The sequence below is a fragment of the Musa acuminata genome, chromosome BXJ2-3, assembly GCF_036884655.1.
Source record: "Musa acuminata AAA Group cultivar baxijiao chromosome BXJ2-3, Cavendish_Baxijiao_AAA, whole genome shotgun sequence".
NCBI classification, from domain to species: Eukaryota; Viridiplantae; Streptophyta; class Magnoliopsida; order Zingiberales; family Musaceae; genus Musa; species Musa acuminata.
Genome location: NC_088340.1, coordinates 41168570 through 41309516, shown reverse-complemented (window position 1 = coordinate 41309516; position 140947 = coordinate 41168570). Strand labels below are relative to the sequence as shown.

At 38.6% G+C, this 140947-nt stretch overlaps 14 protein-coding genes, 1 long non-coding RNA gene, 1 other non-coding gene and 1 pseudogene across 27 annotated transcripts in view; 11 read left to right on the top strand and 6 right to left on the bottom strand.

Annotated features, from left to right (window-relative positions):
• LOC135608329 (katanin p80 WD40 repeat-containing subunit B1 homolog KTN80.4-like) overlaps positions 1 to 4098 on the top strand; it is a 12842-nt gene extending 8744 nt beyond the window's left edge. For both annotated transcript variants that reach the window (XM_065101070.1, XM_065101069.1), the window contains 6 exons: positions 1 to 119; positions 1722 to 1796; positions 1868 to 1980; positions 2639 to 2755; positions 2860 to 2928; positions 3192 to 4098. The exon at positions 1 to 119 is cut by the window's left edge and continues 7 nt beyond it. In XM_065101070.1, coding sequence (XP_064957142.1) covers positions 1 to 119; positions 1722 to 1796; positions 1868 to 1980; positions 2639 to 2755; positions 2860 to 2928; positions 3192 to 3255 — 557 coding nt within the window. In that variant the 3' untranslated portion in view covers positions 3256 to 4098. The remainder of the gene's footprint in view (positions 120 to 1721; positions 1797 to 1867; positions 1981 to 2638; positions 2756 to 2859; positions 2929 to 3191) is intronic.
• Positions 4099 to 5830: 1732 nt separating this feature from the next.
• LOC103978678 (uncharacterized) lies at positions 5831 to 9808 on the top strand. 3 transcript variants are annotated; one of them, XM_009394562.3, is made up of 7 exons: positions 5831 to 6089; positions 6309 to 6465; positions 7125 to 7342; positions 7437 to 7638; positions 7765 to 7850; positions 8172 to 8260; positions 9261 to 9808. In XM_009394562.3, the coding sequence occupies exons 2-7, from the start codon at positions 6379 to 6381 to the stop codon at positions 9518 to 9520; spliced, it is 942 nt and encodes a 313-aa protein (XP_009392837.2). In that variant the 5' UTR covers positions 5831 to 6089; positions 6309 to 6378; the 3' UTR covers positions 9521 to 9808. The 3 variants fall into 3 exon arrangements, with proteins under 3 accessions (XP_009392837.2, XP_018679160.2, XP_009392836.2); XM_018823615.2 differs by having other exon boundaries at positions 5831 to 6177; positions 6299 to 6465; XM_009394561.3 differs by having other exon boundaries at positions 5832 to 6089; positions 6299 to 6465.
• A 180-nt stretch (positions 9809 to 9988) lies between these two features.
• LOC135608328 (pyruvate kinase, cytosolic isozyme-like) lies at positions 9989 to 15600 on the bottom strand. The gene is made up of 4 exons (XM_065101067.1): positions 15445 to 15600; positions 15054 to 15326; positions 11461 to 11922; positions 9989 to 11053 (listed from the first exon to the last, which is right to left on the bottom strand). Exons 2-4 carry the CDS (start codon positions 15309 to 15311, stop codon positions 10241 to 10243), a joined length of 1533 nt encoding a protein of 510 aa, XP_064957139.1. The 5' UTR covers positions 15312 to 15326; positions 15445 to 15600; the 3' UTR covers positions 9989 to 10240.
• Positions 15601 to 31736: 16136 nt separating this feature from the next.
• LOC135608326 (protein HUA2-LIKE 1-like) lies at positions 31737 to 50853 on the top strand. Of its 5 annotated transcripts, XR_010485490.1 has the most exons (14): positions 31737 to 32175; positions 32659 to 32735; positions 34821 to 36893; positions 37005 to 37512; positions 37684 to 37792; positions 38113 to 38225; positions 38296 to 38483; positions 43354 to 43942; positions 44026 to 44554; positions 44662 to 44745; positions 44836 to 44935; positions 45057 to 45243; positions 47873 to 47994; positions 50393 to 50853. XR_010485490.1 is itself a non-coding variant. In XM_065101066.1 (12 exons), the coding sequence occupies exons 1-11, from the start codon at positions 32065 to 32067 to the stop codon at positions 44904 to 44906; spliced, it is 4452 nt and encodes a 1483-aa protein (XP_064957138.1). In that variant the 5' UTR covers positions 31737 to 32064; the 3' UTR covers positions 44907 to 44935; positions 47873 to 48251. The 5 variants fall into 5 exon arrangements, 1 of the variants encoding a protein (XP_064957138.1); XR_010485492.1 differs by lacking the exon at positions 50393 to 50853 and having other exon boundaries at positions 45119 to 45243; positions 47873 to 48251; XR_010485491.1 differs by lacking the exon at positions 50393 to 50853 and having other exon boundaries at positions 47890 to 48251.
• A 1006-nt stretch (positions 50854 to 51859) lies between these two features.
• On the top strand, positions 51860 to 51933 carry TRNAV-AAC (transfer RNA valine (anticodon AAC)). The gene has a single exon. It is a non-coding gene; the product is annotated as a tRNA-Val (tRNA).
• Positions 51934 to 52437: 504 nt separating this feature from the next.
• On the bottom strand, positions 52438 to 56275 carry LOC135608325 (ubiquinone biosynthesis protein COQ4 homolog, mitochondrial-like). The gene is made up of 3 exons (XM_065101065.1): positions 55897 to 56275; positions 53870 to 54070; positions 52438 to 53262 (listed from the first exon to the last, which is right to left on the bottom strand). The coding sequence occupies exons 2-3, from the start codon at positions 54047 to 54049 to the stop codon at positions 52750 to 52752; spliced, it is 693 nt and encodes a 230-aa protein (XP_064957137.1). The 5' UTR covers positions 54050 to 54070; positions 55897 to 56275; the 3' UTR covers positions 52438 to 52749.
• Positions 56276 to 56488: 213 nt separating this feature from the next.
• On the top strand, positions 56489 to 59410 carry LOC135608324 (uncharacterized). 2 transcript variants are annotated; one of them, XR_010485488.1, is made up of 4 exons: positions 56489 to 58224; positions 58314 to 58376; positions 58611 to 58756; positions 58987 to 59410. It is a non-coding gene; the product is annotated as an uncharacterized LOC135608324 (long non-coding RNA). The 2 variants fall into 2 exon arrangements; XR_010485487.1 differs by lacking the exon at positions 58987 to 59410 and having other exon boundaries at positions 58611 to 58985.
• A 2255-nt stretch (positions 59411 to 61665) lies between these two features.
• LOC103979510 (early nodulin-like protein 6) lies at positions 61666 to 62866 on the top strand. The gene is made up of 2 exons (XM_009395685.3): positions 61666 to 61900; positions 62393 to 62866. The coding sequence occupies exons 1-2, from the start codon at positions 61720 to 61722 to the stop codon at positions 62740 to 62742; spliced, it is 531 nt and encodes a 176-aa protein (XP_009393960.1). The 5' UTR covers positions 61666 to 61719; the 3' UTR covers positions 62743 to 62866.
• A 1871-nt stretch (positions 62867 to 64737) lies between these two features.
• On the bottom strand, positions 64738 to 68985 carry LOC135607620 (eukaryotic initiation factor 4A-III homolog B-like; annotated as a pseudogene).
• Positions 68986 to 74511: 5526 nt separating this feature from the next.
• Positions 74512 to 78326, top strand: LOC135608322 (phytosulfokine receptor 1-like). The gene has a single exon (XM_065101063.1). The coding sequence runs from the start codon at positions 75041 to 75043 to the stop codon at positions 78185 to 78187; it is 3147 nt and encodes a 1048-aa protein (XP_064957135.1). The 5' UTR covers positions 74512 to 75040; the 3' UTR covers positions 78188 to 78326.
• A 272-nt stretch (positions 78327 to 78598) lies between these two features.
• On the top strand, positions 78599 to 88806 carry LOC135608323 (tobamovirus multiplication protein 3-like). 2 transcript variants are annotated; one of them, XM_065101064.1, is made up of 7 exons: positions 78599 to 82050; positions 82158 to 82234; positions 82337 to 82386; positions 82453 to 85929; positions 86006 to 86059; positions 86153 to 86283; positions 87456 to 87790. In XM_065101064.1, exons 1-4 carry the CDS (start codon positions 81929 to 81931, stop codon positions 82537 to 82539), a joined length of 336 nt encoding a protein of 111 aa, XP_064957136.1. In that variant the 5' UTR covers positions 78599 to 81928; the 3' UTR covers positions 82540 to 85929; positions 86006 to 86059; positions 86153 to 86283; positions 87456 to 87790. The 2 variants fall into 2 exon arrangements, 1 of the variants encoding a protein (XP_064957136.1); XR_010485486.1 differs by adding an exon at positions 88492 to 88806 and having other exon boundaries at positions 78599 to 85929; positions 87456 to 88412.
• Positions 88807 to 90065: 1259 nt separating this feature from the next.
• LOC103978686 (protein DJ-1 homolog D) lies at positions 90066 to 96337 on the top strand. Its single transcript, XM_009394572.3, has 5 exons — positions 90066 to 90217; positions 90348 to 90464; positions 91433 to 91873; positions 93020 to 93382; positions 95822 to 96337. Exons 1-5 carry the CDS (start codon positions 90167 to 90169, stop codon positions 96008 to 96010), a joined length of 1161 nt encoding a protein of 386 aa, XP_009392847.2. The 5' UTR covers positions 90066 to 90166; the 3' UTR covers positions 96011 to 96337.
• A 960-nt stretch (positions 96338 to 97297) lies between these two features.
• Positions 97298 to 109434, bottom strand: LOC103978687 (protein argonaute 1B). Its single transcript, XM_009394573.3, has 23 exons — positions 109263 to 109434; positions 106803 to 107527; positions 106493 to 106701; positions 106255 to 106404; positions 106040 to 106173; positions 105426 to 105535; positions 104949 to 105055; positions 104686 to 104824; positions 104431 to 104547; positions 102345 to 102452; positions 102192 to 102263; positions 99958 to 100080; positions 99664 to 99829; positions 99445 to 99566; positions 99190 to 99327; positions 98955 to 99097; positions 98781 to 98843; positions 98656 to 98719; positions 98353 to 98488; positions 98126 to 98199; positions 97943 to 98037; positions 97792 to 97823; positions 97298 to 97711 (listed from the first exon to the last, which is right to left on the bottom strand). The coding sequence occupies exons 2-23, from the start codon at positions 107517 to 107519 to the stop codon at positions 97497 to 97499; spliced, it is 3234 nt and encodes a 1077-aa protein (XP_009392848.2). The 5' UTR covers positions 107520 to 107527; positions 109263 to 109434; the 3' UTR covers positions 97298 to 97496.
• Positions 109435 to 112451: 3017 nt separating this feature from the next.
• Positions 112452 to 114988, bottom strand: LOC135608321 (F-box/kelch-repeat protein At5g42350-like). 2 transcript variants are annotated; one of them, XM_065101060.1, is made up of 2 exons: positions 114820 to 114988; positions 112452 to 114749 (listed from the first exon to the last, which is right to left on the bottom strand). In XM_065101060.1, exon 2 carries the CDS (start codon positions 114583 to 114585, stop codon positions 112798 to 112800), a length of 1788 nt encoding a protein of 595 aa, XP_064957132.1. In that variant the 5' UTR covers positions 114586 to 114749; positions 114820 to 114988; the 3' UTR covers positions 112452 to 112797. The 2 variants fall into 2 exon arrangements, with proteins under 2 accessions (XP_064957132.1, XP_064957133.1); XM_065101061.1 differs by having other exon boundaries at positions 114845 to 114988.
• A 2909-nt stretch (positions 114989 to 117897) lies between these two features.
• On the top strand, positions 117898 to 124866 carry LOC135586735 (glutamate receptor 3.1-like). Of its 2 annotated transcripts, XM_065101057.1 has the most exons (8): positions 117898 to 118731; positions 118820 to 118881; positions 119360 to 119647; positions 119739 to 121087; positions 121164 to 121441; positions 121930 to 121961; positions 122043 to 122449; positions 124260 to 124866. In XM_065101057.1, the coding sequence occupies exons 1-8, from the start codon at positions 118700 to 118702 to the stop codon at positions 124680 to 124682; spliced, it is 2871 nt and encodes a 956-aa protein (XP_064957129.1). In that variant the 5' UTR covers positions 117898 to 118699; the 3' UTR covers positions 124683 to 124866. The 2 variants fall into 2 exon arrangements, with proteins under 2 accessions (XP_064957129.1, XP_064957130.1); XM_065101058.1 differs by lacking the exons at positions 117898 to 118731; positions 118820 to 118881 and adding an exon at positions 118896 to 119035.
• A 1136-nt stretch (positions 124867 to 126002) lies between these two features.
• On the top strand, positions 126003 to 127478 carry LOC135608319 (uncharacterized). The gene has a single exon (XM_065101059.1). The coding sequence runs from the start codon at positions 126200 to 126202 to the stop codon at positions 127229 to 127231; it is 1032 nt and encodes a 343-aa protein (XP_064957131.1). The 5' UTR covers positions 126003 to 126199; the 3' UTR covers positions 127232 to 127478.
• A 1402-nt stretch (positions 127479 to 128880) lies between these two features.
• On the bottom strand, positions 128881 to 139495 carry LOC103978691 (UTP--glucose-1-phosphate uridylyltransferase-like). Its single transcript, XM_009394582.3, has 21 exons — positions 139362 to 139495; positions 139198 to 139245; positions 138949 to 139040; positions 138747 to 138837; positions 136265 to 136325; positions 136107 to 136184; positions 135970 to 136020; positions 135779 to 135852; positions 134319 to 134391; positions 134121 to 134178; positions 133964 to 134010; positions 133827 to 133892; positions 131190 to 131222; positions 130969 to 131021; positions 130820 to 130895; positions 130659 to 130715; positions 130454 to 130537; positions 130258 to 130356; positions 130078 to 130182; positions 129300 to 129371; positions 128881 to 129221 (listed from the first exon to the last, which is right to left on the bottom strand). Exons 1-21 carry the CDS (start codon positions 139418 to 139420, stop codon positions 129195 to 129197), a joined length of 1404 nt encoding a protein of 467 aa, XP_009392857.2. The 5' UTR covers positions 139421 to 139495; the 3' UTR covers positions 128881 to 129194.
• Between the last annotated feature and the right edge of the window lie 1452 nt (positions 139496 to 140947).

Sequence of the window (140947 nt, the reverse complement as noted above, 5' to 3'; positions counted from 1 at the left end):
GCAATCGATTTGCTGAAAAGGAAACTGTACCTGCTTCTGATGAGGATGCTATTGCTGTTTTACTGGGAAAACATGACCAATTCTTAAACCTGGCACAGTCTCGATTGATCAAATTACAGGTAAAATTTGTCTTGTCACTCATGATTGAAACAAATACAGTTCATCTGTATGTAATAGAATGCCATAAGTTGAATGTTTATTTGATTACAATTTCTCATGGATTGCTTAAGAAATATATGGACTTTTGGTTGTCACTTTCATATAAACATTGTTGAATGATATAAAAGTTCTGAGGAGGTTTCAATCAAAACAAGCTCGATCACCACACTTTATTGAGAATAAATAGCTTAACAGGCCATTGGCATGTCTATCATCAGCACAACCACCATGGTCACTCACCCATTTGTGAGTTAATTAGGTACATTTGTCATGAATAACTAGAACTGGTTGAGTTGACTGTTAATCAAAACATATATAAAGCAAACCAGGCCATGCCCTCTAAATCCAATGGTCAGACTCACACTTTTATTGCCTTAATAAAACAAGGTGAGGGATGACAATTGCACAAGGAATATGGACGGACTGCTCTATTTTGTTGTATTGGTGATGATAATCTGAGACGTGGATAATGTGTTGTCTTCATACTTCTAGTCTATGCTTTAAATATTTAATAGATACATCTGATATTACACGAAACCTGTACAGAAAAGTCTGAATCCTACTAAAGCAAATTAGCTAACAGTATGCTTGTGCTCATGGATTGGCAATCCACCATGAATACCATAGGCTGTTATCTGAATTACTTGTGACCTTCATCTGCTTCCCAGGGATTATGAAACCTGAAACTAACAATTCCAAAGTTGAACTTTCAGCGATGAGCTTTTATGTAAAATTGTTTTGCTTAAAATGATTTGTGTCTTGGGATTCCGTAGAGCAGGCTGTACATGATAATGAATTGGGCTCCAACCAAATAATACAATAACTTCTGTGAATTTGAGGCATCTGTCCCCATAAGCAAGTCCCTATTTATCCCATAAGAACCAGTCAGGAACATCAATCAGCACCCATGGATTTTGCATTCTGCTGTTCCAGAAGTTTGTTCTTCGGCCAACTCACTTGAAATAGTTTGCTTTGCTCATGCTTAGTGGTTATATGAATTAGTAAAGTTGTGGATGCACTTGTCAGCTGCCATATGTATCTTGATGGCTTGTGAAGCCCAAATGCCTTAAGATAATCATGCATCAATGTCCATTTTGTTCTTTTATAGTTTCACATTCCAATTGTATCAGGGTCTTGCTTGTTCATATAAATTCATGGTTCATCCTCTTTATGTTTTATTGCTTATCCAGTCATGTTTGACTTTGGGAATTAGGTATTAAATGCAATGAAACAGTTGTGTTCCCTGACATCAGAAGTTCAATTGATTTCATGCATTGTTGATTCAACACCTCAGCTCCTTTTTGCTCTTCTCTTATACTAAATTAAGTAAATATTATTGCTTCCCTGTTTTTGCAGTGTGAAACATTAGAGGATAAATGAATAGAAAATTTCTTGGATTTGCTGACAGTTATGCCAATTTAACACCACCAATTTGTGCAATGATTTTTCATTTCTTTAAATGTCATAATTTCCTCTCCAATTATGCTATTTAAAGATTTAGGAACTTATTGGCATTGTTTTAAACATGTGTATGGTGTCTATGCTTTTTGTATAATTTGCAGGTAGTTTGCCAACTTTGGGAAAGAAATGATGTCAAGGGTGTCATTGATACAATTGAGAAGATGTCCGATCATGCTGTGAGACATAAACACAGTTGCCTTTTCAGATAACAAAGATCTTCTCTAACTTTTGTAATGAAATAATGCAGGTCTGTGCTGATGTATTGAGTTCTCTGAAGGATAAAAGTGAAATCATTACTCTGGATATATGTGCATCTCTACTGCCACTTCTCACTGGCCTTCTTGAAAGTAAGATAGATAGGTATGCTTCCATCAGTCTCTTGTATGGTTGTCTAGCTTGAGATAGCTTATTCTCTTGTTTGTATACCCAGTAGTCTTAGCATTATGTTATCTGGGAGCCATTTCAGTGTTTAATTACCTGGTTTTTTATTATATTCTACTTAAGGTATCCTGCCTTAAATTTGGTTGAGTCCCAAGGCACCCTAGTACATCTGCAACCTTGGTTAAGTTGATGCCGGTATCGCTTACAGGCCGGTACCAGTTGGTAATGTCGATAATTTATTCCTTGATTTCATGCTGGTTTTGTTGACTGATTCCATGCTGTATTTAATTTCTACTCATTTGCTTTCTTAGCCTTGTCTTCTCTACTATGTATTGTTTTTCAAATTTTATATTTTAATTTCCTTTTTTTCCCTGTTTTATATATAGAGTTATGGGGCTTATTTGATAAAAGGTAAGCATTTATAAGATTTTATAATTATCTTTTTAGCCTTCCATTTTTTAAAGTCTTTGTCGCAGATCCTAACTCGATACACTTGGATGGTAAGAGTAGATGTTTATGACTTGTCCATGCCGAAGTAAAATGTTCTGATCACTTATCTTCAGTTACTTGTTCATTAACTTTCGGATTACTTGTTCTGGCTGAGAATGTACCCTATCTTATTCGCTCTCCATTGTAGGCATTTAAGTGTTTCCTTGGAAATGTTGCTGAAGCTAGTCAAAATCTTTGTTCCTGTAATCCGTTCAACATTGTCGGCAGGTCCATCTGTTGGTGTTGACCTTCAAGCAGAGCAGAGGTTTTCCTTTGGTGTTTATGTTTGTTTGAATTTACAAACTTCTAGTCTTCCATCACCAATCGCTAGTGATATGATTCTATAACAATTTTCTCTATCCATGGCAGGCTGGAACGTTGCAATTTGTGCTTCATTGAACTGGAGAAGATCAAGAATAGTATTTCTTCCCTTATAAGGTGATCTATAAACTCGCTCTTTTATGTCTGTTGCCATCTAAAGAAAGACTTGACTACTTCTGAAATGTCAAACACTGTTTGGATTTAAAAAAAAAAAAACTCAAGCTGCATGCCAATGACCAAATACTTATTAAGTGACACGATGGTAACATATTCTTTAGGATTCCTTGTCATCTTTTTTCAGTAACATTAGATCTCCCATCTGTAAAAAGTTATCTAAAAGGCATTTTACTTGAGACATTTTGGATTTTACCTTTTAACAGAAGAGGAGGGTCCATCGGAAAGGCTGCACAGGAACTGAATCTCGCTCTCCAGGAAGTGTTATGACTCACATATACATACACATGTACAGTGGATTTGCCATTCTTTATATCCTTTGCCTCCCCATTGGAAGCTGATTGTTCAACTGTTTATTGGGGACCTTCCCAGATATGGATGCTGAAGCTAAACACTACAAAAATTTGCTTATATCCTGTAAGCATTCTAACTGTTTTCTGACATCTACGGAACTAGCGGAGTCCATTCTGCAACATATGAGGAGTATATATGTATGACAGCGATAGAACATATTGTTCTGCATTGCTTGGAGAGTATCAATTGGAAAGAGTGGAAGGTTTGCTATCCTCTCCAAAAGTTGGCTGCATGGTGTCTGTCCTTTTTCGCTACATGACAAATTTGGCCCTAGTAAAAGTTTTTATTTGCATAGGATTGGATAATGTTGCCCAGGCCATCGATTTGTTTTGGTGAAGAGGCTGGGGACAACATTTTTTTCGTTGTACCATGTTCTTGTATCACAAGTTGAGTAATGGAAAAAAAAAAGGGGGGAAAACTTCACCAAAAATTTCGAAGCAGAGAGCTCGGTCCCTCTATCATGTGGTTGCCAAAGTGATGAAGGATAAAGGTGTCCACCGACATTGCCGCTGCATTTTGCCGGTCTGCAAGGTTTGTTCTTCTTCCAATGCATGCTTGTTGAACTTGTTCCAGGGAAAATGCAAACCGTGTTATCGGAAGTTTTACCACAGAACAAGTGAAAATGCTGTTCTTAATGATCTCTATTGTTTTTAATTCTTTGATAGCAATAACATCAAAAATAACTGTAGTCGACAAGACAACAAATTGCTTCCTTCCAAATAAAAACTCAGACCAGGAAACAATCCATTTGTGCCTTCATATTGATATTTGATGTTGATTGTGGTGGATATGTACTTTGCTTGTTCATTTGTGCTTTCATATTAGATATTTGATAGCAAACTTTAGTCTTACACTCATTTTATATATTGTTGCAGTGGCATCTCCTTTGCAATATTTATTTCAGGTATATGCAATGTAGATTCCAAAATGCATGATATCAAATACAATGACTGCCAACAAATCATCCTAATGTTACTTGTTGCATGCATTCACAAATGGGATTCCATTAACCTATGCAAACATTGTCTTCTGTGACACAACAATGAAAGCATTGTGTAGTAGCCCACCAAACAAATCATCTATCTATCAATGAAAACCCCAATAGTCTTAATGGCCTACCAAGCTTAACCACTTCACATTAAATGCATACAGCCATGGCATATCCTTGTTTTGGGCTTCAACTCCTCTTAACTCCTGGATGAGCTTTAGTGTCGGTGACCGCTCAGTATTGTACTGTGAAACAGAAAGGGAGAAGAGGTTACCGGTCTTGTGCCGTGAACGAGAAAGGAAGAAGAAAGGTAGCATTATAAGAGGATGTGGTCCAGTTAGGAAGAAAGGGAAAGGCAACAACAGATGGGTTTTAATAGTGGCCCTCTACTTAGTTGAGTGATTTGTCGGTTTCGAATCGAACATAGTATTTGAGTGGTTCAATTACGATTCTTAGGTTTTCGAAAAGGCAACCGGTGGTTCAGTTCTAGTTCAGATCGACGGAAGTATGAGAATCCATTACGATTCTTAGGTTTTTGAAATCGGAACCGGTGGTTCAGTTCTAGTTCAGATCGACGAAAGTATGAGAACGATCAATTCTCGAATTAGGGCTACTCACATCAATAGATAATATTATATCTAAATTTACATAATTTAAGAACATATATATCCTTTCAAAGTAAAAAAAAAAAAAAGGGCAAATATTTAGATATTCATATATGTTTGTTTCTTTTAATATTTAATATTGCTTTAGGTGTCATCCATACAATAAACTCAAGTCAATCGCTACTAACTGTAGTTACTAATTAGTTTGGAAAAAGTATTATCTAATCCATTAATTGCATCGATTGATTTTGTTTTATCGGCAACTCTACTCGCAATCAACTTAGCTTTCTATCAAACTTAGTCGAGCCATTGCCATGGGAGCCACATAAAACATGTAGCCATGATGCTTTCTCGTCTTCCTGTGGATTACAAGTGTAGTCGTACCACTTCTGATGCCCACCTTGTTCTACTTTGTGGTTCCTACACTGTGCCCACCCACCGATTGGTCTCACACCCCTCTCTCTCTCTCTCTCACTCATATATTGATTGAATCAGTGATGTAGATTGGAGCCGTCGAATTCGTACGTGCACGGATCATAAAGCATCATCAATGGATGTGAGTCATTCTTCTCCCGCTCTGTCTTCCCAGCCGCGGAAGTAAGTCGATGGGCTAAAATGTCAAACGGGCCACAAACACTGACGCCCGAGTCGCACCCGCGCCGCACAGCCCTCGGACAACGCAGGGGTCCCACACTTTGACCTAGAAGCTGGTAGAAGAAAAGGACACGCACCGCAACGACGCGACGCGACGCGTGCGCAACGAACGGTCCGCAGAAACCGTTAAAAACATCTAACGTCTATCCGATCCGATACGACACGATACAAACAGCGTTACGAACGATGATAACGGCCGCTCCGCTGGGCTTCCCGTCACGAGTAATAATGGCAGTCATTGATGCAGAGAAGGAAGTAACAGCAGCAGGGGAGCCGATCCGCCTCGAGCGAATCCGATCTTTTAGTCTTCCTCTTGGTGGTGGATTCGATTACTCTCCTTGGTGGCCATCTCTTCTCTCGGTGGTGTTGGCTCGAGAGACCGTACGCCGTGCTGCCGGGGCATCGATTTGGATGAACTGAATCTCCGGGATCGTGGAGCGCATTGATGGGCTTTGAGGCGGAAACCTTCCAAGTTTGCCCTCTTGACCAGCTACCGGATAAAGGTGAGCGGGGAGGAATGATGGCACGGAGATTTTATCTTGGTTCTCTTTCCTATTATGATTTCGAGGATGGGAGATGAAGAGATTGAATGTATGTACAGAAAGGGATCTCCTTCCCACTGATTCTACTGCTAATCCTGTTGTTGTTTGGTTCTGTGTTCTTCTTCTTCTTCTTCTTCTTCGTTTAACGCTTATGGTCTTTATCTGTGAAGAGCACAATAGAGGCAAGAAGTAGAGAGGCGAGTGAGAAGGAGGCTTGATAGATTCGTGGAGTATATAAAAAGGGAAAAGAATGTGCACTAGTGGGCGAAAGCACTCGAATCTGCAGTCTTTCCTCGCTCACATAACGCCTTCGGTGCCTGCTTATCCTCTTCCAAAGGTGCGCTTTCTTTTTCCACTTGCCTTTGATTCGTGCGAATTATTCTGTTAAATGGTTGCAAAATTTGGTTCGTTTTTGAGTTGTCCTATTGTCATGGTAGAAAATTAACAAGTGTATTGAAAAGTTCCAATGTTTGTTGTTCTGAACCCGTAAGTCATGAATCTTTTATCTTACTTTAGTATATGATCTTGGATATTATCTGTCTCCAGATTTGAATGGGTTGGTTTATCTGAATGGTTCTTTATATACATGCAAATGGAAAATTTGCTTAGTTGACTGAAATAAAGACGTCATTGATGGTTTGAATTTGCTTTTCTTTTTTATTTCTTGATCCCCAGCATACTCTTTATTCGTATGCTGAAATTGTGATACAAACCAGCATTTTGATAGAAACTCTTAGTCTAAAATATAGATATTGGCAGATAGGAAGAATGTTGATATCAGGAAATTAAAACTCTAATTTTTGGGTGCTTTGGGTTCTAAGTTAGGTTTGTAGATTTTTTTTTTTTCTTGTTGTAGATCTAGTAGCATTTTGTTTGCTTCTTTCCAATTTCCATTTTTTTTTACTGTAACAGCTTCTTTATATTTTTTTTGTTAACATCGGTTGACTCCCACCGATTGTTTTGATGACACTTGAAACTTCTGATATAATAACACAGACATGCATACGTGATCTGAATAACCTCTGGCAACCTGTGGGCAAGGAGAAGGCTGAGTATTTCACTCTAGGAGACCTCTGGGAACAGTATAGTGAGTGGAGTGCTTATGGAGCTGCGGTTCCAATCATCCTCGACAACCATGAAACTGTACTCCAGTACTATGTTCCATACCTATCTGCTATCCAAATATACACCAATAAGTCTCTTCCTTGTTTGAGGTCAGTGGAAAATTCCATTATGGCTCTGTGATGCTTCACGTCATGCAAATTTTGGGGAACCATAACGTGAGCTGTTGTTGACTTTATCATGCAGGATGTTGCTGGAAGAGAGCGAGAGTGAATCTTTTAGTGATGACAGTGAGAGTGACAAGATGTCGAAGTCGTGGGATGCATTGTCAGAAGATTCCATGATTAGCCAGGACAGTTCATTGCCAGGAAAGGAAATCCTGGGTCAAATTTACCTTCAATATGTAGAGTATGGTTCCCCTTATAAAAGGATGCCCCTCGTGGACAAGGTAAAAATTTGTGCGCTACTGATTCTTGTTGTGTCACGGCTGATTCCACTTCGACAAGTTGCAACTGGACTGTGTTTAACCCACTTAACTATAGGTATTCATTTTTTCTAATTTTTTTCTAAATAGGTAAATGAACTGGCACAACACTTTCCCGGTTTGATGTCATTCAAAAGTGTGGAAATGTCACCTGCTAGCTGGATGTCTGTTGCCTGGTATGTACATTTCTCTCCTTTGATATTTGGAATACTTGGAAGTCTCTAGAAACACTTGGCTTGTTGGGATCATTTGTAATCCTGTGGTGGAGTTATCAATAGCATCTACTTCAGTACATTGGATAATGAGTGCATAACATTCAAGCCAATCTGTTGAATTTTACTTGAGAATTGATCACTATGAACATATTTTATCTGGCAGTTTCTGGTTGGAGTTATCAACCTAAGAAATATATGCTTCCGTTTCTGTTTGTTCTTTTGCACCACATAGAGATGGCTATTTTTCTATTCTAATTCATACTGTATATGTTGCAAAATCAGGTACCCTATTTATCCCATTCCAATGCGAAATGCTCAGGATTTGTCGGCATGCTTTCTGACTTATCATACTATCTCTGCATCTTTCCAAGGTCTGTATTTTTCTGGAAATCATGAGATGGTCAAAGCACTTCATGCACTTCTTATGTAAATTTATTGTTTTTAATTGTTGTTGTCAGTCGTTTGGAAGATAACACCTTGTGAACAAGAAACCTTTCCTGGCATTTTGATTGGTATCGTTTAAATAAAAAAATACACTATTATGCTAGCTTATCTGCAAATATATCATGATAAAAATAACACATAGTAAGTATTACACGTATAAGAGGGGAGGCAGGTGGATGGGCAGTGGTGATCGGAAGACGGTGCTCCATGTCAAGAAGATGAATCACGAGACCTGAAGAATCGGGTCTTTTAAAATAAACATCCTTTCTGTTAATCGAATCGGACTGGATTGTCCGAAACAGTTATTCACTTGTGGTACACGTTCATTGTTTTGGGAATAATTTTCTTCTCTTCTTCTATTATATAGTGCAACATGCTTACACCTTCTGATTGCTTTTCTGTGAATCTAGTGTAACAACATGTTTCTCATAAAACTTTAAATTAAATCATCGTCATAAGCTAGTGTTCTTTTTTATATACTAGCTGCCTTCATAGATTCTATGACACAAGATAGCTAATAAATTTTACAGCAACGTCGTAATGTCTCAACTATTTGGGCTTCAGCAAGAGGGACCTTTAGCTGCCATTGAACTAATTAAAAAAAAAATCACATTCTTACTTAAATTAAGAGAACATAGATTTTTTATAGCTAACAACTTTTATTTTACTAACTGTATCTATTTGTTTGATGCTTATACATTGTAGAAGTGGGATTATCTATGATTGGATGTTCTGTTAGAAGACATGAATTTTGACTTTAAAGATGGATTATAATCCCAAACATGCTTGATGTCCTTTAATTTGCATAGGGTTTTTGTTAATTTGAGTATCATACATGTCACTTTTTTGCATTTGTCAACCTAATCGAGCAATTTCAATAGTGTTGCTCGTCTTACTAACTTTTATTGTTATGTGGCACTCTTGCAGATAATGTTGTACCTGGGGACACTGCAAAAGACTACTGTCCCATGGTAGCTAAAACAAATAAATGGGAGCAAAAGAAAGGGAGCAACTCTGTTACTCTTTCACCATTTGGTCTATCCACCTACAAAATGCAGGGGCGCATATGGAGAAACCCGGAGACTTCAGATACCGAGATGATGGACAACCTTTACAATGCTGCACAATCCTGGTTGATGCAGCTTAGAGTTGAACACCATGACTTTGAGTTCTTTGCCACTCACTGATTGTAAATATTCCTCCTCAAAGTAAGTTTCTGCATACCACAACAGCATCGCCCTGCTGGATAACTCTAAGCTTCAGAGTAGGTTGAAGGGTTGTGGTGAATCCAACCTTTGCTTCTTGACCAAAAAGAGCTGATGCCATACTGAGCCTGAGTGTAGGTTTTAGTCATAAACCTTTAGTTCACCTTTATGCTAAGGAGTTGATGTTTGTTGTTTTGACATTTTGGTTTGCCTTTGTATGAGGAGGCTTCCTCCTCAGCCTGGAAATGAGAAGAAAGAAATCTTCAGCTGTGTCTGGCATCTGCTAATTATGTTTTTGTTCTGCAAATGTTATCTTGGTGGTCATTTTTCTCATGTTGTTTTTGTGTAGAGAAGAGGGTCAAAGTAGATATGAAGGCTTAAACCACATATTCCTTCCATTATCTTCCTCATCCCAACTGTATATAGAAACAAACAGATTGGTATTGCAAATAACAAGAAATCACAAGTTTTGATTTGAATCAGCTACCTCTCTGCTTGTTTAAAGCATGAAATCCATGGAAAACATGAAACTGAAAGGAAACAGGGTTCTCTTCCCAGCTCATTATGACTAGTAGTAATTTGCCTGAAAACAGCAGGCAGAGCTTGGGCTAATCGTTGTTACTACAAAACTCAGAAGCAATAAATTCACAGCAAAATCTGCAGCAAGACGAGCTGCAGCCATTCTCTCGCATTATGCATGAATTATTTCACGATGCAGATCTTTATGACAGAAGCAACACCGATGCGGTGTAGTGCAACGATGGAATCACCCGGCTTGCAGAGTCGTTTATCCACTGCCGCCTTGAGTGCTGCCTGCAGGATCATCTCTGTGGACTCGGAATCGGTAGCCTTGGCTGAACCCTCCGCCAGCAGCGGAACGAGGCCCCGATAAATGAGGCTGTGCCTTGCGGGACTCTCATCGCTCACAGTCCAGTCGAAAGAATCTGTCGTCAGCACTGGAACCACCACAGACAGGATCGGAACTCTAGGCCGGTACTTGGCCACCAGCTTGGCCGTGGTGCCACCACGAGTCAAGACGACGATCAATGTGGCCTTGGCCTTGTTAGCTGTGCGGACTGCCGATGATGCGAGGCTCTCCAATGGGCTCATAGGAAGAGGAGCAGACCTTATCATCTCCTTAAAGATGGCATCATTGTCAAGGGAGGATTCTGCCTCAATGCATATCCGAGCCATGATCTTTACCGCAATCTCTGGGTATGCACCAGCCGCACTTTCACCGCTGAGCATGACACAGTCTGTGCCATCCAGAACGGCATTTGCAACATCGGTGGCCTCAGCTCGTGTGGGACGAGGGGACTTGATCATGGATTCCAGCATTTGAGTGGCTGTGACAACAGGTTTGCCAGCAAGATTGCATTTGTAGATCATCATCTTTTGGGCGAGGAAGATTTTCTCGATCGGTATCTCCATCCCAAGATCACCTCGGGCAACCATGAAGGCATCTGTCTCTCTCAGTATAGCATCGAAATTGATCACACCCTCCTGGTTCTCAACCTACATGGAACCAATAGCAACATCAAATATGTGAATCATTGTGATTTTTAAGCATGAAAATTATGAAGCCAAGAACTTCCAGCATTAAGCTCAGGGGATCACTAAATCATCAATCCAAGACTTCCCTAAGAAGGAATAACATAATGCTTAAGCAACTCTCTGCACCAATAAATCGTTAGAATTTCTACTGCAAGTTCCTATGCAAGCGAATTAAAACCAGCACTAGAAGCAAGAAATCTAAAAAAACCTGTAAGTTTGTAGCTTGGTGTTCACACACCTAAATGCCTAGAGATACATATGCATTTGCAAGAATGACTAAATTCAACGATTAATGCTTTGGAAAATAATGAGGCAAAACAGACCAGAATGATAAAAATATGAAGACAGTTTGGGTTTGAAATGCTGACCTTTGACATTAACTTTATGTTTTTTGTGTGAGACCCTAGAACTTCTCGAACAGTAACAAGATCTGAACCTTTACGGACAAAGGACAGGGCGATCATATCAATTTTGTTGGGAACACCCCATCCTAGGATGTCTTCCTTATCCTTCTCTGTCAGTGTGGGGAGATCCACCACGACACCAGGTAAATTGACGTTCTTCCTCTCACCTAACTTTGCAGTATTCTCACAACGGCATCTTACAGTTCCAGCATTTGGGTCACATGACAGCACAGTCATGGTTATCGTACCATCTGAACACAATATGGTGTTTCCAGGTTTCAAGTCTACAGGAAGCTTCTTATAACTCATAGAAATCATGTTTTCATCGCCCTTGATGCTGTAATCAGTGCTGATTGTGATTTCATGACCCTCCGTAAGTTGGATAGGTTTTCCATCCTTCAGGAAGCCAGTGCGAATCTCAGGCCCCTGCGATAACACAGACAAGTTAGTATGAACTATGCAGATTAATTAATGAAGTGAAAAACAAAACATAATATAGCTTGCAGAAAGAACATTAAAAAAATTCAATATTTCCTTTTCATTCATTTCGATCCTCAAGCCTATAATTTGATTCATTAGCATTTGTTTTCCTGTGGTGACTAACATTACTCAAATTCTGTTATAAACTAATCAGAACATAACTCTATAACAAATTACAAGTAGACATGGAGTTCTACATTAACCAACACAAACCTCTAACCCTGACAAGAGGTAAGCCTCTGGGAAAAAGATCTAAAAGTAAAACAATTTTTGAAAAATTCAATCCCCTTGTTCTCTTAACTGGAAGTTAATAGGGGACCCTAATTGCAAAGTAAAGCCTGGGGAGAGAACAGAAACAAATGCTCACTGCTCAACAATAAACAATAGAGCTATTTAATTGGCATAGAGCAAGATGGAGTCATGTTCAGATCTCTAAGATGGCAGCACATAAATAGCATCACTAAAACCTGGAAAGAAGTTTGAGACTTTGAGTAATCCCTAAACTATGCTTATCAAGAAAATTAGGGTAAGACAAGGCTTTGTAATATCACTAGCTCCATTAATAACTCGATTATGATCAAGGTTAGCAATAACTTATCAAGTAGATCATCCACCTAATTAAACACAACAATCAGTCAATCTGATATTGTAAAGAAAATAATAGGTGGTATGGGAATCAGAGACAAAACAGATGTCAACTAGAACATCCTACAGTCAAGTAATTTCAACTTGATAATGTGTCATTAGCCCCATTGATGAGCATAATTCTCAAACAATGTTCCACAATCAGTTAAACATGTAGCCCCTTGAGACTAAAAGTTATTAGATCTAATCAAGTCATTAGATCTGTGTCTAACACTGACAGGACAAATTATATTTTGCTTAGTCAGTCAAGCTGAAAAATTATGAGCTATACAGTTATTTTAAAGGATTCAAGGGAGAACTTCAGACAATAGGACTTTCGGCAACAGCGGTAGAACAAGTATACTACTATACTGTGGATAGATGAGAAAACAGATCTCTCGTGTGAAGAAAAAGGTTTCAAATGAAGCTATATGATGTGACAGTTTGAAATCCAGATGTATCTTCTAATTAATTGAATGTTCTTTTAAATCTCACTTATGGAAGCATATTTTCCTCCTGATTGGTGGTTGACTAAAAAAGGGCTCCTCGAACAGATCATTTGCCTCAAGTCTCCAATAGAGAACCACCCACAAGATTTTGGTGCTTTTGAATAGTAGTGGTAGCAATTGAAATGATGAAGCATATTTATTTTGTCAAAGTAGACCTTTTACTTCTAACAGTTAAACTAAGCTCAATGATCTGCACTTAGCAAGCAAGCCCAGAAGATTCCAAATATCCGATCAATATGCATGACAAATAGTATAACCCAAACATATATAAATATATATATGTAAATATATATACATACATTATATAGATGTATGTATGTATGTATGTATGTATGTACATATATACATAAATATGTGTACATATGGGCAAATTCCTAGAAAAAGCTACTAACTTTGGGTTTTTCCCATAGAACACTTTCAGAATTATCCATTATGCCCCTATCAATCGCCGCCCTTCGCCACACCTACGCCTGTGCCTGGCTATGCCTCCGCCCGTCGGCCGCCCCCCTTCGACCCATGCCTGGCCAGCCTGCACCTAGTAGCCCTACCCGTCGGCCCTCGCTCGCCAGCTGTGGTCAATTGTAGCCCTAGTCGATCGCCTCCCTCCCCTCCCCTAGCCGCCTACGCCTCCGTGCACAGGCTGAAAAGCAACACCAACCGCCCCTGCTCCCCTGGCTGCCTACGCCTCCACGTGAAGCTGGCAATGCCGACTGTCCCCCCTCTCCTCTCCTGGCCGCATGTGCCTCCACATATGATTGGCAGGCAATGTCAATCGCCCCCCTCCCCTCCCCTAGCCGCTTGCACCTCCACGCTAAGTTGGCAACATCGATCATCCTCTCCTCTCCCCTAGCCACTTGTGTCTCCGAGCAAGGGCCAACAAACCGAGTGGCCAAGCGCAAGTGAAGCCCCAACTACGGCTACGACTACGATGAAAATTTTTCAAAGTTACGAGGTCAAAATTGTCTTTTCACGCAACCAAGGTCGCTCTACAAGAATTTTTCCAACTTGGAGTGCTCTACAAGAAAAAATAATGTGTATATATATATATATATACATGTATATATATACATGTATACATATATACATACATATATATATATATATATGGGGTGCTCTACATGAATATATATATATATATATATATATATATATATATATATATATATGAATGTATATATACATGTATGTATATATATGTATGTGCGTATATATGCACACACATACATACATACATACACACATATACACATATACATATATACAGATACACACATATATACACACACATACACACACTATATATATATATATAAGGAAGAGGTAAAATGCATTTGTGAACTTAAACATACAAACTATGTATAAGTATGTAAAATGCTAACACAAACAAAGCACATAAAAAATCTGCTATTTTTTTCATACCTACTTTGCAATCTCAACCGCAAAAAGATCCAACGTTAGTTGAGATTCCCACAAATGCTTCCAGGGAAGTAAAGGTAAGCAATTAAAAACAGAGCAGAAAGAATGTTCAAGGCGCAACAAGACACAGTACAATCTTGTTTCAAGGACGTTTGCCTGGAGATTATAGAAGGCTAAATCCCTTTTATGGGAGACTCAAATAGACTCAATCAACATGCATTGTGATGCTAGATCCCTACAATGCAGGGTGGCATTGCTCATGATATTGGTAACAATATGACCAAAACGAATGCAAGATGGCATCTTCCATCATAGTGTTGTCGTGATGGACATGCTGCAACACCCATCATGACAACCTCGGCTTTGCATCAAAATATCTGGCAACATCCATCGGTTTTAGGGCATTTGATACCATATAGATCTCATACAACAACACCTAACGATACCAAATGAGACCTTTTGTGCAATATACTCTTTCCGATCGAAATCAACACAAATAGGATGGATTGTTAGAGAAACGAGGACGACCTTGGTATCGAGCATGACGGCGCACAAGATCTGGGTGTTGTGCATGGCGATCCTGAGGTTTTCCAGGGTCTCCTGGTGGTACTCGTGTGTCCCGTGCGAGAAGTTGAACCTGGCAACGTTCATGCCGGCCCTGAGCAGCTTCTCCAGCATCGGCACCGACCTCGACGCCGGCCCGAGCGTGCACACGATCTTCGTCTTCGGCAAGCACCCATCGCTGGGCAGCTCCTTCAGGATGCCCTCGATGTCGATGTTCGCCATCCCGGCAAGGAATCCCTAGACGAAATAACACGTAAATGAAACACACGATAGTCTCCAACTCGACGGCGGCCAAAAACCCGGCAGCGTTCGAGATCAAATTGATCGGAAAGATCAAAAGGAGTAGAAATGAAACCTAGATTCGATCGCGTCCTCCTCCCCCTCCCTCTCTTCTTGAGCTCGGTCAGTTAGCGAAGCGCGCCTTCACCGCGGCTTGGGGCGTCATTTAAGCTGGCGTGGGCGACGTGCCTGCGAGAGGAGAGGGGCACATCAGCCGTCGGATGCGCGAGATGTGCGGTCAGATGTGCACCATCACGAGAGGCAGGTGAAGGAGGAAGTGGCGGAGAATCTGAAATAAGCTATTTCACTCGTGCGTCTCTACCCACGACCGTACCCGCATCGTGATTGCCGAGAATGAGGGATGGAAGAGGGGCCGAGGAGGGGACAACGCCCATGGTGTTCGGCGACGCCTGGTGGGCGGCGCGTGGGTTTTGAATGAGAGCGGAGGGAGGCCGCTGGTATTAGGCTGAGAATTGCGGCGAGCAGTCGGCGAAGATGACTACTTTCCTGTGGGTCTGCGCCTCGTGACAGGGACGATTGCTTCGTTCGATGCCCGGGAATGATGGGACACGGTGCGTGCACGAATATTAACGCAGGCCCAGGTGATCAAATTACATATACACCCCTATAAAATTTAAAGATTTTCGTTTCTTATAAATTTAAGTATATTCCAGCAAATGTCATTGTAACAGTTATTCTAATATTAGAATTCGATTGCAATCATGACAGATGTTAATTAATGAGAATGACATATATAAATTTAAATGTTTAAAAAATTATAAGTCGAATTTTTGTTTTTTAGAAGGTATGTATATGCAATAGTAAAATTTAGAGAGGTAAATATGTTATTTCCAAACGTTGGGAAGGATACATAAGTAAAATAGCTATTATATTATTGGTGTATATATGTAGTGTGCGAGAAGCGTGAAGATTCTAACGGCGAGATTTTCTGGACCCACAGTCCGGGAGTCTACGACGACCAGGGCAGGGAACAGGATCCTAGCTGTTGAAATGGACGCCGCGTGTAATGCCATCTAGGGACCCACCAAGAGCAGCTCAAATATTGCAGCCTAAACAAAGTGCTGTGGCTGACATCGAATACCAAATCCGAATCTGACTCTGACTGATTAATTAGGTAACAGAATTTGCACCCAAATTAATTCGGCATCAAAATTAATTGACTATAATTTTTTACTCGATTATATTAAACTATAATATAAAAATAACGCCATCGATTGATAACTAATAAATATATGGTAAAAAAACCATGAGAAAATTAATTGATAAATTTGAAGTTTTTTTTCATGCTGACGAGTACTTTTTATAAATTTTCTCCACAAAACATTTCAGAAAAAAATATTTTAAAAATATAATAATATCAATATATTTTATATTTTTCATTGAATATACTCAATGACAGAATAAGAGACGTACTTGATCTCACATAGTAGAGGGATATTTTATCTTAGAGATGAACAACTTTGCTTGCTGCATCTGTTCTCCAAGGAATCTAACATTCTAACAAAGATATCTGTGGTTTAGTTCAGGTGAGACAGATAAATGCTACTGAATACACCCACAGATATCTTAGAGATGATTAACTCTGATTACTGGCTGCATCCACAGATGTCTTGGCTTAGAACAGTGGTTAATCCAACAATCTTAGCACACAGATAAACCACTGTCTCCAAGGATGTGCAATTTAAATGGCTGTGGACATTTTTCATGACAACAGTTTGTATAAATTCTTGATTCTCTTTACCTTCCATTTATATCAGACTATTATTTCCCAGATCATTAGCCTAGAATTTAAGAGATCTACCATATTTGATGCTATCTACCATGATACATATCATCTTAGAAAAACTAGGAGAGGCTATTCAAAACAATGTATGATATACAACTAATTGAGAACATATAAGACAATGATGGACATGGTCAAATTGGAAACAAGTATAGTTCCTAGTCATACCAGACAGAAAAGAGAGAGGTAGGCACAGGCTTACCAGCACTTTAGTCTTTTCTCTTGGGACATCATTTCTGGTGAATTCACTGGTCTTTTGGTTAAAGCTGCTGTTGAATCATTGTTGCTGGAATGAACAGCTTCTTAATCTTGAGTGAACAACACATGACCAGGTTAAAGAGTCTGCAACAAAAAAGTTGTGATGTTCTATCTCTTAGTTCAGCATGTCAGTAGCAAGAAGTTTACTGCATGTTCACAAGCAAGAATAAGTTGAACAATGAACATCATTAGAAGATTGCTTTCCCTTCGAATATATTATCTAAAAATGTTCACACGTTCCTTTTGATATGACATATTATGGTCCTAGATGAGTTATCATCGACGTCACATGTCACATCTCAACCAATATCAGAATCCGATGCCGCACGCTATCAGAACCCCATGACGCACGTCAAGCCAAGTTCCGTATCGAGACACTGTGCGACACGACTATCCCGAGAGATCAGGATGGTGTCGTCTGACGTCGCTCAGGCATCCCCCAAGACGTTAGCAAAAGTCATCCCATCCCATAAGGGTCAGCGGCCACACCGAACCGAGGCGCAACCAATCCTCACATAATAGTATATAAACCCCTGGTCGACACTTGGCTAGGAGGGAGAAAAAACTCGATATTAAATACTCCACTAACTTGCTCGTCGGATGAGCCAAAGTCGGGAAGCACCTGACGAAGGCCATTTTATAGGAAGGCGGACACCCCCGAGTGGCGAGCGTCTCGACCTAGGAGATATCTTCCATCGCACAAAGGAGAGCAGCGAGTCGGCCCAGATCTCAACCAACGCCGACCTACATTCCTTCTCGAGGGTGTGGCCACCTCATCATCCTACTCACCCCGCAAGAAGCTTCCGACATTGACCCACGAACCTAATCGTGCTGACTATAAGCCACGGTACTTTTGTTCACTAACACGTTTAAAAATTGGATAACATGAAATTGGACTGTTAATTAACATTATACTTTCGAATGTTAAAATCTGAAATACCCAAATTATTGATCTATCCTATAATTACTGGAATGATATATATTATGACATTTCAAATCAACCCAGAAAATATCATATTTCAAATATTTTATAAATATCAATAAGATCAACACTTGGGTCCGAAATATGACATCTTATAGGTCGATCAATAGATTATAAATTTTGAGTTATTACATAATCTATATAATCCTAAGAATATTAAATTAGACTATAAATTAAAAAAATTATTTATCATCTCTTTTTTATCTTTAAATAATTTCATTTTATCATCTTTCATCATTTTACATCGCCTTCCAAGAAGTAGAAAAAAGATAAAAGATAAAAAAAAAATTGAGGAAGAAGTGCAAAGGATTTCACTGACATTAGCTACAAAAGTAATATATATATATATATATATATATATATATATATATATATATATATATATATATATAGGTAAAAATAAAAAATATTAAATCTAAGTTATAATTCAAGGGCACATACATCTATTTTCAAATGAATAATTTAAGAATATTCAAATTTATTAATATGATATTATAAATAATAAAAATGTTAGTATATAGTAATCTGCTATTTCTTTCCTGCATGAGTATGGCTCTACTTTCTTTGCACTCAACTTCAGTAATGGTTGTGCTATCTGACTTAGTGTTTTAATATTAGTCTAATAGTTGTATATTAGATGGAGTTACTGAGGGTGAAACCACATCTAGTTATTTTTTATATAAAATATTAGATCAAGTTATAAATGGTAAGAATTTAAAATTTCATCCAATAATTTTTTTAATCTAAAATATTATTTAATAATAATTTATCTGACATACTTATCAAATATTAACTATTCAAAACTTTATTCCATAATTATATTAGTAGAGTGTGTTAGGATCGGAGCGGCACTAAGAGGGGGGGGTGAATTAGTGCAGCGGATTAAAACTCCGATTTTAATCAAAATCTTTCGTACGTTAAGAACGAAACTTGAGAAATTTAACTTGAAGGCGTGTTCTTAAAGTTGCGCAGCAAGAGCAATAAGGAACTAAAGCAGTAAGAAGATTTGCAGTAATGTAAATGACAATAATAAAAAGCAAACCAGAGATTACGCCGATTTTTAGAGTGGTTCGGTCAAATGACCTACTCCACTTGCGAGGCCCCTCTTCGATGAGGCTCCCACCTTCCACTAGCAAGTCTCTTGAAATGGAAGGGTAAACACCCCTCTTACAACCTTTTACAAGCAGCTCAACCTCTTACAAATTTTCAATAAGAAAGAAGGAGGAGAACTCTCTAGCAAATTGAAAACAAGACTTGCTAAGACTTTCTAAGACTTTTCTCTCAATCAAAATGCTTCTAAAAAGTTGTGTCCTCAGCTGAGATTTGAGGGGTATTTATAGGCCTCAAGAGGATTCAAATTTTGGGCTCCAAAATTTGAATTCTCTTAGGGTTCCCGGTGCTGGCGGTTCCACCGCCCAGCCAGGCGGTGCCACCGCCCAGCGCTCGGGTGCTGGACGGTGCAACCGCCCAGCCAAGGAGGTGTCACCGCCCAGCACTCGGGTGCTGGGCGGTGCCACCGCCCAGCCAGGCGGTTCCACCGCCTGGCTTTCCGATTCATTGGTTTGGCTTATTTTTCGCCCAAACCAAATTTGACTTTGGGCCCAGTTGGCCCCTAACCAGGATATAGGATTATCTCTTAATCCTAATCCTAATTACAGGTGAACTACATAACAAAAACATCCTAAGCAAGTTTTTTAACCGCGAACGTCGAGTCTTGTTCCGGCGAGCTTTCCGACGAACTTCTTCCGACGGACTCCCTGCAAGCTCCCAATCTTTGTGATGACTTTAACGAGTAGCCGAGCCTTCTTGGTGATCTCCGCGAGCCTCCGACGATTTCTTCGGCGAACTTCCGACACGTTCCCGATTTCTTCTCGGACGGTTCCGGCAGCATCTCCGATGATTCTTCGGTCTCTTAAACGTCCATCGAGCTTGACTCCGGTATCCTTGCTTTATGTTTTCTGGTTATCGTAGTTAATCCTGCACACTTAACTCAATAATATGGATTAGATCAAATAACCCATCAATTGATTTTATCATCAAAATCCGAGATTCAACAATCTCCCCCTTTTTGATGATGACAATCAATTGATGACGGAGTTAAACGTAACTCCCCCTATCTATATGCCATATTATGAGAAGATAAAACACTTGAATTTCATCATTGAATTCAAGTATAAACCTATAAGCTCTAACCGTAGAACTTATCGTTATTCTCATTAAGCATAATGTAAATGCGAAACTTTGATGAAAATCATAAGTTAAATGATACTGGACGAGTTTCGCCACGATAGAAGATAAAGATTTTCAATATAAATTTCATGATATCAATCTTGTGATATTTTCAGGGATTTGCAAGTTATATAAGACATTTATATCACAAATTTCATATTAGCCATGCTATCGTTCTGGTGTAAGTCATCACTTCTCCCCCTTTGTCATCAACAAAAAGAGACAAGCCAGCTAATTGATGATCATAGAAAAAGGTTTAGCATTTATCAAGGTTCTTCATTCAAATTTTCCAGAAATAGTTTGTCCAAAAGACATCATCATCTATGCAGATTAAGACAGTAGTTTTCTAAAGGAAAGATCAGTTATCGTACAATCGATGACAAACATGAACTTGTTTTTGAACAGCAAACAGGACAGAATAAAAAGATACATCAATTTAATCCTTAGGAGGTAATCCACAGTGCTGATACATGATATCTATTTTTTCATTCATCTGTCGTAGTGTCTTCAAAATTTCAACTTGTTGATTCTGAATTTGTTCTTGCTGTGATTTGATCTGAGATAGCTCCGCCATAATGATATCTTCAGAGGAGGAAACAGGAGCTGAAGGTGCTGCTCCAAAGGGACTAGGAGGAGGAGATTCATTTCCCATAAGAATTGGTGTTTCGGGTTGTTCTATTTGTGTAGGAATTGGATCCGTTCTTCTAGGCTGCCTAACCCATATGCCATTGCTAAAAGTGCACCTAAGTTTTTTTAGCAGGTTTTTATTTATTATGTTATATCGATCATTTTGAATAGATTCTTCATTGGGTGGAATGCTAATGTCATAGGCATGAAGAATTCTAGTGATTAACCTCCCATATGGCAATATAGTATCCTTAGTCATAATTTCCTGCATGTGTTGGCGAATCAAGTACCCGAAACAATTATGCTGACCGGTCATAATCCAATACATGGTTCCTATCTCTAACTGACTTACTTCGTCAAGATGAAATTGTTTGGGGAATATGATGCTTGTGATAATGTGATGAAGAATTTTAGAGTTGAAAGGCATTAAGTGTTCACAGCTCTTGGGTAGGAAGTCAAGGTTTGGATTTGCAAAAATTGTATTCACGGCTTCGGAATAGGTTGCTCCTATTTTTTTGACGTCCCATTTACCTTTAAAATAGCAACCCCTATCTTTTTCAGTTATGCCAATTAGCTCACAAATGGTGCTGTCAAAAATTCTAATGGGTGTTCCTAGAATGTAAGTGCTTAGGCTATCATTGTCTTCATATAGGTTGGTATAGAACAATCTCACTAACCGTGGATAGATTGGTTCATCTATTTGTAGTAGAGGTAGAGCTTCTAGTTGAGCAAACCATTTAATTGGATCTAAGTCTTCTAGTTCATCCAAATCAATGTATTTTCCTTTATGGACACATCGTATTTCAAATTTTGGAAAGCTAAGGGCTACCTCTTTTGATCTAAAAAGGTCATGGTTATATGAATCTCCTTGAATCCTTATTCCTTTTGATCTCTTTGGAGCCATTTTCTAGACAGGATGATGATACCAATTGTTAAGAATAAGCAAGAGAAAGAGAAAAGAAAGGAGGGATTTCAAGAGTTACCTCGTGGAGATTATGTTGAGAGATGGAAGGCTTGGACCACCAAGAATCCTTCTCCAATGTGTCTAAGAGTTAGAATGAGGGTTAGAAGAAATTGGGAGTGGGTTTTGAGAACTCTCTCTTCGGGTTGGGGGCGGTGTCACCGCCGGCCCTAACCCTTTGGGTTAATAAGGGTCGCTCGGTCGGTGCCACCGCCAAACCGAGCGGTGCCACCGCCTGGCGCCCGAGCGCTCAGGCGGTGCAACCGCCAAATCTGGCGGTGCCACCGCTGGCATCCCGTGGAGGAAAAAAAATTTTCTTCCTCACCCCTTTTTTTGTTTGCTTCCCTCAAGATAATAAGTTATATTTTAATGAATCATTTTGAGTTGAAGAAGAAATCAAATTCATAAAAGAAAGGAAAAGAACGAGTCATTTTTCGTGAATCTCATTTTAGGGACAATTTAACATGCCTAATTCCCTTCTAATGAATTCAAATTGATCTTCGTTCAGAGCTTTTGTGAATATATCTGCTAATTGATGCTTTGTGTCAATGAATTCTAGAACAACATTATTGTTAAGGACATGATCGCGTATGAAATGATGCCTAACGTCGATGTGCTTAGTTCTAGAATGCTGAATTGGATTTTTAGTAAGACATATGGCACTAGTATTATCACATTTTATGGGAATATTTTTAAAGTGAATTCCATAGTCTTCTAATGTATTTTTCATCCAAATGACTTGTGCACAACATGCACTTGCAGCTATGTATTCGGCTTCTGCCGTAGATAGTGCAACTGAATTTTGTTTCTTGGAAGTCCAAGAAACAAGTGCATGTCCTAAAAATTGGCATGTTCCGGATGTACTTTTTCTATCTATTCTGCATCCGCCAAAATCGGCATCCGCATAGGCTATTAAATCAAAATTTTCAGATTTTGGATACCACAATCCTAAATTTGAAGTTCCTTTAAGATACCTAAATATTCTTTTAACACTTTTAAGATGAGATAATTTAGGATTAGATTGAAACCTAGCGCAAAGTCCTACACTAAACATAATATCCGGTCTAGTCGCAGTGAGGTAGAGTAGACTACCTATCATTCCCCTATATGTTTTTTGATCGAAACTTTCACCATTTTCATCCATATCTAACTTAGTCGCAGTACTCATAGGGGTGTTTATTGCTTTTGAATTATCCATGTTAAATCGTTTTAACAATTCTAATGTGTATTTAGATTGGTTAATAAATATACCATCCTTAAGTTGTTTGATTTGTAATCCTAAAAAGAAAGTTAATTCACCCATTAAACTCATTTCAAATTCAAGACTCATACATTTGGCAAATGATTCACATAGTGATTCATCCGAAGAGCCAAACACAATATCATCAACATAAATTTGCACAATAAGAAAATTATTTTCAAAATGTTTAATAAACAATGTAGTATCAACCTTGCCTTTGGTAAAATTATTTAAAATAAGAAAGGAACTAAGCCTTTCATACCAAGCTCTAGGAGCTTGTTTTAAGCCATAGAGAGCTTTAGTCAATTTGAATACATGATTAGGAAGAAGAGAATTTTCAAATCCGGGAGGTTGTTCGACAAATACTTCTTCGGAAATAAAACCATTCAAGAAAGCACTTTTAACATCCATTTGAAATAGTTTAAAATTATTACTACTAGCATAGGCAAGGAGCATCCTTATGGCTTCTAATCGAGCCACGGGAGCGAAGGTTTCTTCGTAATCGATACCTTCTTCTTGGTTGAAACCTTTGGCCACTAATCTAGCCTTGTTTCTAACCACAATACTATTTTCGTCTTGCTTGTTTCTAAAGACCCACTTAGTACCTATGACTAAGTGGTCACTTGGTCTAGGAACAAGCTTCCATACCTCATTCCTCTCAAATTGGTTTAATTCTTCTTGCATTGCAATGATCCAAAAATCATCTTTTAAGGCTTCGTCAATGCATTTAGGTTCAATTTGAGAAAGGAAGGCGGCGTTAGCACAAAAATTTTTGAAAGAAGAACGAGTTTGAACCCCTTTTGATGTATCTCCTATAATTTGCTCTTTTGGATGAGCATCTACATACTTCCATTCTTTTGGTAAAGAAATTTCGGAAGAAGATGCATTCAAATGGCTATTTTGAGGAGAGGGTTCATTTAAATTCAAATTATCAAAACCAAGATCATCATCAAAATCATTTTTCTTTAAATCGGAAATTTCATTAAAAACTACATGAATAGACTCTTCAATTACTAAAGTTCTTTTATTAAAAACCCGAAAAGCTTTAGAAACGGAAGAGTAACCAAGAAAGATGCCTTCATCGGATTTAGCATCAAATTTTCCTAAAGCATCCCTTTCATTTAAAATAAAGCATTTACAACCAAAAACTTTAGAATAGGAGATGTTTGGTTTTTTGTTATTCCATAATTCATAGGGAGTTTTGGATAAGGATGGTCTTATTAGGACTCTATTCATGATGTAGCAAGCCGTATTTACAGCTTCGGCCCAAAAGTACTTAGGTAAACTTTGTTCATTCAACATAGTTCTTGCCATTTCTTGTAGGTTTCTATTTTTCCTTTCAACTACTCCATTTTGTTGAGGATTTCTTGGAGTTGAGAAGTTGTGATTGTACCCATTACTTTCGCAAAAATTTTGAAATTCACGGTTTTGGAATTCACCACCGTGATCACTCCGAATTGATGAAATCATGAAGCCTTTTTCGTTTTGAGTGAGTTTACAAAATTTAGAGAAACACTTGAAGCAATCACTTTTGTGAGCTAAGAAATAGGTCCAAGTATATCTAGAGTAGTCATCCACAATCACAAAAGCATATTTGCTTCCACCTAGACTTGTTGTATCAATTGGTCCAAATAAGTCCAAATGGATCAATTGTAATGGTCTAGTAGTGCTAATTTGATTTTTTGGTTTGAAGCTTGTTTTTATTTGTTTGCCTAGTTGACATGCATCGCATACTTTGTCCTTAATAAACTTTAAATTTGGAATTCCTCGTACTAATTCTTGAGATGAGATCTTAGATATTGTTTTCATGCTTGCATGGCCTAATCTCCTATGCCAAAGCCAAGCATCATCATTTACGACGGAGAAGCACATTTCATTACTTAGTTCATCAAGATTGATGGTATAGACATTATTTTGTTTTAAAGCAATCATAGTCATGTTATGATTTGGTTTTTCAATAATGCACATATTTGATTCAAATCTAACGATGTAACCTTTATCGCATAGTTGACTAATACTCAAGAGATTATGTTTCAATCCATCAACTAGTAAGACATCATCAATGGAAAAATTAAATTTGTTACCAATAGTTCCCTTGCCAATGATTTTGCCCTTGTTGTTGTCTCCGAAGGTAACGTACCCTTCTTCTTTGCTAGTGAGCATAGAGAAATGAGATGGATCTCCAGTCATATGTCTTGAGCATCCACTATCGAGATACCATCTCTTGCTCCTAGCTTGTGGGTTTGTCTACAAAAGAGGATGATTTTTAGGTACCCATTTGATTTTGGGTGCCTCAAAAATTGACCCACTAACTTTGTTATTTATGATTGAATTCTTTATAGTTCCTTTAGGAACCCATATTAATTTTTGTGAACTAATCTTCCTAAATGGGCATTTGTAGGCAATATGTCCGGATTTGCAACAAAAGTTGCATTTCATATAAGAGGAAACATGTAATGTAGGTCCTTTTATGAAAGTGGTAGGATTTTGATGCAATCCTTTTACAAATCCAATTCCATTTCTATTTGCGATGTGACCCTTGTGTGCAAGGATCATATCTAATCCTTTGCTACCAACCTTAAACTTGTTTAAGGTTTCCTTAAGAAGCAAATTTTCATTTTTTATTGCTTCTAAGTGCTCACACTTAGAGCATGGAGGAGTTTGAATATTATCAAACTTATCTTGTAGCAAAGCATGCTCTTTCTTTAAGATACTTAACTTCTTGCTAACAGTTCTACATTCATCAAATAATTCATGAAAAGCGATAGAGAGTTCTTCAAAAGATAAATCTTCATTAAGTAAATCACATACCTCTTCTCCTAAAGCCATTAGCGCGTAATGAGCAACTTGCTCGGTGTTGGACTCCTCTTCTTCGGATGTGCTTGAATCATCCCACGTTGCCTTGAACGCCTTCTTCTTTGATGTCCTCTTTTTGGCTTGAGGACAATCGTTCTTGTAGTGTCCCGGTTTTTTGCATTCATAGCAAATCACTTGGTCCTTCTTTTGTTCAAATTTATTTTTTGTATTATTTTTAAATCTGTTCTTTCTTAAATATTTTTTAAACTTTTGAGTCAAAAGTGCAATGTCATTGTCACTGTCCTCATCACTTGATGTTCCTTTCAAGTGGTCTTCTTGTGATTTGAGTGCCATATCCTTCCTGTTCTTTGGAAGGGGGTTCTCGAGCTCGTCATGAGCTTGACATGTCATTTCGTAGGTCATTAGAGACCCAATGAGTTCTTCAAGAGGGAATGCTTTAAGGTCTTTGGCCTCTTGAATGGCCGTAACTTTTGGATCCCAACTTTTAGGGAGGGATCTTAAGATTTTAGTTACTAGTTCAAAGTTAGTAAAATCTTTACCAAGAGCTTTGAGTCCATTGATGACATCCGTAAACCGGGTGTACATGTCTCCAATGGACTCACTTGGTTTCATTCGGAAAAGTTCGTAAGAGTGCACAAGGATGTTGATTTTGGACTCTTTCACTCGGCTAGTGCCTTCATGAGTGACCTCAAGAGTTCTCCAAATATCAAAAGCCGAATCACACATTGAAACACGATTAAATTCGTTTTTGTCTAGTGCACAAAACAAGGCATTCATAGCCTTTGCATTTAAAGCAAAAACCTTCTTCTCCGATTCATTCCATTCGCTCATCGGAAGAGAAGATTTTTGAAATCCATTCTCGACAATAGACCAAAGCTCAAAGTCCATAGAAATGAGGAAGATTCTCATGCGAGTCTTCCAATATGTGTAATCCGACCCATTAAACAAAGGTGGTCGTGCAATAGAATGGCCCTCTTGCATGCCGGAGTAAGTCATCTCTCTTGGGTATTAAACCAAATATGAGAGATAACCTTGCTCTGATACCACTTGTTAGGATCGGAGCGGCACTAAGAGGGGGGGGTGAATTAGTGCAGCGGATTAAAACTCCGATTTTAATCAAAATCTTTCGTACGTTAAGAACGAAACTTGAGAAATTTAACTTGAAGGCGTGTTCTTAAAGTTGCGCAGCAAGAGCAATAAGGAACTAAAGCAGTAAGAAGATTTGCAGTAATGTAAATGACAATAATAAAAAGCAAACCAGAGATTACGCCGATTTTTAGAGTGGTTCGGTCAAATGACCTACTCCACTTGCGAGGCCCCTCTTCGATGAGGCTCCCACCTTCCACTAGCAAGTCTCTTGAAATGGAAGGGTAAACACCCCTCTTACAACCTTTTACAAGCAGCTCAACCTCTTACAAATTTTCAATAAGAAAGAAGGAGGAGAACTCTCTAGCAAATTGAAAACAAGACTTGCTAAGACTTTCTAAGACTTTTCTCTCAATCAAAATGCTTCTAAAAAGTTGTGTCCTCAGCTGAGATTTGAGGGGTATTTATAGGCCTCAAGAGGATTCAAATTTTGGGCTCCAAAATTTGAATTCTCTTAGGGTTCCCGGTGCTGGCGGTTCCACCGCCCAGCCAGGCGGTGCCACCGCCCAGCGCTCGGGTGCTGGACGGTGCAACCGCCCAGCCAAGGAGGTGTCACCGCCCAGCACTCGGGTGCTGGGCGGTGCCACCGCCCAGCCAGGCGGTTCCACCGCCTGGCTTTCCGATTCATTGGTTTGGCTTATTTTTCGCCCAAACCAAATTTGACTTTGGGCCCAGTTGGCCCCTAACCAGGATATAGGATTATCTCTTAATCCTAATCCTAATTACAGGTGAACTACATAACAAAAACATCCTAAGCAAGTTTTTTAACCGCGAACGTCGAGTCTTGTTCCGGCGAGCTTTCCGACGAACTTCTTCCGACGGACTCCCTGCAAGCTCCCAATCTTTGTGATGACTTTAACGAGTAGCCGAGCCTTCTTGGTGATCTCCGTGAGCCTCCGACGATTTCTTCGGCGAACTTCGGACACGTTCCCGATTTCTTCTCGGACGGTTCCGGCAGCATCTCCGATGATTCTTCGGTCTCTTAAACGTCCATCGAGCTTGACTCCGGTATCCTTGCTTTATGTTTTCTGGTTATCGTAGTTAATCCTGCACACTTAACTCAATAATATGGATTAGATCAAATAACCCATCAATTGATTTTATCATCAAAATCCGATATTCAACATAGTGCACTACTTATCTACATTTCACTAAACCTTAAGTATTCATTTAATATGTTCTGAATAAAAATATACTTAAAAAATTATTTTGTAAAGTATATTTCTGTAATCTCCAACTTAATGAGAATAAGGCACATTCAACAACTTTTTATCATCGACTTGCATAATAAACATTTAGTGAATTTTATGTCTTCAATTAATAAAAAATAATGAAGAACTGAAAAAGTTTAAATTCTTGGTGAGTTTAAGCATTTTAGTGTTATGATTCAAATCATTAGTAGTGATAAAGTTATTTAGAACCAAAAACTCGTAAGTTTGGGTGCAATTATAGTAATTCTATTATCAATTTACCATATATTTCTATGATATCTTAACATAATACAAATATGATAATTATAGCAATTCTATCTCTCATCAATTTATCACATATTTTTCCCTTTTGGTCATAAAAAAAAGAAGAATGATTTAAGCATATTTTAAACATAAGTACGATAATGATTCATGTCATAGAAAGGCTCATGTCATTTTTCAATAATATGTGATAGGATACTAATTATACAAACATTTCGAGGAAATATAATATGAAGATAGTTTTTATTACATCTTCAGATTGCCTTTTACGGTTCACATATTTTAAAAAGATAAAATTATACGAATACATTTATTATTCAAAATGAATAATTTCTCACATGTCCCAACATACGAATGACTAACCGATCAATAATTTCTTATCAATTAGATTTTTTTAAGAAAATAAAACTATATTAGATTAGTCAGAGTAAAACAAAAAAAAAGATATTTAATGATGACTAAAAGCGATAATGACACTAGTCTACTTAGTATATAGAGATGAATACAAAATAAGTTGGCCTTCTTCTAACTTTCTCTAATATGACATTGTTATATTTCAAATTAATCTATATGAATCTATTTTATACGATTAGGAAATGTCAATAAGTAAGATTTTATGAAAATAAAAAAATTTATGTTATCATGAGTAATAAGTACAATTTATAAAAAAAGAAGTTGATGAATTTGACCAATAATCCTTCAAAATGCAAAATTAGGTAACCTGTCTGCACACTTCTTTTTATTGAGACCTATTTTTTTATTATTCTTTTGAGGAACCAAGTAAACAATTTATATAAGTGTTAAAAATTAGTTTGTTCAAATTAAAGAAATTATAAAAATATAAAACTATATATATATATATATGCATCAAAATAGGTTTTAAATAAATAATTAAAATTTCAACTAAAAGGTAACTCCTAACAACCAAATGAGATTGGTTACAATATCTTAAAATTCAAGTTAGCATTTTCTTGCAATGTTTAAAAATAGTTTGTTTACAATAAAGAAGTTATAAAATAATATAGTATGTAAAATATATCTAATATTTTTCGCACCATATATTTTTAAAGAAATCAGCAAAGTTTACACCAAAATTAAAAAAAAAAGAAGATTAACTATAATATCTAAAGAGACTTAAGTTGAGGCTTGACGATCAAAATCATATCGATTTGATGAATCATCGGTTCTAAATCAAACTGAAACCAATCCTCAGTGATTCGATTCCAATTCCTGAAAAATCGAAATAAATAATTCAGTAATTTTATATTTATTTTTTTTTTAATTTTTTAACAAATAAATCAATAATTTTTTATATCTTTACAATTTTAATTAAAAATAAAAAAATTTTGATGGCTCGAATAGAAACCATAACCATCGGTTCCAATTTCAAATATACTAAACTTAAATTTAGAGGGATGAATACAAAAATAATTAATTTTCAATATATATATATATATATATATATATTTGTCTTTCTTTTTTATGTTCAATTAATTTTATTGATTTATACCTCTCTAAAATGGATATTTTCTATTTTGGACAAACCTTTTGAACCAACTGGATTGAGAACATGTCCTAATCGAGTGGGTTAATAAAATATTATCTCATATAGTTAATTATCTTTAATGTTTCGATCCTTGCACTTTAAATCGATGGTGTCGAATTGTGACACTGCTGACATTGACACCGATGCACTTGTTTGATTGCCTTCGACGATAATAAAGTCCGCTCTCATTGTGACGCCCTTGCATTCACAAGGAGCGCACCATTGATCTCATCGTCACCCACCTCGCGTCGCTTTACAACTACTTTGGCATCAATGTAGTTGTCGGGCGGCGAAAGGGTCACTCAACATTTGCATATGTGTCAATACAGATGCAGAGCAGCGTCGTCGACAACTACGTCAAACGTTGTCTGGGCTAGGTCGACGATCGAAGAAACCCAACAACCCAGTCCGAGGGAGGCGAATCGTGGCATCCACGATGGAGCATACTACCTTGCAGAAGCTGTACAAATCGAAGAGCTGAAACCAATTGGCGATGGACGTCGCCCTTTATGGCACGGTGTCAAGCATTAACCAATGCTTATCCATGTCATCATTATCGTATAGGAAGCTATTGGAGCATAGGGCGAGCGTGGTCATAAATAGGTCGGGGGAGGCAATAGAGTGACTTTTATATGTGGTGAAGAGTTCCGAGTGGGAGCGGACCATGGGAGAGAGGGGGAGGAGGGAGTTGGCATAGGCATCCTTGGTTGTGGCAAGATGGGAGAGAGATTTGAGAATTCCGGAGTGCTCCTCCTTGGAGAATGAGATGACGAAGGAGCGACCACCACCATTTGTGTCAACGCCAATATAATTTTTAAACAGTAACTACATTAGCGTTGATGCAGATGCAGAACGACGTATGAAGAGTATCGATAAGATCGACGATACGTTCCTCATGGAGGTGGATGGTATTATGGTGAGAGCGGATCTTATCATCGTCTGAGGTGGTTAGACAACAACATCGACATCAATGCTAGTGGTGTCATCGTTCGTCACTAAATATTAAAATTATTTTTTTTATTTTTTATTTTCATCGATAAAACTAATGTCGTTACGATAAATTAATTTTGATGTGTTTCATTTTGTAACTGTAGAGATGTTGAGGAGGAATCGAGACTAAAGATAACTAATTAAGTAGATAATATGTAATTAGTCTTAAATGAACCAAAAGAGTCGGTCTGATTAGATGATATACTTTATGTCGAACCAGCTCACGTGCTCGCCTTTTATTTATTTATTTTTCTTTTTTTCCTTTTTCTTTATATACTTAATTTTCATTAATTTGGTTCTCTTACTGGAATCTCTGTCATTCTTCGTCCAACCCAATTCCGATCGCCAACGACACTGCCCTCTTCGTTTCCTCGCGCTTCCTGATCTCTTCGCCAACTCGTCTTCGCCGTTCGGACGCACGCGCTCCGCCTCCGCTCGATCTCGCCGCCGCAGCTCGCCACCGACGTAGGTAAGAACGGGAGACCGCCGCCCTTCGACCGGAGGGAGAGTGGTCCCGCGGGAAGAAGCCCTAGGGTTTCCACAGCGCTCGCCTGGACGCCGTTGCTCGTGGGCGGTTGTGTTCCTGGAAGACGGGAGCGCGTTAGGGTTTGTGGGTTCGCCGCCATGGCTCCCGGGCGGAGGAGAGGTGGGAACCGGGTTAAGGCCATGGGGCAGCTCAAGACGGGGGATCTCGTTCTCGCGAAGGTTAAGGGGTACCCTTCTTGGCCCGCGAAGGTAAGCCCGATTTCTTGATGTTCTTCGTTCTGATATTGTTTGAAAGATGGGATTTTTGATGCCTCCGCGACTCCGACGTCCGACGATGTCTGTGTTGCATAAACTATTTTCATGTCATCTGCTTGGATTATTTGGAACGAGGCATCTAGGTTTCTTGATATTGGTTATTGTGCTAGGAATTCATTAGTACAATGGTATTGTTCTCGTTGAAATTTTGCTCTTAACGTTATTTCCCATCTCCTGCTAAATTTTGTTTGGCCTTTTCGTTGCCTGTATTTATCTTGGAAAATCTAACATCTTCCATGGTTTCACTTTACTGATCTTTTACTTATCTAAATATGTCTTCAGAATCTTTGTTCAGATCTTCAAGATTTTTTTACTAATTATCTCTTTCTTTCCTCCCGCCCCTTTTTATATACTGGTTTTATTGCATTTGGTGACTATGTTTTAACCTCAATTGAACATCGGCTGCCAACTTTTCAGATAAGCAGCCCCAAAGATTTTGATCGATCACCAGATCCTAGGAAGTACTTTGTTCAGTTCTTCGGTACTTCGGAAATGTAAGTGTCACTAGTTTTCCTTTTGCTGGCACGACCTCTTGAGAATTCATTTGCTTTGTGCTATATTCTGCCTGATGATCTAGTATTTTCATGAGATCAGAAGATGACCAAGGTCATGGTTGTTGAGATCCATTATCTGTTCTTCTTAGGTAAGTAAACTAAAGAATTACTTTCATGGTCGGTGAGAAAACTTGAGTTTGTGAAATTTAACCTGATACAGAGCAAAGCCAGCCCAATTAGAGTAGCACTCCGGGCTGATGAAATAATTGTATTCTTATCTTCGATAAGATACTGAAATTACCACACCTGAGGAGAATCTACATAAAACATCACACCATGTGAACTATGAAACAGTATATGCATGTTAAACTACACAAGGAAAAACTTCCAAGATGTTTCCCTAGGTAAGATGCATATTCCAGTTAGCATGTTCTTTGATGAAAATTATCACACTTGAGGAGAATCTACGTAAACTATCACATAATGTGAACTATGAGACAGTATATGCATGTTAAACTATACAAGGAAAAACTTCCATGATGTTTACTTAGGTAAGATTCATATTCGGTTAGTGTGTTCTTTGATGAAAATTTGAAATCAGAGCATCTAAATTTCAGAAAGTCATATTATTTGTTGTGAAGAATTTGGTAATTAGGTAGTGCCTTTTTTATGTTGTTTTGAAAACTTTTATTAATATGTTTGGACTTTTAAGGTGAAGTATGTCATGCTTATATATTCATAAAAAATTGTACTGCTTCCCTTTGAACTTCTGAAGCTTCCAATCTCAGAGGAGACTGGGTGATACATGCTTTGAGATAACTTAAAATAATAAAGATTTCCTGAAAAAATGGATATTGTGGTTAATTCTTAAAATTTCTTTTTCTGAACACTATATTGCATATATATATTAGATTGATTTGCAGCTGTTTGATGTTTAAAAAAAAAATGACTCTTGTTTTTTCTAGTGTTTGTTTAAAGTGATGCTATTTAATCTGAAGTTCATACCAAGTATCAGGATATTATCAATAACCTTCATAATCAATAATTGGCTTATCAGACTTGCTACAGTTGTAGCCAAGACCAGGCTGCATCCAGATGCATAAATAAAATTCATTGACCAATCATTATGTGTCTCCTTTCATTATAAAATTCTTAATGACATTTGACATAGAACTGGTTTTTGTGTACATAGTGCACTGGAGACTGTATGTTGTCAGTTTCTGGTTTATTTTCTATTCTAGAATCTAGAGCTAGAGAATACCTGGGTTGCATCTATGTGCATAAATATAATTGATTCATCAAACAATCTATGTGTTCTCCTTTTGCTATATAAGTTCTTCAGGATGTTTGGTATAGAATTGATAATTTTTTGAATAATGCATTGGGAATCGTACGTTGAACATATCTTTGATGATAAAAATCTGTTCAGGATGTATAACTGACAGAACATAAGTTTATGGGTGCAATGGTGCTCCTATAACCCAAATTTACAGGTAGAGATATCAAGATATCTTGTGAATTCATCAAGTATATTTTTGTTACATTTACTTCTCAGTTTGGGATTGAGTATTTAGTTCCAATTGAACATGAGGCTCAAGTTTTGCTTGAAATCTAGCTGTCTCCATCACCAGCTTACCTTAAAAGTCTTCACAAATTAAACAAAAATTAACTTTTGGTAAGTTCAAAAATGTTTGCTAAATTTATCTGGGTGACCTTTGATGTGGTTTCTATAGAAACAAAAAAGGATGACTTGACTTTATATATTGGGAAATGGCTGTGGTTGGTGACAGTCGCAACTCATAAGTCCCTAGCCACTCTTTTTCCTGTTTTGGTCCACATGCAGTTCACATACTCAAATTTCTTGTGCATTTAATACAAAGCATTTGTGAAGCATGTTTTTTGTTTCACATCAAGCATGCCGTTTTGGTTTTTGAATACAATGTTTTGATGAATAAATTTGGTGGAAGTTTTACTTGAGAATGTTTTTTGTCAAAATCTTATCCTACGTGGTTGTATTCCTGTATTCTATATGGTTGATATTCTTTGTCAACATATGGTTGATGACATTTTTTTATCCATTTGCAGTGCTTTTGTTGTACCAGCTGACATTCAGGTGCTTACTAATGAGTCAAAGAGTAAGTTGGCAGCTCGTTGCCAGGGTAAAACAGTTAAGTACTTTGCTCGTGCTGTGGAGGAGATATGTGAGGCTTTTGAAGAACTGAACAAGAAACATTCAGCAGGATCAGAGCAGGATGTTGAAAGCACCAGTGCTGCCCTTGCATCTCCCTCAATCAGTGATTCTGAAGATAGCAAGCATCAATATGAGGCATCTCACTTGGAAGACCTGGAACAAAAACATAATGTGAATGATGAGCTGCTTGGAGCGGAGTATGGTCAGGAGGGAATTGCGTCCTCTGATATGGGTTTTGGTGGATCTGGAACTCTCTTGACAAGAAAAAAAACTTCAAGCAATGGTGTTCAGATTGCAAAGGAAAAGAAACTTGCAGTTTCTGTGTCAGATTCTCATGCTTTTTCTGGTAAGGAGAAATTGACACATACTAATTCCAATGATGGTAAGAAAAATGAACTGGAGATGCCACCCAAAATAGGAATTGCAGAGCGACAACCAAAAGGCTCTGCTGCTGATGTACCTCAGGAGTCCAGTAATCACAATGATGAAAATGAACTTCAGGACAAAGATGCAGGTAATGCTTTGAAGGTTCTAGCAATTGATCATCGAACCACAAAGGTCTCAGAGAAGAAACAAAAACTGGACAATGCTTCTGGAGTTAAAAGAAACATGACTTTACAAAAGCAGTTGAATTCTTATGGAAAGGGAAACAAGCTGCCTGGACAGGGAAATAAAGGGGCCATTTCATGTGACCGTGGCAGAGAACCATCTAAAAATGCTTCAAGTGGTACTGACTCAAAAAATGCCAAGATATCAAAGAGTCTGAAAAGACCTAAGGAACATTCTATTGAAAAAGAAAAGTTGCATAGTGATCTGAGGAAGGACTTAGCAGATGCTTCCAATGAACATGACTATGATGCGTTGAGTTCTTCTGGTGAATCAACAGAGGAGATATTTCAGGGTATAAATAGAAGGCGTAAGTTGGATGTATGCAAAGATTCACTGCCAGCTAAAAGATCAAAAGTAGCAGGAGAGAATGGTGACAAGTGCAAGAGCTCAAGGCATAGTGATTTATCTTGTGATGTCAAAAGTAAAAGTGATAAAGTTGTAAAGACAAAAAAATCTGAACTTTCCGTGAAAACTGAATGTTCCTTAATACCGGAGATGGAAATACATCATGGTGGGATGCTTGTTGCACGTGATGAGGCTGTCCGTCCGACAACCAAACATTCTCATGTCACGAATGCAGTTGCTGATCCCGCCACTAAAACTGCTGCAAGTACAATTCAAACTAGTTCTCGCTTTGTAAAAGATGAAACACATGACAGATCCGTTAATATGACTGTCCGATACAGGCGTCGATCATATAGATTTGATGATGATGATGAGGTGGAGCGGAAGACTCCAATTCATAAAGAATCTGCAAGCAACTTGGTTTTAGCACATTCTGACATCTCAGTTTCTGAACAGAAATTTCACTCTGTGAGGGAGGGTAACAGAGATTCTCCATCGAGTAATGCTGTGGCTGGAAAGCCTGGTATAACCAGGGATTTGAAATCTTCTGCCGGCATGTCATTGCCTGTCAAGATGGCTGAGAAAATGAAGGATAGGATAGAAACAACTGAAAGAGCTCAGAGTTCTCAAAGTCCTAACAATCCAGAATATCAGAAGTCATCATTTGGTGATTCTAGACCACCCAATGTTTCACCCAAGGTATCTGTTGCTCTGGATGATGAATTGAATTCGACAGATCAAATATCTGCAAACCCATATACAAAAGCCTTGGTTTCTTCTTCAGGAAAGAAATCTCAGATTGTTCTATCCAAACTCTCAAACCACCAATCTGAGAGCTTGAGATCCTCCCATAGGCGAGCTACACCAGAAAAAGTTAAGGCATCAGGTAAATCAGTTAACGCAAAGGCAACCTCAAAATGCAACATGCACATTAATGTGCTTACTGAAAACAGGACTGATAACAAACTTCCTGTGGAACAAAATTATGAAAAGAATGTTCTAGGAAAGAAAAGGTATGACTTCACTTTTAGTTGGAAGTGTAAATTGTGGTATTAGGAGAGAGAGAGAAGGTATAACTTATTTTCTGTTTTGGTTAATTTTTCATTAATTTCATTATTGTACAGATTGGAACCTGCTAAGGAAGAGAAATTAACAAGCCATAATGAATCTATATTTTCTGATACCACTAAGTCAATGAAGCACCTTATAGCAGCTGCTCAAGCAAAAAGGAGAGAAGCACAATCACGATACCTGCCTCCTATTCCTACTTTATCATCGACTCCTGATGTGTTCCATGGAAGGAGTCCAAGTCCTGCTACTCCAATTCCCTTTTCATCATCACATTCTGTTCAGAAAGATATGAGAGGAACTTATGCTTCCACGCCTTTTGATTCTCCATCTGCTGTTTATCAGGATTTTTCTTTAGCAAACAAAGTGGAAGTCGAAGAATATGAGCACACGATTAGTCCTGAATACAGGCCACCAGGTGGTTCACTAAGTGGGGGTACTGAAGCTGCTGTCGCACGTGATGCTTTAGAGGGTATGATAGAAACACTTTCAAGGACAAAGGATAGTATTGGACGTGCAACTCGTCTTGCGATTGAGTGTGCCAAATATGGTATTGCTGGCGAGGTGAGCTTGCATCCATAATCATGCTATAGGGTGTCTAAATTTTCATGTATTAACAATCTTTATATGTTCTAATCTGAACATAGTATTTGTTTTGGATAACATACTGTTTGATGCAATAATTATGCCAATTAATGAAAGATCATAATAGGCAATAGATGTGATTGTCTGCAGATTGTGGAGCTACTTATTCAGAAGTTGGAGAGTGAACCTAGCTTTCATCGTAGAATTGATCTCTTTTTCCTTGTCGACTCTATCACTCAATGCTCACATTCTCAGAAAGGTTGGTTCATGCTGGGTAAAACTTTGTTACTTCATTAATTTTATTATTATTATTTTTTGAGTTTGACATGTTTTTGGAGTAGAATTTAATCAATACAGAACGCTGTATTGTGAATCTTGTTTTGGTTTTTACGTCAATTAAATATAATATAGATTTAGTTCTTCTGTGATAAACAAGAACTTGTATCAAGATTTTGGGTACAGATTCCTTTTGTTACATTATGACACTTTTTTGGTTTATTTTGTGTTCTAGAATGGCAACTACTGTTAGTGCTATCTAAACAAAATTCATATTATTTGTGATGTATTGATAACTTATAGGGATTGCTGGATCATCATATATTCCTACTGTACAAGCAGCATTACCACGCCTGTTGGGGGCTGCTGCACCACCTGGGGCTGGTGCTCGTGAGAATCGTCGTCAGTGTCTCAAGGTGATTTTTTTACTTTCTTACAATTTAATGGTATTATATCCTTTTCAGAAAAGTAAATTTTTTTTCTCAGGTTTTGAAGCTATGGCTTGGGAGGAAAATTATGCCAGAATCTCTCCTTCATAGATACATTGATGATATTGAGGTTCCCAATGATGATGTGTGTGCTGGACTCTTTCTGAGACGCCCATCACGAGCTGAGAGGTCCGTGGATGATCCAATCAGAGAAATGGAAGGCATGCATGTAGATGAGTATGGAAGGTATGTGTGACACCTAAATTATATAGTTTGATATTGATTTATCATTTATTAGGTATTGCCTGTCATCTTTTTGAGCACTAGGCCATCTGAATATTTATTAATTTTCTTCGGTAGTTGCATTCTTTTGTGAATCATATTCAAATAAAATGACTTGTTCCAGATAGCTGACTTTTTAATGCAATGCATCTAAAAACCTTTAGATTAACTATGAAGTGGTAGAATTAAAGAGCAACTAATTTTCATTCAAACCACATTAGTAGCGTATCTCTGCAAGTTCAATTTCCTATCACAATCTAGGTATCAAATTCATTTTTTGTAACATTTGCATTTTGTACCCAAGGCATAAAATCCTTCGAAAATACCTGAAAAATAGAAAAAAAGTTAGGATAGAGTTTTTAAGTTAGAAATAAATAGTAATAGTATAAGTTTGGCAAAATCAATGTAAATTAGATAAGAATAGTGTCACATATATTTTTCGGGCTTTGAGGAATAGCCTTATGTAAGGTTCGTATTTCGGTCCGTTACGGATTGTCCTTATGTAAATATTGAAATATCTATAGAAAAATCATTTGAATTGTTAGATTATTTTGTTACAATATAAACTTTAAAATTCAAATAAATTAAATAATCACATATGTAGATATATCTGATTGTTGATTCTACCACCAAAATAAATGACGAGCCTCCACGGGTGGTGGATTGGGGTCCTCGATCCTATGCATTTGCATATCAATATGATATGTTTGTTGGACTCAATCCTGAAATTGATCCCACGATATAGTATATTGATACACCGTATGCCATTGGTGCATTAATGTGGTGATGATCGTAGGTTGATTATCATGAATCACATTTATCCGAGGCATCGCCTGAGGCATGTATTGGTGAATGGCAGAGCTTCTACTTTCGTTACTGATCTGCTGTTCCGTATCATACTGTTGCTCGGAGAAGTATGACCAACTATCACTGTACTGCTATTGGCCGTGTGATTTTTTATAATACGACGGCTAGAGTATGATGAGCTTTATTCTGTGTTTATATCATGTAGGCTCTGTCGCATTTGCTCAAATTAATCCACTGCCTTCCCCTTCTCTTTCTGCGCATAAATTTAACTAGTACCTTGTTGAGTTCCATGATCTGAATCTTGGGTGATATGTGTAAAATATTGCTCCTGATTAAAAAGTTATTCCTCTTAATCCTTTCAAATTATCCTCGATTCAATTCATAAATCGTTGTTTTGTAGAGTTTAGGAGAGTACAAATGTAAGAAAAAATTAGTTTGAGGTAGTTTAAGAGAGTGTGAAAGTGAAATGAAGTGAAATAGAGAGAGGATGGATTTAAAAACCCATGAGAAAGGGCTCCAACAGTCAATTTGACCGTTGGAACACTGTTACAGGTCGGTAGCGGTCAATTTCGACTGTTATCGTCCGATATAGCTCCATATTGTTCATTACGGGGCGATATCCAGTGTTTCGCGGTGTAGCGGGCGGTATTATTCAAAAATAAAAACGTAGGTTAATACACACATTAAACTTGCATTTACTCCCTTTTTCTTCTCTCTTCACTATCTTGCCTAGGTCCTTTCTGAAGGGTTTCCGACATCCTGCTGACAATATATAAAAAACCACATATACCTCCAAAGTTTCAAATAAATGTATAAAAGGCGGGTGTGGGGGCTGAGAGGGTCAATGTATATAGTCCTCTATGCCTATTTCTGTGACTCAAACCTTGATCACCCAGGTCACAAGGGAGCAACATCACCCTTGTACCAAGATCCGTCCTCTTTCAAGTAAATGTATATACCTTATAAATATGTAGCACTCAACTTGGACACATATAAACATGATGGGCTGAGTTGCAAATGTCATTTCATTAACCAAAATGCCCTTAAATGTGGCATACATTTTACCTTTACTAAACAAGAATGCTTCAGATGCCCTATAAACACAAAATAACCCATTATTAACACCTGCAATTAGATACGACCATATAGCCAAAACAACTATTTGGGATCGACTATATGATCTCTTGCCTCCATTGAAATCTATAAAGAGTATTTAAATATTTAAATATAGTTTATACTTTATATTAAAGTCTTTTAAGTCTACTTTTTCCTCTTCTCGTACCACTAATTTTAATAATCACACTTTAACTTTTCTAACTATCGCATCTCACGTCTGTAGTTCTCTTTATTACATGTCCATATCATCTTAAACGATTCTTCCCCATTTTATCTTCTACTGATGTGATACATAATAACTCACGAATGAAAATATTTCTGTTTTTATTTTCCTAGTAACTCTATATATCCATCTCAACATTCTTATCTACGCAACACAAACTATCTTTTTATATGTTGTTTCTTAACTGCCCAATACTCAATTGCATAAAGTATTGTTGGTCTAACTACTGTCTTATAAAATTTGTATGAGTCACCATTTGCTATTTTAACCATCCTATTTTTAATCCATGAATAATATTTTCATCAATTTGATGCAAGATATCTAAAACTTTTACTTAATAGAACTTTCATACAGATTAGATTAACAATGCTAAATTTAGTTTTATACAGATTACCAAAAAGTAGGAACTAGGCATACCAAATCGAATCAAATACATATTTAGTTCTTACTAGTTACCGGCACGTTCACATCTGGAGCTCCTACCACTGATGGTTTAACTTGAATTTCCCTTTCCCTGTTTCCTAATAATAGGTTCTCCATGAACCCCCTTACGTTGGACCCTCTTTTGATGTTTCTCTCTCTTTCCCCTAAGACACTCTCTTCATTGAGATTCATGCAAACCAGCAGCTCTCCCTATCTCTCTTTCTCTATGACACATTCCCTCATTCTCTCCCTAACACAGTCTCATTATCCAAACATAACCTAAGGAATTTAATTCCATTCCTTCAAAACCTTTTTGTTAGGTAGTCATTCCATCTTCGTCTCTTTTAACTCCACTATTTTGACTCCTAATACCCTATAGTCTCTCCCACCACCTTAAAGGACTTGAAGAAGTGGGGTCACCGGTGGTGGACTGCGTGGGAGGTTGGTGATCATTGGAATCAAGGATTTTAATTTCGAATGATACCGCCTGTACCAGACGGTATTAGCCTGGTTGCGATGGGGGAAGAAGAAGTGTCGAAGAAGAGGGAGAATTGGGAGAACCTCGACACTTCCCGATCCGATGCCGCCCTCCCTCGATGATCCCGATCTGAGAGGTAATGGGGAGATGGCGGCTCGACTTCTTCTTCGCCGAAGGCCGGAGATGTCTGTGACCTTCCACATCTTCGCCGAATACCATAGATGAGGAGAAGAACGCAATAGATGAGGAGAAGACTGCGTTCTTCTCCTCGTCGTGATATGACGAGGAGAAGAAAAGGAGGCGACGTCGCCGAGGCAACGTACGCCTCCTTTTTTAAAATATTATATATATATATATATATATATATATACCGAGCGGTACACCTGACATACCGTTCGGTATGCCTGTACCGTACTGAGCAAAGCTCGATTCATCGGTACGATACGAAGTTATGAACCTTGGTATTAACAAATATCTATCTTTACACCCTTGTTTTATCGAAAATTCTCTCTTATGTTTGTTTTAGTGTGCAATTCAAACTTCTTGATGATAAAAAGCTCTATGTTATTATTTGCAAAGCTATTTTTTAATTAAAATTTGGTTGTTCTTTTGTCATTATCTCATATCTATTTTCATGTGACCATAATCCATATTTAGAGGAACCTACATATTGTCCTTCATTGGCCTATTGGCTTGTTCATTAAGATGTTCTTCCAAGTTTAATTACATATCCTTTTGTGACATTCTCATTTTGTCGAAACATATGTTGCTGTGAGTGAACTCGTAGCATCTAATAGTATCATAACTTTTCTGAAGGAAATTTTTCTGTCATCATATGAAAACCTTCACTATTTTCTTCCTTCTTGCTTTTGTACCCTTCACTCTCTGTTTTCTTGTCCTTATTGGAAATCAGAAGTTTTCCTGTTTTATTTATCTTTTGCTTTTAAGCCTCCTCTAGTGTATTGTCTTATAGTTTATATCTTAAATATTTGCATCATCCTTATTAATATCTTTTTCTTTTAGTTATATTAATGTGTTTTAAAGCTCTTTTTTCTTGTATCTACTTCCTTTCTATGACTTTTATCTTCCTTCAGCTTTGTCCTATTTGTTTCCATTTTTCACACCAAGAAACTTGTTTTAAGATTCAGTATGTGTGTAAACTGCTAGCTTTCTAATACATGTAGAAGCTGATAGCTTCTGAAGTTATTTACAATCTAGAATGTTCTGATAGTTTTGATATTGTGCTGTTGAGTGCTTTTACTTGTAAAATATGATTTTTACAATTATGGTAAATTACTTTGTTACCTGGTTGTCAGCAATTCGAGTCACGAAAACATTATCTGTGCACTGAAACAAGCACTTTATGATGTATTTTCTATGTTTGTTAATGGAGTTCTAAGTTGTAGTGTTCTTTTTTGTCTCATTTGTGTCCTTTCTAACCATAAAATTTCTTTTTTGTTTCTTATGACTATTTACCTTTGTTTGTTTTTTCCCTTCATATTGCTTTGTTCTGTTTTCCATTTAATTTGTCTTCTCGTTTTGTTCTCTTCATATCTTCTCTTTCTTCTGTTTCTATTGTTTTTCCAATCTTTCTACTTTTTCCCTGTCTTCTCCTTTTGTTTCTTTGTATTTTTTCTTTACTTCCAACTATTTTCTACCTTGTATAGCCGCATATTATTGTTATATTTTATCCTTAAAGTTATATATATTTTTCTTACCTGCTATTTTTACCAGTTAACTTCTGACACAATAATGTTTCTTACCTGCATATTAATGTTTCTTTTCAGCAATGCAACATTTCAACTTCCTGGATTGTTATCATCTTGTGTTTTTGAAGATGAGGAAGATCCTCTTATCACTCTTCGCAGAAATTCTGGCAATGAAATGCCAGTTGAATCTGACAATACTTTGGAAGAATTAGATACATATGCAATCACACCCAGCGACAGACATCATCATATACTAAAGGATGTAGATGGTGAACTTGAAATGGAAGATGCTACTTTGTCCAAAGATGATAAAGACATCATGAGAAATGATCATCAAAAAATTGAATTACAGCATCAGGACTCTAGTGTATCCTTGAAAGCAACATCTGCTAATCCGAGCGAGCTGCCCCCTCTACCTACTTCTCCTCCACCTCCTTTGGATTCTCCACCACCACCGCCACCTCCACCGCCATTGCCTTCTTCACCACCACCGTCGCCTCCTCCACCACCACCATTGTCACCATCCCTAAACCCGCCTCCACCCCCACCACCACTACCACTACCTGGACCGACATCGCTGCCTTCTGTTCCACTTCCACCTGTGCTGTCATCATCCTCACCAGCTTTGTTTTATCCCCCTATGCAGGATGAATTCAGAATGCCAAACGTAAGGCTTTCTCATTAATAGCTTGTAGCCTTCTACTATAACTTGAATATATTACATATTTGACTTTTGACATGTGTGTGCAGGGCAAACATTTAGTTCATATGGCTGGTAATTCTGCAATGCAGGGACAGGAAACTTCTCTGAAGAGTGAAGTGGTTCCGCAGCAGTGTCCAAACTTTATGGAAAATGGAATGAACAATACACAGTCTCTAAATAACTTTACGTCCTCTAGGCCATTTGAATATGGGCATAATGATATGTATTTAGCTCCTCAAACTTCTAGTCACATTCACCAGTTTCAACAAGGAAATGCATCCTTCCACCAAAGACCTTACCATTCACTTCCCCCTTCACAAACTCCCTCCAGTTATCCCCTTCCAAATGTACAAATTCCTGCTGGACATTTTCCGCATGTTACTCCAATGAGTCAACAACCAGTACAGCAACCTTACAATCCTTACTCGTTGCCATCTGTTTCTAATAGTCACAGACAATATGTGTCTGATGAGCAAAGGAGAGCACATTCTAGTGATTTTAGCCCCGATAATCAGCATGCTGCTTGGGTGTCTGGAGCAAGACCATCATGCTCAGGGGCTCCTCATGTGCAGGATGGTGTGTAATTATAAGTTGCTCATAAATACTTATGGTTATCGGAATTGTGCATCCTCTAAAAGCAATTGAACTTGGGATGATCGGATTCTTCACTTTCTTTTGGTCAGGGCTTATGAGGTCTAGCATGGAAAGACCGTTGTCTAACTCAATGGGAGTGCATAATCCTATACCATCTGGAGGTCCAGTTCAAGGTTGTGTTGACTTGGACAAAGATATATTAAAAGTCATACGATTGATACACATCCTATTTTTGATTGATTGGTGTCTTTTCATTTCTACAGGCCATGGTTTTCCCCAAGTGCTTCCAGGAAGGCCGAATATTCCTGGTCTTAATTGTTGGAGACCAGGTTAAGATCAGTTCTATGTACATGTTTTGATATGGTAATCTTTGATTTCTTTTTTACACAACTTTGTTAGATAAAATTTGAAATTCTGCATTGTCTTTAAGTGGATAACATTCTGTTTAGAATCATCATTTGTATTTCCTTGTATTTTGTTTCAGTTCTACTCCGAGATGTCTGCGAGTATGCCTTCAGATGTGTGACAATTTTCATCTTCTTACAGTTGATTTTAGGAAAAAAAAGATGCCATCAGAGAATCAGAGTTGGTGTATCTGGTTTAGTCTTTTGTGAGGAATATGTACATTTGAATTGTTTTACAACTGCATCCAACAAACTAACTTCCTGAATGTAAGTCCATGTTGTATATCCAATCAATAACATGTGTCTTTTATTTTTGTACTTATCCCAATCGTACATAATGTTCCAGTTGCATAGTTTGTGGATATGGTTGAGGTGAAATTTATTTGATGTTATTTGTTACCAGTCTCTGGATATGGAATGTTTAAAATTAAAATACAAATAACACAGACTTCTTTCCTATAAAAATGGCCTGGCATCATAAGTCTTAAGCCCGTGAGCGGTGAGCTTGCAGTGTGATTCACTTAATTGGTTAAAGAAGCCGGCTTTGAAACAGGAACTTCAACTTTGCCCTTCCTTTCAATGCTTAAGATTCATAGCTACGAACGAAAAACTAGGCTGAAGATCAATTGTTTAATTTACTTTTGTTAGAATCTTAATGTAATTTACTTTTTTCTAGCTCTCTGAAGATTGATGAACCCGATAGATATCTTATTGCGTGAGCATACAGAACTTGCAGCATGTCATGCTTTAGTTACTGTTGCATTATAAAATTAGCTAGGAAGTTTCCCACCCCCCTCAAGTTCTTGTACCAATATGATTATGCTTTTGCTATGCTTTATGAAGGACAAGGTCAGTAAGTTCATGGGAGGTCAGATTTCTTGACTGACATTAAATAGTTCAGCTTCTTGATGACTGAGACAATCTATTTGGTTGCTAGATATGAGTGCATTAATTTTATGCCCAGTAGTGCAGTGGGAGTAGCCTCATGCCTTGGTGGTGCAATCCAAAGTTGTTTATCAAGCCATTGAAGCCATTGTCAGATATTTGGTTTCTTAGCTAATGAACTGAATTCCTAATAAATCAAAACTGCTATATATCTTGAAGCCATGCCAATGTTAAATTATTGAATTAGGAAATTTACCAACATGTATCAACCGATTGATGTATGAAACTGGGTGGAAGGGGTTTGCAAATATAAACTAATCTAATGTTTTCAGATCCTTCTGTATTTATCGATCTTCTTTTTGTGATTATCATTTACCTACATATAGAATTACATTTTATTATATAAACATTTTAGAGCCTCTACCTTATCTGTATCCTTTATGAAGATCCAAATAATTAGGTCCAGTGAAATCCTAATTTTAAGCATCACAATCTCATAAAAGCATATAGATCAGAATGCTTGATAAAGATTGGTAGACTTAACACAAATCAATTGAACACGAGCAATTTAACATATGTATCTTGATTAGAAAATTCTGTTGTTAATTATCACACTTTTTACAGACCTACAGTACATGTGGATTAACTGTGTTAGTCAGTTCGCCAGATGAGGCTCTTGAAATATTAACTTGTATGCTGTTAACAGGGAACTAACTGTTATGAGCTCTGCTTGTGTTCAAAGATGACCGTACCTGGGTGTGTGAAACATTACTTAGAACTTTTTAAGCTTCTTTAAGCAAAGTGACATCTAATTGAGGTATAAGAAATATGACATTTATTAAGTGATCACCTGAATAAATGGGTGTTTACATGTAATATGCAGGAGTAACTTGTTAGTTTCACTTTCTAACATACTATCTGTCAATCTTAATTGAGAAGCTTCATAGGTAGCTAGGTGCATTTTTATCTTATTATTAGTGAGTTTCTGTTTACGAGTTAGAGAGACAGAGGAGTTGACAGTGAGAGAATTAGAAAAAATGGGGTTCACAAATGGTGGTTGAACATCAGACAATATTAACGAGCATTTCCATATTCATAATTTTATTTGTTCCTGCTTTGGATAAGATAATCAGATATATATTTTTTTATTTCTGAAAGTATTAACGGAAATATGTTCTCTCATCAAAGAGTCCTAAGATCAGTTTGTGTAGGGAAAAGTGTTTCTGTATAGCTTAATGTTTGTGTTCTGATTATGGTAGGATGATAGGTTTTGGAGTCAGTTGATTGGATCCAATTAATGTTGAGTTATGGTTCAGAATATGGTAGGTTTAGGAGTCAGTTGATCAGATCAAATTTTACATGGTAGGACTAAGTTGATTAGATCAAATTGGATATGATTGTATTGAGTTGTTACTGTTTTGTTTATACATACATAAAGTCTAGTTTCTGTTTGCTTATGACAAAAGGATTCTGGGTGACAGTGGGGTTTTCTCTTCTTCTTTCCCTTTTTATATCTTTTTTCCAACTTTGTATTCTTGTCTACCACTTTGTCAAACCTTCGCCTATCCCTATTTAGAAAACACCGTTTCTCTGTGTATCTTTCTGACATATGCACAAATATGGAAGTAAGACCATGCTGCCCTGAATTGCATCAGAATTAACTAAGTGTTTTAACATTTTGATGTTGCTTACTGGGAACAAGATAGGTCTCTGTTGTATGTTTTTTGGAATATTTTAAGGAATCATTGGAGGTCCTAGCTGTGAGAGGTGATGCTCGATAGAAATGTTTCTTTAAGCAATTTTTGGAAATTTGGTGAGAATCTCGACTCTCTGTAAATTGGTTCTCACTCCATATTTTTTTTCCTTATATTGGCTGGTTATCATTGGATAATCTCGCATTACTTCCTTTTACGGGATTCTATTAGATTTGCATCTAATCAGGATAGTTTTTTTTTTGTTTTTTAAATAGTTTCTTCCTCCACCAAGTTGAACAAATTTATTCTTATCACAGGTCTTTTGCTAAAACAGAGTTGGTCGCATATGTGGATATCTAATTATACATCGGGTTGATGTTGGGAATTGCAAGACAGTTCTTAGGGATTTTGTTCCAGCTAAACCAGTTCAAAGACTGAGGTAAAAGTTATACAAATTGGTAACTCAAGAAATTTGTACAGTTCAATGACACTGGGCTTTTTATAATTCCAGTACTGACTAAATATGGCATTTCGAGAACCTTGTTGTTCACTTATTTTTGTAATGGTTAAAATGAATGAACATTGATCATTAGAAATGTGTTATTTTTTGTGAATATCAAGAGCATTTTGTTGAAATTGGAAGAAAAATATGAAACTTGCTGTTGCTGAAAGTATAAAACTAATGCTTGTCTAGTAGTATCCTTCTTGATACCTGAACATTGCATCTTGCTTCACTTCCGAGTTGACACTATATGAAGTTATTTGTGTGATCTGAAGGATAAGCATTTCTTATAGGTTTTTAGGTATGCAATCAAACAATTTTTTATTCTTCATAGCAGACTCCATCTATTGTAGTTGTAAGAAATGCTAGCAATTTAATATTCATAGTTGTTGGGATGTTTTGTCTGTCTTTATTGAAGGTTCATGTTTCCTGTAGATTCATAATGCACCTTGATAAAAAGCTGAGGTTACATGTAATTTTATTGGGAAGGAAAAACAGTTTCAGTTAAGTTTCAACTGACAGTAAAGTCAACCAGCTTCTGCTGAACTAGTTTTGCAACTGATCATATTAGCTCTATAGGGTTTAATCAAGTTGTGTAAAGTTAAGAAGGATATAGCGGGAGAGGCATTGCTGATACCGTAACATTAAGATTCACATTCACGGTTCGGCTTCATTTCTCTCTTATTTGTTGTGGAAACCATGTTTCTTGTCAAAGCAATCAAGTTTCACTGTTCAGTAGGTTTCTCCAAGATTGAATGCTTGGAAGAATTGCATTGTTTTTGTTAAGTCAATTGTGAAAGATTGCCATGCTGATCAACATGTGTTGGCATGAGCTGAAACATCCAATACCAGAATGTGTACTAGATGTGCCACACCAACCCTGCATCAGTGTCTGACATATGAATAGGCTAATATTTGGTCTATGCTCAGTGCAATAGGGTCATATCATCTAGCACAATGCAGAAGTGTATCGTGCTAGAAAAGGTATCAACATGCTCCTGTGCCAAGTTATAACAACTCTTTATTATACTTTTCACATGACTGGTCAATAATTAATGCATTGCTTAGATACAAGAACTAGTTGGTTCTAGCTCTAACGAGTCGGTTCAAGGCAGCCCAATCTCATAAAAGATCCAGACCCGATGGCCAATTAGACCTCCACAGTTGGGCCATACTGATTACATTTAGCAAAATTGAGTAAGCAGTGTGCACATCTGTTAGCCTCGTAACAACATGAGAAATACACGCTTGAAGCTCATTTACATACTAAAAAATCTTCCTCACACAATTGGTGGACTTCCGAGGGTCAGTTCCTCAACGGTTGAGGACCCTTACAACCTGAAGAGAATCAGTCCCGATCTCAATACTTTGAGAACCCTCAGTTATTGCAGCCTGGACCCCTCTAGGATGGCCATGAGCTTATTATACCAGCAGTCTCCGCCTTCCAAATATGTACAGCTAGCCAGTAGACAGCACCCCTCGTCCAACCTAAGCACAAAGCCAGCCCCTCCAACATGCAAATTAGCATCAAAAGACCCATCATTATTCAACCTGACCTACCCACCAGGGTGTCTAGTCCACTGCACTAGAATGTGCCCCATCCCACTTTCCCTCGGACTCATATAGTAGACTACTATTCAGTATTCACAACGAAGCCCACAGCTCTAAGGAGAATAGAGATAGGCCCAACTGATCCTAATATATGTGTATCATATATTACTAGTGCCATTGTCCTAATTATGCCTAGATTCATACGTACCAGATGGTATTTACCAGTTTGGTAGATGGATTCTTTTCGGGCGATTCGGTATGCTTATCTGTCACCCACCCCCTTGTTGTTCATGCCATCAGCCACCTGCCTCTGCTGCGCACCGGCCTGGGTGCTTCCAATGTTAAAACTTATGGGTTGGATGAAAATGAAAAAGGATATAAAGTTTTTATCTATACAACTGGGAATTATCTTGTTTCTCTCTCCAAATGACATAAATTTGAACTTTTTTCCTCAATTTGTGTGAAACCTCTTAACAGTACAGATTCTGATAAGTTCTCATCTATGGATTATTTGTTGAAAGATACTGGCTTGCAAAGGTTGTCGTTGTCGTTCCTCCATTGAATTCAGATAGCCGTTGTGTTGCTGGTTAGTCAATGGAGCTAGACATAGGTAATTATCTAACGTGGTGCATTTTGCTTGTGTTTTAGTTAATGAAACAATCATTCAATAAGTATATGATAATTAGCCATCTTATCTTAACTAATTTTGTTATGCCACTCTGTTGTTTACAACACCAGCAAGCATCTCCTGTTTCAGTCTAAATGAATTAGCAAAAAATTGTAGGATTTTTGCAGCTTCATCTTTATCACTTGAAGAATGAGAAACTTGAAGGAACTTCTGGGTTTGGTGGGTGGAAGAAATGCTCAGGGCATTAGAGCAGATGAATGTTCACCAGCATAATGGGTATTTACATCTGGCTTTGGATCTTAATTAGGTAGCAATGTGATAGGTTATGCCTGATTCATTTTGACAGTAGCCAGAATATATTATTATTCGTTTCTGATCTGTACATGCTAGTTTAGGCTTTTGATAATTCATCCAGGTGATGCATTTATGCTTTACATCTCACCATAATTTTCACTATATCCTGTGTTCAGGTAAGAGACTTGTCGAATTCCTATTCTTTCTTTCTTGCTCTATCCCTTTCAGCTCCTGTGCGATTTACTTGTCTTCAGGTTGTGTGATATCACTTGCTATTCCATGACTTTTATCCTTTTTACTCGGCCTTCTCCATTTCTGATCTATGAAATTTTAAGGCATTAGCTTTTGCAAAAATCTGCGTTGAACAGAAGATTCATATCATGGTTTAAGATTTGCTTATTGATGCCTTGACCATAGTACCTTTGCTGGAGTTGAACTCAACCATGATCCAAAATTGTGGTGAGGCCGCCATCCTGCAACAATAAGGTAGAATTTTGTCTCGGAGTAGACATTCTGGTTGTTAGTATATATTGTATGTCTAGCTACGTGGATAGTATTTAGTACGTACAGTTATTGTAATCCTAGTAATACCGAATGAAAGGCATATAGACATCCTCTTATCATGGTGGTGTTATGTGATGGTCTTTATGATTCGTTCTTTGGACGTTGCATTCCTTTTAGAGTGCATTTTGAGTTCAACATTTGATATGAGTTGTACATTGATATATTATAATGTATCATGTGTCGATCGATAACTAGTCGATACATTGGATTTAATGGACCGATGAGGGAAATATTTGGAAGGGTATACTAAGACATAGAGAGCAAATTTATTGCTTTTCAAAAATTGAAAGAATGGATTTAGGTATAGGTAAAATGCCATATAAAAACAGCATTTAGATGAGGAACGCCGTGAACGAGCGAGAGCGTTGAGGCTTTGAGAAAACACTAAAAGAAAAGAACTACTGGATTTTGGTGTACCTCTCCTCCAACATAACATGTCGATGCACAGGGAAGTAATCATCTTAATATTAGATGTGGTGCTTTTGTTTCATTTTTCATTCAGGTATTTGATTTCGTTCTTAGAACACTTGGGATAAGTTCTCTCTGGATTTCCCTTCCGTAAACCATTATTAGTCCCCTCCTGCTCGGATCACAATGAAACGTCAGCCTCACCGAATAATAATATGATTGAGAGACGAGGAGAGATCTCATTGCATTCTTTTCAATTGTGTATGGATTTGTAGGATTATTGGAATTGGAAATCAAATTTTAGATATTTTGATATAATATATATTTCAAAAACAATATCGACATCTTCGTGTCATTGGTGTCGTGGTGTAGTTGGTTATCACGTCAGTCTAACACACTGAAGGTCTCCGGTTCGAGTCCGGGCGACGCCATTTTTTAATTCACGACATTTTTTCCTTTAAAAATTAGGTTCTCTTTTTGTCCAAAATCCGACCGTAGCCTTCAATGGCGTTTGGATGAGGGAATAAGAAAGGAAAGTCATGTTATTCTGTATGAAGGATGTTAATAGCTATGTTCTTATATTAATTTTTTTTTAATTTCTCTTCATATACGTTTATTAAATTATTATCATGCATTGTCTCTTTAGAGACTGACTGTTTATATCATTTTCAACCGAGCTATCTACCAATATGGATCTAGCATAGTCCAAATAACTTCATTTAGCACAACCTTTTTTGATGAAATTCTACACTAAAAATACTAACATCATCACAGATTTCTTGTATCAGGAACTGATCAGCAAAGACTACATATATTGCAAGTATTTTGGAAGGTTTAGAACAGGGAAATCATGATGATTTTAGCTGCTGTGGTATTATTTTTTTGCAGCTGCCAACTTCAGTCAGTACTAACACAATGCATCATCACATAAAACATCCAGTAAAATTGTTTACCTACATATGATAGTTTCTTACACACTGGCTGTTAACTTTGAACTTTTTCAGTATACTATCTGCTGCTGCATGGCAGGGAGAAGAAGACATCCATATCTATTGGCAAGAATAAATTTTGCTAAAGGTAAAGTGGCAATAAGATACATTTTCAAAGTAATAACACTGATTGAACAACATCCATTTTTCCAATGTCAAAACTCTTGATGATAATTATCCCAGTTGGTGGAATTCTTTGTTTCCAAGGTGTTTGCTGTACATGGATGCAAAGTAATGATAGGGCACCGGGAAGAGCAATCAAATACTACCCTGGTTTTTTCCTTTAGGATCAGGACAGGGGATTATACCCCATTTCCTGCGCACATCCTCCAGGTTCTCGTGAAAGTGCTTCTCGTAGTACACAGACATCAGATCTGTGCACGCCACACCTGCCTTAACAGCCCAAGGAAGATAGTGTTGGAAAAAGAGTGCCCTTTGCTTTCTGCTGAACCGTAATGAGCCTCCGATGACCGACAAGGCACACATCGGAACAAACATTTGCTCAAACTCGATCACCTTAAGAGCAGACTCACCTATCAAGTTTGTGGGAAGGCCAAATAGCACATGCCAGAAGTCATGCACCTCACGAGCACGTGTGGCCACGTATGCCAGCTCATCTGTGTCCATGAATCGAACTGGTGGGCGGTCATCTGGGGAGAAGTTCCTTGATCCCATGAATCGTGCATAAGCTGAGCCAAATGTGCTTTCCGGTAAGTCCCAGGCATGTGACACTTGTGCAGATACCACATGTGGGCGCTCTAAAAGAACTTCCTGAACAGGAAATAGAGAAAGAGAACAACAGGTATAACAATGCAGCGCATGAGAAATAGAGAAAAAAGACTTGAATGGTTATGCTTATCCTCTAAAATGGATATAAAACTATTAAGTGCTTTCTTTTTCCCTAGAGACAAAATACTCCATCGAAGGAGGTCAAGATTTGATTGAAATATCTATTACGATTATATGGACAATTGTTTCCAATGTACAAATCTTCTTAACTCTAAAGCACAAGCCATGCAAGAATGATAGGCTGCCTAAGAAAGTTGGCACTCTACTAGGGCATCATCTTACGCCACATCTTAGCTATGGTTGCTGTGGAGCCAGCACCCCATCCTACGTCAACCTCTGGTTGATTTGATCTATCTCATACATTCTTTTCTGGTTGTATGCTGGTGCAATCTTCTAACTTTAACGTCTTAGGAAGACAATAATCTTGACCAGTCAAACATGTAATGCTTATAATGTGCCAACCACATACAAGGTTACTTTCACTAATCTCATTGATTCTATGTAACAAATCCAGTCATATGGAACTACATTGTAATTCCATATCTATATAAATGATTGTTTGCTTAAACTGGAAAGTAGATGAACTTACTTTGCCTTCACTGCTATTCTTCATCTGTTGGAGAACCCGCTGAAAAGCTGGCTTACCAGTGGTCTCACCTAGCGCAGCTATCAAGTCCGCTCTTCTAGGATCCATCAAGGCACCGAGAGCTGAACCGAGAGCAACTGCTGCTTGTTGCCATCCCTTCAGAGGAACATGTGCTCCTTCCATAATTTTGTTTTCAGTTCAGACCTAACCAAGAGTGATAACATTGTCACAAGCCATGGTTCATTAATCTACAATGTTAGGCGACTAAAAGAGTTAAAAGAATAGATCCACCTGAGTACCATCACAAGCACAGTCAATACTAAGATCATTGTTCACATTCATTGAACATTTTGAAGAATGACGTTAAAGAAGCTTCTTTAATAATAAACCTATTCCTTGGTTTTCAGGATGATTGTCTTCAAGGCTCTAGGTTAATACTTATGATTCTTTTGTTGCTCTTGCACTGGGTATCAGTCTCACAGTGGTTCACATCATCATTCTTATTATTATTATATTATCTTTTTCCGCTATGTGGGATAATTTTATTTCCACATAAAAAAAGAATGACAACCATGCATGACTTAATACATTGCTCAATTCGGGCTAATTACATATTACCTCCTGTAGTTAGCTACCTTTTGCGTCTCGGTCCCTATACTTTAAAAATTTACATTGACATCCCTATAAATATGAGAGTGAAACATCTAGGTCCATTTATTCTAACGATGCCAGTTTTACCAACAAAAACACGAAAACAAAGGACAAAAAAATAATTTTAATGTTTGGTGGCGGACGACGACGCCGACGTAATTTCCTGGTCACCTTGAACAATAATAAGGTTCGCTCTCATTGCGATTCCACCCGCCTCTATGAGGAGCGTGTCGTTGACCACAACGTTGCCCACCTGTGCCACTCTGCATTTACGTCGATGCTGACGTAGTTGTTGAGTGGCAACTGCATCGGCGCCGACGCAAATGGTTGTGGCCGCCTCGCCGTTGACCTGTTGGGCGAATCCCAACATTGACCCAAAGCTGGCGTCGCCGGAGCTCTTGCCGCTCCCTCCACTGTCGCGTCAGTTCTGACACCACCTCTCGTTGAGCAGTCCTTTCACCGCTCTGCGTTAGCGTCGATACAGTTGCCGCTCAACAACTGTATTAGCATCAATGCAGATGCAGAGCGGTGCGGGACGGGCGACGATGAGATCGACGACACGCTCCTCGTGGAAGCGGGTGGCATCAAAGTGAGAGCAGATCATATCGTCATCGGAGACAGATAGGCAACTGTGTCGACGTTGACGCTAGTGGCGCCGCCATCCGCCACCGAATATTAAAATTATCTTTTTGCCCTTTGTTTTTACATTTTCGTTGATAAACTAATATTGTTATGATAAAATAGACCTAAATGTTTCACCTTCGTAATTATAGGGATGCAAATGTAACTTTTTAAGATGTAGAGATCGAAACACTAAAGATAGCTAACTACATGGGGTAATATATAATTAGCCTGCCCAATTAATTTCCCTATAATTAACAAAAAACCTATCAGGTAAATTACAACACTACAAAAGCTCTCTACACTTATCATTTTCTACACTCCCCGGTCACTTCCACTTGTGCACTTGACTAGTGTGGCCACTGTAAAATGTTGATTAATAAATATTTAACTTTTATAATTATCATTTATCATTCATATCATTATTTATATTGTTTTGCTTCGATTCTCAAGCCTAATAGGTGCCATGTGCTTCCACTTTCAAACTATTTGCCCCTCCTATAACATCAATTTTAGGTTTTGATCAATGCACATATTCGTTCGAGGCGACTTCGTAGGATCACCTCAATATGCACCCTACAAGAGTAACCCTCTTCAAATTAACAAGCAGAACTTCCAAAGAACCTTCCTGATGCGATCACCGACGAATTGGGACACAGAACAGAGACCCTCACGGAACATCGTCGATGTGAAACAACAACGATCTCATGCTAAATGTAAAAAAATTGAAACTTGCAGCAATTAAAATGGTCGCGTACCTTCACTGCTTTAGGTGTTGGAATCACCGTACTCTTTTCTGAGAGACATTCAAGCGACGAAGCGAGAGCAAAGATAGGGAGGAGGAATCCCAAATCGTGGCTAGACCGCGGCTAGATAAGCGGAGACCGGACTCTGGGTTTGGCAGTGTTATATGATTAGGACCAGCGTATCCAAATTACGGGCGGAGAAGGGGGTTCCGGCGATCGGAACGGATTCACGAGTTCAAGACGGCTCCAACCAGAGATCCGAATCAGGGAAGAAGCAAAGGGGCTGATTGCTTCTGCTTGAGAGGGGAGAAGGGGAGAGAGAGAGAGAGAGAGAGAGAGAGAGAGAGAGGAGAATTCTCGTGGAAGCCGGAGGGCAACTGAAAAGACCAAAATACCCTTAATGAGTTATTTGCTAGAGAGAGAGAGAGAGAGAGAGAGAGAGAGACTGGAGAGGTCGGGATTAGTAACGACGCCTCAATTGCACGGGTGGGAATCACGGCCGTCCACATTTTTCTGGCGTCGATCTCAAACCACACGACAGGTCCCTGCACCCATCTCAAAGAATGACGATTCAGCACCACATTATCTTCTTTTTCCTATCACGATATTACTTGGAGACTTACCGAGTTCTGCCGAGATAACAACGTTGGTGGTGGCGGCGTATGGCTCTTCGAGGTGGCGTCCTCTGCCCCACGTATGGGCTCCCAAATCCGCTCCCTTCCAACCGGAGCCGTCGGAACGCCGGCATGCGACTCGTTTCGAGCACCACCGCTGCCGCCGCGGGTCACCAGAAGCGCCCGCAAAACGTAGAAGGAGAGTTCTTCGTCGGTAAATTCTACTCAGTTGCGCGGTTACTTTAGGGTCTGGACGTTGATTGGGTTGGGTTGGGTTATCCGATAGAAGCTGCTAGCCGTGAGGAGGAAAGGGTGAAGGCGCTCCAGGTGAATTTAATCGCGTAGATTTCCTTTGGTTCCTTGCTTGGCCAAAACGTTCTTGGGCTAGGAATTTGGTTTGCGGGACAAAGTCTGGACGATTCCATTTATTTGGTAGCAGCAGTATAAATTCATGAAGAACTTGACAAGAAATAAGCTAAATAAAACAGATATTTCTCATGGTTATCTCATTGTACTCAAATAAGTTCAGCAACCACATTATCAACATTTGTTTGGTAATGATCTCTAGGTTTCTGGTAAAGTAAGTTGGATTATGGCATAGCTAAAACCATTGTTTCCTTTAGGACCATTTTGATGAGATTTTTTGCTTTTTTTTGGTGCTTTTCAGACCTTCACATTTGGTGAACTTACCTAGTTTGAAAACTTCTCTTGATTTGGATGTTATTCGAATTGTGTCTCAAAAGAATCTCCTCTAATCAATATTCCGATTTAAACAAGTTGGTGGTCAAACAGTGTTGAATACATGTGGGAGTAATTATGCTCTTTTATCATAGTCTTCCTAATATTATAGGGTATTTCATTCTTTGTCATCATTAGCTAAAATTAGTCGAGCAAATTTCTGCAGATTGATTTAGTAATTCAAGGGCATAAATTATCCCATTTTGTATACAGGTAGATATAGTAGTCAAGCATGTGTATGCCATTTGCAGCTTTTTTTTTGTTCTCCATTTGCAGCTTTTATCATCAGCATTATCGAAGTACAGTGTCCATGCTTCATCTCTGACTTAGGTGTTAGACTTTCTTAACTCAGCTATACAAGTACAGATTAGTTGTTTGGCGTTATTTCGACCTCGGCTAAAAGGATGATCATAGGTGGTTTATTAAACCGCCTCTTGTGATATGTTTCTTTTGATGATCGGTCATAAAAATACAAATGCAGTTTCTATTATTTGTTTTGAGATTCTGAGGTGTCCTTTTCTGATATGCATAACATATTTTCATAGTTGTTCCAGCATTAGAAATCTGTTGATAATTACCATCTATGTGAGTCATAGGCTTTCTAGATTTATAGCAATTGATAGTTTTAACAGGACAAACACTCGTAGGAGAATCTAATTAGACCCGCCAACTTTTTAAGCTGCAAATATCATTCAGTATTAAATGGTTATTTTTTAAGTCTAATATCATTTTTAAACATTGTTCTAGGTTAAGTTTGTTTGACAATCTACTCTGTAGTTGAACATACTACTACTGCATGCAATACTTACGTGGAGAACATTTACCTGATTAGTGCTTTTATGGTCCTCAAACATGCTTCTTCTCCAACTTTTCCAGGGTTCAGTCTGTTTGTACCACAAACCACTGGAGGTCTTGTTCACCGGGGATCATCTCGCAAGTTCAGAACAATCTCTTCTTGAGATTGGTGAGTTTTATAACAGGCAATCAGGTACTAAGTTGAAAAATAAATGATAACATAATCACATAGAGTCACGCCATTTTGTTTGCTGTAAACTAAAACGATGTACATCTTGACAGTGAGCTTGCAATCGAGGAGTGTCAGGAAACTACTAGACATTGGTTTTGTGTGGATCTTACCTGGTGGGTATTCTGTGTACTTCTTTCTGTACTGTTTGGAGACAAAAAGAATTATTATCATTCCAAAGTAAGTCTGATATTAAGATGAGAACAACCATAATCTTCATACGAATAGGCTTCAGCAAATGGTGTTTCCATGGAGCTTGCTGTGACATTCCCTTGGAGCTCTCCTTTGTGCTTTGCTGCTTGTTTTTACATTTAATCCGTACTCATTTAATAGCTAATATCATTATACAGGTCACGGGCGGAGGATTGCATTTAGAGATAACCAAGAGAAAATTTTGAGCTCTAGAAGCTTTCTTGGCTAACAAAGAGCCACCGTTTGCACAACATTAGAAGACATGTCAGTGTTGCATGAGGGGGCATCATCTGAACTGCATCAGGTTTTGAATTCGATGCTCGGTCACTGAAGATAGGCCAAAAAGTTTTGAGTTTGTGTGCCCCATGCGTCATAAAACTTTGCATCATTTCAACTGAATGATAGAAACTGTTCTATGGATTCGAAGTCATTAGAAGTCATGAAATCAGGAGTTACTAATCACTCTGTGCACTGTATATATTCACATAAAATTATCCAAGGATGTGAAAAATTATCTACTTTTATTTTCTGCAGGATAACTCTGATTTGTCTGGTAGACTATAGTTGTTCAGAATCACTTTGAATGTTTGATGCAAGAAGGGAAGAGAGCAGAAGACATTTCTCTCTCGGGAGAATTATGCCATTCATGTTCAGTTGTGGTGTTGACGGCACTGATGGTGGTCGGGATTCTCTGGGTTTCTCCTGTTGTTGGTACAGAAAGCATTTCTCAATCTTCACCATCTTTTTGTCATCAAGAATTCTTGAAACTTCTTTTGGTTAATTAGGAGGATGAGGATATAAAAAATTTGTATACGCCAAAAAGAAATGTTCTTGATAGTAGGCCACTACTTTTGTTGATATAGCCCATTTGCTCGTGTAAAGCATTGCTAGTGATGCCAACATTTCGGTTAATTATTTCCTTTTTTACTTTAGCAATGAATATTAGTATTCATATATATTTTTTTGCATAATATTTTTAATGTATATTGGTCAATCTTACTTTCTCTCTCTATATATATTTTTTGATTGGCCAAAAAACACTTCAAACTTTTCTTTGTCCGAATAGATGTCTTGATTTGTCAATTTTTCTTTCTTTCTTATCATATATATACACAAACACTTGTTGTAAGTATGTTTTTTCATAAGATTACAACATATTTTCATATGTACAAATAAATAAATATTATTTTATTATATATATATATATATTGTAAATATATATTATAATTTATTTATTCATCAAATAAATTAAAAATAGTCATGAGCCTTATGGAGAAACATAATATTGTCTACTAAATAATAATCTACCTAGCGAGATAGGAATATCTACTCTCAGTTCAAATAAGAATTAATGCTGATAAAAGATTACTTTGAAAATAAAAATAAAATAAAAAATTAACAACACCGAGTAAAAACTCTTATAAGTCAACTATAAGATAAATAGTCAATTATGTCACTAGTATATATCAAATACCCGAATGAGCATTCTCCCGAAAGTAAATAAAGGGATTTATCTTACGAAATGAGTTTATGTTCTTCCAATAACAGATAAAGATAAATCATATTCCACTCCCACCAATGAATGGGGTGATATTCTTCGCTCACTAAAGTGGGGGGACATGTTTCTCCTAACAACGGATGGAAAAACCATCTAATTGTCATGTCTAATGGCTTGCTAATTACTTGAACTCTAGCTCAATTAATCCAATTGAACTTGATTTATCTAGAATTTATTTGAATCGGTCTCGAATACTCATTTAACCAGTTTGAAACCACTTTAAATTAGTATAATTTAGATGTTCAATTCAAGTTAAACAAACTTGAACAAGATAATAAGGTAACAAGTTGGGCCTATGGATTGGTCTGCATGCATTATATTAAGCTGAGTCAGTCCATAGCCATGGATTGGTCACATGCACTGCACATGACTTTTCATGTTAGGTTAGATTGAGTTAGCCTATGGGTTGAGGCCTAACCTTAGGTTTGGTCTAGTTTGCTTATTGAGTTTGGCCTGTTAGTTGAGTCTAGTCTATGAGCTGTGGCTTAGCCCATAGTTATAATTGTGCATGCATCATATTAGGTCGAGTTAACCTAGAGCCATGGATTGATCATGTGCATCACACATCCCATGTTGGAATGAGCTAGTCTACGGGCTAGGGCTTGACCTATGGGTTGGGTCTAGTATGTTAACTGAGCATAGTCTGCGGCTATGACCTAGCCAATAGGCTGGGCGGGCCTAACTTGATGGTTAATTTCAATTGGCAATAGATAAAATTACGTAAAGAGACAACAACATTCATAATCAAATCATGTATTGTATAAATGTAATAGATTTCAAATATTATGAATATGATATAAATAATTATAATATATTTTAATTTTAAAATAAAATTTTAAACTTTTAAAAGGATAAAAAATTAGGAACTTTATATAATATGGATAATTATAAATATTTTAATATAATAATATAATTTTAGACATTTAAAGGAATAAAAAAAATTTTAGAAATACATATAACATGAATAATTATAATATGTTTTGATCCAAAAATAAAATATCAAATGTTTAAAAGAATCGAAGAAAATTTTTTAGTTTATTTCCTAAATTTCAATGATAAGAAAGGAAATAAAAAATCATGTGTAAATTAAAATTTTAATTATATTTAATTATTAAGTTAATTTTGATATCAAATGTTATGATTCGAGATGATAGAATAACTAATTAATCAATTTCGTTTGATCTAAATTATTGATCAAAATATTTAAACTGAAATTAATAATAATATACATATTAAATCTTATAAGTTAATCTTATTTATGAGAAACTAATTGAAATATTATACTTGTCATTCAAAACTTGATAGGCTCAAATACCTCGAGTTCGCAAGATTATGAAGCATGGGTTCTTGATGTTGATCATGGATTGGCACACACCCACCTCGAGTGAATGATCATAATGATGATGATGGGGATCAAAGGCGTGGAATTCAAAGCAGAGTCCATTCTCAACGTACCAAACTGCTTCCCCCTCACGAGTCAAAGATTTGTGGGCGCAGCGAAGCCCGCAGGCCAAAACCTGCTCGCTCCTCCTCCCACGCCCGCACCACGTTCTCCACAATCTCCTCCCCCCATCTCTAACTAACCAACGTTCGCCTCGTCCCCTACTTCAACCCTCGCACCCTCTTCACTTCGCTCCTCCTCCTCCTCCTCCTCTTCTTCTTCCACCCACAGGCTCCGAAGAGAAGCAGCTCCTGAGCTGACCCAAGCCATGGCCTCTCCTTCCACGATCTCTCCCCCCCTCATGATCCTGCTCCTCCTCCTCATCCCTTCCGTGGCTTTCGAGTTCGACGTCGGCGACGAGACCGGCTGGGTCGTTCCTCCCGAGAAGAAGGCGCAGCTCTACAACCAGTGGGCCTCCAGAAACAGGTTTCAGGTCGGCGACACCATCCGTAAGTTGCCATCTCCACCAAAACCAAAGTGTTTCCATGACTAAAACACAAGCATTTGCCGTCACTAAAAGAATTAGAGATGAATGATCATTATGAATGCTTGTCGCTAAAGTTTACTTTTAGTATGTAAATATATATATATATATATATATATATATATATATATATATAGTGAAAATATTTGGTGATGAACTATTCTGTCAATAAAAATTCAGATAAAAGATTTTAATGAGATGGGACTTAATTAAATGAGAAGAGTAATAATAATTTTAGATAATTGGACAATAATTTGATGAAAAGAATATTGATTAATTAATGATAGACTAACCTATCAATAATATATTTATTTTTATTACAATTAATCAATTTTCAATTTATTAAAAATTATACTATAAAAATAGAAAAGATATATTTCATTTTTGTCCCAAATCCAATATTGGAATCCGTACGATCACAAAACGCACGTGCGTCTGTGTGTTTGCTACGTACAAGGTTTCGAGTACAAGAAGGATTCGGTGATGGTGGTGAGCGACGAAGACTACGAGAGCTGCCGCTCCTCCCACCCCATCTTCTTCTCCAACAGCGGCGAGACGGAGTACAAGCTGAACCACCCGGGTTTGTTCTACTTCATCAGCGGCGTCTCCGGCCACTGCGAGAGGGGGCAGAAGATGATCATAAAGGTGATGAGCCACCCGGAGCCGCCGCCAGGCAGCAACCAGACCGGTGATTCCACCTCTCCGGCGTCTCCTGACCGCTCGACCGCCGCTGCAGCTCCTGCTGCAGCTTCTCTCGTCGGAGTGGCTGCATTGGTGCTGATGATGATGAGTTCATTGTTCGAGTGAGCTTGCAATGGTCTGTAGATGGTAGTTGGAGTTTTTGGTGTTTCAGGTATTCCACCTGCTTCGTGTCTTGGGTCAGTGTTTTGTGTGTCTCAGTTTCTGGTTTTTAGTTTGGTGGTGTCTGTGAGAAGATAATGGTGTAGTTCTCTCTCTCTCTCTCTCTCTCTCTCGAGTTCTTTGTTAGAGAATTCTCTTGCTATTAATGTTTTCCTAGTGATACATAAATAATTAATGGACATAGAAAGAGAGTATGTCATCTCAGGGAAGACAATGATTGATGTATGTTCCCTTTGATCTTTGTTGTGAGCCAACCTGTGAGAAGATGAAAATATTAGATTTTTTTTCCTAAGAACTTAAGCTTTTGAGGTTTTTATCGTTCAACCAAACTAATTTTCATGGAAGTAGAACATTCACTTTTGATTAAAAATGTTTTTATTTCAATTTACATTATTTGTATATTTGGGTTTCAATAATTCTCGTACACTGCAATTTATTATATTAGATGACTTTCTTGGAGACATTCTTCGTAATTTTTAAGGACGACACGAGTACAATCTGCCACACACAAACACATAAGACAAAATTTGAACTTCAAGCTGCCTTCAGATTCCACAGATATAATTTACAAGTATAGTTTAGAGAACAAACTCTCATGACATGAAGGACCTTACAACTGTGGACAAAAAGCAAAAAATTATTGAGAGTATTTCCTTTAAAAGCTTCTCACAGAGGTAAATTCCTTGTCCTTGTCGTCTATGAGAACTCAAATCAGATCAGCGACATTCATAGGCATTTCATCAATCTGTGTGCTATGATACTGTTCGATATCTCTTAGTATATGGATGTCATCCTTCCGCATGAAGTTTATAGCCACACATGATTGGAAAAAGAAATGGTTATTAACCATGGAAATAATTGAAATGATCAAGGTACATGGAAACTGAAGCCCAAGTTGAATTGTTGTATCAAGAATTTATTGACCCATGAGAGGGAAAATGAATTGTTACCTTGCGTCCGAAATGTCCTGATCGACCAATGCGATGTATGTAGAGTTCTCGGTTATTTGGAAGGTCATAGTTTATTACCAAAGATACCTGACAAACTCAAAATCATTGCCAACAACACCAAAGAATATTAGTTGACAGATTTTGAGACGATAAAGAAATACCATAAAAATTTCAGAAGTGCATAGACAAAGTAGAATGGATGATTCATGTGTAATGAGTTAACTGCAATGGTAACAAAACCTACTACAAAAAGTTTTTTTAGCACTAAATCTTGCCTGCTGAACAACGATCTCCCGAGCCCATACATCAGTGGTAATCGACACCCGTGTTGCCCCCGACCTAAATTCTGCCATTATTGCATCTCGCTCTTTTTGTGGCATGTCACCATGAATAGAAGATACTGTGAAGTTGTTACTATGCATTTTTCAAGTCAACCAGTCAACCTGCCAAAATATTTAAGGCCAATCCATCTGGTTCACAATTATACAAAGGTAAATCATAAGTCGATGTTACAACACATATGATGGAGCATAATTTAACTTCAAGAAAAATAAAATCAAATATTGTTTGTCCTACCAAAAAAAATCTGCTAATTTTGAAGAATAGATGAGCAAAGTTTTACAATGATAATTTAAGATTCCGCTTCCATGAGAAACAACTATGATAGCATACTTCTTGCTAGTATTTAGGAAAAAAGAGAGAATCACAGGACATGATTGTTAGTGATGAATTCCAAAATATTTAGCAACAACTTGTTGGATCTTTGATGAAATGTTATCAGTCGAGGAGGAAAGGGTGAATTTCTTGTGAAATCAAGTCAAAATTTGAGCACAACTTGGATAATTCCAGAGAAGACAACTAGGGTGCTTGGACTTACATATGGACAACTTTTCTTCTATGCAAATGCAAAGGACCAGGAGCACAATATCCACAAATTAGGCAAAGGGTCTTCATCCTATATTCATACAGGAGATCCTAAGCCAAAACTTCTTCATTCTACCTACATTTCAGTTGAACAAAAGCTTGTATCAATTACACAAGGTGGCCCAGCATGCATAGCAACATTGATTTTGATTGAGTGCTGGCTAGCTTAGAAGATAACGACTTTGACAGATTATCCCAAGATCCTGGGCTCGAATCTTGCCTCCGCCATTTATCCTTGGACAAAAAAAAAGAACTATGATGAATTTGAAGAAGGCTTTGGACAAACCTAAAATCAACATTCTAAACACAAAGTATTATGTCTTGCAATAAGTATTCTTTTAATAAGACCTTAATATATAACTTTACTTTTTTAGAAATATATTTCTATGTCCTCAAGCCTAGGAATATATACAGATCAGAGGTCACTGTTGATATATGGTATAGATTTCCTAATCCATGTCATAACCTTAATATATTTCTATCTCCTTTTAAACTTGATTGCAATGTATCACATAGGCCAGACTAATAATATAGTACCTATTGTCTAGCAACTTAAAAAATGACATCCGAAATCATGTCATCATTCATTTGTTTTCTTAAGTTAAATTCCTTTCCTTCAATCAAAGCACCCTAATTTACTGGCTATTCATTTCACTATTCCAAAAAAGGGGGTAAAAGTAAAGAAAAAGAAAAAGTTATGTAGAAATTAAATTTCAATAAAAAATAAAATAAGTAAGGACAGTGAAAGAATATTGGACTAGTGATCTTCGTTGAACAATGAAGGCAGTTCCTATATTTTTCTTCCATTCAACGAATAAATTTGTTATAGCTTATGTAATATGGGGAAAAATATGAAGATTAGAGTATTGTAAATTGCATACATTTGACAAAGGTTAATTACAACCTAACTGGTATTAGTGTATTATGATTTAAAAAGTTCAAAGGTCAAACATGCTTAAAGTCTGCTTCAAAATCAGAACCATATGGCTGGCTATATATGACAGTATGTAAATCACCTTTCTTTTTGTATTGCAGAAAATAACAGCTTGAGTAATAACGAGGGTATCATAAAGATCACATAATGTATCAAACTTCCACTCTTCTCTCTCCACAGCAACAAAAAATTGTTTGATACCCTGAAGGAATAAGACAAAGCGGTTAACAACCATAAATGAATAAGACAATAACTAATGAGAAAGCTCAGCAGATACTTTACCTCCAAAGTCAATTCATCACGCTTGACAAGGATTCTTATGGGATCAGTCATAAATTTATTGGTCATCTCCAAAATTTCATGGGGAAGTGTTGCAGATATCAGAGCAACCTACAGAAATAATTTATATGCATTATAAACCTCCACTATTGCACAAAAAGAATAAGATGGACTTTGGTGGTTGAGCTAAAAAATTTTAAAATTTGAAAATATCCATAAACACCTTGGCCATGAAAGTTCTAAGACTCCTAGAACGACTAAATCATAATCTGGAAAATATGCAACAAGGTTAAAGTGGCCCTAATTCCTTGAAGTTCTCTGCTACTATCCATGCTTAATTCTGACATATAGTAGTCATGCACCTTACCATGCTTAAGTCTAAATATAATTCATCCAACAAAACTCTAAGAAAAGCAAGAACAGAGGTTCCTGGTCACATCAGGAAAGAGAAAATCGACAAAGATAAACCAATGGGAATAGATCAAAATCTTCAAAGAAAGGAATGCTGAAAATTTGAAAGCATCGGTAAACTAATCTTTCGTATAAAGAATGCCACAAATAACTAATGAAAGAAATAAAGCCACAGATTGCCTTTTACCCTTTTTTTCAGAGAAGAGGAAAGGATCATGAAGATTGGGAAAGGGGAAGTAACATTAGCAAAAATATGGATTTAATGGAAAGAAAATCTTTATTTTGAAACTGAAAATAAAACTATAGACGATGATTATGCTAATAGCAAATTATTTATCTGTGGCATAAGACTTAATGTACAGCATGGTTTCAAATGGAACATAAGGAGCACTGACTACCAACCTAAAAGCAGGAAGATGAAAAAAAAAGTCAAAATATGAAAGCTGAATAAGTTAACTGGTCTCCACAGACTATCCAAAAAAAATATTTTGTGCTTGTATTAGTTGATTGAACCGCCTTGAAGATTGTGTTGAATTGTGGTCGTCTCGTCTTGAGAGAACAGAGTGAATGTGAGTGTTTTTTCTACTTAATGAAAACATTTTTCTTCTCCGGTTGGCCATAGTTACCTTTGTCTTCCTCAATGAACTGTTTCATGTTTCTTCTACCTCCTTCCTCCCAAGTCCCAATTGTACCAACTTTTAATGCCTCTCTACTTGCTTTTGTACCTGTTAACCATGAAAAATTATTATTATAAACTCAAGACAACCCTGACGATCAAATATTTTTGATGAAAGCTCACCAAAGTAACCTTAAAATCCAATGTTCTTTGCTTGCACCAACTAAAACCACAACTAGAGAATGAGAAATTCCAATTGTTAAACCAAACCTGAAGTTCAGGAGGAAGATATCGGTATACATCATATATCTGATCCTTAAAGCCTCTACTCAGCATCTCATCAGCTTCATCCTACACCAATAAGACAAAATTAGCTCAAAAGATCAAATAAATATGGCTGGACAAAAAACCTGACAACAACAAAGGATAAACGGACAAGGATTAATATTTTGATAGCTCTTGTGCGTAAGGTCCTTCTTTTGATCATGTCACACACTCTGCCTGGTGTCCCCGAAACAACATGAACACCATACTCCAACTTTCTAATATCTTCACCTATACTCTTTCCACCAATGCATGCATGCGCTTGCACATTTATGTATTCACCAATAGCCAATATGACCTTCTCAGTTTGGGCAGCAAGTTCTCTCGTAGGTGACAGAATAAGTGCCTGCACCCTGAAAAAGATATGTATTAGCTAGCGAAGAAGAAAGTTGAAAACCTTTTATATGTCTGTGGACAGGTGGTGTAAATTCTGAAAAAGAGATTGAAGATCCAGCATACAAACAGTGGAAGAATAAAGCAAATAACAATGAGAACAAAGTCTACAAAACCATGTCTTTCATATGTTGGATCTTCAATCTCATTCTTCAATTGATGCAAGTTTATTCTCATTTGCTTCCACTTTTCTTTAATTATCTTCACAGTTCCCTAATTATCTAAAAGATTGCAAAAGCTCTATGTTTCACCACTGAAAACTTCCTAAACTACAACATTGATTTTTGTCCCAATCTTCATAAATTGTCTCTTCAATTTCCCGCATTGCAACTTCAAAATCCCAACCATCATAATAGAACATCGTGGTGATGGCTCTGACACCAAATTGATGCAAGCACAGATATATATAAAGAGAGTGAAGGGATGAGGGACATCAATTTTGATATATTTGAAATGATGATAACTGAATTGAGCTGAAATTTAAAAATCAATTTAACTAGGTTTAGAGATTTGATTAGTAGAGATTTTCTAACTTATAGTATTTCCAAAGTCATTTTATTAAGATATATAACTACATAGCTCCTGTGACATCTACACTATATCCACAGTCAAATATTAATTTAACACATATCGAGCAAACATCCAGTCTTTACTATTTTTTTTTCTGCTGTTAAGTTTGATGAATTATCATAGCTTCCAAGTGTTCGGAACTAAACGGCATCCTAAGCGTGCATGGAAAAGGGAAAAAGAGCAACTAATAATCCCAATGGAGTTATAGCTTTTAACTCTTCCGCAAACAATAAGCCAAGCAATCAACCAAGCTTGAGCCAGTTGATAATCAACATAGGGTTTCCATGATATAAACCAAATAATAATTGAAACTCTACACCTAATATAAACAACAATAAGAAAGAAAAAAATTGACAAGGAAAATGTAAATCGAGCTAAAAGGAAATAATAAAACAATCGTACTCTCGCGTGGTGGTATCAACCATCTGGCAGACGGACAGGGCGATCATAGAGGACTTCCCGGTACCGGACTGCGCCTGGGCGATGACGTCGCGGCCACTAATGATGGGAATCACGGCCCGTTGCTGGATCGCGGGGGGAGGGCTTCTCGAATCCGTAGGCGTAGATCCCGCGGAGGAGATCGTCGCGGATGCCCATCTGGCCGAAGCTGGTGATGGCCTCCACCCCGGGGCTGGTCTCGAACACCAGGTTCTCGTCGTCCATGGTGCCGCCTGGCGGCTGCCGAATCCCAGGGGCCACGGTGCTGGCGGCCGCCATGGCGACGAAGAAGGCTGGAGATCGAACTGGGATCTCCGAGGCGAGCGAGAGAGCGAGGGACGACACACACCCTAAAAGCGCCCGCTTTGGAGATGCGTTCGTGTTTACGCGCGGATAATAAACGGGGCACCTTTGAAATATATAAAATGACATATTTGCCCTTCTGCAATTTAATTTAGGATATGTTTTCTTTCAAATAATTTGGATATTACTGCTAATTGTTGTCATTATTGTTTGTGTATTCTTCCAAATATTAAACCGTCATTAACTTATTTTTATTTCTAATTTAAATTTTAAACATTAAAAACATAAAGCAACTTTAAAATATCCACAAACATTTTATCATCACAATGAATCTTTAAATTATATTTAATCTTGATTAAAATATAAATATCTTACATTTTATAGTGATAGTCAACTGATAAAGATTAATCATACAGTTCTAAAAGATGATATCTTTAGTTATATTAATAACATCATCTCATTGTGGAATATTTTATCAAATCTTCTTATATCTCTCTCAACATCTCCTTGTATTACAAATTTTAATTATTTTTACATTTAAATAATAGTACATTTAGGGTTCCTTAGAAATATGCATACCATTATAACACTTTTTATTTTATGCTCGTTGGATGTACTTGTAATTGTCCTAACATAAAATTATTTATAAAAAATATACACATTCATGTGAACAATTTTTTAGACATATTTTTTAATTACCCAGCATTTAGTTTTATATGGTATGCCTCACATAATAATTATCTTATAAAATATCATTTTATAACAGACTTAATTGGTTTTACTTAATTGGTTTTACTTACGTATTAAAGGGTTAATCTTTCTGAAACCTCTTATAATCATTTAAAAATATGTAAAAAATAAGATGAGTTAGAATAAATATATTTTAATAAATACTTGCTAGATAAATAATTTATATTTTATTACTTATTAAAGATTAAGAATATATCTAAAATATTATTTTAGAAGAGGTGTCCAAAAATTGAATGTTTGAAATTTCTTCAAGAACTTTTGCATGATTAATGAAATTAAGTGCAAAAAAAAACTAATTATTCAAACATAAAAGAATTAGTGCAAAAATTAAGTGTCTTGATCCGACTAGATAACTCTTTAATCAACTTATTGAGTCAGAATCATTGATTTAAAATATAAATTGAGATTCTCCATAATAATGAGATTATGTTGTTGAATGTAAAGTGTTGGTAAAATAATAGGAGGCCATGCCATAATACATAGTGTCTTTGTAGTAGTGACATCTTATTTGGAAATCCTTGGTCATATTTACTAAAAAGAAATCCTTTTATATGTATAAATAATACTCTATGCATTATAGAGTATTATTTATACTTAATCCAATCTAATGGTAGTCATTAATTTCAAAATCAAATCCAAATATAATGCATATAAAGTTCAGATAATGATACTTATGTCTTATGACCACATCTACGAGTAGTGTTTTTCTATTTGAGCCACTCAAGCTTAATACTTCATCGATTCTAATATTATTTGTAATGACTTAGCCCGATAAGATAATTGACCTAAGAACTATTGATCGGAAATGCTCTAGTCCAAGTAAATGATGGTATATGTTTTTCTTTCATGTTTTCCTCTTCTCTGACTTCAAGTTTACTTCATTTGTTTTTTCTTCGTTTTAGTTGAGTTGTGTTGCTGTTTCTTTCTTGATGAACTGCAAAACAATAGTTTCTTAAGCAATTTTAGAAATGACTAGCCTAAACTGCAACAGAAGTGAATCTGTAGCTGGTGTCTTAGTGTTCATGAGTGAATCTTGAAGTTACAGTAGCACAGTACATGCAGTCAGTATGATCTAAGAACTATGTTCTATTAGCTCAATAGATTGACATTACAGCCACATAGTTGAAGCATGCATGTCAACCATCACAAGAGCACTTAACTATTCTCTAACACTTTATGATCTACTTTCATGATTAAGTCAGTTCAATGGCAGACCAACACCTGTGACTGAGATCCCTTGTTACAAGATCCATTTTTAAGTAACATATACATCCACTAAACACTTGTGATGTGCATTTAGAAAGCTCTTTGTAGGTTCCTTTATCAGTACTATTTGCTTTGTCAAGCAACTAAAGACTCAACTTTTACAATTATCAATTCTATTGCAGTCTTTCCAGGCCATATCCAGTCAACTAATCTTTAAATAGATTGGCTTTGGCTGGGTTGACATCTTACCAAGCCACCACAATCCATTTGAAATCTTCCTGCCGAATCAAGGAAAGACATCATCATATCTCTCTATGGCAAATCTACTCTGGCCACTGGTTTCAGTTCTATTAGGTTGCAGTGATCTGTGTGGGTCCAAGAAAGAACCTAAAACACTTGTTTTAGATTGATTTTTTTGACAGTAATATGAGTATCTGATTACTATATGTATATGAATGTAATTGGCATCAGTATCCAGAAGAGATGCTTGAAACTCCATACGAGTGTGATGTTTGAAACATAATCAAGTTGGAAGACAGACCATCAATTTAAATAAGAAGTGCCACTTTGCATGATCATGCTATATTTGTCTGTAATTCAGCTCCAAGCTCTGCACTTGACTTTAAATTGCTAAATGGTCTATCCAAAATAAGAATGTGTTAAGAAAAGGGGATCAAACTGCTGATGGACTCTTAAGAAGGATTTTATTTTGATATGTATAACTTACAGTTATTGATTGAATACTCAGGTCCAAAGAGTAAACATTAAAAAATACATCATATTCTGCAACTTGTGGTGTGCACTGGTAGATCCAATGAGCATAGTGAAGGCTTCCAATGGAAGCAGCATCACACTTTGAGTAAAGTCTCAAGAATCTCAAAGATGGAGTCATTCTCATTGATACTTCTGTAGTTTCAGGTCAACCTGATGCATTCATGGTCCCAAAGGCACAGTCAGATGGTAAAGGGACTGAGACATGAGAAACTAGTTTGTGCAAAGATTATGTGCCTGGTCTTTTCTGTATCACAAAGATACCATGAGGACCAAATAAATATCTAAATATTTTTATATGTATGTAATATGATGTTTAATGAATGCCCTTTGGTTCTCCATCAAATCACACTATTCTCTTCATGCAATGCATTTACACAAGAAGGTCTGTAAAGAAATGGTGCTTTTCACAGCCTCCAATCTTTCATCTTGATGCATCCTGTGAGAACATGAGGAAATGTACTAAGAGACACAAGTTGTAAGGAACTCTAATAATAATAAGAACTTGTAATAGTGTTGTTACTTGTGATGTTCAAGAATTTATGATGGGAGTACATGATGGAATTTTTTGGGTCCCATAGCTATACCCAAATAGATTTTCCACATCCAGGAGGACCCACAATCTGGTAGACAATTTGAAGTGGCATCTTTCCTTTTCCCTTTTTTTCCCCTCTTTTTCTTTTTGTTATTGTTTCAATCATCCATAGTGATAACTTCAACAGGAACACACTATCAAAAGTAACTTTCTTCTTTTGGACCATTTTCTTCACTGTAGCAGTGGGGTCCTTCAAATTCCATGGCCACATGATGTGGAACAAGTGGGAGCTGCTTTCTGTCATCACAAACATATAACTTAAACTCCAATTTTGGTGCCAAAACATCTGATTACAAGAGAATATCTTTGATTGCAAGTCATTACCTTTAGTTGGATTTTGTTCGAAGTACTTTAAGCTAGTTGTCCTTGAGACCAGAAGTTATTCTGAGATTAAAATCAAAGATTGGAAATTGTAAGAACTCAAAGCTTGAGGTATTGGGACTAATTGTTACTGAATACATGCTTCCAAATTGTTTATCTGGGAAAATATGGACAAGAAAGGTGCTTAAGTTCCTGAAAACAACTTGAAGAAGATAGTAGAACTGTGACACTTGTATCTTTTAGCAGTGAAAAATTTCACACTGATCTTGTATTAATCTTTGCATTTGGTAGTACCTTTAAGCATGTTTCCAACTGTAAAATTTGTATTTGGGGCAGAAAAATGCTTTGGAGAAGGATCCTGCGCCCAACTACTGTCCAAGTTTTGACTAGATCAAGATCATTTTTTGAAGTCACAGTAGGGAAGGAGAGGCTTTGTTCTGAGTTCCTATTGCCATAACTAATGAGCTGTGGTTTGAACTATTATCCAACAAAATCCATTTATTCAATTATTCTAAGATAAAATTACATTAATCTATGTATGGATAATTCACATTCTGCTAAGTTTAGTAGATACAGATACACTCATGTAGATTGAGAATGAGTTAGTTGTATCTGCATTTCTATAAACCACATCTAATCAATTGAGTTTTTTGCAATTTCCTTCCTCCATCTTCTGCAAGAAGTTTGTCAGCTCCACATGTCATTGGAAATCTGTACCAACATCTGACATTTTTTGAAGTCAGAAACATATTGCATGAATCTAGACTTTTTCCCTAAATGCCAAGCCCAACTTTGGTTTCATACTTGAATCAGTAAACAGAGCATGAAAATGTAAAAGTTCTTATAGGTTATTCTCAATAAAATTGATTTGATGAGCATTTTACCTGGTCAATAGTATCTTCAGCTATGTTAAAATATTAGATTCTTCAGGAACTGTTGTGTCTACTCTAACTGCAGACATTCATGACATATCCACAATGGATGGTGGGTGAAGACTGTTTGGTAGTGGAAGTGATGAACTCCTATTGCCTGCATCTACTTAGTCAATAGATTTGTACAGAATTTTTCAAGTATAGAGGGAGGTTTGTGAATGATCTTATAATACTTCTCAAATCAAATGGTTCTGATAACTGAGTTCTGTCCTCCAAGCATGCTTGAAAAGAGAGATTTGGAAGCTGCTAAACTTGGGGTGATTGATAAGCTGCTTTTTGATGTCTAACCCACTAATAATCTAATCCAACATTACTGCACATCACAAAATATGATTTAGATTACCATCATGTTAAACCAAATTAGGATAAAAAGATAAATATAATATCTGGATAAAAAAATAAATGTAATATATGGAGTTCCATCCAATATGGGTTTCGGAGAGGATTAATACATGCTTACCTCTATAATTAGAGTGGTTGTTAGGGACTCGAAACTTAGTCTTCAAGAACGTGAAGAATTAATTTTACTATTACATGAAGGTCTGTCGTTATAAATTCAATTAGTATAATTTTCTATTTTTACTAAAAATTTTAAACTGCATAACTAGTGTGAATTCTTGATTCTAAACTCCTTTTCCTGGATTGCTATTAAGAACAAACAAAGTGGTTGGTAAAGCTTGTCTTTTGTTGAGCTCCATAGCCCATAGTCTTCTTCAAAGGGTGTGACCTAACAATGTCAACCAATAAGAACTGAATCAAGAGGAGAAAAGAGTCAACTTGAGCTCAAAGAAATCACCTTGGAAAGCTAGCTAAGATAAACTTGGAATTGTTTTCATACATAAAATATGCACTTGAACTTACAGAACAGAAGGTTTTGGTGAAACATTGACTTCTTAGTTAACTCTTGCTTTCTTTAATCTAGATTGAGATGTTGTTTAATGGAGGTGATGTGTCTCTTGTGACCTTTGACTTCATACCCACACCACCCACTCTTTTCTTGCACAGCCAGTCAACTGCTTTCTTTCCCATCTCTCCTGTCCTCTCTAGCCAAATGCTCCATCAAATTTGTCTCTGACCATCTCCCAGTGCTCAAGAAAACGACCTCCAATGCATAAATCTTGGAAAAAAATGGAATTTTGATACGCAATTGGCTAATGATAGATGAATTCGATTGATATAGCTTGTTGAGAGTGTTGAGAACAGAGCAGAGTCAAACCCCTGCTCTTTCCATTTCTTTGGATCTTCTTCTTCTTCTGTTCCACTGTAATGGAAAGATAGTGTTCTGCTTCATCGTCATCTTCTCCTCTTCCTTCTTCTTCTTCTTCTTCTTCTTCTTCTTCTTCTTCTTCTTCTTCGTCTTCGTCTTCCTTCTCTGTTTCTTCTCTTGATGCGCGTTGACTTCTTTTCGTGAGAATCTAAACTAGTCTGAATCAAGCAAGAATCTACCGAGAATCCTCAATGGTGCTGCAAAAGATGGATTTTTAGCCAGAAAAGACCGTTATTTATCGATCTCATTTGTTCTCCTGCATGAAAACGTTGACTTCGATGGAAAGCAGGGGAGGCTTCTGGGCGTCGATCTCCACGCACGCTTGCTGCTTTCTCCTGTTCTGCCTGCTCGGAGCTCGACTCGCTTGTTCTCAGAATCAGAGCTGCCACTCCGGTGACTTGGATGCGTTGCGGGGCTTCGCGGACGGCTTGAAGTCTTCTCCCCCTGGGTGGAACCTCAATGACTCTTCCTCAAGTTGCTGCGATTGGCTCGGCGTCGTCTGCGGCCCTCCGGCGATCTCTGGCAGAAGGGTGGTCGGATTGGTTCTTCGCAACAGAAGCCTGAGAGGCTCCATCTCCGACGCCTTGGCCGGACTGGATCGGCTCAAAAGGCTCGATCTCTCCATCAACAACCTTCAGGGGCCGGTTCCTCACCGGCTGTTCCGCCTTCCTCTGCTGGAGAATCTCAGCCTCAGCACCAACGAGCTCGCCGGCGTGATTCCTCCCGACGCGAGCCTTCCGGCGATCCAAGTGTTCAACGTTTCCTGCAACTACTTCACCGGCCACCACCCCATCCTCGCCGGCTCGGCCAACCTCACCTTGTCCGACCTCACCGCCAACAAGTTCCACGGCGCCTTCGACGCAGGCATCTGCAACTCTTCAACCAAGATCCAGGTTCTCCGACTCGCCATGAACAGCTTCTCCGGCGTTATCCCGAGAGGCATCAAGAACTGCAGCTCCCTCGTCGAGCTCTCGCTCGGCGAGAACAGCATCGCCGGAAACCTGCCCGACGAGCTGTTCGAGATGCCGTCGTTGACGCAGCTATCCGTTCAGCAAAACTTGCTCTCCGGCAATCTCAGTACAAGTATCGGCAACCTCTCCAATCTGGTCCTCCTCGATCTTTCGCTCAATCAGTTCTCGGGTTACATCCCGGACGTCTTCGGCAATCTTCCGAAGCTCGAGTCGTTCTCGGCTCATTCCAACCATTTCGTCGGTGATCTACCAACCTCTCTATCGAACTCGCCATCTCTCAAGGTGCTTAATCTGAACAACAACTCCCTCAGCGGCGAGATCGATCTCAATTGCACGGCAATGACCAGTTTAAGCTTCCTTGATCTCGGCTCCAATGCTTTCTCTGGCACCATCACTGACAACCTCCCTCAGTGCGTGCAGCTGAGGACCGTGAATCTCGCCAAGAATGATCTCGCAGGCGAGATTCCCCGCAGCTTCAAGAACTTCGTCCCGTTGTCCGATCTCTCACTCACCGGGAATCGCCTCTCGGACATATCCTCAGCCTTGCAGATCCTTCAGCACTGCCCCAACCTCACCATCCTAGTCCTCACGAAGAATTTCCGTGGGGGCGAGACGATGCCGGCCGATGGAATCCAAGGCTTTCAGAAGCTGGAGGTCCTCGTCGTCGCAAACTGCGCTCTTTCAGGCGCAGTTCCGCCATGGCTGGCAAACTCCCCCGAGCTGGAAGTTCTGGACCTATCATGGAACTACTTGTCCGGCGCGATCCCACCGTGGTTCGGGAACCTCGACAACCTCTTCTACTTGGACCTGTCGAATAATTCGCTCACTGGTGAGCTTCCCAGTGGCTTGACACGGATGAAGAGCCTCAAGCACGGGGGCAGTTCGCAGAACTCCTCGGAGAACTTCCCCTTCTTCATCAAGAAGAACTCAACCGGGAAGGGGTTGCAGTATAACCAAATCAGCAGCTTTCCTTCATCTTTGGTTCTGAGCCATAACATGCTCGTCGGGCCAATCTTGCCTGGATTCGGGGAACTGTCACATCTCTATGTTCTGGATTTGAGCTGGAACAATCTTTCAGGAAGCATACCTGAGGATTTGTCAGGGATGACAGACTTAGAGACCTTGGATTTGTCTCGCAACAAGCTCACCGGAAGCATACCATCTTCTCTGACCAACTTGAGCTTCCTGTCAAACTTCGATGTGGCATACAACAATCTCGCCGGAGCAGTCCCAACAGGAGGGCAATTCTCAACCTTCTCAAGCTCTGCGTTCGAAGGCAATCCAGGCCTGTGCGGCTTCCACTTCTCCCCTTGCTCCTCTGCAAATCCTTCACCACCGCGAAGCAGGCGACACGGCAGAAGTGCTGCCTTAGGCATGGCGATCGGAATCGGAGTTGCGACAGCTTCTCTCCTCGTAGTTGCTTATTTCATCCTACTGCGAGCTCGACCGAGAGGACGCGAAGACAACGCCAAGGTGGTCGCTCATGCAGATGAATTCTCCGACCCCGCCGGTTGCAGACTAGTGCTGCTGTTCCAGAACAAGGACAACTGGGAGCTCAGCATCGACGACATCCTGAGATCCACCGACAACTTCGATCAAGCTCACATCGTCGGCTGCGGAGGGTTCGCACTGGTCTACGGAGCAACTCTGCCGGACGGAAGAAAGGTTGCCATCAAGAGGCTTTCCGGCGACTACTGTCAGATGGAGAAGGAGTTCCAGGCCGAGGTGGAAACCCTCTCCAGAGTTCAGCACGAGAACCTTGTTCCGCTGCAGGGGTACTGCAGGGTGGGCAACGACAGGCTCCTCATCTACTCCTACATGGAGAATGGCAGCTTGGACTTCTGGCTCCATGAGAAACTACATGAAGGCAACTCAACGCTGGACTGGGGAAGACGACTTCGGATCGCTCGAGGCGCAGCCAGGGGATTGGCGTACTTGCACCAATCCTGCGAGCCCCATATACTACACCGCGACATCAAATCGAGCAACATCCTCCTCGACCATGAATTCGAAGCTCATTTAGCAGATTTCGGCCTTGCGAGGCTGATCCTTCCTTACAAGACTCATGTGACGACAGACCTGGTCGGGACTCTGGGATACATTCCACCGGAGTACGGGCAGTCCTCTGTTGCTACCTTCAAGGGCGACGTCTACAGCTTCGGTGTGGTTCTCCTGGAGCTACTCACCGGAAGGAGGCCGGTGGACATGTGCAGACCAAAAGCCCACAGGAACGTGGTGTCATGGGTGCTTCAGATGAAGAACGAGAAGAGGGAGATTGAGATGTTTGATCCTTCCGTATGCAGCAACCAGCATGACAGAGAGGCAATGAGGATGCTTGAGATTGCATGCCTTTGCGTCAGTGATTCTCCAAAGCTGAGGCCGTCGACCAGTGACTTAGTTGCATGGCTGGAAGAAATTGGCCATGATGAGAATTGACTGAAGAGAAAGAGAGAGTTGGAATACCTTCAATGGCGGTGAGCTCACTGCAGACAATAATAGACACTGTAAAGCTTTAGATCAACCTATGCAGGATATTGAATTAATCTCTAACTCAGTCTATGGAGTTAGTTTTCTACTTTTTTATGTCCTAAATCCAATTAATAGAAATTATAATCCAACTTAAGCAGCTCGGGTCGGATGAAAACGAATCCTTAATGAAACCCGACCCGCTAACGGGCTCGAGGCGCTCTTTCGATGTTACGGGGGTCGAGAATGTTCCGCTGTTGCGGCGAGGTGATCGGATCCGACGGCTGTGGATTTTTCGTCGGATTTATCTATTTTCTCGCTTATTTTCGAAACTATAAATTTCCGTCATCGTACTTCTGTCTGCCCCGCTCGAATCCGCCTTCCGGTCTCGAGTACCCGGGGAGCGACCGCCGGGACATTCGGATCCCGGCGGAGAATATTCCATGGCGACGTCGCTGCCGGCGCACGCGCTGGGAGACGTGTTGGATTGGTGGGAGGAGATGAACAACTCTACCCTGTGGCAGGATCGCATCTTCCACGCCCTCGCCGCCCTCTTCGGACTTGTTTCCGCTGTCGCTCTCGTAATGTTCCTTTCCAATATATGCAAAAATCGTGATCCGATTTATTTTATTCCCCTCTGATGAACGATCATTTTCGTCTGCCACGGAATCGGTTTGTCCATTATAGATGCATGGTTCAAGAATTTGGTACCACTGGCTAACGATTCTTGGGGATAGGTATAGGTTATGATGGAGCCGAGAAATTTAGCGAATTATAGGATAGGTATAGGTATATAATATGTGGTGGTGGCTGATGCGGTCTGCACCTGTTTAAGCCGTGGCGTCGGGGTCGTCGCGGCTTGGTTCGGGTCCGGAAGGCGGTGATCTCGGTGGGGGCGTTCCTCGGGGTCTCCCGGCGGTCGAGCACGGTGGTTCGGGTCGGGAGGTCGGGTCGGTAGTTCGGGTCGGTAGTTCGGGTCGGGAGGAAGCTCCGTCGCAGTGCTTGGAAGAGTCGACCCCGTTTGGCACATGCACAAAGGTCGGGCCGGGAGCCAGGCCCGACCTCTCCGACGGCCAAGTTAGCGATGTGGAGGGGGTTTAGGAGGAGGAAAAGCCTCTGTGTGTTGAGTGTGTCCCCCCCCCTCCTTCCTCTTAGCATGCGAGGGTATTTATAGGGGAGGTTTGATGTTACCTGACGTAGCTGTCTGCAGGGCAGGACTGTACCTTTGGTGGCGTCTGACATTGCCACTGGGGCTACATGGGAGGCCGAGCTGCTGCAGGGTATGGCGAGCCTCGGGCAGTGTGTCACTCAGGGGGATGCTGTCATGGCGTGTCACATCACCATTTTTGCCCCTATCAGTGGCCATGATGATGATTTCATATGTTACTTTTGTTGTGATTCTTTGGTTCAGGTATTAATATAAAATTTGAACAACCAATGCAAATCAGTAATGTTGTGGGAAACAACCTTAAGCCGTGGCCTCGGGGCCGACGTGGCTCGGTTCGGGTTCGGATGACGGGGGATCTTCCCGGGACGGCCTTCGAGTCCGCTGAGGTGGCCGATTACGGTGGTTCGATCGGGACGGGGTCACCGTTTCCTCCGGGCAAGAACTCATCGCCTGTGCGTCCCGTGGGGACCTTCGGCTTCGCACCTGCACAAAGGTCGGGTCAGGGTGCTCGGCCCGACTCCTCCGACGATCAAGTTAGTGGATAGCGGCAGGGGAATTCTTTAGCTGAGTCGTGTCTTCCTCCTCCCTCCCCTCCTGAGAGGGTATTTATAGGGAAAGTTACCGTTGTTTGATGTGCTTGCTGGCAGGGAGCAGGATCGTACTCCTGGTAGCGTCCGACACCGACGTTGGCGTGGCGTGAGGGATCGAACCTGAGCAGGACGTTAATGCACCTCGGCTGGCGTTCTGGTCCGTTTGACCAGGTGCTGTCGGGTCGATCGAGGCGTGAGGCGTCATCTGGGGCAGCTGACGTCAGCCCGAGTCTTGTCGCCATTATTATCCTCATCATATTCCCCCCTGGAAAGAAGCTATGCGTCGGTCGTTGTAACGGGAGTCCGAGGCATGGCTTTGGCATTAAGAAACTGTCCCTCTCGGGCGTTTGCCAGGGGTGTGGGGATCGTGGAGTTTAGTAAGGAAGGTTGCGTGCGTAGCGGTGACCCTAGGTAGTGTGCGGCCGAGGAGCACAACTCAGTCGAGCAGGCCGAGCAGAGGCTGTGGCCTCGAGCAACACGCGACCGAGGAGCACAGCTCAGGCGGGCAGGCCGCGCAGAGGCAGTGGTCTCGGGCAGCATGGAGCCGAGGAGCACGACGTAGGCGGGCAGGCCGCGCAGGTGTGGTCTCGGGGAGCATGGAGCCGAGGAGCACGACGCAGGCGGGCTGGCCGCGCAGGTGTGGTCTCGGGGGCCATGGAGCCGAGGAGCACGACGCAGGCAGGCTGGCCGCGCAGGTGTGGTCTCGGGGAGCATGGAGCCGAGGAGCACAACGCTGGCCAGTGGCGGGCTGGCCGCGCAGGTGTAGTCTCGGGGGGCATGGAGCCGAGGAGTACGACGCAGGCGGGCTGGCCGCGCAGGTGTGGTCTCGGGGAGCATGGAGCCAAGGAGCACGACGCAGGCGGGCTGGTCGCGCAGGTGTGGTCTCGGGGGGCATGGAGCCGAGGAGCACGACGCAGGCGGGCTGGCCGCGCAGGTGTGGTCTCGGGCAACATGCGACCGAGGAGCACGACGCACGTGGGCAGGCCGCGCAGGTGTGGTCTCGAGCAACATGCGACCGAGGAGCACGACGCAGGCGGGCTGGCCGCGCAGGTGTGGTCTCGGGCAACATGCGGCCGAGGAGCACGACGCAGGTGGGCAGGCCGCGCAGGTGTGGTCTCGGGGGGCATAGAGTCGAGGAGCACGACACAGGCGGGCTGGCCGCGCAAGTGTGGTCTCGAGCAACATGCGGCCGAGGAGTACGATGCAGGCGGGCAGGCCACGCAGGTGTGGTCTCGGGCAACATGTGATCGAGGGATATGGCTCAGGCGGGCAGACCGCGCAGGCGTGGTCTCGGGCAACATGCGGCCGAGGAGTATGGCTCGGACGGCAACAGGCCCGGGTCGTTGAATATCCGCCAATAACGTTCTGAGGTCGTGGCGGGGTGTTCGTCACGATGATCTCCATGCGGGGGGTGTTCCCCCGAGGCTCTAATCGAGTGCGACCTCTCAGCCGCGGGCTCATCTGAGCCGCTCGGGTGATCACTCGACATTCCGGGCCCTCCCTCTAGCGCCAAAAATGTTGTGGGAAACAACCTTAAGCCGTGGCCTCGGGGCCGACGCGGCTCGGTTCGGGTCCGGATGACGGGGGATCTTCCCGGGACGGCCTTCGAGTCCGCTGAGGTGGCTGATTACGGTGGTCCGATCGGGACGGGGTAGCCATTTCCTCCGGGCAAGAACTCCTCGCTTGCGCGTGGGGACCTTCGGCTTCGCACCTGCACAAAGGTCGGGTCGGGGTGCTCAGTCCGACCCCTCCAACGATCAAGTTAGTGGATAGCGGCAGGGGAATTCTTTAGCTGAGTCGTGTCTTCCTCCCCCCTCCCCTCCTGAGAGGGTATTTATAGGGAAGGTTACCGTTGTTTGATGTGCCTGCTAGCAGGGAGCAGGATCGTACTCCTGGTAGCGTCCGACACCGACGTTGGCGTGGCGTGAGGGATCGAGCCTGAGCAGGACGTTAATGCGCCTCGGCCGGTGTTCTGGTCCGTTTGACCAGGTGCTGTTGGGTCGATCGAGGCGTGAGGCATCATCTGGGGCAACTGACGTCAGCCCGAGTCTTGTCGTCATTATTATCCTCATCAGGTAACGAGATGCTTCTTGAAATCTGGCTGCACGTCGAATTATTGTATGCTATTAGTTTCACTCTTTGGTTAATTGAAATAATCTAGTCCACAAATACAATTGGTTAGAACCGAGTTCAGAGTGCCAGAGTTTGGTTGGACGATACAGAAGGTCTTTCACTTCTTGAATCTCCTGGTGAATGGCGGTGAGGATCTAGCTTTACTGATATTATGCACTCTGGTACAATGTGACGAGGAGGTGTTTACATCTGCTTTTTCTGTCAAACTGTGGTTCTTGTCTTCTGCAGTCAGATCACTTGTCTTCATATTTCGTCGGGGACTACAAATAAAGCCTGAGGTTTGACTCACTTATTTTTTGTGCTCTGTAGGTATTGAGTCGTTCTTATGGTAGCTTATCTTACAGATCATCCAACATTTCCTTCTGGATTTGCCTGGTCTTGCATTCTTCACTACCTATGCACTTTTGGTGCTGTTTTGGGCTGAAATATAGTACCAGGTTTATTTTTTAGCTTTTTTGTGTTGTTTTATTTTGGTCATGGTTCATATGAATGTTCAGTCAGTTTATTTTCACTGAAATGGAATGTCATGCAGACACACTTGATATCTACTGATGGCCTTAGACCATGTTTCTATACAATTAATGCAATGGTTTATGCTATCCAGGTAATGACATAGTTAATTGTATGTTGGACAAGTAGCATAAGTATCATTCTTGTGTCAATCCTCTTTTATCTTATTACAAGTTGAACTTGCAACAATTATTCTTCTCTCAGCTGTTTTTTAAATTATTAGCTGGTGTTCAGAATGTGAAAGAGTGATTTCTACTGGCTCTTTCAGTTTTTGGAAAACTAATCTGTATACGATGATTTGCTAATGAAATTTTGTTTCCTCAAAATTAGATGAGTGCAACAAGCATGTTGATGCAGATGCAGAGTGACGCGGGGTAAGCAATGATGAGGTCGACGGTGCGCTCGTCGTGGAGGCGAGTGACGTCGTGATGAGTGCAAACCTTATCATTGTCGGAGACGGCTAAGCAACTATATCGACGTAAATGCCAATGGCGCCTCCATCCGTCACCACTGACGTTGTCCACCACCGAACTTTAAAATTATTTTTTTTATTCTTTGTTTTCATGTTTCCGTCGATAACTGACATCATTAGGGTAAATGGACTTAGATGTTTCACTTTCAGAACCATAAAAATGCCAATGTAATTTTTTAAAATGTAGAGACCGAAACATTAAAGACAACTTACTACATGGGACAATCTGTAATTAGCCCTTGCAGTGGTCTTTTACTTATTGCGAGCAGCTCTAAGGATTACAGTTGATATGGAATTTTTGAGTAGATTACTTGCTAGTTTTTTCCATGCATAACAATATATATGGTTTAGGGATTGGTGCTTATGAGCTAAGACAGAATATGAGCTAGAAAATGGTCGATAAGTAACCAACGAGAAAATAGTGTTTACTTGGATCCCAGCATGACCACACAAATAGAAGTCAAACTCTGTTGGATGGCAGATCTTAGAATCAACAACAGTATCTAGAATTCCAGACACCGCACTAGCCTCATTCTCCCTCCTCTCTCTCTCATTTTCTTTCTAGTCTCTCTTAAACTCACTTAATTCTCTCTTAAATCCCTTCCAAATTCATTGAAGATCATTAGGGGAGGTTGATTTCCATGAGAAGAAGATTAACTCAAGATCTAGACCATTTTCCCTTTACATCAAGGTGAATCCGAGCCTTATTTGTAAGTTAATATCATGCAATTAGGCAAGGTTCGCCGTACCATACCGTACCGGCGTTTCGACTCATGCTCGGTACGGTACGGTACGGGTGTACCGACCGGTACACCGAGGTGTACCGAGCACTGTAGCGTTGCTTGTCGGACCGGTACAGGGCGGTCCGCGTACCGACAACTTGTCGGACCGGTATGTACCGCCCGTACCGGGCGGTACGACTCGGTACGGCAAACCCTGCAATTAGGTTTAGGTTTATGTTTATTCTTGCATGCCTAGGCTAAATTTCAAAGATTAGATCTAATTTAGAGCTTGATGTAATATCTAAATTTTGGTTGATTTAAGTTAAATGATCTAACTTTGTAGTTTGATTGTACATGCCAAGAAGAATCCCAAAATAGGATTAGAAACTTTTCTTTTTCAGACTTCTGAAAGTAAGTATACACCAGCACTGATACAAGGTATAGTACTAGCCAGACCCATACCAGTTCGGGTCCTGAAATTAACAACACTGGATAGCAAAACTTTCATGTTAGCGTTCACTTTTAGTTACCCTCATCATTCATCATTTTTTGTGCATTAATATGAACATATATCTTATGCAAATTTTAGCACCATATGGTAATTCTTTCTCAATTTATTACATATTATTTGTAAAACGTCATAGGAAGTCGTCGTACTACCTGTAACGAAAGTGCTATGTAATTGTAACAAGGTTTTGTGAATCCCATCTTTTAGTATGCATAATTAATTTTCTTTTCAAGATTCACTTTTTGAATTAAAAATGGAAATTTTATCAGGCTTTTGTCCCTTTTTTGCCCCCAAGTAAAATTTTTTTTCTAACTTTTGAACTTGTTCTCATGGAAGATGATAAAGTTCTTGGTACATGGATCTAAGAGGCTAGAATGAATTCTTTGTAGTCATATCTTATTTTACATTTCTACACTTTGCACTTTGGTTGCTCTTTTGATGGAAGCCCATCCAAGCGATAGTTATCCTATCCAAGATCTTCTTTGCAGGTTTTATTACCGAATATATGGATTTTATTTTGTTGTTTATGAATTAGATGAAATGAACTATATATTTATATATTTTTACAGGTGTTTCTTTGTTTGCTGCCATTGGATTTCTTTTATATGGAGTGAGGTGTGCCACTGATGTGTGTTTATGTACATATCTCTTTCCACTTAGTTTGAACCTGCACCTGTTATTCTTTGTATATCATTTTTCCTGAGTAGGATTTTAACTCTCATGTCTTCACTAATGTTCAAAATGCAGGCTGTATGTGAATAGAAGCTATATCCAGTCAAAATTATAATATTCTAAAAGACTTGTTATCATGAACCATTTTATGTACTTTTATTTTTCTGAATTTGTTTAATTACATCCTTGGAAACCATAAAATGCACATTCTGTCAGCAATGCTATATTCTTCGTACACTGGAATTTTGGTTGGATTACCATTTTAAATATGTGATAGTTTTTTTAACTTGTGTTCTTTCTGAAATTTTATTTTTGATCAATTGTCTTTATGAAAATTAAACATTATCAACTTGTGTTTCTGAACTTATTAGGAACTGTATACCAATTCTTGATGAAAATCTGTGGCTTATGCTTTTGAAAAGATTGTTAACTCTAGTTAATTGAGCTCAAATATTTTAGCTCATTTAGTATTCAAGAAGCATGTGAGGCAGCAGACTTTGGCATTTCAAAAATCTATCTTTCATCTAACTCCATGTTCATGCCTGAGTTATACATTTGAGAACTTCAAAGCATGTCATATATGTGAAGCTTGAAGTAAATATTTAAACTAACATCTAATACTGAACACAGAAGGCTGAAAATCCATATGCCCCTGATAATTCAAACTTATCCACTAGTCTGTCAGTAAGGATTTTTTTTTTTTTTTGCTTTTAAATATTCAGTATAGCTATTGAAATACCAAGTCAAATGAACATTAACGGATGGGGATAACCAAGCTAGTGTGTATGATGAGGCTGATAACTAATACATGTTTCTTGAGGCACATACTAATATGTTATGGGACTTAATTGAGTAATATTTTGTCCTTTTTAGGCTCTTCTTCATGCTGTAATGCTTCCCTGTTGAATCAAAAGGGCGATGGAAAAAGTTATAAGAGGTATATTTGGACCATGTAATATTCTTCATAGGGAGCCCTTGTTTCTTAATGCATTATTGACTTGGTGCTTATGCAGGTTGGCTATGTTACCATTGTCTGTTTCTTATGTTTCATGTCACGATGTATTATGGTAAGTGTGAATATTGTACCTCATTTGTAATCAGAATTAGAGGTCTTGATATGCTTGGCACATAAGTTTAATATTCTAATCAATGCTTCACAGGTGTGGTTCAATGCCTTTGATAAGGCTGCAAATATTGATGTTCTAAACCATCCAATTCTGAACTTCATATTCTACTTAGTATGGCTCAAATTTATTTGGTCTTGAACATGGTCAATGCAGTGAGTTCATTGGTAGGCAAATGATATAATATTAGAGTATGTTCTATTACTTCATATGTGATATAACTATGCACATCCTCTTAAGTTTCATTATACGCCAAGCATTTCTGAAGGACTATGCTGGTTTTCAGTCTTCTTTCTATGTTGTTATGCCTCATAATGGAGTAAAGTTGGTATTTGAGAATATCTGGTGCTAAAGCTTGTACACTTGGTTTCTGTGATGTGATTGCTGAGCACCGGAGCCAAATCGGCACAAAACTTAGTTTTAATGTTACGGATAGTTATCTGATTTTATAAACAAATTATTAAAATATTATGGCCTAATAATGAAGTTAGGTGACTGCTTTCATCCAAGAGCAAATGAGTATGAACTTTAGGAATTATCATTATCTGTTGCAAATACAAGGACTTGTCTTCTGTATATATAGAAGATTAAATGTAATTTCCACATAGAAGAAGTTTTATTTGGCTATATAGAGCTTTTATGTTAAGATAATTCTATAACACTTTAATGACCTTAGTTCTAATCCCATTAATATACAAACTAGATGATTACCTTGGAAGCATGCAGGGTCTTTTTGTTTTACATGTGGTATGTACAAACTAGTTCTTATACAGCATGTTTGATTATTCCTTCTGATTATTACAATCAAGAAAGAAATTTCAGTCAAACAGCATAGATAAGTTACTATTTGATCTTTCATTCTTGAGGAGAGGTAGTTTGAAGTTTTCATTGCAAACACTAGTTGATTGGTCAGTCAAAAACAATTCTTTCTCAAGTGTCTTGTTCCTCTACTTTTGGCGAGGTTAATCTTTCCACTGATGACAATTGTGTGATGATAGACATCAATTTCATGGGCTGTTCAAATGCTCTTGAAATGTGGTCTCAGATGATAGATAAATTTATCTTTTGACTAATGCTTTTGCTAGCCAGGGATTTGAACTGATTAATCGTGTTTTATCCCTAGTGAAAATTGTCATAGACTTGCGAAGAGGTTCTTGTGTCTAACTTCACCAAATGTGTAGACTTATACATTTGGGTTTGGATCTAATCTATTGTCATCAGAGTAGCTCCAGATCAATCTGTTTTCTTTTCTTCTTTTATGTTTGCTTATGACATTTATTCAGATATGACAATAACAGGGACCACTGATCTATTGATTTTTTTTTTGAAATTTTTGCAGCTTGCTGAAATTCTTCCTCCATCCCTAGTCCTTTTCATTCTAAGAAAACTGCCACTTAAGTGGAAGATCACTCAATACCACCCACTCCACTGATCCAGGAATTATGTGCCTTTATCCATTTCGAGTTCCCCGTAAGAAACATAGATTGTTTTGCAAAGTTAATGTTCCATCATTCTAATCTGCAACAAGGGGACCAGAAAAGCTGCAACTATCAGGGTTTGTCATGGGCTTGCAATTTGTTCCTGGGAGGCTGTTGATCATTGGGAATATTATCAAGGTCTGCATAGAATCTCAACTCTGTAGCAATGATCCATTAAGTTTCATTTCATTTTGCATACACAATCTCGAACTCTGCTAATAGTCTGTGGTTACTATAGTCTACTTCTACTCGTGAACTCAACTATCTCAGAACACTTATCCAAGATCCCTTAATTATCTCAGTATTACTTTGCTTCAGTATTGTTTTTTGTCGCAGATGATCAAAGCAATACACCTGCAGATAATTCATTGAGTTACCTTTGGTAAGTTTGCTATTTAGCTTCTCTTCTAAGTCAAACTGCTTATTTTGCATGAATGTGAAAGCATGTAATATGTTTCGCTTATGAATTACAGAAATCCAGTAATTTGATATTTATCTGACAATGTTGTTAGTGTCTCTTGAATTTTTATCCACTCTGTATACTCAGCCTAACAATCAGGTACTCATTGTGTGCATAAAATTCTTCTTTTCAGATTTTAGTTTGAAATCCCCATGTGTGTCAACTATGTTGTCATGCTACTGCAAATATAAAATGGGTGTGTTTGTCAGTAATTATCTCTGCAATTTCTTTGATTGTTCTGTTTTACAATATCAAAATCATGATTTTAAATTTCCATAATGGCTCTGTATGGCAGTGAGTGAGACGCATGATGTCAAACCGGATTGGACACTGTGATCAAACCGATTTATATCGTCTGGTATTTAGAACCCATGATCAAAATTATAGTGCAATGAACATTATAATATAAAGAGAGAGTATTCACATACCGTCTGTAGTTGGAACAAAGTGCAGGATTCATCTGGAGAGCTGTTCGACCAGAACTTGGGCAAATCAAATGTGCTCGAGGTATGGCATTTACATCCCTCTACTCTAAGTTGAATGTTTTGTCATGTATCTCGTTTCAACTTCGACTCAACGTTGTCTGCTTTGCCCCTTTGGCGCTCTACAGTTGAGTTTTTGCCATTTCTGTGGTCCATTTGACCTTGATTTAGATGATAAATTAATATATCAATTCTTATAGGTTAGTTTATTCAGAAATCCTTTTCTAATCAGAATTAAATATGATATTGGAAGAGTCTTGTTTCTTTTCACATAGTTTAAGTTTTATTATAAATCTCAATATAATGTGTATCTGTGATGTTTACATAAGCATTTAGTGATTATTATGGTGAAAAACATTGTATTCCGTTAAAAACAGCCAAACTGATATAAATGAATCAACTTTCTTTTCTTTTGGTCTAAAACATCCTTATATAACTTGCATTTGATAAATTTGGGAGCCAATTAGTACTTAACATAATTTTGGAACAATTTGAACTGCTTTGGCATAGTCAAAGCCAACGTCAAAAACGTAGAACGCAAGAAAAAAACTGAAAAATGTTTTTTTTTATTCGAACCTTAAATAATATTCATATGATGTTTAATAAGCATATAATGAATATTAATCTTGTTATTAACCTTCAAAAAATAGAGATTAAACTTTGTCAACACCTGGTTTCCTTTGGATGTGCGTCATGTCAGACAGGCACGACATGAGGCATTAAGGATATATCTAATTGTTATTATACGGTGAAGCTATTGAATGAGCTCCACCACCGATGCTTGATCTCTTTGTTGACGATTCCCTGTCAGTGTATTTTACTTGTATCTCTGGTTCTCCATCGCATACTTTAATATCTCGTGCATCTCCTTTCACCGACTATTTTCGCATTGTGAATTCCACGCCTGCATCGATACCCGCAGGACCTACCCACGAAAGCGGACCCGTTTCGTAGGTCCCATGTTTTTCTTCAATTCCGCAGTACTTCTGCAGAATTTCAAATATATTCCTCCAAAGTCAGTAAATGTCGTATTTACCCTTTTAAATTTTGATTATATATATCTTTCTGCAAATCTTTTTCATCCCTCAACTAACCCTCATTTGATTTTAATTGAAATTTTGATTGATATTTAATATCTTAAATTTTTGTATGCTTCTTGATTGAAACCAACAGATATTAATCATAACAAAAATGGATTTCGGGGGAAAATATTAAAATTGGACGATTAAATACTATATTTTTAAATGTAAGAGGACTGATAAATAATAAGGCTCCTTGTCTTTTCACTGAAAGATTGGACGATCTCAGCCGTCAAATGTCACCCGCGAAATGCTCCAAAGTTTCTCATCTCACCCACAACAGCGAACGCTCCACGTAGCGCTAAGGACACCTCGCGAGCGGTGCCAGCACAAAAGACAATAGGATCAGCTGCTGCTCCTCTTACACAGGTACATGTCCTAGACTTCTCATAACACGACACGTACCCCGATCTTGGTTCCTACGCTAAAGCTCTCCACCTCATAAAATAGACGGACCCCTCCGGGCCGTTTCTCCCCTTCATCGGCATCGTGGGAGTAGCTCTCTGTCTCTTGCGGCGAAGAAGAGGCGAGGAGGAGGAGGAGGAGGAGAAATGGCGAAGAAGGTTCTGCTACTGTGCGGCGACTATACGGAGGACTACGAGGTGCTCTCTTCCTGAACAATCGCCGTGATAAACCTGCCATCGGCTTTCCTCTCGATGCTCTCTTCGATTCTGATACTGAAGTGAATCTTTAGTTTAGAAATCGATCGTAAATGCATGACGATTCCCGCAGGTTATGGTGCCGTTTCAAGCGCTTCAAGCGTATGGCGTCGCTGTCGACGCGGTTTGCCCCGGAAAGAAGGCCGGCGACGTGTGCCGCACCGCCGTCCATCAGGCTTCCGGTCACCAGGTAGTTCATCTGGGAACACCTTAAGAGAACCTTGTAAGTGATTGATGAAATTAGTTCAAGAAAATCTGATCAGGAACATCGATCTTTAAAATTTTGAGCTGGTGATGCATAATTATGGAAATTCCCACCGAAATCGGTTTTCCATCCACGGGTGCGTCGCTTGGTTTATGTCATCTGACCATTTTCCATCAACCAATAGTTGGCCATACGTTTCTCTCGAATTATAGATTGCTTGGGGGGCAGAAGACTTAAGCATACTGGACGAGAGAGTCGAGAGTTTGCTATTATAGTTCTATTTGGTTTGCCCTTTTTATTATGATCAGGAAATATGAAGAGTTGTAAGGAAATATCCATAATGATTTAAATCATCAGTAATTTTTAGTTTTCTCTTGTAAGCTTAGTGTCATTTTGACGTGAACTGATTGCCAAGTCTAGTTAACGGAGGTAAATCGACATCTCAAAGCTCCTACGCATTATGCTAGTTCCATTTGCAAATGAACATAAGGGTTTGTGGACCATCTGTTTTCTTGAAAACTCATAGTTGTTTCAACATGAGAAATCCACTGATATGGGTGTTAAAATGATGACATTTGACATGCACCATCTTTTTTTTTTGTCAAAATTTATTCCATTTCTAGTCCTTAATTTACATTGAGGAAAGAATGACTACTGAATACCATTGCATATTTATAATGATCCAAATAAATGTTTCTTAGATAAAGAGTATCTCTTCTCAGTCATCAGAGAAGCAGTGTAACGATGTCAAGGCACCTCATGGTTTTTTCACTTTGTTTGAATCCACATGTTTCTGTTAGCACTGCACACCGAGAGGACAAAAATAACCTCACAAGAAGATGGAATTTGTTCGATAATGATTCATCTTTCCCTTTCTTAGTGGTCACACGTTTAACTTGTTGCATGAAGGTTTATTTTTTTCTTTCTTATATGAAACAATCCCATTGTTGCAGACATATTCTGAATCAAGAGGTCACAATTTCATGCTTAATGCATCATTTGGTGAGATTGAAGTGAGCAAATATGATGGATTAGTTATTCCTGGAGGTCGGGCACCGGAATATCTTGCGATGAATGAGTCAGTTGTGGAGTTAGTTAAAAAGTTTTCTGATTCAGCCAAGCCAATTGCATCAGTTTGCCATGGTCAGTTGATATTGGCAGCTGCAAATTTGGTTAAAGACCGGAAATGCACAGCCTATCCCCCTGTGAAGCCTGCCTTCATTGCTGCCGGAGCTCACTGGATAGAACCAGAGACGATGTCAAAATGTGTCTCTGATGGTAATCTTATTACAGGAGCAACATATGATAGCCATCCTGAGTTTATCCGCCTTTTTGTTGAAGCACTAGGAGGTTCTATTACAGGCTCAGATAAGCGAATTCTGTTTATTTGTGGGGTATGTATGCAACAAAGTATCCTTATTTTCTTTACTAATATCTTCTGCTGTGTAGCATCGTTGGCATGCTGTGTATGCAACATAGTGCTTTCTTAACCAGATAATATCATTTTCACATAGGATATAATAGTCAATTGTTAGCATGTATAATGTTTCCTGTAAGAGAAAAGAATGATGATTATTTTACTGTTGAGAACCACATCATCGATGGCAAAAAGGTAAATGCTGTACATATAAGCTACTATGGTGATATAAATACCTGGTATTTTTTTCATTTAATCATAGATTTGCAAGTCATTATATTTGGCTAGCTCAAGTCATTTATTGCCATAAACAGGATTAGTGAGAAAAGATCTGCGTGGCCCAACCTAAATAGTTGGGACATCAGGGTTTCTTCCTCTCGACACCTGTCCTATCATTAACACAGAAATATATATTATGACATGGAAGAAGATAATTGTGAAAATTATATGAAACCTGTACTGTCATTGATGGTATTGAAGTACTTAAAATTAATAATAGAAGAATATAAAAAACGTTCTCTTTAAATTCTTCTATCTCAGTGGATATTAGCTTATTCTGGTCCAGATATACCTTATGCCACTGTTTCTGCCATCTTGACATATCAATAAGACAGGACATGAAGGTGAAAATTGAAACTTTCAGTCTAGGTATTGCTTTTTTTTTACTCCTAGGATCTAGGAAGGAGTCTTTCCGAGCTAGGACTTTTGATGTTCCCTCGGTCATATTTTTATAGACGGGGAAGCTTGATTCTATAAAAGTAGTGGATATGCTAAGTATGTTTTATTGCATACGGATGTTGGTTCTATAATTACCTAGCAGTTTCATGTAACAATAACTTGACCCTGTGTTGTCTTGATCTACAATAAACATTCACTAATCCATCATTGATGTACAAATTCGACCTCCTTATGAGCTGGAAGTTTGAAAATGTCCCTTTTTCATGGGACAATAATGCTTTCAGAAGTAGAAATAACATATCTTTCTTTTGAATGCAAAGAATTAAACTGAACCAGGTGCTTTGGCTCATTTTTCACAAATGAACTTGCAAATCCATCAAACAGTTATTATTTTGCTTGTCAATGTAAATTAATTCCTTGTTTATTCCTATGTAATGTTTCACAGGATTACATGGAGGATTATGAGGTTATGGTTCCATTTCAGTCACTGCAAGCTCTTGGTTGTCATGTTGATGCAGTCTGCCCAAAGAAAGGTGCTGGTGAAAAGTGTCCAACCGCCATCCATGACTTTGAGGGTGATCAAACTTATAGTGAAAAGCCTGGACATGATTTCACCTTGACAGCATCATTTGAAGGCTTGGATGCTTCTATCTATGATGCCCTAGTGATACCTGGTGGGCGAGCACCCGAATATCTTGCATTAGATGAGGAGGTTATTACTTTGGTGAAGAAATTTATGAATGGAGGAAAGCCTGTTGCATCAATTTGCCATGGCCAACAGATATTGTCTGCTGCTGGGGTTTTGAAGGTAATTTCTATTAGTTTCTTTTTCAGTAACGTGGTCTTATCACCTCTACTGTATGATAAGTTACTTGGTAACCTGTAGCTTAGGTTTCTTGTGAAGAACATATAATTTCACCTGCAAATAGCACCATGAAGCGACAAAAGAGCAACAAACCTCTACTGAAAACCATCCAGCTTTGTATACCGTAGTTGCCACGTAAGGACTACAAGACAACTCAAGGAATTATGCAAGCTTCCAAGGATTATGTTGAGTTTTGTCTGAAATTTGTCCGATAGAATAGATTTTCCATTTTGTTTCGGCAAATACAATCAGGATAACTCTTATCTCACCTTATTCTATTTTCTTACAAGTAAATGTAGATTATTTGGGTAGATGTTTTGTCTAACTTGATATTCTTGAGGTATGCATCATTAGAATTTAGGATTGACCGAGTTTCTGAGCATTATGACTTTGCTCTCTTGGCCTTAAAGTCAAAGTTAGTTAATCAAATTGTGACTGTTGAACTTTGCAAAATTATGAACGAATGTTGTTGCGGCTAACTTGACCATTTTCTTTTTTGTTTGAACTCTGTGATAGAACTCTGTGACATGCTTGGGCTTTCCACTTTGGCAGATGATGTTAGATAGGATATATATATATATATATATATATATATATATATATATATATATATGGCATAGTGCATTCAACAAGAATCAGTTACTGTTCTAAAATTCAAAATTTTATTGTTGTGCTTCAAAGTCCATACATCATCCTCATTTCCAATTTCATTGCAACAAGTTCAATTTTCTTAGTTGTCTTTTAATTTTTCTCCTTCTATATATGGAACTTCATCCATCACATCTGTTCATTTATCATGTTTCACTTTCCATGTCTCTATACTGAGAAATCATCCGTGCATGCTTCATGATTAGCAATGTTCTCTTGCGGGAAGCAAGAAGTGCGGCCAAGAACTTCATAAATTTAAGTACAATAGGAAATTAGGGTTTTTAATTTCGAATGATACCGCTCGTACCGGGCAATACGGACTGGTCCGCCAATAGATCGGTACGCAAACCACCCGCTACTGGGCGATGTCGTTGATTGGGGCTGTTTTCGCCCCGTTACCACTCGAAATCGATCGGTGATGGTCGATTTCGACTGTCATCGCCCGCTACCGGGCGGTATTAGCCGAGGGAGAAGGAAGAAGAGGGAGAAGAAAAGGGAGAACCTAGAGATTCGACGTTGCTCTCCTTCAATAATCCTGATTCATCGCAGCCCTCCCTCGCCGAATGCCACAGATGAGATGTCGCCTTCTCATCGTCTGAGGCGATGAGGCCTCGGCATCGTCGGCGACTTCTCCTAATCCGTGCGGGGAGAAGAAGCCTCAGATGGGGAGAAGAAACCTCGGCGACGTCATTGAGGCTTCGCGGGGAGAAGGAACTTTAGCGACGTCGCCGAGGCTTCAAGGTTTTTTTCTCCCCACGCGGAGAGAAGAAACGACGCGACGTCATCCCTTTTCTATTTTTTAACTATATATATATATATATATATATATATATTGAGCGGTATGCTCTAATGTACCGCTCGATATACTCGTACCGTACCGTGCTGAACTCGATACTCCGGCACAGTATGAAATTACAAACCTTGTAGGAAACTACCCTTTGATCTAGGCTAGCTCTGATTTGAGAAGAAAAGCCCTCAAAGAATACCATAGGGAAGGGAGGGGTGATCTAAAATATAGCCTGTAGTCTTCTTTGAAGGACCTAATGTGTCGTGTGAAGTAACTGATGACTGTCAGTTCAGACATGGATACAACAAGCATTTTGAAGTGCCCATATTGTGCAAGAAGTGGTGGCGCACTTTTGTGGCAAATGCAGGTGCAGGCTCCCATAGATATGGTGGCCTAATGTGAATGATTTTAATTGTGAGGTTGGTTCCACGGTGGTTGCCTTCACTTCACTAGATGACTTATAAGTGGCTAATAAAGTATCAAACGAGTGATTATCTACTGTGAACTTGCTAGCAAAAGAACCAGGGAGTTTTTTAAGCAGAATGAGTTCGTATCTCTGTGCTTGTAGAAGATTCAGCATAAAGCTTGAGAAAGGATCAATGACGCAGATTCTGCACCTTCTTTTGGAGCTTACTGATGATGGCAGATATTTTATTATCATAAGCTGCATTATGTCTTCTCACATTCATAGATTCAACTTAATGCATGGACAAAGCATCCACCATTGTTGGCAATATGTAATAGGACATATCTGACAGCCTGCTTGCCAAGTAGCATGGCTGGTCATTGTTGGTTATATTAAGCATGTTGATCTGGCTGCCGAGGCGGTTTCAAGTTCTTTAAACTATTAACTTTCCAGGTGTTTCACTTGTGATTCTGTTCTGTTTCGTGATCTTTTATTATAAGACTTCAACTAATTAAAACATATTGTGCATTTTATCCTGTAGGGGAAGAAATGCACAGCATACCCAGCTGTGAAGCTGAATGTGGTACTGGGAGGAGCCACATGGTTGGAACCAGACCCGATCGACCGATGCTTTACCGACGGCAACTTAGTCACTGGTGCTGCTTGGCCTGGGCACCCCGAGTTCATCTCTCAGCTTATGGCTTTGCTTGGTATAAAAGTCTCCTTCTAAAGCAGGAATGTGTGTGGAGCTTATCGGCGCAGTTCAACTTCCGACACTCACTCGAGTTCTTCATCAGGATTATCCTGTCAACAGAATCCTACAAGGTTGCGTTTCTTTTGTCTCTGTGAAGACTCGTGTCTCATGTACTACTTGTCGCCTTTTTCCTTTGTCTCTGTGAAGACTTGTGTCTCATGTACTACTTGACACTTGTCACCTTTTTCCTTTGTCTCTGTGAAGACTTGTGTCTATGTACTGCTTGTTGCAGTTTCCGAGTGACTCACAGCTATGTACATTATTATTAAGTTCCTAAATACTCTATGCTGTTTGTGGGGCTAACTACATATTGCCCATGGTTAGTTGTATTTAATATCTCGATCTTTATATTTTTAAAAATTATATTGATATATTTATAGTTATAAAAATGATAATTATGTTAACATAGATGGTGGTGGTCGTTGCGACGATTACAGTAAAAATGGTGGTCGCCTCGTCACTGACTCGTCAGACAGATCTTAACCTCGACGTCTCCTCCTTTGTATATGTGTTGACACAATTGTCGAGCGACAAAAGGATCACTTGGCATTTATGTCATCATTGATATAGATGTTGAGCGATCCTTTCGTTGTGTGACAATTGCATCAACATCGACGTAGATGTAAAGGACGAGGGGTTGAGGCTGGGATTTGCTCGACGGGTCAACGATGAGGCGATCGCCATCTTCGTTGTAAATGTTGCGGTGACCACCACCATCTGCGTCGACATTGATGTAGAGCGACATGGGACGAACGACGATGAGGTTGATGGTGCGCTCCTCGTGAAGGCGGGTGGTGTCGTGATAAGTGTGAACCTTATCTTCGTCAAAGACAGCTAGGTAACTATGTCGGTGTCCATGCCAATAAGACCTCCATCCATCACCACCGAAGTCGTCCGTCACCAAATATTAAAAATATCTTTTTACCTTCTATTTTTATTTTTATATTTTCATCGATAAAATTAGCACCGTTAGGGTAGATGCTTCATGTTCATAATCATAGGGATGTATTCTTTAGAATGTAAAGATCAAAACGCTAAAGGTAATTAATCACATGAGATAATATATAATTAGCTCTTGCAATTGTCTTTTAAGTCATTTGCAAGCAGCTCTAAGATTATAGCTGATACTAAATTTTTGAGTAGATTACTTGCTAGTTTTTTCCATGTACCCTAACAATATATATGGTTTAGGAATTGGGGTTTACAAGCTAAGACAGTATAACAAACAAGAGAGACATCATAATTTTTGTGAAGAAATACACGTCCTGAAACAGATGATGGCCATAAATAAAATGTTACAGGTTGTAGCCTCAAATGCTACCACAAAATGAAAACACAACCTCAAATAAACGTGAACAAACAATCAGATAAGGCTATTGAATAATGATAGTGTAGATGCCATCTCCAAGAACAAGAGTTACCCTGTATAAAATAGCAAACTTCACTGGGGGGCTTACATGGTTTAACAGTAGAACATGACCTTCTTCACGTTATCTTTCAAAGCAGGAAGGGGTCTAACACTTCCACTGCCGTGGACCCTCGTACTACTCCTTGGTCCGCTAGCCAGAGATCCACGCCCTGCCGGTCCACTAGCCCTGGAGCCACTATCTGATGTCTCTGGTTCCATATAGAATCGGGCTCGGAAGGCAGCCAGATGAGCGTAATATGCAGGTGGCACTGCCAAAACCAAAAACAATCAGTCATGGTAAGCAGTAAATTCAAAGAATGTTATATTTAAGATCATGTACTTAGCCTACCAATCGATACAGATCGTGTGCATCTTGCATAGCTGCAACGTATCAAAAAGATAGCTCAGTGACAGAGTAAGAAGGGGCATTAAGTAGAGAAAGGATCGTTCAGTGAGAGTATAATAAGCGGGCATCAAATAGAGGAAAAGAAAAATCTTACGTGTAACAGAGGTTGTTGGTTAGGGTTTGTAAAGCATCTGCCGTGAATTTGTTTTCATCCCATAAGACATGGTAATGAGCTGGTCGGCTTGTTCCCTTCATGTGAAATATAACTCAGTTAACATCAATTACAGAATGAGCTAGAAAATGGTCGATAAGTAACCAACAAGAAAATAGTGTTTACTTGGATCCCAGCATGACTGCACAAATAGAAGTCAAACTCTGTTGGATGGCAGATCTTAGAATCAACAACAGTACCTAGAATTCCAGACACCGCAATGACATGTCAATCTGAGTTTCTATTATTCTAAAACAATAAAAGATATGATGCAAAGATAATACACAGCTAGAAGAATTTGCAAAGATAATATGCAGGGACCAAGTGTCTCGCAGGTGGTCTGCGAAACTCACCAGGCAAAATATTTCCGCTCTTATCAATAGAGCGCTGATCATTATAGTTATTGGCAAAGAGCCTGGTGTGGTGACGCTTTTGAACCACCACAAAAGTTACTGGTGGTTGATAGTTTGGTTCCAATGAAGCACAAGCCTGGAGAATACTCACGGAAAACCATAAAACCGTCAGAACACACAACCACCCCATAGATTAGCTATGCCTGTTTTTTCCTCCACAAATGCCTTATATGCCTGATGATATATGACAAAAGAAAAATAATCTCATTTTTCGTGAGGGTTCTTTAAAGACAAATGATGTACCTTCCTGATGGCATCTAGTTCATAAAGTAAAACTTGATAAAATTGCCCCTCACTAACTCCATCCCTGCAAACATGACAATTAGAAACTAAAAGAGGATCAACCATATGAAGCTTTCTAGTAATACCTGTAAAATATAATTCGCTGTGGCTTTATTCCAGTAGATCTTTTAAACGAAATGAGAAGATCCCTGGAAAGGTAAGAGTGTCAGGTAAGTTCCACGGCAGGAAAATAAAAGCAAACAGATAGATCACAAATTTCTGATTAAGAAAAAAACATAGATCAACATGGGCATGCATACTTAATCATGCCACCAGTGATGGTTCCCCGATGAGGATCTTGCCAGACTTTAAACAGATCTTGGATCAACTCTTGACGATGGGCCTGAGCACTCACCAAACCAGCATACTTTGTTATCTCAGGCCAATCTTGAGAAGCAACAACCTGAAGAACAAACAGTAACAAAGAATAAGAATCTGCAGAATATCAAATCATAAAGTATAAAGCAAGATGTAGAAACAGACAGACTATCTTACAGCTGCAATAGATGGACTTGAATCCTCTCCAGGATGAGGATGGGTTACATCAGCACCAAATATAATGGTAGGTCTATCACTAACAAGAGGTATACGCCTTGACAAAGCATCCATCAGGACAGTGTTTCTACCTCCAACCTGTCCCATGAAGGCAATTTTGTCAAGCTCAGAAGATAACAACAGCAGAAGATAGAAATTGCTAAAGCAGTATTCTCTTTTCGTTCTTATAGAGAATGCAAAAAACCAAAAGATCACCTTCACATTTATCTTCAGAGCCACATTGGCAAGATACTGCTTATTCTTCTTAAAAACATGCTTAGTCAAACAGCACTGTGAAACTAATCCAAGATCTGTCTCACATATCCTTTTCAGATCACCTGTCATAAAAACAGTGAGACAGCTTCACATATGAACAGAACCGACAACCATGCAGCATTTGTAAAGATGACATAACTCAAGTGCAGTCAAGCTTACCATAGAGTGGACCATTATTATCAGGCAAGATCACAATGAGCAAATCAAGTTCCTTGCCAAGAGGTTGGAGTATGTTCATTGCATCATGATAGCATGACTTTAGAGCTCTTTCCACTTGATCGGGCCGTGCGCTAAGTGGAGGAAGCACAGGTTCTAGAGCAAATTCCTGCAAGTACTCGAATCAGGGTGTTCTTAATTAATAAATTTTTGACTTAATACCAGAAACAATTGCAGAAAGAAGTTCCTTTAAAAATAAACACGCAAACCATTGAGACAAGAAGCAGTAAGATATACCATTCCAGATATCTGGCACATCTTGGCAAGCTCGTGACAGAATCCGTGAGCAACATTTTCATAAATATTTCGTGAAAAGTTGATACATGTCCAGTTGTTCACTCTCCCACCATTCACCATTTTCTAGTGAAATAGAAAAGGAAAAATAATAAATGTATCAGACAAGTAACATCAAATACTCGTATTTTTAAACAAAACAAGCCACTACCAAAAACACTTCATGCAGCAATCACTATTGGCTGATAAACAAAATCAAGAATGTGGAACATACAGGTAGAAGAAACAATTAATCAGAGAATTAGCACCCAGAATTTGAGAAATGATTGTCATTTTAAATGTTGACACTAAAAAGTTTGGAATAACTATCAAATGAACAAGGAAACAACATAAGAACTGGTATGGAAAAATGTAGCTTTCTAGAACAGATACATAGAGCTAATTCCCCAACGGCAAATGATCAAATGCACATTTAAGCTTTGTTTTACTACCTCAGGGGCCATCAATGTTTTATTACTGCTTAATAGATTTGCATATGATTGATATATGCAATATAATTGCAATAAACGCTAATATTGTTATTCCTAAGATGGTTTCTCTTCAAAACATGATGGTTATTCCAATAAAAAGAAGCAACATATGGGGAAAATCTCTTACAATGCAATGTTAATGAGCACGAAACTAGTGTACAAGACACATCAACGTACAAGACACATCAATGCACACATTCTTATCACTATACAATCTTTAGCCGCTACAGATTAAGAGGTTGTTTCCATAGCTTGCACCATGTTCAGCCACATACATAGGAACAACCTTGCCATAGCACCACGGCTCACTCACTACAAACACAATGTTCAATCAAAAGGCAAATTTGCTTCTAATTCACATTTGTTTAATTCAAGGAGACGATGTTAGCCAACAACAAAAAGCCCAAATCCCTTCATCTCTACAATTTGGATACTAAAATTCTGATCAAGCACATACATGCAAAGACTGAGTTTCAACTCATTTCAAGTTGAAAAAAAGAGAACCAACAAACTTGGGGACACCCAAGAACAGCTGAGAAAAAAAGTAAAAAATGAAAACATTACAAAAATAGCAAAACAACAGAGGAAAAAACAAAATAGCTCGAGGAAAATAACATATGCTAAAGTATTCTTTTGCTTTCTTATTTTATCATATAAACAACTTTTAAAATATATAAAACCATAATATAAAAGGCCAGAAATAGTATAAAAGATAACAATGGAAATTAATCCCATAAAAACACAACAAAATCTTATCAAGAAAAATACATGAGCCATATCTTACAATGATATTCGTACAAAAACTACAAACTGTATCCATCTGAAGTTCTGAAACTAATTATGAACCTGACTACAGTCCTGATGCTTCTCTAATCACCAAAAAGGAGATTATTACTTGATAAAAAAATAATTAAAGAAAAAAATTATTTGAAGAAAATGTCCATGTCACACATGGAACCAATCGCAAATCCTTTGGCGTATTTCTGATGTGATGGCATCCATATAGCCAAAGAATTTGAGGGCTACTCCGTTTCCTATGTCTTATGCAGTGAAAGATAAAAGGCTAGAACAATTTATAATTGAAATAAATGACAAAGTTGATAGTTGAAGCAAATGACAAGCACAACAATGGCAGTCTTTTCCTTTTTGCGGACATAGCAATAGATTTCTGTTATTGCATTGCCTCTATTTCCACTTTCCTATTCTAAGCAATTTTAGGAACCATGCTAAGAAGGGCAAATAAGATTGAGCATACAAGAGTTAGGCACAAGTTTGCTATAACAGCCTCAAGTAAGAGGAGCCAACAAGAGGCTCCTCACTAATGGAAATGTTGAGAAGAAGAGCAACTCATATCACCCAGAGGAGCAAAGGATTAACAAAAAGGGTTTACTTCTTAACTGAAGGATTAAAAAAACCTACTGAGCTCCCACCAAAGAGGACTACAATGGCTAACATATTATAACCAGAAATCCATATAGATTCGGTCATTCTGACCAGATTAAATATAGTCTTAACTCTAAAGCAAAATCAAAATGTTAAAGCTTACATAGAACTCGTTAATCTCGGTAGGACAAACATTCTGGCGATCCATAAATCTAGAAATGAATCATTATAATGGGAAAAACACGTAGAATAGCCATTTTGCAATAATATGTTGAACTTGTTAAGTCACAACTTATAAACTTTATTAAAACAAACTATTGGCACCTTATTCATCATATTCCATTGGCCAATTCTTGGCAAGCAATCCTTCTCTCTACCAGTATCATGGTATTTGAGCTACAGAGATGAAAAGATAGCAGTCAATAATAAATCAACCTACCATGAGAAGATAACACAAAAACTGCAATGTCAACTTACCCAAGGAGCTGGTAATATTCGTGCCTCAACTGATGCAAGTTTCTGACTGATCTTGATGCCAAATTCTTTAGCATAAGGGTCTTCATGATACGCATTTTGATGAACCGTCTAAGGAAATACATATATATATATGTTAGAATTTGCCAGCCTATCTTGAAAAGGGAAACAAGTATGTTAAAATTTTCATAATGTGAAGGTACCCAAATTTTGGATATTTCCAGGCTTCGATTTTCTTCTTTCACAATAGGACCATGTTAAATCAACATGAAATCCAGATTAATAAAATGTTCTAACAGTACAGATTCCAGGAAATTAAGATGTCAACTTGTAATCAGCAGAGCTCAGGTGAACTAAGAAAAGCCATGAGAAAACAAGTCCTTCAACAAAATTAACCAACGGTTCTACATGCATGGCTTCTCCGGAACTTGAACCCAAACCACAAAGCAAATGAAGCTACATAAAAGGAAAAAGATAAGCATATGATGTCTGTATATATGTATATATATATATGTATGTATATATATATATGTATGTATATATATATATATATATATATATATATATATATATATATATATGTATGTATATGTATATATATATAATCCAGGCTTCAACCTTAACATCTTCAAATGTTTAATAAAGTGTACAAATAATTATATTTGGTAGTGTCAGAAATCTCAAGTTGACTCTCAACTGCATTTTACATGACAAATTCATGCATCCTCTAATCCCTAATACATGATTAAGATAACAGTTAGAAGGACCCGAGAACCAAGATCTGCACACTTGACATAACAACAAATGAGATTTTATATGAAAAGTATATTTTAGATATAAACTATAAGCAAGATCCATCTTTTTTTTTTTTTTTTGCATCCCCACATTAACTTGTTTTTATTGATTAATTCCAGTGATTTAAAAAGCGCTAGGCGTCAAAAAGCGTCAAAGTCCAAAAACGCCCGAGGCGCTAGGCGTTCGCCCGAGCAAAGCGAGACGCTAAAATATAAAAATATATACTATAATTAATAAATATAATTATTTAAATAAAAATATGATATTAAATTAACAAAAAATCTCAAAATTCAAAAAAATAACAATAATTTCAAATAAATAAAAATTAGCAGTATTAAAATCAAAATAATATATTATTAATCTAATAAATAAAAAAAATATTGTTATTAGTATACAGTTAACGGTATACTGTTAATATACTGTTAACAGTATACTATCGAGTCGATGTGAGAAGAGGTAGCAACGAGCAATGATAATGGGAGCGGGACAGGCGAGCGACGACAGTGGCAGTGGCAGTGGTAGCGGTAACAGCAAGAAGCGGCAATGGCAACGAGAGCGGCGAGCGATGACAGTGGCAACGGTAGCAACGAGCAGCGAGTGGGAGCAAGAGCGACGAGCGGCGATAGTGGTAGCGGCAGCGACAGCGGGAGCGAGATCGACAAGCGACGATAGTGGCAACGGTAGCAACGAGCAGCGGGAGCGACGACAGCGGTAGCAGCGAGCAGCGACAGCGGTAGCGGTAGCGGTAGCGGTAGCGACGAGCAGGGTTAAGGTTGGGAAGTCGCGAGAGGAAGGCTGATATCGATGCTTTAGTTGGTTCAATTGAACCAACTAAAGCACCGGAGACCGAACCAGACCTAAAACATTGGTTCGATCGCCTGGTTTAACCCAAGCGAGCGCCCAGGCGACACCTCTTTGAAACGCATCGCCTGGGAATGAAGCGAGGCGCTCGGGCCTCGCCTCACCTTACCCGAGCGTCTAGGCGAGCGGCCGAGCACCTATTGAAATCACTGATTAATTCCACCTGATATTATCATTCACAAGAAGAATAAAACAATATATAAAAACTGAAAATCTATATGAAATGGACGTCAATGCATTATCCTGGAAGATACACATCATGTTCAAATTTCTAGCCATGAAGTACCACAAATAAAGATGAATTGAGACAGTTACATAAAAAGACTAAAGCCAACTATTATAACTTCGAATTTTATAATTGAGAAGGCTATTTTCTTATGGAACAAAAGGCTATTTTTCAATCAAGTCAAATGACTTAAACCTAATCCGCTACCTGAATAATGTCACGCTCCCGTTCATGAGGGCGTTGACATGTCACCCTCAGAAGAGCAGTTATTTGTTTCTCATTCAAGCGCTTGGAGTATCTCTGCCCATCCACAATCTTACAAACCTAAATCATGTCAAGATAGATTGTAATGCATGTCTCATAGGTGGATCTGCAAAATACTTCTATCAACAAATATACAGTATATAATACTTAATTATTACATGCACCATATAATCATGCAATAGTAATTGATATGCTTACCTCCATAGGCAGGTAATTTGGTCTTTGTGTGTTACCAACTTGCAAGCATGGCAGATTTGTGTGCTGGATGGTAAATCCATATGTGTCTTGAAAATATTGCACAACATATTTCATCGTCCCCCTCTCATCAACGGGGAAGCTATTTTTCAAAATTTTCAGAACAGTGTGGAAGATTAGCAATTCTTGATGACAATATGCAAAGAAAATCAGAACCAAATATAACAAAAAAAACTACAGAAAAGTTATGGGGCAATGTTTCATACGTGAGCTCTCTAGTTGCCTGCAAAGTTAAACCAGATATGCGATATTTTCGGCGCATATTTCCACGATGAGTAACCTCAACTTTTACTCCTCTGAGAGCCTTCTTAATCTGGGGCACAGAACCAGATATGAGGCAGAAATATACTAAAATGGAATAATGAAAAACCTGATGTCAACTCTTCAACGCCAACTCACATGTTTAACAAACAAAGATAACTAAATGTAAATTTGCAAGTATGAGAAACACTGAACCAGGTAAAACAAAGCATGCAGTGCTTTATCTCAGGGTGAGAAAAGCTACAGATTTACTTTTAACTTCAACATCAAAATGATCAAGGCCCAAAAAGTTTACAAGGTAAAGAAGAGATGAAAGCTTTTAGTTTCTAGATATCAGGTTATGAAATGCATGAATGAAAACTTCACAAGAATAACAAGTAATTTATGCTGCAGGAAGTTCTTTGAAAATAAATAAAGACAACCTTTACACGGTCAGCATCTGACAATGGTCTTGAACGGACATCCCTATTCAAAAGCTGGGTGACATAGTCGATGACATGAAGAGGCTCGATGAAAGCAGTGGAACACATGTCTGCAGAAAGAAAGAGAGTTTGAGGAAACCTACATAATTAAGTATGATAACTATTGCAAGAAATCAATTTATGCATTAGTTTTACTGAGAGAGCTCTGTAGGTCAATTTAAAGCTCTTCCACAGGAATGTCTTCCAGTAGTTCACTCCGAGTAATTAAGAAATAGCATCATGCTATAGTACCCATTTTAGTATTAAGTAAAATTACTTTAAAGACAATCCAATGAAACAAAAGTCACAAAGGTTTGTCATTGGCACCTTAAGTGGATAAGCTTTCTAAGGATCTCAAGAAATACAGACAATCAATAACAGAGTATACATCCACTCTGTGGTAGAGCACAATAGGGCAGTTGTCTTTCTAATGAAGAGTTGATCTTTTTGTAAATATGTGTTTTGTCCTGTGTTAGCTTCTATTTTTGGAATGAAGTTTGTTTGGCTTGCCTAACAACATTCATATATCTTAAGAACAACGAGGGGCAACAATAAAGAAAGAAGAGATTCACTACCAATATTTAAAGAGAGGCCCATTTGTGTTGGACGAATGCTTTGATAAAAGCCCCGCCAACTTTCTAATCCCTCAGTGAGTGACTGCCTTCTTCCTAGATCAGGAGAATAAAAGGAACGACCAACAGGGAGATATCTGTGATCCATCACCAAGAGACAATGTCACAATCGAAATTCATCCATAAAACATAAATGTGGAGCATACATTGACACCTACCTAGCCGTTGGCAGTTCACGCAGAACGATATCAAGAACTTGCAGTGCTTCCTGCGGAGCATCGGGCTGCCTCCCAGTTAAAAACATCTCAAGATGGTGAAGATCTGCACGGGCAGCAAACTTGATAACAACCCTGAATGTCCTCTGGTGTCTGCAGGACAGAAATACATTTCATGAACGATTAGGGTGCATGAAAACCTTAAAAATTATTGTAACAAAAAGTTGAATGGCTATTCCACCTTTTGATGTCTGTACCATCTTCCCCATCAGTAAGAGTGATGTGGAACTCTCTTGAGGCAAAAGGCAATGGACCAGCTGTATAGAGACTCTTCCTGCCATCATAAGCAGGAAGGCGCCCTCCTAGATAAGACTCCCTATACAATCTGACCAACTGTTCCATCACAGCACGATTGACACCCCGGGATGCAACTTCTGGTGTAATCGAAACCTGGTAAAATTAAGTGAAAACATTAATTTCTACCATAATTTTATTGAAAAGAGTTGAAAATTTGAAGCAGCAGTGCAGAGGAACCAAAAAGAAAAACTCACATCATATTGATGAAGGTCCCTGTCAGGTAGTTCAGCCAAAAAGTGATTGGCCTTCACCACACATTTGTCACCAAAGCTACCTTTTCCAGGGCGCAATGGAAATCTGATAGACTTACTTGAAGACGGTGGTGAAACCGCTGGCTGGATATCTTGGCTTGATGTAGCTGTATCTTGAACAGAAATCTGTTCAAATGATGCTGCAATTTGAGCAGAGGAAGTCTCATGGTGCCATGGTGACCTCCCCTGTGACAATGATGCTTGGGCAACTTGATAAGGAGCTTGCATTGCTTGGTGCAGCTCGGGAGCTGGTGGCCTCGATGGACCTGCAGCTGAGGGGCTTACCTCACTTCTACCAGGTACACTGCCGCTAACCTGCCATACACCATGTTGTCGCTGAGGTGGCATTGCACCACTGGGCAGAGGCCCACAATGAACTTGGTACTCATGAGCTGGTGCACCAGGCTGCTGTGGTGCTGGGACTCCATGGGGCCGCCATCCACCGTGCCCCTGATATCCTGCACTACCTCGGCCTGCTTGTTGGGGTAGAAGAGGGTTTGATGGAACCCAACCATGTCCCGCCCCAGCTCTCTGTTGCTGGGAAGTCGGATTCGTCTCCAACCGGTGAGTCGGCACAGCTGGATGACTGCTGCCAATACTCTCTCTAGTTTCTATGTTCTCCCTAGATCCAGGAAGTTCAGTTCTTCGTTTTCTCACCATGTTGTCAACTGCATAAGAGCATGGAGTTTAGACATTTTTCCTACAATAATATATCAGACCCTGATAAAAACTGATAGGAAGAAAATAATGAAACCAACAAAGCATCTATAAAAGATACACTTAGAACTAAATTATTGGCAGAGAAAGTCATCATTTAGCAAAACAAGCATTGTTCCCCTCATGATTTTATAAACAGCTGGTAATATTTCGTTTGCCTACAACATGCAGATGCCTAGGTGCCAAATAAATGCAAAGCATGATACTGGAGAGATGCAAAACACAGAAGAAAATCTAACCAAAAGAGTTGCAGGACCGAACCCCTTGATACATAATAAATGCCAACAATAAATACAATATGGTCGACTGGCACACCATGAAACAACATAATTAACCAGAAATAACGGTAGCATATCGTATAGAAAATTTCTGGCACAGTATCCACCATGAACGGACATAATTAACATAGCAACACATCGCACCAAAATCTTTGGCATATATCGTTGCATGATTTAACAAGATGGCGCAGCAGATTTCAAGGAGAAGTCTATCGTTTCTTCGAAGTTAATAATCCACAAGGGCATATAGAAAGTTCATGAGCAATATCATCGTGTCAAACTATAGAACCATGAAAGAGAGAAAAAGAGCACGGAAGGTTTTTTGCGCTGAGCAGAAAATACATACGTGAAAGAGGATACGATAACATGAATGATTTTCCAAAGAGAGAAAAAATTGGAAACAATCTCAAGCATACCAAAAACATGAAATTTGACAACAATATAAGTAGTTGCAGATCAAACAAAGGACACAGCAGACTGTAAAGTGTGATCATTCTTCTACAGCAAAAGACTTAATTTTTTGAAATGTCAAACGAGAAAGTTGATAGACCATACATTCTCCTCGGAGAAATGAGGTCATTCCAAAGAAGAAAATACTATAATAATATTTCCAAGACAAATTAAATAAAGAAATAAAAGATAAGTGATTAGAAAAAAAATGAAACAGAAGAATATACTGCAAGTATAGAAAGAGCTTGAACGTGAAATATTTAATCGAAGCACGAAATCGTACAGAAACACATTCCGATGAGTCCATAAGTGAATGAAGCAGTGTAAAGAGAAGAAAGAAAGTGTAAGAAGAAAAAGAGAAATTGTTAGAAAATATCTGAAGAGAACATGAGCAGACAGCATAAAACAAGACGGCGGCACGTTACATTCGAGAAAAAATATGTATAGTATAAACAATGAACAACAGTTTGACACGACAAGAGTTTAGTTACGAGCGACGAGGAGGTCAAACTATAACAGATTTTAGCAGTTAAAGCACCAACTTAGTAAAGAGGGAAAAATACAAACAACGAACAGAGACAAGAAATCAGTAGATCTACTGAATCGAAAGCCAAAATAGGAGTCGTCGAACCAAACCAACCACCATGAGAAAGATCAAAGGCCAGATCAAAATCCATGTAACCCCACCTGTAGCAAGAAAACAAATAAACCCATATGGATTTCGATCTCAGCTTCTGGAACCATAACCCAACCCTAGCCCCCAAGATCGAACCCCAGAAACAGGCGAAAAGATGGCAGGAACCAGGAAAAAAGGGATCCGATCGCAGCGCATTCGACGAATCTGATCCCCGCTTGGGAGCAGACTCGTGTAGAACAAGATCGAAGAAGAAGGGCCAAAAGGAAACCAGAACGAAGATGAAAACCGCAGCCACAAGGTTGGGAGAGGAGAGAGCGCTACCGTGATCGGAGGACTGGGAGATGGTAGTGGTCGGGACGGCCTCGGTGCCTCGCGAACCAGCCGGTAACAAGGAGCGAGTGAGAAGAAAGGGAAAGGAGGCGGACACCGATGAGAGGAAAAGGGAGCAAACAAAGCTAGGAAATGCCAAAAGGCGGGTCTCGTCCTCCTCGCCGTGGGAGAGTGTGTATTTATACCTGTTCTTTTACTGATATAAAAGAAGAAGAAGAGTCGTTTGGAGGGCGGTTCCGGAGGGGAACGCCCATGGCTAAGCTCTGAACCAGGCCAGGAAACATGGAAATAACACTTGCTATTCGCTCTCCGGTACACCAACAGCACTGGATCCCAGACGTGGCAAGAACTAGGTGCTGGACGATCTCTCGTTCCTGTCGTAGCCGACACACAGGAGTTCCTTCTGGTGCTGCGACACAAAGCCATTGACAGTTTTCTGCCCGTTTAACTTACCTACCTTTTGATTCGAAAAATTTTCATGCTTTACCCTGGGTCCCAGTGGGGCCCAAGATACTGGCGAATCAGAAGACGAAACAATGAGTTTGGTAATACGGAAAAAGGTCATTGTGTCCGTTGCCAGCATGCTTTTGTCACCGGCTTCACGTATCTGCCGCCATAAGTACCTGCCTTTTGATTCGGCCTTAACTATGGGTCCCGCTGGGGCCCGACCGCACTGAATCACGAGGCGAGAAGACGGCGAGGGTACTTTTTGAACGGAGGATAGAGTATTGCTGGTCGGATTCTTTTACGTGCCAAATATGTCTCGTCAGTATTTAATTATTTTCTATATTTTCTTTATTTGATTTTAATATTCTTATAAATTAAATTCCTTCTATTTTTTAATTCTCTAAAATATGGTCAGCGTTGATTCACGTAAACAACTATTCTACGTAATGGAATAAGACTACATACATTAATCCATCCTAATCTTCACATTGATGGAATCTCGTATATTCATGTATGGAATCTCGTATCTTCAGATTTATGAAATCTCGTATATTCTAATTCTGAAAATTTAAGGAGGAAAAAGTATCAAGAGATCTTTGGATGAAGTAGGGAGAAGGTGAGAAAAGAATTGTGTGGGTATATATTCAGGTTTTTTGGATGTTAATATTGGTATTTTTTAATGTTAAAGTATAAGTCTTTCCATAATTATATTTATACAAGTCATATCTATTTATTCCTAATCATTCATGCCAATAGCATAAAAATAATAATAATTTCAAAGGGGTTTTCCTGTATCTTTCACAATGCTACCTTGAGACATATTGAAGTTACACCAATGGTTTCATTGTTAGAATGGTGGCAATGCAAAATCTACTTTTGTAATCATATGAAAAGATTCTTGTATGTTTATTTTTGTTCAAAAAGAATCAACTGTAATATTGGTGATAGGTTTTTATTGCACAAAAGGAAACTTTGGAGCACTTGGCCAAATTCCTGTATTCTATTCTACAAAAGAACAAAAAGAATTGTCCTTCAATTACTTAGTTGTTAAATATCTGATGGCAAAGAACCTCAAGATTTTGTAGTCTTAGTAGAAAGGAGAGTAGTTTTCCAGAAAAAGAACAGAAATAATCTAATCCTATGAGAAACACTTTACACATCAAATTAATTTTGTATGCACAGATCCACATGCATCAAATATCAGAAATGCTTGATACAGTCAACTCCTACCTTAAATTTGTTTTTTGGTGACTGCAAAGCCTTGACTCTATCACATATCTACATTCCAAAATGGGAATCAGGAGAGATGTTGGAGGTGCTTCTAGAGATAAATCTTAAAGAATTGCAAGCATTTCAGGTAAGTAGAAGCTCTGAAGATTGCATGTAGAATGCTATAAAAACAATTAAAACATTGATAGGGTTCCTTTTCTGCAAGTGTGATAAATATAGTTGTTTGGAAACCATTAATTCTTCACAAGCATATTGATTAATAAGGAACAGATAGCAAATCTGAGGTTGGATTGCATACTTTGAGCTCCCAAGCGGCAGGAAGAGGAAGATCATAAAGAAGCTAAACACCAGCTACTGCATAAACAAACTTGACCAAAGTTGCAGCAAAGGGAGCTCAGTAGTTGAGAACTTACTTAGGAGAGCTGGTCTGGTACTAGCAAGAAAGTTCTAAACAACCGTTAAGGACAGTGATGTCTTGAAACCCTAGGAGAAGAAGATTTCCATGAACACAGAGCTCATAAATAATTTGAATGAGCTTTTATGCAATTATGGATTAGACACACAAGAAAAGTATGACAAGGAAGTTGGTTGGCTGACCTGTACATTTCAGAGAATAGACCTGGGAGATTTATGGTACCTTGTACTGCACCATTCTATTGAAGTACACTTTGAAGGATAAAGATTAGTACAAGACGAGCATTGAATTCCACATGAGCAGCTCTGAGATGTGTGGTAGTACTACCATGTTGCCCTGCTGAAGGTGTGAGATTGCAGATTAGAAGTTGGCATGTCTTTCTAGGAAGGATGGTGAACTGCTACTTGTTTGTTTCTGGGGTTTGCTTTCAGAACTAGGATGAGTAGGACTTTGGTGCTATTTTTCTTTGGGGATTGTTTCTGAATGGGAGTTGTTAGTTGCAAGGAATGCAATCGTATGCCGATTCCAAATGGGACTGGTATGTGCTGCCAGTATCGGAATACTATCTATTAGTACATTGATATATACCAAAGAGAAGCAAGAAAGCATCCTCAAAATGATTGTGCCTATGATTTTCCTAATATATTTTTTCTGGAATGACAGTATTGGATTTGGGTAGACCAGCATTTTGTGATCATTCAAGTATCTCAGCCAGATATAATCCAATAAATAAAAGGTTTGTTTTTTAATATAAGTAAAATTTTAAAGAGAAGAAAACATAGTGGTACTCAACAATATTACATAATTGAAGTAGCTCTTTGCATGGTGTGATTGGTTTTATAACATCATCTAAGTGACACCCAACCATTTACCCTGCTGGTATATATCCGAATCCATTTCTAATAGGAAGAGGGTTTGAAACCTTGTTTGAATGCCAAGTTACTGATGCAAACAGTATCTTGGAACCTCAATTGTTAAGATACTGTCAAAGGTAGATTCCTAAAGATCAGCTAAGGATGTGTCTTCTTTTTATACAACTGTAGCAAAAAGAAGAATGCATCATGGATTCCAGTCACATAAATAAATGATTGAACTTGAAACTTAAACTTGATTAAACGAGAAAAAAATTAATCCACAAATCCAAAGACAACTTTGATATAGGTTTGAAGAAATGGTAAAATCATACACAACGATTCTGTCCCAGCAATTCAATACATTATGAATTTTGCGTATAAGGAACCAAATAATTAAACTACTACTTATGAGAGGTATTACCTTCTTTTCTTTGAGGCAACTCTAAACATAGCCATGACTCTGAATCGCCAATTTCATCTCATTGTTGCACATTTCTTCACAGATGCTCCCTCCTCCACTTCTCATTGTGTCTTGCATGTAAACAACCAAAAGTGTGACAAACATTGAACAACATAAAGTTCAGAGGTGCAACACCAGCATTGACTTGATTACACATGAAGAAGCATCCACTTCATGTGTTGCATGCTTCTTGGTGATACGGTGCCACTTCAGTCCAGTTTCAGAAACATGACAAGCAGTTAAGAAATCCAGGACCTGCCCAAATATCCTAAACATCTCGATACTGTAAATCATATCGTCATCTGCAAGAAACATGGCATCCCGGTCCATGGGAGCATCTGGATGCCATGAGACCTCATTCCATGCGCGTAAAGTGAAATCCAGCTCCCAGAACTTCCTCACAGCTATCTCCCTCCTGTTTGGTTGGCCATCTATTTCACACCATGACACACAAGAGAAGAACAACCGACTGCTACAAGCAATGAGCTTCGGGTAGTATTCACGAAGCCGGGGAGGAGGGTGGCACACCTGAATTGTCATCCAGAAGCCTCTTTCCAAATCATAGCCTGCGAGTTTATCTGTCTCTGAGTAAACATAAAACATTTTGCCACATATGGCACCTGAGCAAATGACTCCAAATTCCCCTGGCAAACTTGCAATCTCTATCCACTTATCAGTTACAGGATCATAGATCTCACCAGATTCGAGAGGTTCATCCCAGGATCCACAACCACCCACAGCAATCAGTGCAAATTTTAACTGCTTGCTCATATTTTCTCCAACAAAGTTGGATGGTCTTCTTTTGCGCTCCGATGAAACATCCTCCTCACTAAAAGCATCTCTAAGCCGAAGCCTGACAGAGAGTCTGTGTGGATCCTTATACACATCAGAGACTCCTCCAATCCGAGACTTCAACTGAAGCTGATCTTGGGACTTGGGTCGAGCTTCAAACAAACTGCAGCTGGCACCTACTTCAAAGACACCCAGAACAGGTCCTGACCTTGCTGATTTCATCGGTGCAGTTTTACGCCACGAGCCGCTCAAAGGGTTAAACACCAGGACCCCTTTGTGAGTCTTGATGGACCTCTTCTCCATTGACAAAGAAGACCTAGAGCAACCACCAACAACATAGATATCACTCTTAATACTTGTAACAGAGAACAAGAACCTGCCTTTTAGCACATCACTGTGAATCCTGTGCCATCGATCGCCAGAGACATCCAAAGCATGAATGTCACCGGCATGACACCCACCCTTCGTGATGCCAAACAGGAACAACCATGGACTACCATAAGAACAGTCGCTTCTCATCTGTATGAAACGGGGCGTGCTTGTCAAGTGCCTCCACTTCTTGCACACGCAACGTGCTGTCATGACAGATGACAAAGGAAGCCGAGCAAGAATCATTTCCAACACATCATCAGGTAGCGAAGCCGGAACAGCAGATGATGAAGTTGATGGGCACTGCACAGATGGCTTCTCCTTCCTGGAACTCCTCCAAAATTTCTCCGAAACGCCATAAGAGAAGCACTCCATCCCTACCCCACCATCTTCAACCCCATTGACCATCCTGTGCGGGATGCTCTCGTCCATGGCACTGAACCGCCTCTTGATAGTAGAATCAAAGTCGTCGCAAGCACCCACCCGACGACACCCGCCACCCTTCACATAAAGGCCGAGGCATGTAGAGGAATTGTGCCTGGAGCTTCCACCACTATGGGCTGCTCTAAAGACTCTCCTTTTCTTCTTATACTTCTGGCTCACGCTCCGCACTAGTCTCTTGGAAATGCTCAACCCCTCCATGTTCTTGCGATGAGATGTTTCGCCATCTTCGGCAGATTTTCTTGAATCATTGCATAGAAGTGATGCCCTGCTGTTGCTGCTGAATCTGTTCAAAGTGCTGATCATAACCAATCGACGAAAGGCTCAAAATCCCTCTTTATTCTACAAATTCCAACTGACTTACGGAAGCCACCATATCACCAAAAAGGAACCAAAACTCAAGAAAAAGCCATCCAAATCCGCCCGTCGCCAGCCGCAACCCATCAAATTACAATCTTCAACTCCTAACGCTACCAAACACAGGAAAATAAGCTCTTCGTTTTTGGCAGAAGACAGGAAAACCGAACCAAGAACACACACATGAGATTGAAAATTAGGCGCAAACCCTAAACGAGGAGGACGAGGAGGCGATGGGACCTTTGAGGCGATCCAATCCCCGAGAGGTGTTTCCCGTAAATAGCAAAAGGGGGAAGCGTCGGATCTCGCTCTCCTCTCTCTCTCTCACGCGCGCGCCCGCGAACAGCGCAGGAAAATTTGCGGGTTTAAAGTACTTTTACAGGTTAATGATATGACATAGCGACGCAAAAGTTTGGGACCCGCAAAACGCCACCCGCGGGACCCACCAAAGGAGTGGATTAAGTCGGCCGCAGGCGTCTTGCGGATTTAATGTATGAGATGGACTGCGGCGCATCGACGGCGACCCATCACCCGACGGAGCTTCTTGTTCATTCTTTTAATATGCCCTGACATTCACGTAAATCTGAATTTTGATTGGTAGAATCCGGACGACCCTGTGTTGCATGATCCACAAAATCCGTGCCACCTCAAAATGGCGTAGGATGGAAATACGTTACTTGCGGATGTGTTCCAAAAAAATAAAAATAATATATAAAATGTGGAAATATAATGTTAGTACTCCCATTTGTTTGTACACTTTCTAGCATTTTGCCATTATTACCATCATAACAATACCTACTTCTAATTTCATCAAGCATTTTACTAAAAGTAAAAATTCCCTATAGCTAAAAAATAAAAGGATTAAAAGGACAGATTATTAACATACATATATACTAATTAGATCTGTATAACTAATATCCTCTACTTGTGTTATCTGCTCTACATATGTTGCTTGGGGTGATTACTTTTCCCTTTTTTTCCTTGATTTTTCTTCAGCCCAATCTTTATAAATTATATATAAAATTATCTAGTTTAATATATATGTGTGTGTGTGTGTGAGAAGTTTAATAATAGACTGAGTCTTTTCTAATAATTTGTTTATAAAATTTATGGTAACCTAATTAAAATCTGCATATGTTTTCTTTCTATTTTTTGATGTTTAATTGATATTATGCAATGTCCTTTTTAATTGTTTTACACCGTACACCTGTGTTCAATTTCATGTATCAAGCTTCACTTTGTATATGAGAGGAAATGTTAAAGAGTCTAATATAGATTGAATCCATTTCTGGATTTGTAGTAATCCAATCAAAATCCTTATGACAAGGCAAAAAAATAAAATCTTCAACATTTTGATGATCATTTGTAGTTGATCAGAAGAATTTACAATGATAAAATTAGATCATTTAGATAAGCTTTTAGCTTATGCCCAAACTTCAGGATGTGACTTTTCCACTGATAAGATGGGGATCTCTGCAACATGAGGAGTGTTGCTGTAACACATAATATACATAAGAAGCAGTAGTGATTCCAATGATATCATCTCATATCTCTTAATGAGTAGGATGCAAGTGTAGGCTTTGCTGTGTATATATACATGTGATGTTGAGTCTGGCACTTTATATATAAAACATGTTTCTTTCAAGCTACTGACTCATAAAGAAGACAAGGAATGTGAAGAAAGCAGCATCTGAAGAAAGAAGAATGGACACCAGCTTCTGTTGCATTTGCCCACCACTAACTTGTCACCATTATTCAAGGAACTAAATTAATTGAAATGCATGGAAGCATTAGAAATTGCATCCCTGAGATGAAGCATGTTCTCAGCCTATCCATCTTCATAACCCAAGTAAGTTCAAGAGTTCATTTTAAGAGTTAGGAAACTTCCTAAATCATCCAAGGGTTCCACAGACAATTTGGTTTCCTTAAGCCTCTTTCTAAGAACATTTGTGTGCTTTTCATTTCATGATAAGACATGCATCTCTTCTTTTGATTGTCTCTAACCACAATATAAAGTTTTGACAGTTCCTATCATCTCTCTGAGAGAAAGACCTTTTGCTTGCATCCTTAAGCAATATTCTTCTGATCTGATGAGACAGCATTACTTTTCTGCTGTCCAAATATATCTGTGGTCTATGACACTCTACTGTATCTATTGTATGAATTAAAACCTTGTTTTGTGGGATGCTCTGCAGTCCAATTTTTTGCTGGGAAAATACATTTTTCCTGCATCTGTGAATTGATCCATACCCTCTTGCATAAACCCAATTAATTAGATCTGCAAAAGGCACATCATGAATTTGTTTGAAAGAACTGAGTACATTGTGATTCCTGCACTCCATTGCTTTTTTAGTGTTCATTGGCAGAAACCTGACTACCAAACATGCAGATTATTCCAACATGAAAACAATGATTTCTTTGCAGCTCACCTTTCAATGGATGCTGAAGCTCCATTGCCAATCATTAAATAATAAAAAGGACAATTAAAGTAAAGAAATTGGATGACAAGTAGATAATAAAAGCATCCATTGCCTATATTTCAAAGCTTCAGAGGCCCTTGGATGACAACTCACCCTTTGCTGCATGTTCCCAGATTCCTACATTTGATGAAACTGTGGCTTCAAAATATAGACTTGTGCCATTGGACATGGCTTGGTTAAGCTTGTCATCAAGAATAAGACACACCTCTATAGTCTTGATGGTATGCTGATTTCCCTTTCAGGTATTATATGCTTCATACGGAATATATATCTTGTATCAGTTGATATCTTCCATCATTCCACCAACTCTATTCACATTTTGTGTTTAGAGTCTTGAGGGAGAGAGGGAACCCCAAGCAGATAAATCTTACATAGCTATGGTGAGAGAGAATAAGGTTCTAATGACAAAAGAAATCTAGCTGACCCAACAAGAATGAGAATCTAATCTCTTTTCTCCCCCGAAAGAGAAGAACTGTATTGGTCTTTCACAAGTCTAAAAAAGGATCTGTTTAGGTAAGTATGAAAAATGGCTGCCAAATCCATATGAAATTTCTCCTTCCAAAACTTTACAGTTGGATTTCTCATTCACAAGACAGTCAACAACTATTTTGATCTCTTTTTTATTATCCATTATGTCTTTTATTTCTCATTTTGAATTTTGTGAAAAAAAATCCTTTTTTTTTATATAATTGTTAAGAAATTTTGGAAAGCTAAGAGAGGTGAAAAGGAATTCCTTCCTATAATTTGTGTAGTGGAAGACAGTATCAGATGCTAATCAATGCATCAGAGCTGACAGTCCCTGTTTTCTTGCTGCAGATTCCTATTCCATCCGATCCTTGTAGTGATGCAACTCACGAGGTGAGAATGGTAGCATTTGGTCACAAGCAATTCTGGTCTCATGATTGTTCATGCTGCAAGTGGTCATTAATGGCTGGTCACTGCTCGTACAACCGTGGAAGAAACCATAAGAAACAACATATGATGACACTACCACCTCATTACCTTCCACAAATGAAGAAGCTTTGCGTTCTCCGGTGCCATGTTATTGAGATAGCTGTGAATCCGTTGGCGTCAGCCAAAATCCGGCACGTTTTGCTTCTGTTGAGGTTGGCAGGAGCTCCACCAAGCAACTCGATGCATTTCCCCGCAGATTTCACGACGTCGATTGATTCCCGGGTTGCAAGAGCTTGTTTGGTTCTTCGGTAGAGCTTTGGCGTCAAAATCTGATCTTGAGCGTCGTGCGGTGTGCAAAGTACTCATGACGTGGGAAGAACACGGTAGGGCGAGATTTTGCGTAGCTTCGTAGGGTGGAATAGATCCAGTTCACATGACAGCGAAGTCGAATACACGAGGAGAAGCACCGAGGAGTACAGGTATGAACAAGCAGAGACCGAAATATGGCATCCCAAAAGGAGGTGTTGTGCTCCGGGGATATGATCCCTTTCTTGTTCTGATATTTTTCCTTTGAAGAGACATCCTTCGTCCGATCACTTCTTATATAAGACCGCAGCCCATGCCAGCACCTCTTCACCAGTGACTCCCTCGAAAGGCGCCTACCAAGTGTTCGACCTCAGGTTGGGCCCATGGAGCCTCAAAGAGACTGCCCCGGTTCACAGTGCTGCAGCTTCTGCTCTTGTCCATATCAATTACAATACAGTAGCACGCTTTTCCCTCCTATAAAGTTCTCGCATTTTGTCACGCAGAAGAATCGAGCCGACGGGAAACTCTGTGGAGCATAAAGCCGTAACAGTTCACAGCAAAACCGGTAAGCACAGCTGCTCTGCTTCTGTCCAACCTTTTCTTTCCACTAAGAATAGTCTGTCTTGGGCTTGCGAGGATGGATTCCGTCCCTGAATGACTTTCTTTTTGCTGCATGGAAAGGAGTTTGGTTTGAGTTGAGCTGAAACGCCCTTCTTGAGGTTTAGTTATGCTGGTTTTGCTTCATTTTTTCTTTAGTTTTGTCTTATAAAGCTGACCTTTTTGGATGTTTTATGATGTCGATATCTTTTCCCATTAAGAAGATTTGGTTTTGTCTTCGATCTTCTCACAAATATGGTGGGTTTATCTGTTTCCGCATCGTGAAATTTGTATCTTTGGCCCTTTATCTTGAGATACTCGAGTGGGTTGTACTTCAGCACCATATCTTCTATCGAAGCAGTTTTCTGATATATGATTGAATTGCTTAATCTGTTGAGTGGTTTTTGCTTATCTTCCTTGCTCAGAGAAGTTGTGGTGTGTTTCAGCTTTGAGAAGCAGCAGTCGTTGCATCGACATGATTTTGGCTCTGTTTCCTCTCTTCTTTTGCCTTTTCTCGAGCACCAGCGGTGCAACAAAGAGCGTCTCTCCGAGGCCTGCCGTTGTGCACGTTGGGGCTATTTTCACGTTCAACTCGACCATTGGAAGAGTCGCAAAGGTCGCCATTGATGCCGCAAAGCAGGATGTCAACTCCGACCCAACTGTTCTTCGAGGCACAAGGTTGGATATCACGATGAGGAATACCAACTGCAGCGGGTTCTTCGGCATGATGGAAGGTTACAGACCTCATCTATCTTCCTTTTGCTACTGAATCTTGGTTTACTAGCTAGCTTCACGTAATGTTGTGCATCCAATTTCATGTATCAGCTCTGCAATTTATGGAGACTGATACTGTTGCGATAGTTGGGCCACAGTGTTCGACCATTGCTCATGTCATTTCCCATCTTGCCAACGAGCTCCATGTCCCTTTGCTCTCGTTCTCAGCAACAGATCCAACTCTTACTGCGCTCGAGTACCCTTACTTTGTTCGGACCTCACAAAGCGATCTGTTTCAGATGGCTGCCATTGCTAAGATAGTAGACTATTACCAGTGGAGACAGGTGATTGCCATCTACGTTGATGATGACAATGGTAGGAATGGAGTAGCTGCATTAGGCGATAAACTTGCAGAGAGGCGCTGCATGTTATCTTACAAAGCTCGGCTGTCGCCTGTAGCCACAAGGAGTGATGTCACAGATTTACTGGTCAAGGTTGCATTGATGGAGTCTCGTGTTATCGTCTTGCATTCGAATCAAGATTATGGTCCCATGATTCTTTCTGTGGCACATTATCTTGACATGATGACGAATGGGTATGTTTGGATTGCAACAGACTGGCTTTCTTCTCTGCTGGATTCTAAAGCCCCCCTTGCCCCTGATACAATGGACACAATGCAAGGGGTTCTTACACTGCGTCAGCACACAGCTGATTCAAAGAGGAAGAGTAACTTCGTTTCTAGGTGGAGCAACTTGACCAAAGAAGAGGATGATGGAAACTTTCGGCTTCACTCATATGGCTTATATGCTTATGACACTGTGTGGATGTTGGCTAAAGCAATTGATGCCTTCTTTGATGACCGCGGAATCATTTCATTCTCTAATGATTCAAAATTGCATGATGTACAGGGAGGGACTCTTCACCTTGAGGCAATGAGTGTCTTTAATGGAGGACAACTTCTTCTGGAAAAGGTCCAAAACACAAATTTTGCAGGTCTAACTGGAGTGCTTCGGTATGATTCCGATGGAAATCTCATTCATCCTGCATATGATATCATAAATGTAATTGGAACAGGGTCAAGAACTATTGGTTATTGGTCCAACTACTCTGGGTTATCAATTGTGCCTCCTGAAACCCTATATTCGAAGCCGGCTAATGCTTCCCCTGCAAATGATCTGCTCTACAGTGTCATCTGGCCTGGGGAAACAACAACAAAGCCTCGAGGATGGGTCTTCCCTAACAATGGTAAAGAGCTGAAGATTGTTGTCCCAAACAGAGTCAGTTATCAGGAATTTGTCTCAAAATCACCACATACAGGCATTGTCAAGGGTTACTGCATTGATGTGTTTACTGCTGCTGTCAACTTACTGCCCTACGCTGTTCCTTTTAAGCTGATACCATTTGGCAATGGTCATGCTAATCCTAGTTACGGTGAACTTGTGAATATGGTTGCGACAGGGGTAAGTCCCATGGAAAGATATGTCCTATAATGACTAAGTTTATTTCACTAATTCTGATCATTTTCCCTCTTTTTAGGTATTTGATGCTGCCGTAGGTGACATCGCCATTGTTACTAATCGCACAAAGATTGTTGATTTTACACAGCCATACATCGAGTCTGGGCTTGTTATTCTAGCCCCCATTAGAAAATACAAATCGAGTGCTTGGGCATTCTTGCAGCCTTTTACTCTGGAGATGTGGTGTGTCACAGGCTTCTTCTTTATGGTAATAGGATCTGTGGTGTGGATCCTTGAGCACAGGATGAATGACGAATTTCGTGGTCCACCACGACAACAAGTAGCTACAGTCTTCTGGTAAGCTATAGAATAAATGAAATCTAAACACATATGTCCAAATGGACCCTGATAAGCAAATGAACTTTTACAGGATAATCTACACTTTTGTGGAAAATGACCAGTTTGATTTAATTTTTAAATGCAAGTGAGTTCTTGTGTTGACTGGTTTCATCAATCATTATTGTCCTTCTTTTCCTTGTTAGAATATGGGAGCTGAACAATATAGCATCACAAAGCACATCGATGCGAATTCTACAATTCTGCAATCACTATATAAAAAAATGTCTAGGTAATTGCACAGAATCTCATGTGATATTGCTGGCTTTGTATTATGTATCAAAGGTTGGCACGACAAGGTATAGAGTGGTGTATACAAGTAAAGATGGTCATTTCTTTGCACGTTGTACTTGCAATTAATTTTGAGACACACGTAAGATGATTATTTTGTTGATATACTTCATTTTTTTTAATACTTTCCTATCTAATTTGATACTGGTCTATTGCAGGTTCAGCTTTTCAACTTTGTTTTTTGCACACAGTGAGTATTATCCTTCTTTCTTCCAACTCAAGAATGATATTTGCAGCTTAACTCATAGAAATTGGCATTCCTTTCCCTCAGGAGAAAACACCGTGAGCACTCTAGGACGAGGAGTGCTAATAATATGGCTTTTTGTGGTTCTGATTATCCAGTCTAGCTACACTGCAAGCTTGACATCAATCCTAACAGTGCAACAACTCTCATCTCCTATAAAAGGAATTGACAGCTTGATAGCTAGTGATGAACATATAGGGTTTCAAGTAGGTTCATTTGCTGAAAATTATATGGTTGAGGAGCTCAGCATTCCAAGATCCAGGCTTAAAGCCCTTGGATCACGAGAAGAGTATGCAAAAGCTCTTGAACTGGGGCCTGACAATGGGGGTGTTGCTGCCATCGTAGATGAGCGTGCCTATGTTGAGCTCTTCTTATCGACAAATTGCAATTTTGCGATTGTTGGTTCAGAATTTACCAAAAGTGGCTGGGGCTTTGTAAGTACCTTTGATAGTTATTGAATTTTTTTATGGTCACATATTATTCTGTCTTTTATCATCTTCATTCCATAGAGAGCAAGAAAAATCATTCCTTACCTTCTCAACATTGCATGATTTCTATCAGCTTAATATTATCTTGGTAGGCAGTGTGAAAAGATATTTAAGGCTTCTAAGAGAAAACTGGACTTAAGAGACATAAAATCTACATCTATGTAGAAGAGAATGACTTGTATCATGCATCTAAATTTATCATTTTCGCATGAAAAATTAGGATAAAAGCCTTGATACAAGAAAGACAAGCATGAATGTTTCAGCTGCATAATATGAATTTTTTATGCAAGCTGAAAGTGAGAGAATTAATTGATTGGAAAAAACAAGGGAACTGCTTTTTTAAAAATCTCAACAGGGTTCTGGGAAGCAGAGGATGTTCAGGTCTGCTTGGTCAAATCTCTATCTTATTGTTTAATGTCTAAGTATACCAGTGAAATATTCGAGCATAACCTTCCGTTATTGATGTCTCTTTGACTGTATGTATAACCCTCGAAACTTGTTTTTCGCTTTGATAAGTTGAGAGTTCATTGACCTTATGAAATTTCAAATCAAATATGTTGTCAGTTCCAAAAAATAAAATTTTATGTTTTAAAATTTGTTTGGCTTCTTCTATATACTAAAAACTTAAGTTACAAGGAGGTTCTAGAGATATGCTCTAAACTTTTCATATTTGATTTGTTATTCTTTCAAATATTGCCTAAATTGTATTTTAGAATTTTGAACATGCAAAGAATGAAGAGTATGTGATATGAAGCCCTAATGTTTATTTGTAATTTGGTTCGCTGATTCAGTACAGTTTTTTCTTGTTATGTGGGATACCACCAATGACAGTATAAAATACATTTTCTGAAACCAGATGGAGATAATACAATTTTGGAAGCTTTTCTTTGTTTAGATTACCTTTGCAAAGATCTACTTTTACCTGTACAATTTAGTATACTTCATATTTGCTATATATCCTTTAGATATTGGTCTGTTACATGCAAAAGATCCTCAGCGTATGTGCAATTCAAATAAGAAAGGTGGTGAATTCCCAAACCCAGGAGTTTGTGTGCTACAAACTAACATCTAAGTGGTTTTCCTTACTTTTCCTTATATTTGCTAAAACTTAGAAATTTTGGAAAATATTGTGTAACTATGGTGGAAGAGGATTTGTCAAATGATTGAAGTTAGAATTCTTGCTGTTGTAACTGAAGAAATGTTTAAGGTAACGGTAAATTTTAGGATAAATTTTGGGGGTTTGTTGGCTGTTGGAGAACTTGTAGACAGTCTTAGCTTATGTTCAAGTTTTAGTTAAGTTAGCATGAAATAGGCCTTTTTTGGAATAAAATTTTATCATCATTTTTAATGTCCATTACTTCCATTTTCAAAAGTTAACCCTATTTTTTTGTTTTGATGATAATGCATCCAACTTCAGGCACTATCTTAGATAGGAAAGTTATTATTCCATTGTATTCAAGTTTTGATAGTTCTAGAGGTGCTATCATAGATGTTCAAAGTCAACTATAAAAGTTTGGTCAATTGATCCCTGATGCCACTGCGCTTAGTGGAATTGAGTTAACCACTGAGTTAAGCTGCAGTAACCTGAAATTTGTCATTTCGTCAGCCTAAAAAATTACTTTTATTACCTCTTGCTGCTCCACTTAGTTTCACCATATCATATCTGAAAAATTATGATAACTAGTCCTCTTGTTCATAAATGTTACTTTAGCTATTCCCCCTTTGTTTCTTCACAAGCCTTTCATTTCCAATTTAGGTGTTCCCAAGGGACTCTCCATTAGCTGTTGACATGTCAACTGCGATACTTACCTTATCCGAGAATGGAGATCTCCAGAGGATCCATGACAAATGGTTAACAAGGGCTGCTTGCATATCTGAAACTGATGAAATTGACTCTCAAAGGCTTCATCTTAGCAGCTTCTGGGGATTGTTTCTCATATGTGGAACGTCATGCTTCTTGGCTCTCCTCATATACTTGATTTTCGTGTTACGCCAGTATATCAAGCATGCTCCAGTGGACAAACATGACTCTTCCAGCGGCCAAACGCCTCGATCAGGATTCAGCCTTCAGAAGTTCTTCTCGTTTGCTAGCGGCAAGGAAGAAGATGTCAGGAGCCGATCCAAGCAAGGAGAAATGCAGAAGCCAACCATCAATGCCACTGTTGATGTTGAAACTTAAGGCTGGTGTGTGTGCTACCAACCTGTGACCGCATGCTGGAAGCTACTCCCAACATAGTATGACTGTGCAGATTCTATTTCCCTTTCATAAAGGTTTACTTGTGAAAATGAATCATAAGTGTCACCACCTCTCAAATTCAAACCTTGTATCCAATTGTTAATATAAGTAACACTTTGAAGTTTCATTTTCTGTACCTTTTGTTGCATGTAATCCAAAATCTCATGTTCCAATGTGGCTTCCAGAGCTCAAATTGTTCTTTGATCTTGAAATTGAATGTGAAACACAGACTTTTCTGGTTGTCTTGTGAATTAGAAGAAAACATAAGACTCAGGTGAGCAGAAACTGAAGATAGAGTAAATGCAATAAAAAGTCCACATCAACATTTTTTCTTCAGTGGTCCATAAATATATCAGTAACACCATTTGACCCAAAATCTTAATTTACAGAGTCTTTAATCATTCTTTTTTTTTAAGCATTAGATCATTTGATAACAAGTAAATTTAAAGTAATTTGTTCATTGATACAACTTTGTCGGGAGAAAAAATCGAAATTAAAAGAATAATTAAACATAAATCATTAAATAGTAAATGCAAGATTTATGTGATTCCAATGTTTTTGCCTATATCCATATTAAAAACAAAATTTTAATCTCTCTTTGACTCCATTTAACCTTTGCAAGATGGACCAAAACATTTAGATTTAGTGTATTTATATACCGATGGTTATATATTGACCTAATTTTAGTATGACTAAAGACATATTGAGTATAGTACATGTATATGCTAATACGTACATGCACACTATGACATATTTTCCTTATGCTGTCCGACCGTCGATTTAATATGATTTAATAAAAATATATATATATTATATTAAAATGCATATATAATACATTTAAATGCCATTATAAATTTTAACTATCCATAATAGTAGAAAAAAAATAAGAATAATTTTTTTAAAGATTTAAATGATAGATATATTTAGTGAACGGGGTTAGAATACGTGCACCTGCGGTACCCAGCCTTCGACCAGGAGGAGGGAAGCGATAAGAGCCGCTGTCCCGTGTGGGGTCCGCCACCATCCACGAGGTACGTAGGTGGGTGGCGAGGAATAATCGTCTTGTGTTGCGTGAGACAGCACGGGGAGAATAATTACTGCAAATTATTTTCGAACGGCGATCCTGACCGCACGTACGTCTCCCCCGACACGAACCACAGCCGTACGATCCCCATTTGCGAGATCACCGAGATGTTCCGGAGTTCCAACACACCTGCACTCTTTGATATAAATAGGCTCCGAGACGTACCCCAATACAAATTAAACCAAAACAGAACCGGAGAACGAATCCGATCCGCTTCGCCATCTGGCGTTAGGGTTGGGATCCATAAGCTCGCGGATTAGGGTTAGGGTTTGGTGGCGATCCGTATTCTTGTGGAATTTGATTCGATTTCGTCGGGATCAGGCTCGCCCTGGCGACGGATTCTGGTGTTTCTTGTTGATTTCTGGCGGAGGAACCGATGAATGATCCGTCCCAGATGATGAACCGGGGCTTCGGAATCTGGCCGCCTCCGGCGGATGATCCGATGGGCTTCCCGCCCCTGCCCCGTCCGCCGCCGTTCGCTGCCGGCGCTGGGGGTGGTAAACCGAGCCGGATGAACTGGAAGGGGAAGAAGGTCGCCGACAAGCGGAAGAAGGCTGACGGGGGAGTCGTCGGCCCGGCTGGCGGCGGCGTCTCCGGCTACAACCCCCTCGGCCTCGGCGAGCACCAGTTCCAGAACCGCGCCAAGGCCCGAAGGTTCTATCCCAAGAAGAAGTTCGTGCGCTTTGCCCCTTTCGCTCCCCGGAACACGACCTCCTTCATCATGCGCGCCAAGAAGGCCGGCGGGATCGCGTCGTTGGTGTCGCCGTGCCCAGTTACGCCGACGATCCTCCCGACGCCCAGCTTCTCTCCGACCCGTGAGGGCCTCGTCGACATGGCCAAGGAGGAGTGGGGCGTCGACGGGTACGGTTCGATGAAGGGCCTGATCCGGCTCCGCTCGCCCAACGGCTACGAGATCCGGGCGGGAGGCGGGGAGGAGGAGGACGAGCTCGACGAAGTGTCGAGCGACAGCGATGTTGACCAGTACCTGGATCAGCAGCACCAAGAAGTCGAGCGGCGTCTGGACCATGATGTGAGCCGGTTCGAGATGGTGTACCCCGGGGAGGAACACGGGTCGGGCGCCACTGCCTGTTTGCTGGAGAACAGGGTGGATAACCAGGACACTCACATTGCGAGGCTGGAGGAAGAGAACTTTATGCTAAAGGAGAGGCTTTTCCTGATGGAGAGGGAGATGGGAGACCTCAGGAGGAGGCTGCAATTGCTGGAGACTAGGTGCCACCTGGGGGAGGAACACCATAAGGATAGCGGCGATGGTAACAATAGGGACGTCAGGAATGAAAACAGGAGCACTAATGAGGAGGCTTCAGAGAACGAGGAGGGCGGGGATGTGTGTTCCGACAGGATTGCTGAAGACTGTCATGAGAGTGGCGGCATCCCGATGCCCGAGTGAGAGATGATGGTGGAGGACATGGAAGGGAAGGGGTGAAAATGGTTCTTGTTGTGTACATACACTAGTTTTTCATGTGAAGTCTTCTTTTGATGCTTTTAGTTTATGTGTAGAATGATAAGCACTCGGATGCCAAGTAGACTAATGTGTAGTAACTATGGAATCATAAGGAAACTATGTGACTACCAGGATCAGAGAATTGGTTCCTATTCTATGTTTCTGATATATATCTTTTTTCCTTTTCGACCAATTTGGATTTGATTATAGAAGCAACCAAATGTAGTAGCAGCCTATAATTGAAGATGATCAGGTTCTTCGATGGTTCATCCTTATTTTTCTTATTGTTATGTTGTTTTATCATTTTCTTTGTTGTTTGATCTAAATAAGAGGTGTTAGATTTGATAAGCTGTTATATAATTACTAATTTGTTTTTTAGGAACTTGAAGTCCATCAAATGGATGGTTTCCTGTTGACATAAAACTAAACCATAGATCTTTCTGAATTGCAGGATAATGGGTTGTATTTGAAGATTGAATTCTCAGAAAAGGAAGAGAAGAAGGTTGAATTCAAAAATGCACAGGTGATGTGATTTGAACATTCTCTCATGTATTTCATGGGAAGAATGCAGGTAATGATAGACTTGGAATCTTGTTGTGCATGAAGCATGGTGATATTTCAGGTTTCAGGAAAAGGGAAAGCCACTTTGGCTCACTCACTCATTTGATGGTCTTGTGTTGGTCACTGTTGCAGTTGAGGATGATTCAGCAGAGATCTCCATTGTTGTATTTGTGTTGGATTGCCGGCTTTGTATGGAGGTAGATAGATGTAAAGCAGCTGGAAAATTTATTTGTCTGGCACAGTTTTTCTCTTGCAGCAAATGACAATCGGTCACCAGATGTTTGATTCATTACCGAAGAGGACAGGAGAGGTACAAGATGATTCTAGTCCATCTATTATTGTATGATGATGTGGATTGACAAGGTTGCTTGCTCCTAATCTTTTAGATTTGCCAATGTAATGTTCCCAGTGGGGGGAATGCTTTGGACCTGTCATTATGATACCCCAGTTGGTTAAATTTATTTATTTATTTATTAGGTTATTAAGAAAAATTAAGAAAATATATCTTAATCAATGGTGTGTTTGTCATGCTTTTGAAGATTTCGAATCTCTAAATACTATCATGATGCTTCTTTGGTCAAGTTTAATTCCTTGGAATGTCTTAAATAACCTCAAATTTAAATTCTCTTTCTCTTGTTGTTAAGGGCAACGTAGTGTCTAAATGACAAATCTGTCGGATTGGTCATGGTCATGGTTTCTTCTAATGCTGAAACCCAAAGCCCCTCTTTTCCCTTACCTCATCCCTTTCATCAAATTCTCCTTTGTCTGTTGTAATGATTACCACCAACTGGTAGAATTTATTATTATTATTATTATTATTATTATTATTATTATTGTTTTTGTGATTTGCAGATTCTATGAACGTCAGAATGGTTACCTGTAACTGGAAATACCTGAACGATAAATGTAGTTGCAAACCAAAACGATTGATGTCCACAATTACTCATATCAAATATGAGTTTTTACCATCTAAACTAACCAAAACTAAGAGAAAGAAAAGATTCATATCAAACACCAAGGCAACACCAGCACCATCAAAAAATAGAGATCAGTTCCTTCGTTTATCTGCTACAATCATGTTTCCTCTACCATCATGAATGTAGTTATTGGCTAGATTGTGATTTACATTGAAAAAGCAAAAGAAAATGACAAGCCAGGGGTAAAAATGGATGAAACCTTACTCAATGTTTCATTTCTTGGGGAGAAAAAACATTATTAGTGCAAGAGACATTGTTCTTTTAAGTTAATAGTGTGACACATAAACAGAACAATGAAGTGCTCAAAATTTGAGGGTCAAAACCTCTCGTGGACTCCTGCAAATTGAACCATCAAAACTTCATGAATATGCTCAGATATCTTCAGGGCCGTTGATCACCTAAACAAGCAACAAAGAACATTGTCACTAAGCACTAAAATGGAATAATAAAGTCCAACCAAGTATGTTTTGATTTACCTTATTCTCAAGAACAGTTCCGTCAGGAATCTCCAGCTTTACTCCAGATTTTGCGGTGATACTCACATTGCCCTTCACCAACATAAAAAAAGGATATTGATTAGGTGTGGACAATGGAGAAAGACAAAAAGTTTGATAATTGCAAGTGCAGTACTTGATATCAGATCAGGAGATGATAGCATGAGAACTTGAGGAGGATGGAAAAAGTTCAGCATTTACTTGCAGAAAAAGAAGCAAAAAAGAAGTTCCACAATAGAATGCAGGAGTTGCGCTCTAAGATATTGCTGAAATTGGTTTCATTTTGATCGATGACAACATTTGTCACAAACTCACATAGCCAAATGACCAAAATGCCCCTCCATATGGCCAATTATTGGAAAACTATAATTTTCCCTAATTGTTTTCCACAACTTCTGCAGTATTTGTTTAGGACATCTCTGTTGCCGGTGATATAGAGATATTCAATGGTAAAATAAGAGTGATAAAAATGAATCTTGTCAAATGATTCACTTAAGAAGATTGCTCATATCATTAGGAGATCGATAATGCAAGTTATGTGATCAATGCCATTTGTAGTTGCAGCCTTGAAGGTGTATATCTGGTTTACTTCATAATATAAATGTATAATGTAGCTTACTGTCAATACCTATCCTAACAATAATTGCTTGACATAGCAAAAATAAATTACATACCCTATAGCTTATTAACAGAAAAAGAGAGAGAACCCAACATATCAAGTAACAAAAAGCTGATAAACAAGCTAAAACAGAATGAATACCTTCAGTACTATTCCTGCACCAAACCAAACATCACCAGAAACCTTTAAGCTATCAAGCTCCACAATGCTGGGTATTGATTTGAAATGACCAAGGAAGCTGGCAACCTACAAGTAGGGGAATAATTGTTAAATCTTTGGATTCAAATAGCTGAATAAAATCATTTTGATTCATGAACTCACCTTCTTAAATTCAGGCCCGAGTTCAATTGAAGGATTTGCGAGATTTGTTCTGGCTTTATTTCGAATAACAAAGCCATCAACCAGAGTATATAGATCAGACTGCAAGAAAAAGGAAACATTAAGTATTGTAGTGAAAACAAAACAAAAACTCTTAATACCCATGTGTTCTTCAAAGGTCAGATGGTTTGACTTGAACCTGTACTAGCAGCAAATCTGAGGTTGCCTTCACTGGAAGAAACCTAGACCGAGGAACATTGATGCCAATAGCATGGTCAAAAAACTGTTTCAAGCAAAATTTGAGATGTTTATGATGCAACGAATTGTTTTCTTTTTGCAAGATGTAAAGAATTGTTAACTACAAGACAAAATACTAAAAAGTATATAATCAGTCTAATAATTACTCGAATTGCTGCACCAGCTGCAGTTTCCAATTGAAGAACTTTCACGCCATCTACTTCCTACATGACATTGCTAGCTCAACTTAATTTTGTGCTGTGAGATAGACAAGAAAAGCACCAAAACAAAGAGGCAGTGAAAACAAATAGTTTCTTCAGGTCGTTACCTTGGGGTTTGGAATAATCTCCATTTTAAGTGCATTAGCTTCAACAAGCCGTTTAATGGCCTTCAAGTTCACCCATCTGTAATCATGAATGTTTAGAACAAAGAAACAGGACTCGTAATTCATAATGTCAGACATAGACAAGTACTTACAGGTTGTTTGTATTGAAGATTTTGAATTTTTCAATTGACTTGAATTCACTCACCTAACAATATGGGAAAAGCCACATAATGGGTAAATCAGTTATCTAGCTACATCACATCTAATGAAATTTCAGGAAGAAATGCATTTTCTGGCACATAAAACAAGAACAACTTTGTTTTGCAGTGCACTTAAGATGGCACTGAATCTCATGTTGTAAGTTGTAACTCACATGAGCATCAGGAACTTGTGCAATCTCGAGAAGCTGCAATTCATAACGGAGGAAAAGAAAGATTAGACAGGAATAGAAAGTACAACAAAGAGTTCCATAGCACTAATTTACATCCTGAGAAGATGTACAAGGCATAACTAATGCAGACCTTCTTGGAGAGATAGAACATGTATAAGCCAATGTTTCAACATGGTTCTTGATATACATTGACACAACTATCTATGACACTGAATAAAGGTAAAAACTCACATTACAAGCATGCAACAAGTTGTCAAATAACAATCAAAATATTTGCTTGCATTCAAATTATTAATTGCACAATGGACTATCAAAATTCAAAAGATTGCAATCATGAAACATGCTGCGTTCCTGTTACAATGACTTACAAGAATTAAATGTTGAAGGCTGTAGCTATGCTGTGTAAAAATAGGACTTAGAACAAGGACTGTAATTTTCTGAATGGGGGTTTTAATTGCCAACAATATTATATGAAGACCAACCACCATAATAATTTCTCAATCTAACTATAAATTACCCCCTATAGACCTTATTAGTATCTTGGTCTCTATACTTCAAAAATTTATATTAGGATTCTTATAGTTATGACCTCACACTGTTAATTTTATCAATGGAAACACAAAAGATGAGCAAAAGGATAATTTTAACGTTCCAATTATGTTTTCAGTGGTGGCAGACAACAACACTGCTAGGGGTCATGGGTGATTTTTATGGATGAGGAGAGAGAGTGACGATAAGAAGTGAGGCAAAAGGAGAGGAGGAAGAGGACAACACAGATGTCGACGCTTGACATCTGCATCCGCGTCAAAGTGATGCCGCCCTTCCTTATATCGTTGTCAACGCCGACATCAAAGCATTGGCATTTGCGTCATCCTCTTCATTCTCTCTCTTTACCTGACCTCTCGTTATTGCTCTTCCTTCACAACAACAACTGAGGGCCCTAACGGTGGCGTCGTCTACCATCATCGAAAATATAATTAAAATATTAAAATTATCTTTTTGCCTATCATTTTCGTACTTCTGTCGGTAAAATTGATAATGTTAGGATAAATGAAATTAGATGTTTTACTTTCATAACTATAAGATTCAAATATAATTTTTTTAAATATAGGAATCAGAATGCTAAAGAGATCTAACTAGGAGTAATATATAATTAATCCTAATTTCTCAATCTTAATTTTAGCATATGACATTAATAACAAATACACTATATCTTCTACTCAAAACATTTTCATTTTTCGGGCAAAGAGAAAATTATGCAACTAAATATATCAAGCCTTCAGTGCATCATATTTGCTTGACTTAGCATTCAGCAACCAAATAGACATCTTAAACATGTTAGATTCAGATAATACCTTTTTCAGAAAAAAAGAAAAAGAAAAAAAGAAACACAAGCGGAAACCATGAGCATTATATTGACGTGCTAGTTGTTCAAGGATAGACAGCTAAACAGATGATACTCTGTACAAGTTGTGCAATATTGGGAAGGTTCAATAGACAAATAGATCATTTCATTTCCCTTTATTTTTATTTGTTTGAGGAGATGACTCAAAGGAGTAATGTAAAGATGACTCAGTTAGGCAAGCAACAAGTCTAACCAAAAGTATCAAAAACTCAGACTAGCTGTTGGACCAACAGCAGATCATAAATATAGTCTCCAAACATTGTGAAACATGAGAACATCAGAAGTTTCACCAAGATAAATTTTGGAGGTGCAGAAAATTCAGTGTAGAAAGACAAGACAAGTGAATAAAGGAAAATCCATGGACATAACTCTTGCCAAGAGAAAAGAAATGAAAATTCACTTTATTAGAGTGTAAGGTCCATAGATAATAATACTGCAAGCTGTCAAAAAAGGAGGTAGAGATGAAAGTCGAAGCCAGATAGAAAGGTATATAGATGTAAACAAGCCAGAGTCTTAAAATGAGCAATATAATCTAAAATTACACAAAAGCAGAGGCAGAAAAATCAACATGGTAGCCCTTGGTTGTTATAATCATGAAAATTACCCATGATTCAGACATGCCTGATATATCTAATGACATAGGAAATTCCAAACTTAGACATAAAGTGTGTAAAACATGGATGTCATGACAAGTCCACCTGGATAATTAAAGTTGCAAATTAATAAATATAATCACAATTAAATGGGTATAAATTACAAGATCTTGGTGAACAGTACACAGCTTGCAATTAACGATGACAAAGAAATTTTAATTTGGGACAATAAAATTTTCTGATACAATTTTGTTTCCAGTTAAACATGCATTATGAGTATATTATTCCTTTTCTTTTCTATTTTGATTTCATCTAGTATACAAGTAACACGTTCCATGTAGCCTCAGATGCATAACTGAAGAATCCAAAATTTTATTTTAGTATTGATAGACCAAATATTGTCACAGATGACTGCAAGTATAACTCATTCCACACTTTTGTTGATTCTGAAATATAAAGCAACCAACAGCAACAAAAAAGAAAATGAACAGATACGAGTGGTTACCATAATGTTCTGATTAAACTAGTCAGTGTATCTGTAAATGATATGTGATATACCATTTACTTTGAATGAAACATATGAAACTGAAGTGTCAAAGGTATAAAGTCCAACTCATATACCTGAACCCTTCCTTCGTATGAGATAAGTGTACCACCTTTAACATCAGCCAAAGTTTTTGGTGTCACCTGAGCACAGTATAAATTTTTGTGCATATCCTGAACTGTGTTATTCTCTATTGAATGAAATAAGCACATACCTCCATACAATATTCATTTTGATTGTGAATCAAGTGGTTCAGAATTTCTGTTGTATTTGGTCAAGGGAACAATATCTCATATTAATATGTTGGTAGCAGATTGGAGAATAAAATGGGCAATTATGAAGGAAAAATAATCAAGGTATTAAAAGGATACTCAAGTCAACTATAGCACCCAAGTTGTCTGAGTTTGCAACAAAAATATACTCCTTACCCTGAAGAATATCAATCATTAAAAGATTTAAAAGAAGAAAAAAATTGAATACAATTAAAACTGTCAGTAAAAGATTTAAAATTTAAATAAAAATTAACTTGAAAAAGTTACAAGTCATTGTCTTGACTGGCTATTGCAGACCTGTGATAGCAAGGCATCAAGCTTGCCACTGTTCATCAAAGATGGGAAAACATCACCATGGCCAGGAGGGTACCTTCACATTGATATCGAACAAAAACTGAAAGATGTCAAAGAAATTTATGCCAAAAAATGAAAGATGTCAAAGATATTTATGCCAACCTACATAATAAAAAGTAAAGAAATGTCATGGTCAAGGTCTTATATAATGAAGATCTAAATTTCTGACCAATTAATTGTCACTTGAATGCAAGTAAAATTGAAGTATAACTGAGCAATTTTCATACAAAAATATGGAGGGCTGCAGGTCTATATATATAACCAATATTTAAGCTGAAAAGTAAACCCCATCTTCTTTTCTCGATACTTATTCATTCATAAAAATATTTTTTTTATCAATATAAGTCCATAAGAGAAGGAAAAAAACCAGAATGTAGAGAAGCAATCAATAATGCTACTTTCCGATATTCCATCTTTCTGATATCACATTGGACGCAAACTTCCTAAACATGGATACAGAAGCAAGATTAAAAAAAAAAAAAGATGGCAACCAGTAGGACAAATTCCATAAAGATACAAGCATATGTTCTTACTAAATGTAATGAGAAAGGTGAACTCAAAGATAGTTAGGCTTCAATTAATAATGCAAAAGAAGCTGGTCTTATAATTAAAATACATTCAGACCTCAATATCTGAAATGCAGTTTAATATAACATGTGTCCAGGTGGACCACTGAAAGCACATGATTGATCTGTAGAAGGCATAAAATCAACTTTGACTTCATGTATTAAGGCTAGATATCTTTATCTAACAGCTCAAACGAAGCACATATTATATCTTTGGTTCATTATTTGCAATGAGTAAAGACAACAAAATACGAAGAGTTTTCTTACACAAAAGAAAAATTAAGAAAGAAGTATATCAACTTCCCATTTGTAGAACCACATCAACTTTTTTTTCAATTAATTTGCAATTTAAACGACCAAAACAATCTTTCTGTCCCTTCCTAAAGGAACAGTTAATTCTACTTGAGACATCGTCAATAATTTATGATTTAGGATTGAGCTTCATTAGGTAAAAGACATAAGCTCAAGTAAAAAAATTTACTGAGAAAATATAAGGAATTAGGTGTATACTATATTCTAGGGATAACAAACTTGGAAAATCGATTCAATAGCAAATTCAGTGAATGAATACTAGATGTTGTTGTCATCCTGTAAAGCATAACAAACACAGAATAAAAGTTCATGGAAAACCTGATACCTAGGGGTCCGGAGAATGAACAGATTGTAGAATACTAGACAGGAAAGAATGAAAAATAATCAATAAACAAATAACTGTCTAAATAACATGGCACTGAACCAAACATTATCTTACTCCACAGCCATCATGGAAGTACATAAGATGCTTGGAGCATGGCTTATAATCTACAAACTCTTGGACAAGATTTGAACAAAACATACCAACCATCCTTGCCAGACTGGCCTTTGCTTGGTAATGGCATAAAATCTTCGACAACCAAACGAGGATACTGGCTCTATAGATCAAATAATTGCAGGTTAGTTAACACCGTTCCCAGATTAAAATAGCAGACAAGAATTGCGTAGTTGATATAGCTATTCAGAATGATCTGTTAATTCAATTTAGGTAAAACCTGGTTAAATGTATGAATCTTGATATTTGAGTTGGCATATTTCTCCACGATCTTCACAAACAACCAAATGATCTGTTAGACTTAGCCATGATCTTCTAAAACAATGAAATATCTTAAATAAGGTAAACTGTCCTCACCTTTAGTGTATCATCATGAGTGTTGAAAGAATTCATCAAAAGCAGAGGGACATCACATCCATACTTCTTATTGAGAGACTGCAAAGGATTTTTTATAGTTCAAAAAAATTACAAACCACAGCAAAATATTTAAAACCAAGTCATTACATTGCCCTTACCTCTATTTGGATAACAATTAGGTCAAGAAAAGTAAATCCATTTCGCACTTCAATGACAGATCTGTAATTACAAGTGAACAATTTCACTATCATCATAATAACATCGAGAGGGTTGTAGAAACATATACCTCATGCAATGACTTGTAGAGTTTGTGCAAACTTTTAAATGAGCTGAGATACAATGTGATATCAAAGAAGATGATATTTGGTATGTGAATATTTTGGGTCAGGGCACTGCTCGAGTGCATTTTAAGTTAAGCCACTTAAGTTGGTTTATGGTTCATAGGTGGTAAACTTTGTTGATTCATTCTTTTGATTCAGATTTCAGAATATATTCATGAACCATTCATGTCACATCTACAGTAGGTACGATGTTTTGGACATATTAAAAATTTACCTTGGTGTTTACCTTGTCAAAAAACCTATGGTAGAAAACTTGAAAGCTATGAACTCATAGATAATGTTTTATTAACTGTTTGAGTTTTTCTTAAATGGAATCTTTAATAGGAATACTATTCATTTTATGTATCAAATAATTCGAACTTTTAGAGAAAATACCATTGATGAAATCATGATAATGGAATCTCAAATTTAGTGGTCAGAATCATGTAATGTAGATTTTACAAATAGCCTCTATATATTAAGGTTGGATACATTGGACCCTCCCCAGAACTCACGTTGGTGGGGACGATATGCATTAAATTCATACTTTTAATCATGTAATACACAAATCTAGGATGTTGAAGTATTCTAAATCAAAATGAGGAAACTAGATCGAAGTTCCAAGGGAGGTAACTGATCCTTGTAACTATGATGCAACCACAATGTGTCTTACACTGATCGTGCTGAAGAACATTAGAAGATGCAATAGAAATCTAAAACAAACATATAGTTAACAAAAAGAACAGTATAAGTCACAGATCCCACTGGTGATGGATATACTAATCCATTTCACATTATTGGCCAACAAGAGTAGCTTAATCTCTTGTAGCTTCAGTAAAAAATCACAGTTAGTTGCATACTCAACTTATAAGCAAATAGGATCACAAACATTTAAACAAGCTACGCATGAAATTGCTCGACACATTACATCTTTTACAGATACAGTAAAACCTTACAGAATAATGATCAGTCAGCCAAATTTTTTTATTTTAATCCTCAAAGCGTGAAATCCTAATCCTCGGATTCATTCGAGGAAAGCACCAGGATAACAAAATCTATTTGGTTATTTGTAATGCATCATCATGTTGCATTAAGCACACATCCAAGATAAAAGATAATGCAACAAGAACATGCTTAGGCCTGTCTAGAGTTGACACGCCAATACTGTGGCCAGCTTAAAAGAAGCAAGTGAAGTGCATGACCAGATCCATTTAGACAATGTGGATTGTTAAGAAATCGTCACACAACATTTGAGAGACATGCATACAACGAAAATCAGGGAAACTGATGATTAACGAATTTTCTGTACTCAGTTTGATATAATGATATAAAAAAGTCACAAGGTCAGAGTAAATTGAGTTATATGAGCATCACATGATGGAGATGGAAATATGCAGGTGATTCTGAAAAGTGAATAACCAAGAAGAAATTTATTTGTTCAAAAACACAGCTACCTGTACCAGCTAAATGAAGATAGAATACCACAGTTGATAGGTTGATGTAGTTATTTTGTAGTTAATCATGTGGACACATCACATATATAAGTATCAGTGAACTAAGTTGGACCAAGCAAACCGATCAAAGAGTCACCGACCCAGGCATATGCACAAACAATGATGCCTGTGGGCTGCCACAACCTTCAAATGTATTTAGAAGGTTGCATAAAGTACCACCCAGAGACTCCAGTTTCTGGGTTCTCTCTCACAAGGATACTACAATGCTCAGACACTGTGGACATTGTTTGACATACCAAAATGGATGGTTACTGAACCTCGGGCTAGCAAATGACTATAGAGATAGAATCTGTACTAGATACTATGAAAGTGTTGCCCAAGAATTTGAAATTGGATATGTAGGTATACGTGGGCATCTTGTAGTAGGAGAAATTACAAACAGGATTTATCAATAAATGACGGTAGAACATGCTGATCTATGTAAATTCTAGCCGATAAGAAACGAAAAGGTCGGTATGATATATACATTCCATAAATACTACTAGTGATCATTCAGAAGGAACAAAAAAAAAGCATTTTGCATAATAGGTGCATATTTTAAAAAGAAAACTTAATTTAGATGTCATAAATGATAAGCCAACATGAAAGAAAAAGATGATTTACCAAATAGTTTCCGTAAATGCTACTTCTGATCATTCCCACGAGTAAGGAAAAGACCAAAATTTTCAATTGATGTGGCTGCTTATATTTATCAATTTGTTCGACGTAATCATCATGCTAATAATAAAATTATTAGAACCGCTGTTCAAAAAATTCATTGTTAATGGTAAAGAACTGATGCAATAATATTCTTGATGTCGTCTTACTTGGGACCCGTGCAACCCATAGTGGTTCCCAATCCTCCATTGAGCTTAAGCACTGCAAGCTTGTTGAGAAGTGTTTTTGTTGCCTCGATATCTGCATTTTGCCACATTACGATTCAAAACAGCTAAAAGCTCCAATCACCGTAGCTAATCAACAAATTGGCAACAATGCATCTCGGATCCCGCCTAAATGAAGAAAATAGACCTTCCGGATGTGACGCCAGGGTATCATAAGGCACGACCACTTCATCAGTAGGAGTTTGAATCTTACTCCACTCGATCTGCTCTGCCTCGCCACTCCAATCCCATTAACACCACCCGAAACAAAGATTTCAATCACCAGAAAAGATAAAACATCCAAAAAACCAGGAAAGTAATATTCCATCACATTAAAACAAGAGCAACAGTCTATAAAATGCGTAAGAAAACATCGGAGTTAGGTACTCGATCTTACCTCAGATGGCGAGACACAAGGCTGACGAATCCAGATTTCTCATTTTCGCTGCCATAAAGATGAAGAAAGAACAAAAGAAATCAAAATTCTCAGATTCGATCCGACGCGTTTCAGTTCAATCCATGAATCAAAGAAGAGCAGAAGAAATCCGACTTCGGGCTCACCTGATCTGATCGAAAGCAGCGATCGCGGTTTGGAGCTTCGCGATCTTCACGTCCGCCATTGGGGAACGGGATCGAGATCAAGATCCAGATAGATCGGGAAAGGGGGTGGAAACGAGATCGGCACCCAACGGACTTCTGCGCTATTGAGGTCAGGCGAGGGATGGCGAGCCTCCATTTATATTCAAACGGAGGGGGCGAGGGTCTCCGTCAGTTGCAACAGTAACGGAATGTCCGCAGAGTTTGACGGACGTAGACACGAGGCGGGAGCAGAGCGGCGTGGCAAAGTAATCAAGGGACGTCGATGGCTCACCGAGGTCGTCGTGATTCGTGCCATGGGGACGGACCTAACAGCGTTGCAGCTTGTAACAGGAAAGCAGCATTACGATGCATGTCCATGTATTGTGTTACTTACGACGTGGTGCAATGCGTGTACTGTTACGAACAAACAAAGCGCAAGAGGAAACAATCTCGTGATCTTAATATAAAATAATATAATATAATATAGTATACAATTAAATAAATAAAAACAATTATTATGTCCTTCAAAAATAATAATTTAAATTATTTACCCTTTTAAATTTAAATTTTACATGTATCTATGCTTACAAAATTCAAAAGTTTGTGTATGCATCCAAATTTTTATTATTTTAGAGAGTTCATTTTTCAAAATTAAGTGAACTTTAGAATGAGTCTTTACCAATGCTTTTACAAATTTTATTTAAATTTTTAAAACATAATTCAACTTATAAATCGATCTAAATCAGTGAACTAATTCGTCCGATTGATTGATCAACTAAAAAGGATGAAAGTTATTGTTAGGGGTAGTATTCAAACTAGCTTGAACCAAATTATTATGGATCAAACTAAGTTGAATTAGTTTTTGATTTGATTCGATTAAAGTAATAAATCCATATTGAAATCAATTCGGACCTACTTAATCGAATCGATCCAATCCGATTAGTTTGAGTCAGTTAATCAATTTATTTATATTAAATAATTAAAAATATATTTTTTTAATGAACTAAATCAAAATATTGATCTATTTAGACCGATAAAATTTATGAAATTGAACTCACATCATGTATATATATATTGTTACGGTAAGTAACTTTTTAAGCCGTGGCCTCGGGGCCGACGCGGCTCGGTTCTGGGGTCCAGATGTTGGGGATCTCGGGCGACGTCCCTCGGGGTCTCCCTACGGTCGGGATCGGTCGTTCGGGGTGGTAGATCGGGCCGGCAGCTTCGCGGCAGCGCCAGGAAGAGACCACCTCGCCTTCGTTCCTGCACACAGGTCGGGTCGGGGGCTCGGCCTGACCCCTCCGACGATCAAGTTAGCGATGATGTGGAGAGGGTTTTGGAGGAAGAGAAACCTCCGTGTGTTCAGTGTGTGATCTCCCCCTTTGCTTAGGACTCAGGGGTATTTATAGAGGAGGTTTGATGTTACCTGACGTAGCTGTCTGTAGGGCAGGACTGTACCTTTGGTGGCGTTTGACATTACCACTGGGGTTGCGTGGGAGGCCGAGCTCCTGTAGGGTATGGCGAGCCTCGGGTAGTGTGTCGCTCAGGGGGATGCTATCATAGCGTGT

Bases quoted from the DNA above. Each gene is read 5' to 3' on its own strand.
- LOC103978691 (XM_009394582.3), bottom strand. From the start codon at position 139,420: ATGGCGGACGTGAAGATCGCGAAGCTCCAAACCGCGATCGCTGCTTTC. The intron at 131,223-133,826 runs GTATATGAGTTG...TATGAATTGCAG, and splicing joins CATACGAAGGAAGGGTTCAG to CTTCTCGAGATTGCACAAGT. The intron at 130,183-130,257 runs GTGAGTTCATGA...CCCTACTTGTAG, and splicing joins TCGGGCCTGAATTTAAGAAG to GTTGCCAGCTTCCTTGGTCA.
- LOC103978686 (XM_009394572.3), top strand. From the start codon at position 90,167: ATGGCGAAGAAGGTTCTGCTACTGTGCGGCGACTATACGGAGGACTAC. The intron at 91,874-93,019 runs GTATGTATGCAA...AATGTTTCACAG, and splicing joins GAATTCTGTTTATTTGTGGG to GATTACATGGAGGATTATGA. The intron at 93,383-95,821 runs GTAATTTCTATT...TTTATCCTGTAG, and splicing joins CTGCTGCTGGGGTTTTGAAG to GGGAAGAAATGCACAGCATA.
- LOC135608323 (XM_065101064.1), top strand. From the start codon at position 81,929: ATGCGCCTCGGCCGGTGTTCTGGTCCGTTTGACCAGGTGCTGTTGGGT. The intron at 82,051-82,157 runs GTAACGAGATGC...ACAATTGGTTAG, and splicing joins GTCATTATTATCCTCATCAG to AACCGAGTTCAGAGTGCCAG. The intron at 82,235-82,336 runs GTGAGGATCTAG...TGTCTTCTGCAG, and splicing joins GAATCTCCTGGTGAATGGCG to TCAGATCACTTGTCTTCATA.
- LOC103978687 (XM_009394573.3), bottom strand. From the start codon at position 107,519: ATGGTGAGAAAACGAAGAACTGAACTTCCTGGATCTAGGGAGAACATA. The intron at 106,702-106,802 runs GTGAGTTTTTCT...TAATTTTACCAG, and splicing joins GGGACCTTCATCAATATGAT to GTTTCGATTACACCAGAAGT. The intron at 97,712-97,791 runs GTAGGCTAAGTA...TGGTTTTGGCAG, and splicing joins CACACGATCTGTATCGATTG to TGCCACCTGCATATTACGCT.
- LOC103979510 (XM_009395685.3), top strand. From the start codon at position 61,720: ATGGCCTCTCCTTCCACGATCTCTCCCCCCCTCATGATCCTGCTCCTC. The intron at 61,901-62,392 runs GTAAGTTGCCAT...GCTACGTACAAG, and splicing joins TCAGGTCGGCGACACCATCC to GTTTCGAGTACAAGAAGGAT.
- LOC103978678 (XM_009394562.3), top strand. From the start codon at position 6,379: ATGTGCACTAGTGGGCGAAAGCACTCGAATCTGCAGTCTTTCCTCGCT. The intron at 7,343-7,436 runs GTCAGTGGAAAA...TTTATCATGCAG, and splicing joins AAGTCTCTTCCTTGTTTGAG to GATGTTGCTGGAAGAGAGCG. The intron at 7,851-8,171 runs GTATGTACATTT...TTGCAAAATCAG, and splicing joins AGCTGGATGTCTGTTGCCTG to GTACCCTATTTATCCCATTC.
- LOC135586735 (XM_065101057.1), top strand. From the start codon at position 118,700: ATGGAGCCTCAAAGAGACTGCCCCGGTTCACA. The intron at 118,882-119,359 runs GTAAGCACAGCT...GGTGTGTTTCAG, and splicing joins AACAGTTCACAGCAAAACCG to CTTTGAGAAGCAGCAGTCGT. The intron at 122,450-124,259 runs GTAAGTACCTTT...TTTCCAATTTAG, and splicing joins CCAAAAGTGGCTGGGGCTTT to GTGTTCCCAAGGGACTCTCC.
- LOC135608321 (XM_065101060.1), bottom strand. From the start codon at position 114,585: ATGATCAGCACTTTGAACAGATTCAGCAGCAACAGCAGGGCATCACTT.
- LOC135608319 (XM_065101059.1), top strand. From the start codon at position 126,200: ATGAATGATCCGTCCCAGATGATGAACCGGGGCTTCGGAATCTGGCCG.
- LOC135608325 (XM_065101065.1), bottom strand. From the start codon at position 54,049: ATGGAAGGAGCACATGTTCCTCTGAAGGGATGGCAACAAGCAGCAGTT. The intron at 53,263-53,869 runs GTAAGTTCATCT...TTTCCTGTTCAG, and splicing joins AGAATAGCAGTGAAGGCAAA to GAAGTTCTTTTAGAGCGCCC.
- LOC135608322 (XM_065101063.1), top strand. From the start codon at position 75,041: ATGAAAACGTTGACTTCGATGGAAAGCAGGGGAGGCTTCTGGGCGTCG.
- LOC135608326 (XM_065101066.1), top strand. From the start codon at position 32,065: ATGGCTCCCGGGCGGAGGAGAGGTGGGAACCGGGTTAAGGCCATGGGG. The intron at 37,513-37,683 runs GTGAGCTTGCAT...GATTGTCTGCAG, and splicing joins AATATGGTATTGCTGGCGAG to ATTGTGGAGCTACTTATTCA. The intron at 43,943-44,025 runs GTAAGGCTTTCT...ATGTGTGTGCAG, and splicing joins ATGAATTCAGAATGCCAAAC to GGCAAACATTTAGTTCATAT.
- LOC135608328 (XM_065101067.1), bottom strand. From the start codon at position 15,311: ATGGCGAACATCGACATCGAGGGCATCCTGAAGGAGCTGCCCAGCGAT. The intron at 11,923-15,053 runs GTCGTCCTCGTT...GTGTTATCGCAG, and splicing joins CCGTCATGCTCGATACCAAG to GGGCCTGAGATTCGCACTGG. The intron at 11,054-11,460 runs GTCAGCATTTCA...GGTTCCATGTAG, and splicing joins ACATAAAGTTAATGTCAAAG to GTTGAGAACCAGGAGGGTGT.